Genomic DNA, 115,372 nt, shown 5'->3' with positions numbered 1-115,372 from the left:
AAAAGCAGTCTGGTGGGGAAGGTAGGACTTCTGTTTTGTAATCCTGTCTCCAACCCGTCCTTCCTGGAAGGCTCTTGTCCGCCAAGGCCCCTCCATTCAGGGTTGGCTCCAAAGACCTTGGGAGGAAACCACTGCATGTCCTCGTTGAGACCACACCTGCCATTCACCCTCTCCAGACACGGGTTTTGCTGGTGCAGTTGAGTTCCCAGTCCCTGTGTACCACACGTGCCCTCTCTCCACATTCTTCCTCCATCTGTAGCCACAGCCGTAAGCCTTGCCATGAAGCTGCCCATCTGAGACCAAGGGGAGGTTGGGGGAGAGGGTGGTGCAAGAGGGGAGCAATTTTTTTTTTCTCTTTTCTTCATTTTACATCACTCACCCCAATGTACTGAGCTGACATGAAAGACAAAACGAGCACTATCTCTGCGGGGCCGTGGATGGGATGGTAGCGGCACCTGCCTCAGTGGTGGCCAAAGCTCGGCCGCCACACGTTGGCCTGCATCCCCGTTCTGGCCGCTGAGAATTTGGGCCTGGCCACCTGAAACCGAGAGGCTGAGGCAGGGTTTGGGGAAGGCCCCAGGCTCGCCTGAACAAGCTCAGGGGAACTCTGGTATGGCTTAGGGGACTGGCTGAGCTCCACCTGGAAGGGCGCTGGGGTAGCGGGGGCAGAGGAGGCCATTTCTGTTCTCCACACGGGCTCATCCAGCGTGGTGGCCGAGCGGGGCACGAGCACGGTGGGTGCCATGCTGCCTGAGGCCGGCGCGGGAGCCGGGGTGGAGAAGCGACGAATCTCCTGGGCCTTGGCTGTTTTCACCGGGACCTGCTTGGCCGCGGGGAAGGACGAGCCGGGCTGCGGGGCTGCCTGAGCAGGAGGCTCCTGCGTGCTGGGGCTTGGGGGATCTCCAAAACAGAACATGGCTGACTTGAGTTGGTAGGGCTGATGGCGCATGAAATCGATGACCTTGAGCCCTGATTTCTGGCCAGGTGCCTTTTTCACTTTGCTCTCTGCTTTGCTAGCCTGAGACTTGCTGGCAGCCAGAGGATAGAAAGGGGAATGCATCGGGTTGTAAGCTATCGGAGGGGGGGCCCGGATGTTGGGTGAATATTTCCAGGACGAAGGTAGAGAAGGGGAAGGAGAAGGGGTCCTGGGCTTGGACTCTGGCTTTGGCGTTGTCTCCACCACAAATTTGTCCATGCGGCTCTGGCGTTTGGCAAAGAGCTCTGCCCCCTTGCCCTTAAGCTGAGGCATGTCATGGGCCCCATTTACCAGTCCAGCATCTTGCTGCTGAGGCTTCGGAGCCACTGGAGGTGGGGTTTTGAACTTGCGGCCAGAGGACTGCATGAAGTTGCAGGCCTCGGCACCCAGGCTGAGGAAGTCCTCTTCTGGCCCAGACTCAAAGCCTGCTCCGGGCTGGTCACCTTTTGGCTTCTCATCCAGGTTCTGCACCAGAGACAGGAGCTCGGGGTTGGGTGAGTTCTTCTTCTTCTCCTCAATCTTACTGAACATGGGTTTCTTGTTGCCCCGCCGGCGGGCCTCCTGCAGGATGCCTGTGCGGGGAGCCGGCACGGCGATCCTCTGCTCCCTGGAGGTGAGGGGCTCGGAAGGAGGCCGTGGCGTCGCCGGTGAGGTGGCAGGAGGAGGCTGCGCTGGCAGCGGGGAGCTGCTCACCATGTGCTGCGGTGGCACTGGGCTGATATACAAAGACGAGGAGGCTGTTCCAGGGGCTCGTGGCTGGGCCGCTGCAGAGGCCACCTCCCCTCCTGGCTTTGAGGGAGTTGACAGAAATATGGAGGCAGTGGATGTCCGGGCAGTGTTGGTGGAAGGCTTAGCCTCTGGAGCGCTTCCTCCCGCTCTAGGCTGTGATTCTACTGGTGGCGTTGGCCTTCCTGGTGCGGGAATATACAGAGATGTGGAGGAGCTCACTGCACCGCGGTGTGCCGGCACTGCAGCACTGGCAGGTGATCCTGGAGCCTGAGGCGAGAAAGGGGGAACCGCCGTGCTTTGCCCACCCAGGCTTTCAGCAGGCTTTTTGGGTGCAGATGGCCTGAAGATGACAGAGGATGTCGCTGGGCGTTGGCCAGAAAAGCCAGGGGTGAAGGGCCGTGCAGATCTGTTGAACATACTGGCCGTGCTTGCAGAGAAGGGGTCGGGGGTGCCGGGGGCCGGCTGGAAGACAGTGGGGCTGGAGGGAGCCAGGAGCGGAGCGGGCAGGGTGGCTGGCTGCTTGCTGGGCACTGGCACACCTTCCAGGTGGATGCTGAGGGGCACGCTGCTTGTCTTCTGGGGCACAGGCATCTCTCCATTCAGCATGCCCGGCTGCGGCTGCACAGCTGGGGTGAGCTGGGGGCTCTTCTCTGCAGGGACTTTCTCTACTGTGTACTTCCCAGCACGTTCCCTCTGCTGCTCAAATAAGCGGGCTCCTTTACCCGAGGCCTCACTCAAACCTTTTTGCTTCTCGTCTTTCTGCTCAGAGTCTGACTTGGACTTTTCAATGTCCAGGTAAGTGTTGTCCCAGTCTGAGTTATTCGTTAAGCTTCGGGCATCAGAGAAACCTTCCTCGTCAAATTCAGACTCACTGGTTGGAAAAACTCCGTCTTCCTCCTCGTAGGAGCGGTCTTCGTCGACACTACCAAAGCTTACCAGTGTGTACTTCTTGGCCCTCTGCCTGCGCTTCTTGAACATCAACACCCCCTTGGAGTGGGGGTTTGGTGCATCTGTCAGCAGGGAGGCAATGGTTCTGCACTTGGTTTTGGCTTCTTTCACGTTCTTCTCTTGGATGCTCTCGTGGCGGTGGAGCTCTGCAAGAGACAAAGAGAGGCAAGCTCAGAGCTCAGCAAAAGGCTGGACGGACAGAGATGGAGAGCGATACGGCTGTAGGTATTCGAGTGCTCATACAATAAGGCACACTGTCACCCCCCTGCCCTTCCTTTTCTTTCCAACCTTTGCTGATAGTATCTTTAAGACCTACTGATACAAACCCATGTTCAGTTTTCTCTTTCCCTGCAAACACAGTCAAAAACGTTCATACAGGTGAACTCTCCTTACTCCAAAGATTATGGAGTCACAAAGAGCTCAAGAGGGACAATCGGGGCCTGAGCCCTGCAGTGACTATCTTGCAGCAGTACTGTGTGTAGGGCTGTTTGCTGCTCCCTGCAGCGGCCTCACAGCAGCAGGAGGCAGGTTTTCACCCTTGCTGTAGTCCCTTGCCTGTGCCCCATGCCCAGCAAGGAAACAGAGCATTTGCTCCCAAGCAAGAATCCCAGACCTCCATGACCGATCAGCCAGGCCAAAAGGAATCCACTTACACAGGCTTGCCTGGAAAAGCCAACACCTGTTGGGACACTGGCATGAAAGGGCGGGATAATCATTTTCCACCTGCTCTGCCAGTCCAATGGACACTAAAGCCCCAGGGAGGAACGCTGAGTTCTCTGCCCGGCATGCAGGGAAGTTGGGGTGAGCAAGATTCAACACAAAACCAAACTCAGCTGCCCTACGGAAAGCAGGGACTTGCCTAGAATTGGTGTTCAAGTGAGAGAAATTTGCACTACACTTGCCCTGAAAAAAATTATGCCCTGTTGAAGGTGGGGGGAAGAGAGGACAGGACAGGATAGGACAGGACAGGAGAGCTGCAGGCAGTGCTAGTGGATGGTGTTAGGTCAAGAAAGGATGGAAGCTGCTCAGTCCTCTTTGAATCTCATTTCGTTTCATCACAAAGCATCCATTCAATGGGGACCAGCTAATGTGGCAGTTATTTGCACTGGGGACAGCAGGGGAGAGGGAGCTAGGAAGGACACCAGCTTTCCTGGGGGCTGCAGATGTCCCCTAAAACCCGGCTAGGCTGCACAGTTGTGGCAGATGTCATTGTTCCGTACTGCACCAGTTTAACCACAGCAGAAATAGCCTCCCTCTCTTACCCCATGCTAAAAATAAGGAGTTGGTCTGCAGAGCAGTCATTCTTCCACAAAGCTTAAGATAAAGACAAAGAAAGACTCGTCTCAAGGTCTGCAGCAATTCCAGAGCACATGCTGCTGCCTTATGATGTCAGCAAGGGGACTTCTCTGGTTTGAAATCACCTTACTTGGGTGCTCAGTCTGTCTGCTCTTCCCCTTTGCACCCAGAAAACAAGAAAAAGCAAAATCAGTGCTGACCTGAAAAAATGGCCCACCATTTGTATTTACACTTGGAGAGTGAAAGCTGTCTTCAAAAGTTTCCTTACATCCCAAATTTAAGCTGAACCAAGACGAATTTAGCGTTCAGGATTTTGTGGAGATGCAGTGCTCTTCAGCACAGTTGAGAACTTGCTCTCAAAGATCTGCTGCCCATGATGGAAACGAGTTCCAGTCCCTGAAGGTCTGTCCACTCCACCTAGAAGTCTGCATGCCTGTGTCTGGGGGTTTTCACAGTGGAGGAAGTAAGAGAGATTTCTTTCTTTCTACGAGGATGCAGTAACTACACCTCACCAGGCTCCTATTTTGCTTCTAAATTTACAAGGAGGAAGAGCATCACTACAGAATCTACATCAAGTCCAGACTATGTCAACTCTGCGTGAGTGACTCAGAGGAGGATTTCTGGCATCAGGAGCTAACATTCAGGGAGCTACACCATCCAAAGGGAGCGTCTGGGCAGCCCTTCTGGCAGCAGAGCACCATGAAAGGGCCCAGCTCTAGCAAATGTAGTTAGAGAAAATAGAACAGTAGACGGTCTTGGTTATGCCTCAACCAATTCTTGGGCCAGGCCCAGCACTAATGTCCACGTGCAGCTTCCTTAGCAAGTTGTTCTGAACTACTCTGTGCTCTGAAGCAGCTGGAAACTGAGGCCCTCTGGGACCTGCAGCTTGCCTCTCTGTTCTGTTCTTCCTACATCCTTTCTTATAAAGGCTAAAGCACATAACAAATTACACCCATTCTCCCAACAGAAAAAATGATCATGGTATTCAATGTACAATCTCCCACAATGGTTTAAGAAAAACAGGAAAAGAGAAATTGTCCCAAAATGACTTGCTGAAGAAAAAGGATGAGAGTGAAAGCAGAATAGGGAAATGAACTGGGAAAAGGGAGGAGTGGAAACAGAAAAGGGGAAGAGAGGAGAAGAAAGTGAGAAGAGAAGAGAAGAGAAGAGAAGAGAAGAGAAGAGAAGAGAAGAGAAGAGAAGAGAAGAGAAGAGAAGAGAAGAGAAGAGAAGAGAAGAGAAGAGAAGAGAAGAGAAGAGAAGAGAAGAGAAGAGAAGAGAAGAGAAGAGACGAGAAGAGAAAGGAAAAGAGAAAGGAAAAGAGAAAGGAAAAGAGAAAGGAAAAGAGAAAGGAAAAGAGAAAGGAAAAGGAAAAGGAAAAGGAAAAGGAAAAGGAAAAGGAAAAGGAAAAGGAAAAGGAAAAGAGAAAAAGAAAAAGAAAAAGAAAAAAGAAAAAGAAAAAGAAAAAGAAAAAGAAAAAGAAAAAGAAAAAGAAAAAGAAAAAGAAAAAGAAAAAGAAAAAGAAAAAGAAAAAGAAAAAGAAAAAGAAAAAGAAAAAGAAAAAGAAAAAGAAAGGAAAGAGGAGACATCTGTACCTGCATAAGGCTGATCCAAGCTTGAGAAGGCAGAGTCCAGACCTGGAGAGCTGGGCATGTCACAAAGCCCGTTTAATTCACAACTCCCCATAAACAGAGAGAGGCAATGAGAGAGAAGCAAAGCAGTTCCCTGCTGGAGCAGAACCAAAACTCTGAGGTGTCCAAGCCCTTTGCTATCAGCTTCACAAGCCTTTTAAAGCCTCTCTTTTGTCTCATAGGCATTGCTGCCTAAAGCCATGAGGTCACTTGGTCTATTTTTGCCTTCTTAGCTTCATCACTGAGCAGTGTGATGGACATTGTCACCTGGCACTTAAACAGCCTCCTTCTTTCCCCCACTCCCTGGGAGGAGAAACTCTTCTCTTTTTTTTCTTAAAATAAATTAAAATAAATCTCTACTCTTACTGCTTCAGTGGTGCAAGCTTCAGGTTAGCAGCTGTGTTTCTAAGCAGCGCCTCAATGTCCTGCAAGCAGACAAGGCTAACACAGTGCTCATGTCCAGCGTGGCAAGGCAGGGAAACCCAGCCAAGTGGAAAGCAGCTTTCCTTCTCTGAAACCCTCAGAGAGCACCCAGCTCCAGGCAAACACAAAGAACAAAAGAGGTTGGAGGAGAGGTTTTCTTTTCCTATGTATATCAATTGTGTTTCATGTCTGAGGAGTACCCGTCCATGGCACTGATTCCTGTTGTGTGGCAGGACTGAGGAATATTTAATGGAGGAGCATTAGGATCCTCAGTGCCTGTAGTGGAGTGTTTTAGTTGAATAAAAGTGGCAAAGACTGTTGCCTACAATAATGAAGAGTGTGGCTGTGCCCAGGGAGGGCGACAGAGGGTTTGGAGGCCAAGGAGTGCTTTTTGGCAGCACCACGCAGCGCTCCAGCACTGGAGACTGAGCGGTGATGAGAGATGAGTTGATGACAATAAGGACTGGGGTGGACAAAGAGGAAGGGAACAAAGGGTGCTGGGAGCCTACACATCTCCACAGCTGTGGCCCTGTGAGCTGCTCAGCATCTCCCGTGCTTTGGCTAGGCCTTGTCCTACTGCCTCTTCCTGTACACGAGCAGTAGGGCCTGGGAGCGAATCCCGGAGCTGCAGCTGTGGGACACTGCCCTGTGATCCTCCCATACAGCGGGCATACAGCCCTAGCAGTACCTTAGCCCAGGACTTGAGCACACCATCTCAGGTGTTAGTGAGTCTACAAAAAGGAAGGTCTGACCATGCCTCCTAAAATCCATTGACCATTGCTGAATGCCAAGAAATCCAATTTCCGCAGGCAGTGTTGCTGTAGGAGAGGCCTGACAGGCCTCGTACAGAGGTTTTTACAGCAAGAGCAATGAAAGCAGCTCAGTCACTTCTTCCCTGATTAATACTTACACATACAGGGATACAGGCTCTTTGAAAAAGCCTTGTCAGATCTGATACATGCAGTATGCAATTGGAAATGAAAATATAGCTCTGCAGTGCTGAAAAAATCTCTAATAAGAACATTCAAATGGAATGGATAAGAGAGTAAAGAGAAGGGTTATAAAACTCTTACATTCTGCTGGTATGGTGGACAATTTCTATAGAAAAATTTTTGCTAATTTGTAGAGCACTCAAATTTTGTTCCTATTAAATTCTGCTGGAGTAATACACACACACACACACAAATCATCAGGCAAAGCCTTCAAAGACTTTTCTATGTACTGATTTAACTAAATTTACTTGGAGTTGAATAAATTAAGCTACTAATTACAGTAAAGAGAAGTGCAAAAACTTTTGAAGATTAGGACTCACTACAAGAAAGCATTGTAATGTATACTCAATGTAATGTATACTCATTGTAATACTCATTGTAATGTATACTCAAGAAAACTACTGAACAAGCAGGCTTACACAATGTCAGATACTGTTCATGTTCACTGAATGAAGGAAATAAAGCTGGTAAATTTTATTACTAAAGACCAAATTCTAGAAAAGCCAATACCACAGAAAATAAGCATGTTGCTAATTTCAGATATAAAAAACCTATTCCTGTGTGATGAAATACTATTTTGTCTACTATTTTTTCATATGGGATCAACTTCAATTTTGTTTTTCCAGCTATTTATGTTGGGCAAGGTCATTTTTCCATGGCTAATGTTGCAAATATCTCAGTAAGTCATTAGAGGATATAGACATCTCATGCTCTTCATATCTGGAGTCCTTTCAAAATAAGATTTGAATAGGTTATATTGGCCTTCCAAGTATTTCCCTGTCGAAAGCCAGCCTTTCAAGCTACAACTAATGTTTGAATTGCAGAATATGGCAGAGGACTATATATTCATTTACTCAAAAGAAGCGTTGTAACTCTTGGGACAGAAAACTTATTTCTCATTCTTGGATGTTTGCACACTTCCGTCACACAAGCTGTGCATGATATACATGTAAAAGATGAATACTGGCTTTGCCTCCAGTTTAGCATGGTACAGACAAATGCTGTGGTCATACTGAAGTCTGCAATGCTTAAGCATGTAGCTAGAGTTAAAAGTACAGGTAAGTACTTGTGAAACCAGTGCAGTTTCTTAAATGGCTACTGATTTTAAGAGTTACTAGTGAGACACTGCCCCACTACAATCTGCTGGTGCTAGAAAGACAGAAATCAAGCTTCGTAACAGAGGAATCAATAGCCGTAAGAAAAAATGCGCTCAGTCCCTTAGTAGATTTTTGACCATTCTTTGCCATTCCTTCACTCCCACACTGCTACTGAAGAACCCTGCTAGGCTAAGAAGATTCAGAGACACTGCTATGCATGGCAGCGATTCGTCTCTGTGTTAGTCTCATGGTATCCTGCTTGTTCACTCAAAAAAATCTCCTTCAGTTGATTGAGTTTGACTTTTTTTCCTGAGCTGGAGGGAAATGAGTCTTCAGAGCAAAAGGCAGCACACATGGCTGGCTTCCCTCTCACACCTGGGCCCTGGATATTCCCTACACAGCCTTCTACAGCAAAACTGCCAAAGGAGAGCTTTCTTTTTGCCAGGACAGCAAGTTGAAAGTAGTAGTGAATCTGTCCTTTGCATTTTTAGCCTGATCTCCTAAGAAGGGTTTATGTGGTCACACTGCAGGTTTTGTGTTGTTGTTTTCATCTCTGTTTTTTGATTTATGTGATTCACCCTAGACGCTTATGAGCTCATTTGTTAATTTCAGTCTGAAGTCACAAAGATACGAAGCCTCCTATGAGTTACATGAAAATAGGTGACTAGGCAGAGGAGATAGACCCCACCATAGGAAGCAGAAAGCCGGAGTGTGGTCTTCATTAGGCACCAAAAACTGAAGATCACACAGAAAAGATTGCAAGTTCCCATTTTGAATATGAGAAGCATCAGGCAGGTTTGCATTTAGTAGACATGAGAGAATGAGATATCAAATATGAGACATAAATTAAAAGGACACCAGGATCTGTTCATTCTGCTGCTCACAGGTTTGCCTGCTGTCTGACAGCAGGCTAGTACTTATTCATCTTCCCTTTGTCCTTCAGTGTTTCCAGCATCCACTCTCTGATAATACAGGCAAGCATATGTTCACCATCTGGGTCTGCGCACTTGATTAGTCCTGTAGCACTTGTCATATATTTTGTTATCTAATTGATTTTAGTCCCTTTCTGTGCCCTGTCAAGCTCCCACCTCATTCTAAAATCCAGCCTTCCACAAGACAACTGTACGTACTTGCCATGCTTTATGTCATCTGCTGATTAACACGCTGCAATCTCACTGAATCCTCAGGCCATCCATTAAAAATGGTATTACTGCCATTTGCTGTTACTGCTTGCTAGGTACAACACACTCAAGAGAAGCAACGATATTTAAAAAGATTCACTAGGAAGAATTTGCAGTTGAAAAAGCAGATATGAAGACAAAGGTGGTGGACCTGGGAACACTTCTGAGCTTCTCAGTCCAGATAACCCACCTCCCTCCCCCTGTTCCCCACACACCTGGGTTTCTGTGGGAAGAAAGACCAGAGAAAAGCTGCAAGGTGTCCAAGCCAGGTCCCAGTTCTGAGTAACAGCAGTTTAGGGGCTCTGGGGTGCCCCTCAGCACACGCTGCCTGGTCTGTCTGGGTGCAGCCAGAGGACAAGATCCACTGGCAGAAGAGAGGAGGGTTGGGATTTTTAATCATCTGTCTTTTTGCCAGTCATATAACATTGAGGTGGAGAGGACATTTGATTGACATACGTTAGTGTTTAAAGCTCCATGGATGAAAATATAGAGGTAGTCCCACTGGATTCAGAAGCCTAGTGAAACACCACTACCAACGTAGCCAGTTAGCTACCCTGACATCATGAGCCATTAATAGGTACGTTTTCTGCTCTATACTTAGCCAATTGTGTAGTCACCTTACAGTAGTCCCTTCTCTCCCATATTTCTCTAGTTGGAAAAGTCATGTAGAACCATATCAGGTATCTTGCAGAAGTCAACATACACTGTGTCCACCTTCGTTTTTCAGCCACAAAGTATGTTGCCTTACTGAGCAGGTCACTGATTGGGGTTTTTGTTGGTTTTAGTCCATGTTTTTTTTTACTGATCATTTTGTTTCTCACAAAGTGTGCTCAACAGAACTGCTTCATTCACCTCACTGAAGCTAAATTTTTTTTACTTTTTTATTTTTTGGTCATCTCCAGAGCCCATGCCTGTAAGAAGGGTGCTATTCTTGGTCTCCTTTTCCGAGTCCCTTCCCCTTATCCCAGGGTATTAACAAAGACCTGGGGGTTGTTCCAATACAATTTTCACTAAGTCCTTACATTTCACCTGTACAGAGGATGTGATTCAGCCTTGTCCTTTTCAGTATACTCAGTGTGTCAAGATATGCCAAATCTTCTCCCCCTCATTCCTGCTCCTCTTTCTTGTATACTGAGAGCCAGATCCTTGGTTAACATGAGCAGTAGATACGCTGATGACAGCTTTACAGATTTCGCAACAAACAGATCTCCCTTCCTGCGATGGATTTAAGGGAAACTGCCGAATTATATTTGTCAGGTTCACAGCTTTCTCCTTCCTACTATAATTTTCTCTCACTCTTGTTGAGCAATGACCTATTGCTTAATTACCCCTTGTCAAAGTCCTTTTATGCCTCACCCTTTAATGCTTCTCCCTCCCCCATCACTATCATTTTTTCTCATTTCAGTGTTGTCTCTGAGTGTCTTTGCCTACTTGTCCCAACCTTTTCAGCAAGTCCCATATCACTTTCAGACCTGATCGAAACAAAATTAGACAGGGAGAGGAATTCTTGTTGCTTGTTTGCATTACAATTTCTTTCAACTCAGCTCTGAAAATCCCAGAACCCAGAAATTTTCAGGCAATCTCTGCTCAAGCAACTAATACATCAGTCTGAAAATATCACCTCTGTGCTTTCGGTAGAAAACATAATATACTCAAGCCTAAAACTATATGGAGAGGGCTCCAGATGCACACTTAATGTCACTGCTGTCTTCTTTAATACAAGCATTCCAAGCTGCAGAGAATTCAAAACCGACTGTTAATACTAAGTGGTAGATTCATAAGCAAAGGCAGAAAGGCATGCAGCTAGATTGCATACACCAGCGTATGTGAACTGATTTCCCAAGTGTAGGCAATTTCTAGTTCAATGCATGCTGAAGTGAGGTCAGACTCTCCATCCGTGATTCAACCACAGAGGCTGTTCTTGTTTTCCTAGGGGCTGGCTGCTTACTGAGTAGCAAGGACCAAGGGTTATTCAGCACTGAATACTGCATACTGCAAGCAACAGGCTTCCAGCCAGATCAATAGTTCAATTTTAATCTCCTGATCTGAGCAGAATGTTTTTCTGTTCTACTTTTATGCAGGTAGAATGGGGATCTTTTTGGTCTTCTAGATTGCAGTGAATTGCAAAACCATGAAGCTAGCCTACCAACGATGCAGTTATTAGTCACAGTTGTCAAAGGTGAAAGGCAAGTAGAAAACGTGGTGCAGTAAGTTCAAACTGCCATTCAGATACTTTATCTTTTTCGCAGCTCCTGTGGCCTGTGTGCATTGTAATCGGCTGGTAGTTGGCTTGTTACTCACACACTCTGCAGAGAAATGTGTCTGTGCTGTTAGAAGAGGTAATCTGTGTGACCCTCCAATGAATAGCTCACTTATTTATAAGCATCCTATCTCTGCAAGTGATGCTGCCATACATCCGATTTGAACAAGAAGGATTTCCTTTTCTGATATGGAATGTAGTAACTTTGATGAATGTGTACCCACAGCCAGGCCCTTATAAAGCAGAAGAGGAAATTTCCCCACCCATTTTTCCCTCCCTTTCCTTGCCGTACATGGCAAGACTCTTGAGTCCTAGGAACTAAAAATAGTCCAGTGGATAAGTTTAAATTGAGATATTTTGAAGCACTTCTTGCACTGACACAAATTCCTACAGTGTGATAGCAAGTTAGGACGAGACCACTGTCCTGGTATGCCTGTCTTCTGCCAGCAATAGGTATTGCCAGGTGGGAGAAAACCTGAGCCCATTGCAGACGACTGCAGATGATTGGGGATGGGGGTGAAAATACAGTGCACCTCGAGGAGCACAGGTGGATAAGGAGAGGAGGTCCTGCCTACAGAAGGATCCCAAGCCTCTGAGTGGGGGGTGAGCATTTGTGCAGAGGGGGACACTGCAGGAGCTGTTGGGAACCAAGGGCCTTCACTAGCAATTGCTTGTAATGTCTGTAGTGTGAATCTCCATGCCACAACTCACTGCTTTTTGCTGACCTTCATGAGCTCAATCAGATTCCCACCACTTAGGTGTGCAGCTCCCCACACTGCCCCACTAGTCAGCATCAGCAATGCTCCAAGTGGGTTTGAGCAGGCACATTAGAAACGTGCATCCTGTGGGAAGCTGGGATGATGCAGGTGCTTATCGCACACAATGGAAAAAAATGAGTCAACAAAAATGTGCCAATTGTGAGAGGGCAGGAATGTTGGAGAGAGGCAGGCCTGCACCTCACTGCACAGGCTGTTGCCTGAAAGAGCTCTGAGCCCTTGCACCCTTTCCAGGGTAGGAGAGCCCCAGCACAGCAGCTGCCTACACACAAGGCATCCTAAGGTGGCACCATCAGCTGCTGTCCCCTCCTCTCTGAGCTTCTTTTGTTCCATCCCATCCACTGCCAAATCCTCTTTCGCTGTCTGTTCTCACCACCACACCGTGCTCCCAGGGTCAAACCCTGGGCTCGTGTGAGTGAGCGAGCTCCGTGTGCTCCTGTGGCACTGCGGCCAGAGCAGGTGTCAGACAGCAGTGTCACCTCCGGCAATGGCCACATGATTTATATCCTCTTAGCAAAAGCAGGGAAAGCAACTGGAGTTGTCAAAAGTTGGTGGATTTGATGAAAAAGATGTGTACTGGAGAACTGTCAGTCAGACACAAATTAACAGAAAAGGAATCAGTAAGAATCAGGCCGTAAAAGACTGATCGTCCTTTATAGTGAAGGCAGGAAAAAGAATGAGAGGAACATGGGGGGCATTTTGTAGTTTGACTAATGTTCTTGAGGACAGTAGGCAATCAGCCCAGATAAGAAATTTACCTCTAATTCTGTTTGCCTGAGGTGCAGGGACAGGTAGGAATGGGAGAATGTAGTTCAGGAATGACAATGAGAGGTTAAAGAGAGTGAATACAAAGGACAAGAGAAATACCCCCAGCATTGGAGAGAACATCCCAGCAGGCAGAGAAAGCTGCAGGAGTACATCATAGAAAGAAAAGGGTGAGGAACCAGTTAACACTCCCAACAAACAAACAAACAAGAGGAGTTACTCATAGTGTGGTGCAGTGGTGGGAGCCATGACAAAGAGGTCAGGGCAAGGCAAGGAGGGTGTGCTGCGCAGGAGCACTGGGATATTTAGAGAGGTGGTGCTCCAAAAGGCAGACATCTGATTTGGTGCCAGAATGGTTCTCACCTGTCTACTGCGTCTACATCAGGTCCTAGGCTCCTATGACCAATTGTCCAAGTCAACTACCTTACTTGACTCAGTTTTTAAAAACTTATTTAGCTTCTGAACCATGAGCTTGGCTTTGCATTCCTGCTTAGCAAAACCCAGGAGCCCTCCAATCCCAAGCACGCTGTTGTGCTTTGGGTACTGCTAAGGAGGGGCAGAGAAACAGAGCTTTAAACTCCTCTGGCTCCGCGTGAGCCTGGCACAACCATAGGAGCTGAACCATTGCGTGTCCCAGCACCCTTGCAAGGCCAATTTCTGGCAACATGTGCAGTGCTGGGAACCTCTGGTACCAGGCAGCCTCCCCCCAGGAGCCAGCGCAGCTCCATGGTCCTGCACCCTCCTGGGTTCATTGCAGGTGTAGGTGCTCCTCAGCTCTGCTCCCCACATAACGAACACCTCCCATCCTCCTTCCCTCCTTGCTTCCATCCTTCCTAGAGTTACTGGCTGCTGATCATTTTTGTTTTTTTATTGGGTACCGTGCCCCAGCACAATCAGGACATCGAGTTTTGCCTTCATCATTCCTGCCAAGATTCCTAACCCAAGAAAAGGCCAAGCTGGCCATGTGAACTGCCATCCACGGCAGAGCAGCTCTTACATAAGGACACCCATGGCCAAACCTAATCCAGAAGGGGGGGGTGAGGGGTGGAGGGGTAATAGGAGAATAAAATATTAGCGTGGTGTGTAATGCTTCTAGGAACCCTACCTCTAGCTGGCAATAGAGTTGCATCACCTTCTGCCATGGGGTATTATTTTGCCATCAGAAATGCTCTGCATTAAATACGTGGCTTTCCTGGGAGCCTTCTGCGCTGACGCTATCCATGGAAATAGGCCTTGATGTAAAGCAATTGCTTATCCACTGCTGGGACTATCAGGTGGCAGGGAGCAGCTGAACATGCCTTTCTCACCATTCACCTCATGCTTGTACATTATTCAAAGGGGGAAAAAATAGCTTCATCCTCACAGAGGCTGAAATCACTGCTTTCTTTGCTCTCCCAAGGAAAGGGACTGCTAAAGACTAGAAAGAAATCCCGCAAGGCACCAAGTTGGTTGCAGTGCCTAGCAGGGCCTGATGCAAGGCACCCAGCTGAGTCCGTGCCCTCAGTACAGGGCAGAGCAGGAGGCCAGCACCCTGCCTGAAGGATGCAGCCTGGGTATGAAAGTTACCTCTAAAGGACCAAGAAAAAGAGCAGGGAGTGGCTTACCAACTGCCTTACAATATTAGCTGGTCTGGGGAAAAGATGCCTTGCACTTGGAGCAGAGAACAAGAAGTGAGAAGCTGGGTGGTTTATCTGAATCAGCCTGATAACTTTCATAAGCTTCCCAATCTGTCCCTCAGTTAAGTCAGATGTTTGAAAGCTGCTTTATTTCTAGGCTCAGAGAAGTCCATTAGCCACTCATACTGGGCACTGAGATACTCCTATGAAAAAAGCTATTGAGTACTTTTTATCTAATATTATTGGGTAATCATAATCAAAAGCAATAATATTCGACTTCACAACTGTGAAGTCAAATAACATCTTACCTTGCCTTCGTGTTTAGGTTTAAAATACAACGTGTAGCAGAAACCAGGAAAGATATCCACAGTTAAGGTCACTTCAGGCCTATCACCCAAGTACTACATGACATTCTTCAGTGCTTTATCCCACCTGGAAGGGTCTCGACTTCCTACAAGGACCCGTTGGAATTAACTGACTGACCAGCTCCCCCCTGCCCTTGTGGGTACCCCTCTAGAAAGGCATCAGCTCTACCAGGGCTCACTGCACAGTTGTGTGGCTGCAGCTCCTACAAGTGACTCCTGCACCCCCGGCCCCTTCTCTTATCTGTTGCTTGGGACACCTTGGGGGATCTAGACCCTGGTGCCAAAGCTGCAACAGGAGGCCCGTCTGCACAGGGCTGACTCGACTCTTGCTTCTTCCCAAGCTGAGGAGCTAACCCACTTGCCATTTGCAGGCGTGAGGCTTTGGAAAGGAGCTCAAGCACGGGAAGAGGACGTGGGGCAGTGGCAGGGCGCAGAGGACTTACTGGCCTGCTTGGCTTTCTCCGCGTACGTGGTGGTCAGGTCTTCATCCACTGGGTGCTCCACGGGCCCCACCATGGGGATGAGGTGGCGCTCCGCTCGGATGGCCTTGGTGGCGTGGGGCAGGAGCATCGCCTCCGGGGAAGGCTCCCGGCCCTCGGCTGAGGGCGGCCGCAGCGCTCCATCGCTCTCCGAGAACGGCGTGTCCGTGCGGCTGCCGGGCGGGCAGGCGATCTCCCTCTTGGCCACCCCGCCGGAGCTGGCCACCTCGGCTTCCCCCTGCGCGGCGGCCTCCGGCGTGCTCTCGTAGCCACTCTGCTCAGACAGGGACACCTCGTCCTGGGGCACGTCTGCCTTGCTGTTGGTGCTGCCAGGCGGGGAGCGCGGGCTCTTCTTGCGGGCCCGGCGGTGCTTCTCCTGGGCCACATTGTCGGCGTCGCTGTCGGTCTCACCGTAGTAGGCCTCGCTGTCGGGCGGGGAGGTGAGGCTGTCCAGGTGCCGCGGTGCCCTCCGGGGCTGCGAGGGCTGCGTGGTGGCCGGGGCTCCTGCTGGCCCGGAGCTCAGCAGCTGCGCTGGGGGGCTGAGCGGGGACGGCGGGGAGAGCACTCGCTGCCCCGGGGAAGGGGAGCGCTGCAGCCGAGGGCCCGTCTGGTCCCCACCAACTATCCTGCAGGAGAAGGAAAAGCAGTGAGCGAGGTGGGGGGAGCTGGAAGAAAACCCTGCCATGAGGAGAGAGCACATTGGAAAGGGAGGGCTAAGGGCTGAGCTGGTGTTTCAGGTGTCTTCCACATGGTACAGATTGATACCTGCAGGGCAGGCACATGTCTGACATCAGCTACTTGCTCTCATCCTGATTTTCTGCTTCATGACCTCTTTGAAAACCAGGTGTTAAACACTCGGAAATCAGAACATCCTGAAAGCATAAAAATCTACCCAGCTTGCTTAATCAGCTCCCAGGCATTTCTCCATGGGAGGTAGGTTCCTGCCCAGCACACAGTCCTCAGCACAGCTGGCCGTGCCCGCTCAGCCTGCCGGGCAGGGCTGCGAGGTGGTGCCCTGGCCATAATGCAGCTCCCCAGCTGCTCCTGCAGCTGGAACTGCATCTTAGAGCTGCGCCAGCTCTGCACACCAGGGCATCCTCCAAAACACTCCAGTAGTTTAGTTATGTGAAGGAAGAAGGTGCTGTTTGCTTGCCCAGCCTTCTAGATGGGAGCAAATAGCAAATACTTCTATGAAAAGGAGCCAAGCACCCTGCGGAGGCAGGACCATGCTGGTGAGAAAGGTCAGATGTGTGGCCAGCTCGCTGCGGGGCTGCTTCACAAGCTAGCTGCCAGTGTCTGGTTTTGACGCCTGCGTTGCAGACATGCCAGCCCAGTCCGTGCTGGCATTTGCCTTTGGCTTAGACATAGCAAGCTCCAAGCTGTGAGTCAGCTGGGAGGATGGCTGGGGTAGGAGCAGGACAGACTGGGGCAGTCAGTCCGACTGCTGACTGCCAGAGGGAGAACTGGCTCTGCTGGTGGGAAACCAGTCAGCTCTGTCCTCCCTCTCCTCAGGAGCAAGCCCAGAGTTCAAAGGCAGTTTGATTCTGGACCCCAGAGATGGGGCGGGGAAAATCTTCCTGCCCTTGCCAGAGTCACCAGGGCTTGTTGGATTTATAAGGGAGCCTCACACATTTGCCTTTTGAGCATGCATACATGGAAGCCAGGTAGAGTATCAACTCTGTAAAGCTGTGGAGTTCATGACTTGAATCCCAGTTCTTTTTTATCTAGCCTCTGAACTGTGAAAAATTTGTATCAAGTATAGGCCTTGTTGGAAGTGAAGGGTGGGACAATTTCTCTGTTTATTTTTTTTTAATAATATTTGTATTATGAACTCTTACTGGGGAGCAAACACAAACCTCCCTAAGCAATACGAATAAGTCCTTCCTCTTCTTTAAACATTTGATCAAATAGCTGAAAATCATTGCTGCTTCTAAGCCAATTTCTGTGGTTCTGCACTGTCCGTTCAGGTCACAATCTTTCTGTTTCTCTCTTCACACACATCCCACACCAACAGCCCTGCATGCTGCAGTCATCCAGCCACCTCTCCTCTCTGAAAATAACTAATTGGTGTTTTCCTTGGGAATGTAGATGTAGAGTGAGAATAGCACTGTGATGAGGAAGCACTATTTGATGATTCCCCAGTACCCCAGAAGGAAGCCAACTTCATTGACTAGCTATGTTATCCCCAAGCCATCTGGTGTTGGCTCCCCAAGGGCTGATCCGTGCACCCCGCGAGAAGCCTGCCTTTGTCACTTGGCTAATTCAAAGAGGGCTGATTTTGGCCCAGAGGAATTTGCTGGGGCACCTGTGACTGCAGATGGACCCCAGTGGGGTGAGATAAGGCCTCGGCAAGGAGCCAGGCGCTATTCCAGCCACCTTGCTCAGGGCTCACTCATCACACTTAATCACAGCAGCACAGGGAGAGCGCATCAGAAGGCACCGTTGCCTTCCCAGAAGCCAAGGGAAGGAGCCTACATGTTCTAGTTTTCCTTCCTTCCCTGAGCACTGCCCACCTTCGCCCCCAGTTTACAGATGCCAGCACGCAGGGTGGCTGTCCCTCCCCTCTGCCTCCTCAGGGCTGCGGAAAATCCCATTTCTCAAACGCCTTCAACAGGGCCTTATTTCCTGAGGGCAGCTTCTGACTGGGCAGTGGTGTGCACTAGCTGGGACCTCACACAGCTTTGCTCCCTTCATCTTTATCTGATTTATTTAAATCTTGTGCCTCATCCAACATACACTGAGGCACTGGGCTGGCTTTAGTGCAGGTAGAAACAGTGAAGTTCCTGGGACCATTTGTGTGCTTAAATTTGGGACTGATTTATAGCATTCTGGAGACTGGAGCTCTCACCGGAAGTAGTTCTTCCTGGAGAAGGGGATTCAGCTACCCACCTCTGAGCTCTGTAGAAGTCCCTGTTGGACTATAGTGGCCTGCTGTAGCAAATAATGAGGTAATTTTTGGTCACTTTTGGTCTTGGCTCAGTTATCCAATGCATCATCAAATTCATTTCTACAGAATGAACTGGGTCTCTGTTAATTCCTGAGCGGAATTGCCCTGCATCAACTGTTTGGTTGTAGCCTAAATTGCTCATTCTTAGCAGCACAGTCCTCACACTGCAAGCGTTTCCCTCCAGCCTAAGGGGCTGGGAGATGGAAATCTGGAGTGCGTTCAACCCTACTGCCAGGCACTCTGGAGAGCAGCACGGAGAACTTTTGGTTGGCCACATGTTAGCCATGGGGAACTCCCAGGATGGCTCACAGGATGGAGAAACCAAAGGCTCCCTGCCTGCCTCCTTCCTGCCAGGTGTGGATAGCTGCTGTGCTGGGCGAAGCTGCTGTGCTGCCTGCACCATCTCAGCATGGTGCTGGGGAAGCAGTTACCTTTTCACCCGGATGTTGAGCGTGCCGTTGGAGGAGTCGATGATCTGCATGGCAGTAGCATGGGAGAGGCCGGCACACGACTTGCCATTGATAGATACTAGCACATCATTTTCCCACAGGCCTCCACGGCATGCTTTGCTTCTCTTTCGGATCTGGAAAAACAGAACAGAGAGGATAGGGATGACAGTAAGAGCGGCAGCTCTCCAGTGCAGGTGCTTGTCTCCTGCTGACCCTTTTATCACTCTATCCCTGAAAGAATAAAATAAGGCCTAAGACTACTGTGCTGCCACTGTGATGGACCAGGTCCTGTGCCTTTCAGTATCTGCACTTGTGGCAATTCCTTATTCCAGACTTTCCCTGTATGTGGCTGCGTGTCAGCACTTCCAGCTGTACCCCCTCCTATGAATCTGTGGTGTGATCCCTGACACACACACAGCCCCTGTAGATGCCGTCCTCAGGGAATCTGACATCGGGAAGAGTAGGGGGCTCTCTGGCACTTCCTGCTGTCAGGTATTCCTGCTCAAACGGCTTTGGCCAATACATTTCTGGACATCTGCATCATGCTGTTGGTGTCCTGTTACACAAGCGTAAATGTGGACTAAATCTTTAGCCTTAACAGGAGCTGTGCGAGATACGCGTTGCTTTGTCTGAGAAGGGAGTCTGGGGCTCTAGGTCCAGACTAGTCCCTAACCTGGCCTCTTGTGGCCATCTTACACCAAGTGTTTCCTCTTCCTTCTGTTCTCAGTTATCCGAGTTATCTTCTGTATCTTAGTTAAACTTCCCACTGAAACTCACAACACAGTCTAGCGTTTCTGTTTGGGCAAGCAAGCAAACCAAGCGCCCACTCAGCCCAAAAACACAGAGCTCACCCATGTAGGTAAGCAATGGGACAGTTTTCTTGTAGCACCCGTAATGCACTCATTTTGCATAGAGGAATTTCCAGAGAAAAACACTGCACGAGAGCGAATCAGGCCTAAATGCACTAACTTTGTAAATACTTCTAGAAATTTTATTCAGATCTTGCAGTTAAGTGAGAGACTTAAACAGTGCAGAGCTGTTTAATGGGGTGCAGTGAACAAACTGTGGCAGATCCCTGAAGAGAGGTAATGCACAGCAGGGCACCTTCTCCCATATCTTAGAGTTTGCTGCTTGAGCAGCCAGACTCGGCCCTAATCCTCCGAGGGGCAAGAGCAGCACTTCTTGCAGGTCAGCCTGTCAGCGGAACTGGGAGGTACTGGGGTAGAAGATGGAAAGAGGGGGGATATGCTATGAGCTGTCTGTGTGTTCACTGGCACTTTATCACCCTGTAGCCTCTCCAGCTTGACCCCAAATTTTGCCTCTGTGCTTAAAATAGGGACTCTCTCATCCCAGCTGCCATATCCATCAGCCGCTGTCATTTTAGGCCTTTATCTCCCTCCTTGTTAATAAAAGCCAGGAATGAGAACATGTGGGTCTGTAATGAACCCCTGCTGAAGAGCCACTTTGCTGTTACAGTACAAATACTGCTTCCTGACACTCCCTCAAGGTGCAGCTGCTAACTGAGAGGGGACAGCAGGCTCATTTTCCAGTGCTGCCTACTGAGACCGCAGCTAATGCAGAGGGTTAGGGGGCTGCAGGGAGGGCAGAAGGAAGACGTCCCCCTGGTATTCCTCTGAAGGCCAACTGCTGCCCCACGCCAAGTGCTTTGCGCTCAGCCCCGGATAGGAACACACTTGCTGAGCACCTCTCCCAGTTTTGGAGCGAGGGAAGCGGGGGTTAAAGACTGTCAGCAGGTGCTGAGAGCATTCTTCACATCCCATCATACTCCTCCATGCTCACTGAAACCAGCTGGCCGTGGGCTGTGACCACCCAGCCCAGAGCTACTCGGCCTCACCAGCATCCCGCCAGCCCCTGGTCCCTCGGCACTGCAGGAACCTGCTGGAGAGCACTCAGCACTGCCAGGCCAGTGCCTGCTGCTGCCTCAGCACCCCTAGATCGGAGCAGGCTGCTGAGACATCAGCTGCCCCGTGTGGGCAGAGCAAGGTGGGCAGGCAGTGCACGTATTTTATGGTTAGCACACGTGCCGGCCCAGCGGCTCTGGCTTGGTCTGTGCTCAGCCTTTCCCAGGGTGGCAGGAGGTCCGCATGCGAAAGCAGCTCCCGTTACTGCAGTGCTGCTGCGGGAGCTGCGAGCTAGCTCTGTAATCCAGGAGGAGAGGTCTCCCTGTCTCCCTGTCCCCATTCCTCCTTGGGAAAACAGGCCCAGTGTCCAGCCCAGGATGAGACCTTCAGAGTCTGAAAATAGCATGTCAGTGTTCCTGGCTGTCAGTCCCCACAGGTTTATAAACCCTTCCCCAGAACTTTGTGAATCTGCTTCCCTGGGACAGAGGGAAACCTGCTCACAGCTCCATTTTAATGACAACTCCCACCCCGCTGTGTTTGCCAGAGAGGAGAGCAAAGGGGTTAAAGGCAGAAGGGGAATGAATCTGCAGGGAGACAGCACACCCCACAGAAAGGACAGGACCTAATGCACAACCACGTCAGCAGGCTGCAGGCCTGCTTCATTACTTCACAGGAGCGCCAGCACAGTGCTGCGGAGCCCTTCAATGACAGCCCAGAGCCTGCACGGCTCACTCGCAGGGAGGGCAGCAGTGAGTCCTCGGGGCACCAGGCCAGGCCAGCTACCCACCCTGAAGGTCAGGCTGCCCTCCCGGCCACTCGCTGCCCATGTCGGAAAGATGCCCTCTCCTGGGTGCCCAGCAGCCTCAGAGCCCTGCACAGGCTGCGGACAGGGAGGACGGTGTCACCCAGCAGCTCTGTGGAAGAGGATGGGGAAAGGATGGGAAAGGAATCCTTCTGTAGGGATGGGACAAGTGGGATTTCAAAGAGAAATCCTCTCTGCTTTCTGAAGCAGATCCCTTGAGCGCTTTCTTGTGCAAGGGAGAGGCAGCAGTGAGGGACTCTGAGAAAGCAAGGGGTAGCTCCGGGGGATTACACTACCCAATCTGCAAGGACTGGCCTCTCCCTTTGGAGGGGAAAACCGCACAAATTCTCTTCTACCTACCTATCTGGTATACTTTCCACTCCTTGCCTCAGTAGACAGCACCCCCTCCCCATTGCACACTTTGGCTCACTTGGGAGAAATGTCCTGCTTTTTTTCATCTGGATTTCAGGAATCCCAGTGTCAGGGCCTTACTGATCCATGCTCCTCAAAATACAAAGCAGTGCGGAATACCTGCACGACAAAGTAATGAAATACACTGACACAGGAGATCGTCCCGCTCCCTGCACTCACACCAAGACTTCTGTTGTGACAGAAGAGCTCTTGTCAGAGAGGTTTGGTTGTCCACAGCACCTACGTATGTGCACATATATATGCCTGTTTTCCTTTATGACATTGCCCTGTTCCTCTAATTGACCACATTGAATGAGACAGGAGGGAAGGGACAGAAGCAGCTGAGGTCAAAAAAGGAAGAGCGAAAGCAACAAATGACAAAGCAAGTAAGAAGAAAAGGTGTTGAAGGGAAGGCCAGTGCTGGGAGAGGCTGGGAAGGCCAGGACTGGGGTGAGATTCTAGCAGAATTTTCTCAGCACAGCCCTGAGGAGACAAAAGGACACGCTGCTCACTGGACGTGTTTTGGGCGAATTCAGCCTAGCTTTCGGGAATGCAAGGGAGGAGGGGGTCAGATGCAACTCGGCAGCATCTGTCCTTCAGTATGGACTATATTTAGGTAGTGGTATGTGGGGGGTGAACACACGCTGGGATGCTAAGAATAGAGTAGTCCTGATAGTAACTCAGTGGCTTCCCATCTTGCCTGAGTACAGCCCAGAGAACCTGTCCTGAAACTCTGCAACCACCGTCCCTGCTGGCCACAACCCCTTCCTCATAAAAAAAGGAAAGATGCTGTGGGTAATCAGAAGTGGTTCACAGTGCCTTTCAGGAATCAGCTCTAACAGGTACGTGCCATCTTTGCCCTTGCCTCCCCAAGGCACTCAACACCTCCCTCATCAGCAGAGCTCAATCTGTACAGCAGGAAGACAAATTACATTGTCCTAAAATCTGCCCAGCAGCAACTGAGCAAGCTCAGGCCAAGTAAGAGTTGGATGTTGACTACAAGTGGTCTTTTTCCTTCCCCTCTCTGATTGCATCTCAAGTTGTATAGCTGCCCCCTTTCCCTCAGCAGCTACAGTGGAGTAGTTGCACCCCATGGCAATTCAGCAGCATTTACATTTTATTTCCAGTCTGAAGTGAAATGTAGTCGTGTCACAGGGCCCCCAATGAGGGGTAAGAGCTGCCTTGTAGTATGAAGCAATACAGAGCATTACCAAGGGGCAATGAACTCAGGCAAGATCTGAAGAGCCAAGCAACATCAGGGGCTGCTCCTCCCAGCACTTCCTGCTCAGCTGAACCACAACCCCAGCAACTTATAGCTGCAAGAGAAGAAGCAAAAACCCTCCATCTCTTCTCTCAGCACATCTGTCTTGACATCATTTTGGTTACTGGAACAGTTTGGTTTTCCTACAGGGCAAGGGCCGAATCTTTATTTGTGCAAGGAAAAAACACCCCTGTGGTTAAAGCACTAGACTGGCATCCAGGAGGCCTGGAGGAGTTTTTGTGTGACCTCGGAGAAAACACTCGCACTGTGAACTGTAAATGACAGGTGCCTGGATATCAGAAAGGTTTTCAACAGTCACTTGCTCTGACTCTTAAATTTGTTTCTCTCAGCTGCCCATCTGAACATAAAGATCCAGTAAGATGCTATTTCTATGCCTTGCCTGTTAGGGATGCAAGTAGCATCACATCTTTGTGTTACTGCTGTATTTTTATTAGAGGAGAATATTTACTCTAACCTATTATAATTACACTAACCGTTACAATTACACATCTTCATTTTGTTCCAATAACTTCTGCCCTAACACCTTGTTCCAGTTTAAGAGGTGCCACTGCATTGCGTCTTGGTAAAGCAGGTCCAGTGTCCCTGCAGACCTACTTCAAAGGTCATCCACAGTGAAGCTTAAGCAGAAGGTGTTTAACTAGAGAAAGAAGGGAGAGAACAGACGTTTTCTGGAATAATAAACAAATACCTTTCTTTTACCACCCTGTTTTGCTGTATCTTGAGCACAAGGACAGATTGGATGGTTTCTGGGCAAGGGGTTTGGAGATGAAACCTGGTGGTGGCAGAGGATGCTGGTGCTAGACAATCCACTGAGTGTGTACAAGACTCCTCTACTCTGTTACCACCCAGAGTGAGTGCACTGGTGAGAGGGATATAGCTATCCCAGTGCTGGGCGGAGAAGACATCTTCAGTGCACCAGGCCTAATTCTGATTTGTACCGGTGGGTACAACTGATGCAAAACAAACACAGGCAAGCAGGTGCTGTTGGTTTTGCCTGTTTGTTGAAACCAAGCACGTTAAAAATATATTTTGTGCTGCTACTACCAGGGAGAAAACCAGAAAACAACCCCAATCTACCTTCTTTTTCGAAGCAAAGTTTAGCATGGAGCTTGCTGTTGGGAACAAATGCCTCGCCAGAGGTAGGGAACAAATGCCTCGCAGGTAGACAAAAAGAGGCTTTATCTCCATGGCCTTTTGCTACTTGATAGAAGAGTAGCTGAGAAGTGAGTAAAGTGTTATATCACTGACAAAGAATAATGCCACATGTACTACAAGAGATACTAAAAGTATTTGGTAAGCATTTTGCTTTCAACAGACTGAACCAGCAGGATATCAAGTTTTTTTTTTTTTTTGTATGAAGCAAGGATTCAGAAGGAACAGATAGGTATGCCAGAAAGCAAGAGTCCTGGTGCCCATGTCTAGCTGCTGGGACAAGAGATGGGAGTGTTCAGAAGAAACATGCTCACCTATTTCATGTAGATCTCTTTCTAGATGTTCAATCTTCCTCTTCATGACGTAAAAGATATTAGGATTGAAACATAAGGGAATTAAGTGTTCACAAGCAAATCCAGCTACCAACATTTTACAGTGTCAGGCACTGAGCTGGGACAGGAGTGAGAGGGCCTTGAACACAGGGCAGAGTCATCCAGAGAGATGGCTTCAGTCCTCCAGAACAAGATGCTCTCAACCTTAGTGCTGTGCGCTGGTGCTGTGCAGTGAGGATTAACAAACTTCGAATAAAACCCTTACTCAGAACAGAGGACTTTTAGTTACAATCTATTGTTGAACAGCTGCAGTCTCAAGTATAATACATGTATGCCTCCAAAGCATTACACTTCGGTAGGAGCAACTTGAAGAAGACATACCTGCTATTACTTTGATAGAATTCGGATACAATCCTGGTCAAAACTCATGTCTGTAAGAAGTTATTGTACACAACATTCATCGTATTTTCAAGTGTGGGCTACCACACCAAATGACAGCACTCATTAACCTTAATAGAGCCTCTCTGAAATTGTCTGAGACGGATGAGCACCATGCTTCTGCAGCTCTGTGGCCAGGACAGGAAGGGACTAGACAAGTAGCCCTTTCACCTGACGGATTCAGAGAGACTTTGGCACAGAAACATACCAGTAGCAGGCTGAATAACGCCAGCAAAGCATCTGTTAGTGTCAAACCATTGAAATGGTCCTGGTCCTACCTTATGCTCTGGCCAGGTAGTGCTCTCCTGAACAATTCCCAGGCACAGCCTGGGAGCTAGAACAGGTCATTGCCCATGGGCAACTTGCATGTAGCCACCCCCATTCAGGTGAGAAGAGTTTTTAACTGCTGGGCATTACCCCATGCTGTACCAGCCAGCCTCTGTGCCAGTGGCGTCCCAGGCACATTTAATGCACCACATACAGGTGTAGCTCGTGTGGTTTCCCCACAGCTGCTGACAGTCATCTGACAGACATTCTTACTGCCTGCTACAGCATAAATAGGATGCAAGGACAGAACTGCCCAGCCTCTTCATCTCTGCAAGGAGGACAGTGGAAGCTTTTGTCACAGTGTCCTTCAAGCAGAAGTCTTAGATGAGCTGTGAAAGCAAAAGGCATGAGGCAGCACAGCTGTGGTCACATGGAAGAGGAGAAATTATTCAGGACAGTAATGTGTGGAGGGCCAGAAGACAACATCCCATTTTTTCATAGGCGTGACTTCATCATGCCTTTTGGAACATGAAGGTAGGCAGAGAAAAGAAAAGATTTAACAGAGTGAAGTGGCTTGAGGAGTGAGAGAGGAGTACTAAACCAAGGGTTAAAGATTAGCTGAGAGCAAGTGTAGACTAAAATTCAGTTCCTAATTGTTTTCTAACTATCACAGGCTTCCCAGTCAGACTGGAAAGCAATCTTTCAGTTAGTGTTCTGGAGGGAAAAAGATACATCTAGTACCCTACATTAGGGTGAAGTTAATGAATTTATGAAGTCCTTCTAGTCTTGTTTTAAAATAAGTAGATACTGCCACTTAGCATTCCCTGTGTCATTTCACTGAATAAAAGCTCTTTTTGGTCTAAACCACAATCCTGTACTCCACAGTAAAGACAGTTTGTAGGGAATGGCATAACCAGTGATCCCTGTCATCCACACAGCCTGCTCTCCGTGCTTGTTTGAAAGGGAGTGCTTGTGTAATGCTACTTCTTTGCAGGTAGCTCCAAGCCCCTGGTGCTACAGAGGTAGTTGTGAATCAGATCCTTGGATGATACATGTACAAATCAGTGATGGTGATTTGCAGCTGCAATAACGTGGTTTTCTCTTTAGGCCATCTTCCTATGACTATCTTGGAGGTCCTATCCCCTCATCCCTGCTGGGAAGGGCAGAGCTCTCCTTCCAAGCTCTGCACCTCACTCACTGCTGTCCCAGCGCTGCCCTGAGCTTGCAGCTCCTCAGCAGCAGAGCAGCCCTGGAGCCCTGTGTCCTTCGGGCACATGGTGACTGCCACGCTCCTCTGAAAGTCCGACCAGCACTGCAGCCAGCTCTCCTTCACTGGCAGCCAGTGGTGGCACCTGTCTAGGCACTGACAGGCCATAAAACATGTCCAGGAGCACTCCCAAACTGCCTGAGTAACTCCTTCCACAGCACTGCCAGCCGTACGCGGCCCTCCAAAGCCAGCATTAGTGACTGCTATAGGCAAGGCTGCCAGGCACACCTTCCACACCTTCCTGGATGTGACGTTCAGTGACTGAGGGATCAGGTACAGACCTGCCTGTCCACCTTTCACTGTACGGAGGAGAGGCAGAGAGAGTGCTTGTGGGTCTGCAAGCTGTCAGCCCTATTTGGGATGGAGCTGGCAGCCTTCAGCAGGAATAATGTCACACGAGCAAAGGCGAACAGGACACAGCAGCCAGGCCGTGCGTCACAGGGAGCAGTGGCACAGCATATGGCAGCAGGGCTCTCTGTGTCTGGCAGAGGAGACAGTAGAGACAGAGGATTTGCAGCAGAGAAACACAGAGGAAAGTAGAGATAGGTAAGAAAGACGTCAAAAGGAGGTTGTGATGAACTGCTCTTAAACAAGAAAACAGTTGTTGCTTTTAACAGCTATCCAGTCCTGTGGCCACTGCTTCCCCTAACGATTCACTCCACTGCTGCAGAGTTTTTTGTGCAGAAGTGGGAACTGAAAGGAGCCTCCTGAGTTAAAAGGGCCAATCCTCTGTTGTTTCACATGCCAGGCTGTTTGCTCCAGCTCATAACCTGATTTTAAGAGGTTTTTAGTTGTTTGCCTGGATTGGAAAGTTGTTGCTGAGCCTCCCTGGTTAGTTACCGCTGGTCTCTCTGTGCACGCTTGATCGTTGACAATGCTGTCCTATATTTGAACAGTGCTGCTGGTGTTTGCCCAACATCTATTTGTAGACAGCAATCATATCTCTCAACCTTTGTGCTAGATGAAAGAAGCCTTCTCTCCTGTCCTTTTCTATAGCTGCTCTACCTGAAATTAATTTTTTTCAAAGTGGCCGGCTCCACAGGTGTGGTAATTCCAGTGAATTCTCACTTGTACATCAGACAGCAACATCAATGCCTTCCTGTTTTGGTTACATGTAGCTCAGCTGAGGCTCACTCGTTTGCCTTTTCAGAAAAGCATCATTTTGCTGGCTCGTTATCCTCTTGTGATGCACTAACATGCCCAGATCTCTCTCCTCTACCATCAGTACCTCTTGGAAAGCTTCCGGTTTCCACTAATTTCTTCAGTAGTACTTGTGGACCAGACTAAGCTGGAGGTACAAGTGTCTTCCGTGCTGCTTTTTATAGTAATTAACTGGGTTTCCCTCTAATGGAATAAATCTTGTTCTGTAGAAAACTCCCTAAAGGCAGTACATGTACTCGTACCATCTTAAAGCTACCCCTGTTGATCCTAAAACTGATTTCCCTAATACAGCTCCATGTTATGTTTCTGCTTTGGCTGATGATGGATTTAATGCTTATGTCCTATCTTATGACTTTTCTCAGACTAGCTATTTCACATTTTATTTAGTTTCAAGTGCATTTGATGCACATACCGTTAGTGCAAAGAAATCCTCCAGGACCTGGTGGCATTATTCTCCATTACTGTACGCCCTTTTCAGAGTGGGTGAACCTTCTCATCATGAAAGCTTCCCCTTGCAAGGTGTGCTGTGCATTTCAGGAAAATGTGCTTTTTCCTCAGCCTTTCTAAAATAAAAATCTTACCATCTACGGACACTTTTTGTTTCTTACTTCTGAGCTTATTTTCTCTTCCCTGCTGACTGTTTCTGGCCAAAGATCTGTTGTGTCGTGTTGCTGTGTTGTTGTGTTGCTACCACACAGCCGCTGAGCTACACAAAGTCACCTTTGGTTTGGTAAGGGGTAGCGTGAATTCTCATTATCCTTTATCTGCTTCACTGGGTAAGAGTTAAAAGATTTGTTACAAATAAGCTAAATGTGAAAGCACAGTAGTTCAACTGATTTCAGTTATAAGGACAATGCTGTAAGTAAGAACAGAACAGAGGTTTTGTTTTCCTTTTTGGGTTCTTTAATCTTATATTTTCCCTTCATTTGTTTCTCTAGTTCCCCGTATTTCAACCCTTCCTAATTTCTGCAGAATTATTCATGTCCTCTGTTGATCTTTTATCCTGCTGTGTATCTGCCTGCTGAGCATATCAATGTCTGTTGTTTTTTCAGCTTACTCATTACCAAGTTGATATTTTAATATAACTCTAATTTAAAAATCATCTACTCTTTTCCATGGAGGGTTCCCCAGCACTAATAAATTCTCTTTTGCTTCTTCTTTTGCCTCACCCTCTACTCCTACCACATCTGTTTTTACGAGACTGAACTGTTATGGTACCACCAATCCTTCATATACACATCAGACATTTTTTAGCACACAGACACTGCAAGTGATTGTTAGGGTGGAACAAAACATTCAGCGTGTGCTTTTGTAGGAGAGTTTAACACAAAAGGAAAGACATACGCAGTTACAGATCTGGAACCATGTAATCAGTAGAAAATAATATTAGCATTTCAATCTTGCTTATGTTATTTAAATTTGAGCTTTTTTGTCAATACCCGCTGGGAGGGAGGAGGGAAGGGAAGGGAAGGGAAGAGAAGGGAAAGAACAGGCTTAAAGAGTTTTCAGAAATAACAGATATCAAGAACAGGAATTAAAGTGATTGATCATTTGATTGCTATCAATCAGATTGATAATAATCTTCCACATGGAAAAACAATAACAAGATGATGATATAAACATTAGAAAGAAGAAAGGCAAGAGGAACTGTGACTGTGTAAAATGATCATTTAAGGTAATGAGTTCTCCATGGATTTGTAATACAACAAAGAGTGACTCAAAACGGGAAATCCTACTTTGTGCAACATTTAGTCTTCGGAATGTCTGACTGCATGATGTTATTGAATCTTCATTGGGAAACAGTTGAGATTTAATCAGACAGGTAACACTAGCTGTTCACAAAGAATTATCTGTTTATGTATAGGCTCAAATACCAGGACTGTCAATTCTCATGTACTTCATAGAGCATGCTGATAATCAGCTGGGGGGTGAAAGAATTTTCCTCCGCATTGCGTTACTAGAAAATGAGGTGCATTGCTGAAGGTTAGAGTTTCCTCTGACACACCTGTGTTGCAAGAAACACAAAGGAGACAGGAAGCAGGAGGTGGACTGCCCATTAACCTCATCTGGTATAGCAATTCCAGCATTTCTACATAACTACAGTGCAAACCGTTTCTATATAACTTGTTATACCTAATTCATTTCCACTCATTGGGCTCAAATAAGTTTTTTTATCTGCTTAGCTCTTCTTCAGCCAGAATGGTATAGGGAAAGAATTTGATTCAACATCCAAGGGTAAGCATTTTTCCTTTGTGCTACTCCTATGACTTTTCTAGTCTAGAAGTTGAAATTGCCTAAAATGACAGCACTGGAATCCCCAGAGACACCCAACTGTATTCACTCAAGTGTTTCCTGATACCTCCAGGATATTTGTGTCTGTATCTTCTTTCGTATTTTCTACAGTTTTATCCAAGTTCCTGTTCTGTTCTTCCCCATCCTGTCCAAATAGATTTTGCTCTAAGAACCAAAGCACTAGTAACAATTTCTGTTCTGCTAAGACAAAGTTTTCCTGGCTTAGAACTTCTCTTTCTCCCCAAGAGTCCTTTCTTTGACAGCAACTAGCTTACTAATCGACCCTTCTCATTTATCTAATCTGTCTTTCCATGCACGCACAACATGTTCTTCACCATGCTAACAAACACTCTGTTATTTGACCTTACCTCTGCGAGGCAGGCTCAGTCTCAGTGACACCTCCCTCTGACCATGTCCCAGTGCTGTGCAGTGGCTCTGATACCATGGAATGGAGGCTGAGCAAAGCAAACTGCACATCCACAACTCAAGGGTCCCAGCTCTAACAAACACAACACCGCCCTCTTTCTCTGTGTGATACCATACGGCCACAGTCCCTGGTCAGGATTCCTTAGTGCTGGGACCATTCCCATCTTTGGCTCCCAGAAGATCCAGACGCTGCTAATGATGTTAGAGGTTTGGGGGATGCTTTGCATTCAACATTTTGGCCCAGGCTTCATCCTACAGGTGTCAATAGCAGAATCCTAACTGCAGCAGAATAAGGAGTTGATCTTTCAACTCAAAGAGCCAAAACCTGAGATTCAAACTTCTGCTCTCTGCCTGGTAACAGAGGAGTCAGGCTACTCCCTGAATTCTGGGGGTTTATTCTCTTCTAAGCATTCTAAATTCAGATAGGACCTTACTAGGTTCCCAGTAAGGATCCATAAAGCCTTTCTTTGGAGACTGACTAAACAGTGTTGTCTCTACAACAGCGAGTGTTTATGGTCACTGGGATGCCAGTAAATTCAGGTTAATTATAGCCCCAAACAATAATCGTAAAAGCAGTCCTACATGAAGAATGATTTATGCTCAAATGGATTTATATCAATTATATTTCCCTTTTTTTTTTTCCTCAGATTGAAAATACATTTATATATTTGCATTGTTAGACTTAAGGTACAAGACCAAGTTTGGGATGAAAGCTAGTTTTAGTTAATATCTTTCTGGAAGTGCCACTAATCCTGGAGCAATATTCCAGGCACCTTAAGGTGCAACTTGGTCTGAGCACTGGCTAGTTCTTGCTGCTGTTCTTCCCCAAGTAATCTTTACAAGATACTCAGTACCTCCTTCCTCTTCCAATTCCAGTTGCTTGACTATTGAAGGAAAACAATGAGTCAAAACCATTCTGCAAAATTTATGCGGCCAATGAAAAGCCCATTTTGCTAATAACCACCGATTCCAGATACCTGTTTCAAGGGTATTCCTTCTCTTCAGCACCTGAAGCTTTCTGAATATGTTAGTTTTCCTACAGATAATCTTTATTTATGTAAGAAATGCCTATTTCAGGGCCAAGCTGCGGGGTTTCAAACAATTTGTTAGAAGTTACAGTTACACTCCTTGACCTGGGGGCACAGAACACTTCATTTTAAAATTCTCTGTCAGACCCACAATCTACTTAAGGAAACAGAAAGGGTTGGGCAAAGCATTTTTTCATGCCTTCTGCTGGGTGCCTTCCAGCGAGACATCCCAAGATATCATTGTGTCAAAGCTAATGCAGCTGTTAGGAGCTTAATAAACAGAGGACCTTTTTTTTTCTTAATTTTTTACCTACTCAGTCATCTTTATGTAAAGAAAACAGGGACAGCTGTTAATCAAAATTAGTGCAACGCAAAGTTTGTATTTGTTCCTTTTTATTATTTCAACTCTTCCAAAGAACCGTTTTCCTTCCGTCCTTGACTGTGAACCCATATTTGCTGCTTAGAGCATCAAAAATACTTCAGACCGTATTGAGAAAGCTCCGGCAATGTACGAGCCCCTAAGAAAAGCACAGCTATTTTGAAAGCTGGAAAATAATGAAGTGTTAGAGACAGTGTCATTGAAATACAGCTTCTGTTGCGTTCACTTCAGTTGGTTTTGACTTTGTTGGATGCCTTACCCAAACACCGAAGCCTCCGTATGTGAACGCGAGCCCTTTCCCGGGGTTGTGGCTGCTGCTCTATCTCTGCAGACAACTGGGGGCATTGCACAGGCTGTGTGCAAACTGTGTGCGCTATCCCACCTGCCCTGCGAAAGCAGGCAGATCTTCCCCTGGCGCTTCTCTATTTCTGCCTCGGTAGCACCGTTTCTGGACCCGCATCCCACCCCACTCCCTGCCTGCCCACTGCCCCTTTTTCCCCTTTCAGAGCTCTGGCACAGCAAGGAGCTGCCCGGCTGGGCACAGCCACCTGCCCTGAGCACACCCTGCGGTCCTACCTTGGACACCTGGAGGGGCTTTCTCTGCTCAGAGCCCCCTTGCAGGCGGAAGCCCCAGGGGGCGCCTCCAGACAGCGTGATCACCATTTCTTCCTCGGCTCCCATGGCTCCTGCGCCGCGGGTCCTTCACCTCCCCAGCGCCGGCAGAGCGCGGCTCTCAGCGGGCAGCATCGCCCCGTCCCATCCTCCCCACGGTGCCCCCGAGCCCCTCTCCTCGCTGCTTCCTTCAGCTCCGCACCCCGCAGGGTCCCGCCCCGCCCCGCCGGGACACCCGATGCTGCTGCTGGGCCGCGGCCAGCGCCGTCCCGCACACGTGTGCCGTCAATCTCAGCCCGAGCCCGCGGCCCCAGCGCGGCAGCGGGGCTCAAAATAGCTCGGCCCTGACCTGCGGGGCGGGACGGGGCCGCTCGGCCACCGCTTCACGGCCCCGTCCCCCCGGCACAGCCCCGCGGGGACACCTCTCCGCGGCTCCAGGCGCCAGCACCCGCCCCGAGGCCGAACGGGGGCAGGCGGCCGGGGGCTCGCCGCCCGCTGGGGGCTTCTCCGCGGCCCCGCGGCCCGGGGAGCGGCTCCGGGCCCGGCTCCATCCCCGCCCCCCGCCGCCCCCCGCCCGCCGCCATCGCGGGGCGCTCCCCGGGCCCCGGCGTCCGCCGTGACGTCAGCGCCGTGCCCGCGGGCGGGGCGCGCGCCTGCGCGCCGCCGGCGCCGGCGCGCGTGCGCGGCATCCGGGCCCTGGCGGGCGGGGCGCGGCGGCGGCCGGGGGTTGGCGGGGAGTGCGGACGTGGCAGGCGGCGGGCGGCGGGGCCGGCGGCCGGAAGCGGGCCCAGCACCGGCAGCGGCCCCGGTACCGGCAGCGGCGGTGAGCGGGGGGCTGGCGGGCGGGGGGGGGCCGCGGGGGCGCCCTGAGGCGCGGCCGCAGCTCCCCGCTGCGGGGCCGGGGCCTGCGGGGCGCTGCGTGGGGCCCGCTCTGTCCCCGCGCTGCCTCCGCGCACGGCCCCGCCCGGCCCCGCCGCGCTCCCGCGGGGGCCCCGCGCTCCCTCACGGCGCTGAGGGGCCCCTGCGGCGCGGGGACGGAGCTCGGCGGCCTGGGGGAGGCGAAGGGAAGGGAAGGGAGAGGGAGGCGGCCCGGCGGGGCCTCGGGCCGGGGCGGGCTGCTGCGGGCCGCCGCCGTGCGGCTGCGGCTTGGCCCGGGCTGGGGGTGCGGGGAGGGCTCGGCTCCCCCGGTCCCGGGCCGCAGCTCCGCATCCGCCGTGTGCGTGTGGCGGGCCCGCTCCGCACCCGCAGGGCTCCGCTGGCAGCTCCGCGCCGTGCCCAGAGCCCTGCCTGAGCTGCCCCGCGCTGCGGCAGGGGCACGGGCGGGCTGCTTGCAGCCACATCGCGGGCACCCGCCAGGGTTGGTAACGTTTTTTATGTGATAACGTGAAGAACAGAGATTTTCAGTTTGGTGCACAGCATTGATTTTCAGCTGTTAACGTGGTAGCTTCATAGCAAACAGTTCTAGTTTCTTTCTGTCACAGGGTTCCCTAGTAAACTGCACTAAAAGTTTAGGGGAAACATTAAAGGGGAGAAGCAGCCATCTGACGTACAACGCACAAGGCCAGGCTTCGTTTACGTGCCGTGTCAAGTCCCATCCCTAGAGCGAGGTGGCTTGTTGCAGGTGCTGTCTTAGGCCTTAGCCTTCAGTAATGTGGAGTTCAGAGTGGATCTGCAGATCTTTGGGGTTGACGTATTTTGTTTTTTTCTTTTCCCTTGTCATAGAATAGGTGTTCTGGCTATGGGATTGTTAGAAATACATTTGGCCTAAAACTCGCCCTTAGAGGAGACTTGCTGTACACTGTCAGCAGAAGTACGAGCATCTCTCTCCATTTTTGTGTGGGAGAGGTTCCCACTCCTGGAACTGCCCCTTTCTGCTTAAAGCTGCACCACTCAGAGGAATCCTCTCTTGCTATAGACAGTGGGAAGTGGAAGGTGATGAAGGCAATATTGCTTTTTAATTTGCTGGGACAGACACTACAGGTTCTAATGTCGTGGCTAAAAGCTGAATACTGGCAGAGAGCAGATGTCTAGAGGATTATTTCTTTAATGAGTTGTTCAATGCTTGTGCCTTTTTGAGTGTTTACTTCTGCTACTTACTGTAGGACTAAATTTTCTTCCTGTAACATTTATTATCAGAAGGGTCAAAAATCCAAGAAAGAATTGATAGTTGGCTGAGGAAGGGCAAAGTACAAAGAACGACTGAAAATAATCACCAACAAAGTCTCACAGAACAGACAAGGTGGATGTTTCTTGTTATTTAGGTTTGATCTTCATCAGCAATGAGTTACGAAGAGAAAGCTTGTTTTGTGTTCAGTGAGGTTCATTGTTAGCACAGAAATCATTAAACTATGAGCCGGGCAGTCATGCACCGGGAAAAGCTAATTGTGAGACTTTCTGGTTTCCTGCGAGTGATGGGAATTGTGTAATGCATGTTTGCATAGAGGAAGTCAGAGTATAGATGCTTTAGGTGAAAAATGGGCAGTGTTACAATGTATGTGCAGAAAGGTTGTGCACCATTATAAGCCTTTAGCCTTACTAGTTATTTACCTGTTTGTTCTTCCTTCTGGCCTCTTCTATACACTTTAAATAACTTTCAGCTTTTCCTAATCAATTATACTTGTGCAGAGTTCACCAAAGTGAGTCAGATGACTTCACACATCGTAACGTGTACATGGAGTTAAAGCTAAGGAAGGAGATAAATCTTTCACCGTCTTTTTTTTTTTTTGATGTGTTATTTCCAATGACTTTTGCCCCTACAGGACTGCTTTTCAGGAGCAATGCCAGTGACTGAGTGTTTGTGATTTTTTTTATTTTTTTTTTTAGGGCTTTATTCCAGAGGTAGAGGTGTAAATCAGTCCTACCATTCAACTTCAATCAGTTTTATCTTTTTTTTTTGACTTAAAATTCTAGTGATGATGATAGGGATTGGAAATAGTGGTAGGCTTAAAGTCGGGTAAAGACTAAGACTTTTAAATTCCATATTTAGCTACTTCTGCACTCTTGTAACTTAAATGTTGTCTTGGACCTTGCCCAAGATGATGAAACAATCTAACAAAATAGGGTTTAAGGTGGCTCTTACTTAGAAGAACATGGAATGATCATACCTCAGAAATGAATGATAGTTTGAAAGACCTTTTCAAAACAGTCCACGAAGGACTGGCCTCCAAAATTCTGCACCAGAACTTGTTGAATCAGTGAGGTTCTAGCAGCTACTCTCTTTAGTTTTCCTGAAAGTCTTTGGTGAAAATACTGAGGCTTCTGGACTTTCACTGGTGACATTAAATTGTAAAGTCTTATTTTTAAAACTAGATGTCTTACACCTCTTCTGAGCTGTCAAAACACATGTAGTTGGCTCAGAGAGTCAATTCCAGTAGTGTCACTTGGGTTGTTTTGGACAAACGTATGGAGTGCATGCTGCTGTAACGGCCTGGGTACTTCCAGATCAATTGCCAGTCTTTGGTTTCCAGGATATGAACTTTTTTTTCCAGGTTTTTCTGTAGAAAAACAAGACAGGAGCTTCTTGGAGTTGAGGAGAAGTCGAGTGTTCTGTGAGTGCTTGTAGAGTACATCATAAAGTCGTATCTGATGAAAAAAATCAAGGATGTCTGTCTTTCAGGAGAGTGATCTGAGAATGGTGCAACTTTGCTTTGTCTCTGAGAAAGTTACAGCCTAGATGCTTTAGAAGCCCTGTAGGTAATACTCTGAATTGATCTGTGGAGATGCCAACTGTGCCCTTCTGCCCCATCTTCTGGAAGGGGTTTTAGTATCTGTGGTCAGAAATCAAGTTGGCATATTTCTTTCAGGTCCAGCAAAATATAGCAGGCCGTGCTATCCTCTTTTTTTTTTTTATTATTATTATTATTTTTATTTTTTTTTTAAACAAGGATCAAGTCTGTCTAGAAGTTGAAACTAACAAGGCTTTTATTTCTCTGGGACCAGTGAAAAAGGGACTAACATCTTTCTGGAGGAAAAGAATTTCACTGTACGCACTTGGTTTAGAAAGCAGTCAAGAACCGATGAGATTAAGCATCTCAGTTTCAAAAGGGAATTAAGTGAATGCAAACCAAAAAAAAAAAAAAAAAAAAAAAGATGAGCTTGCAGTTTGCAAAGACTGGGGAGACTTGCTGATTGAAACGCTCATGTGAATCACTTGTTGTTTTTTTCTTAAATAGGCCATAAAAACTGAACTGTAGCCTTTGTTTGGAAACTAAGGAATCCAGAAACCATTACAAAAGTGTAAGATCTATTCCCAGTATTACTGCATATTTTTCTCCCATCAGTTTGCTGCTTACCAGCTTTGATTGTCAGTCTTATTTAACGGTATCCCAGTATAAATTTTGGCTGTGTGCACTGACACTATTTTGACCAAAATGTGCATGGTCAACTGCCTTTGTACAGAGGAATAAAAGAAAATGGCAGTGAGGGCTGTATATTCTGCAAGAGAATTATTTGAGTTATTTGTAGTAACATCCGCTTCTTGTCATAGTATTTACCACTAGTATCAGTCCTGGTTATTGGAGCTTTGTGTATGGTACCTTGTGAGCAGTAATAGGATGTTCGATAGCATCTTAAAATATTACGTTTGGCTTAGCTCCGGTAATGTGTTACCATGTACAAGTGAACGTCCTCAGTACTTCTGTCAAGTGGGACAGCTTTCTTTCTCCATTTCTCACTGTATGGTGTATGTATTTCATTCTTTCTGTCACCTTTCTTCAAGTCATAAGAAATAGAGCATAAAATCCTCCCTTTTCCCATATCTCCTTGAGTGACCAGCTTCTAACTTATGTACACAGTTTTGGATGCAGGCAAAATGAAAGCTGTTTGATAAAAATGACTGGTGCTGGGGGAGAGGGCAAATGGATTCATTCAGTGACAACTCTTTTCCGCCTTCTCAGAGGTGGATACTCCAGGCCCTGCCCTTCATGATACTCCACATCGGTTATGAGCAAGCATGCCACAAGCCTTACATTTAGAGCAGGTTGAGCAGCCAAGATAAATGAAGCAGCCTTGTCCACAGTTTCAACACCAAGCTAATTCGCGAGTCTTCCTCTTCCTTTCAGCTCCCTCTTTGACCCTCTGCTGCTACAGAGCAAGCGTCAGCTTGTGTTGTGGTGGAGGTTGGCCTGTGCTTGCTGTCACGTGGCCAGCTAAAGGTTTGAGGTGTATCTTGCCTTCCTCTCATTTGGGGCACTTTGTAACCCCACAAAGGAGATAATTGCCTAGTACTAATTTACATAGAGTCTATCTCAAAACGTTTTTCTCTGGAAGGTTTGTATTAAATGAGCTTGCCTCTTGGTTTCAGTATTACTGAGGAGAGAGCAAGAAGCAGACAATACAATAAAAAAGTCAGAAGTTGTTTGCTAGAATAGAAATAGAATGAAATATTGAGCTGTTCTAGCCCTGTTGCAATTGCTTGGGCAAACCTGAGATATGTTCAGGAATATCCACACTGAGTCCTGCAGAGTTTTGTAAGTGTGATGTGTAGAGTGTCTTAATGATTGGAGCTCAGGAGGTGTCCTGCAGGATGCTGCTGCTTAGCCTGCAGCTTTTCCTGGAAGAAGGACCTGTTTGTAGGAACAGTGACTGGAAGCCAAATTCCTCATAGACAATCCAAAAAGAAATAGTGAGGGGCAGGAAGAAGAGAAAGCATCCCTCCTTCCTCAACATGCCCATCTCTTCTGAGCTGCTTAGGTGGAGCAATCTTCTGCCGTGTTCTCCCTTTCTTTAACCCCCAGCTTTGCAGGAGGAGCTGTCCTGCTTGTCTGGTTGCAGTGGGCAGAAGAAGGATGTGGGTAGGTGTGTGAGTGCAATCTGGCCCTAGTTGCCTGCCCAGGGAGGAAGAGGTTAACCTTCAGGGGAGCTGGGGAAGGGTGCTGGTCCCAAAGTCCAGATTTCCTGGCCCCGTGGCTGCTCAGGTTAGACTGTTCTGCAGAACTAAGTCAAAGGTGGAGTGGGAAACCTGAATTTTTAGCAGTGACCCTCTTGCTTGCTGTAATCGTGTTTAGAAACTTGGTAGGCTGATAAAAAATTTGTAATAAGCTGTTGTAAATGGCATTATATGTTACTCTGAGCAGTAAATTACCTTTAAATATTAAAGAGAAGTTTTTCTAGACAAAAGCCTTCTCACTGCCTCTGTGCAGCTTGAAAAACAGATCTGAAACTTCATTTCCTTTCATGTAAAGTTAAATACCTCATTTTCAGAGTAAGCATTGGCATGCTTAGCATTAAGACTTACTGTATTTACTAGCTCTAGGAGGTTAAATATCGAATGCATGGTATTACGCTAGCTGTCTTCTGTAAAGAAATATATGATTTTGATGTAAATGTTTTCTCTTCATATAATGTATGTGGACCTGAAAGAATTCATTTGTACATGGATGGTTCTTACAGGTCTGTAGTTACTTTAGTACCCTATGTGTACAATTGTTGTGCCAGTTGTTGAAATAATACTTAAGCATCGTATTTTTGATAATGTAAAAAGTCAACCTTAGCATTAGTTGGCATCCTGTAATCAATGAATAGGCAAAACAGCTCGGCTGTCTGTTATCCGCTTGTGTTAAGCTGCAGATTCCTCACTGGGATTTACCTCAATTGCCTGATGGCTGTTGCAGATGTATTTGTCTCCTCTGTGTTAAGATTTAGTATTTATCTTTAATGTGCAAGTTCATCGTGGGGTTGGGGACAAATACAGTTATTCACTTAAGCTTGTGTTTTTATATAAACTGAAGTCTTTTTTGATAAATCAAATTGCTCTCCAAACACAGGTATGTTTATGCTGTTACTGCAGAGACAGCATTAGCTGAAGGGTAACTGCAACACATGGAGCATCCAAAGGAGAGCAGGGGATGCAAAAATGTCCTTGAGACTGCAAGGCAATCTCCTGCCAGCAGAGGGCCTCATTTGTGTGGCCCTTTCCAACTGAAGGGCCCTGTGGCTTATCTGTCTGCTTGGTACCATGGCTGTACGAACTGCCTGCTTGGTTTGGGGTCTCCCAATGTCCTTTCTATTTTTCTCTTTATAAAGGTAGATGGCTTGGGAATGCATTTATTAAGATCTCTTGCATAGCTTTGCTAAGAAACTTATCTTCTGTCTCTGATGTTTTGTTCCCAGTCTTACACTTTCATATAATTCCTTTAATGACATCTTAGCCTGTGCTGCTTTTCTATTTCAAAGATCTTTCTTAGATGAGCATGCTGCTTGTGGAATATTCTAGGTTTCTGAAAATTATGTATGTAAGGACTTTAAATGATTTACTGTTTGAACAATCTCAAAATTCTACATTGTCCCTGTTCAAGATGCTTGCAAACACTTCAAGAAGCAGCCTGTGTGGATACTGTCTTATAGCAAGGAAGCAGGGTAGCATAGAGCTAAAGGGTGAACTCATGGAGTGTTATGTTAAGGAATCTTTCATCTAAGTAATGTGTTTTTCGTTGGTCTGATGGTTTTAGAGGCAGAAGTAATTTGTAAAGGTGTCTGAGGGAGCTTGATAATATCTGATATGGAGTGACAAAATGTTTTTTTCTAAGAAGTTGATCAGAAGTCTAACCAGTATAGAACAGTGAGTAAGCTGGTTGGTAAATCTCTGAGAATATTGTTCTCTAGCTCTTATAAAGCATTTATCTTACTTGAAAAACTGCCGTGCAAGAGTAAATTACTGTTAACATTTTAACATCACTAGTGTCTCAGGATCTCTCATTTCTGTGAAAACAGTAGAGAAGTTGGCAGGTTTGGTTTTATGTCTGCTAAAAGCCATTTTTCGCCCCTTTTTGCAGGTGAGATTAGTTTGGGGATGTGAATACAATGAGTGTAAACCAGCAGACTCACACAGGGCCTCCTTATGGGCAACCTCAGCCTGGATATCAGGGATACCAGCAGCCTGCCTACGGAGGACAGCCATTGCCAGGGGTTCCTCACGCGCAATATGGAGCTTATAATGGGCCGGTGCCAGGATACCAACAGCCAGTCCCTCCACAAGGTACTTCTCAGTCAAAACTTAATGATTGATAACCTGTGAATTGTTACGCGTGGATTTTTTTCTTTATAATTCCTATTGTTAGCTTTTACGGTAGCAATTATCTTCTGTATGTAGCTTGCGTGATGTTAAAAATCGTGTTCTTTCTGTATATGCTCAGGGTATTGATCTGTCACTTGTCTGTTTCAGTGGGGTTTACTCTTTTCCTAATAACTCATAAAATTAACGTGTTGAGGAACATGGCCTTGCTTTGTTCTGCATGTCCTTGCCCCATGGTACTGAAGCTCTTGAGTAGAACAGTATTCCTGAAGAGGTCATGTTGAGGGGCAGTGGTTGATGACTTAGAGATTTATAATAGAGTCCCCATTACATTACCATGTAGAAGGATTAGTGCTCTGTCTTGAAGGATTAAGATGTACAGCTCTGGATAGAAAGCATGTTCGGAGCTAGTTTCTCCAGTATCTTTAAAACCAATAGAAAGCTTTTAGACGTGGGCATGCTAATGTGTTCCAGAACTTCCTTGGTGTTGCAGGATCGTGTCACTTATTCAGATTTTTTGGGTTTGAGTACCTAAATTGTACTGAGAGATGAACAGTGACTTTAACATCAGAAATGTAGAGGAGAAAATACTCCATTTTTGCATTGATTTTATGAGGAAAGGAGGAGTGTGCTAATGGTCTCTGCGTCAATGAGAAGGACAGAACAACCGAAGTGCCTACTGCTGAAGTGAAACTAACTCAAGTGGGAGACTAAAATTCATGTACTGAGGAAGAGACTTCAAGGGGAGCTAAGTGGCTACCCTGGATTTTATTTTATTTTGGTTGGAGCTAAAAATGTGGTATGCATAAGAACTGGTGTTACTCAGTTTTGCTCCATCTTACTCTTCTTTCTTTAATTCCGTTTCTCCCCTTCTCCCAGTGAATCTCTTCCAACAGCACTCTCAATCCATGAGTTTTGAACTAGTTTCAAAGAGGGTTTAAATTCCTATAAAAGTGATGAAAATCAGAGCTGGGCAGAGGAAAGAAATCCTGCTTCCTGGAAAGATGCAGGCAGAGCTTTGAGCGCTCTGTTTGGCCACTCAGCGTAGATAATGACCAAGTAGTGTTTCCTGCCCCATGGAAGGAATGGGGAGAAGTTGGACTCAAATCTCAATTGTCAGGTTGCACATTTCGTACCTGCTCTTGTAAATTCAGGATTCCTGTCTTTATGAAGGAATGCAAAATTCAGAGCACTAACACAATAACCAGAAGTTGACCTTTTTGTTAGCTGCTGAATACAGGATCCAGCTAGAAACGAGAGGCAAACAGTGCATTAACAAACAAAAAGAGCGGCTAGGTGATAGTGCCAGTTTCTACTCCCATCTTTATCATGTTACATTCATTGTAGGTCTTTGCAGCAAAATGGGTTATAACTACGTAATGTAGAGGGGAGAGAATTCATTTCAGAAGCGCTAGTGTGACAGGAGTTTAAAGAACACCGAGGGGTAGAAGGAGAATTGCTGATGCTACTTTGTGATCTCAAAGTATTTGTCTTAAGGAGGTATTTGAGGGGAAAAAAACACAGTGAAAAGTGCGTGGAGGAACTGAATGGAGAAGTGTTGGCAGCAAGTGCTATCCTCAGTCAGGGAGTGTCTGAGTTACACGACAAACCCTAGCTCTAACTGATGGAAACATGGAAGTGTTGTGCCAGTGGTGCTAGCGTTGCTCAGGAACAGAAGAGGAGCACTGTGCTGCTAGCTGAGAACAGCAGCTTCCTGCTATGGGAAGAACCAGGACAACTTCGCACAAATTTTTCATTCAATCTCTCAGTTTTGCTTTTGATGAGACTGTACAGTTGAAAGTGCAAATACAGTTATCTGAATACCAGTGACAGGTTGCTGCTGGATTATCATACATAGACTCAGTTTATGATCCTTTTTACACTTGTGTTCATGTTAATATATTAACTGTTGGTAGAGTATGTGGTAGAACAGTGAGGAGTATATAGTAAGGAATAAATAGTAAATGTGATGTGGATTTTATGTACCCAATGCTTTCCGTACAACAGACTGTCCTCAGCATTGGAAACACTGTCTCTCGGTGCTTTCTCTCTGGCTTGATTTACTGGTGTATTCTGTCTTTCCAGGTTATTTTCCTTCCTTGGGGTTCCCTTCGAAGGGCTCTCCTGTTTCTCTCAACTCTGACACTTCTCTTGCACCTAATTTCATAGGTAAATGGTGTCCTTTCTGTGGGAGTGTTTGTGGCGTGCCACTCCTACTGTGGGGAAGGGGTGGTTCTGGTTCTCTTAACCATCTTCTGTGCCAAGTTTCCTTTCAACATGGATGTTTATCTCAAAGGTGTGGGTACCTGATTATTCAAGCAGAGGTGGATGGGACTCTTCCAACTCTATTTGTAGGCAGCACTCCAGAAACATGAATAGGATATGAAGAAATAATTCTAGTAGAAATCCCTTATGCCTGCAGATTTATAGATTAAAAACTGACTTGTGACTGTCTTCTAAAGGTTGATTTCAAAACCTGAATTGGTCCTTGCGGGTTTTGTCATGAAGCCTTAGTTTAAAAGAATGTCGTGTCCTGCTTGGGAAAGAAGTAAAATGTGAGGTCTGAAATAAAAGCATTGTAATACAGAAATGAAGAATCTCCCCAGCTATGGGGAATTTGGTCTTAAAAGTCATGGGATCTCTATAGCTTGGGTTCAAACTTAAGGGGAAGACAAGTTTTTACTTTTTTAGATACAGCATAGAAGCTAGGAATAATTATGATTCAAAAGCTGTGGGTGAAGAAGGTAATGTTTTTGCAGAGGTAGCAATGAAGATACAAGAACTAGAAACATTTCAAGAAATCATATTATTTGTCCTTCTTTCTAACTAGTGGTATTTTGGAAGAGCTATTTCCAGCAGCGTCTATTTGTTTAGAAGAATAGGGAGGCAGAACTGGGCCAAGTTCTTATAGTCTCAGGGCTTTGAGTAAAATCACAGGCATTTCCCGTTATGCTGTCATCTGTCTCTGTTTTGAGGTCTGTGATGAGTAAGGACAGTATCTCAAAGATATTGAAAGGAACCTCAAGATTCCTCAAGAGCAGTGAACCTTAAGATGATAAACCACTAGATATTCATACCCCTTTAAGTGATTTTTTTTCCAGTGGTTATTTGAGCAGTCTGTGCTAATGGTTAGAGGAGTATGTTTGTGACAAGGACTAGAAAAAGAAGACTTTTGAAGCTTTCTCTGAATTAAACATGCATTTGTCAAATTGTATGCATGTTAAAGCTGAAAAAGTATGTAAACTTAATGTAAAAAAAAAAAAAAAAGGAAAAAAGTGTATGCTTTTGAAGACAAAAGATGACAATGCCAAACAGTTCAGATGTACTGTGAAATGAAATGTTTTGAAACAAATGAAAGTATATTATATTAACATGAAAAATGTCACAAAAGACATTCAGAAACAGAAATACCACAGAAAGTGACAACATAAAAATGGTTAGGGATCAGGAGATGCTTGGCCAGAGGAACAATAAGACAGAGGTGTGCTGTAACAGGTGATATAAAGAAAATGTTTAATGAGATAAAGGTATATAAAAATAATAAATTTATCTGTAAATTGAGTTATGAATCTCAAAATGAAGACCAGGAGGAGGTTTAGTAAAACTTAAAACCAAAAGGGGAAAAAAATCAAAAGCCACTGGTCATTCATAAAAAGTCTAGTTAACTCCTTGAATTTACTCCCACAAGCTTCCTAAAATGTACATGTAACAGATAAGATAAAAATGTGAGTTGAAACCTCATGCTTTGGTGAGTAACTTATGCTATAGAATTGAGAACTGGCTTCTCTTACATGTTTTCTATTTCGTAATGGTTCCTCACACGAAGGCTTCGGAGTCCCTTCTGAACTTGTCACGCTGTCGGAAGACACAGCAGTGTCTATGGGCTGCTCTGGTCTTCTCACTGTTTAAGGTGTTTGAGTCACCTGTGTTGAACTGTACCCCGTATATGAAATAAGTTCCATTGTGGTTAGCAGGCGTGGTCACATGGCTGTTCTATTTAACAGCATTTTTTAAATATAATATTATTAAAACAAAAGTTTTTATATATTATATATATATGTATTTTTTTTTGGAAGTAAATGCTGCTGTTGATCTCTTGGCATTGTATCCAGCATTGTGTGGTCTTGAAAGTGACGAAACTTAATTCTGAAGCAAATCGGTTTGGTCTGTGACTGAACCAGTTGACTTTGAAAAATGAGGAAGTATTCCTGTTACCCTCCAACCTTAAGAGGCTGGGATTGGCCCCCTGTGGTGGCCCCCACAATGCTCTGTATAAAAGCAGCTGGTAGAATTCAGTTTTTCAAAACTGAATCTATTTGCGTAACATGCTTACCCCTCAAGTAGAGAAAATTGACCTGTAATGAACATTAGGTACCACTACAGTACTCTTCATACTCTGGATAAAAAGTAACTGGACTTGGAGGGGGAAGAACCTAATGCCTTTCCGACAAGAACACGGTTGGTTCTTTGTCAGAAGATGAAGTTCTTTTTTGAAGAACTCTCCATGGTGCATACTTTGTATTTGATCTGTGTGGGGGTGTGATTGGTGACAATGGCTAAAAATACTTGTTTTCAGTTTTGCTTCTACTAATATGGTTGTATAAATGAGTTGTTGCTGGAGGAGTATTCATGCATCAATTTGGCCATCACTAAACTCCTTGTGCACTTTTTTCCTCCTTTGATTTTTCATGGTATCTGTTTGAAACCCTTGTTTCTGTGAATAATTTGCGACTTTTTTTAATGTCTGCAGGTTCGGTAAGAGCCCCTTCAACCTCTGGAACATCTCTTTCTTCTGGCCACCTGGGGTACAGTCCGTTTGGACAAGGAGATGTGCAGAATGGGATTCCAGCTTCAACAGCACCAATGCAGAGGTATACACAAGAAAAGGAAGTTGTAACAAAGGCCTACCTTGGTAGACCTAGGCTATGTCTAGACCTTTTAGGTTATAAAACAAACTAAATGCATTGGTTTTGCTGTGGTGGGCATTGACTTTTTTTTTTTTCTTATTGTTTTGAATCAACATTTTACTGTAAGGAAGGGTATTTGTTAGAAAATAGGAATCTCTTTAGATAAAAAGCTTATGGAAGGATACGGGCCAGTGACTGGTTGATCAAAACCACTTTTTCTCCAAAGACTTTTTTTTTGTTGTAGTCATTTTCCCATAAGGAATTTCCTGATTTCCATGATCTGTCTTGTTTGGGAACAATTGTATCCACGCAGTAGATGTATTTGGTTCCTTGGCAGTATGAACCTGTCTTTCTGGAGCATGTTGCTACCTGTTACTGCTGAGTAATTCCTTAGTATTGGTTCCATTTGTACTTTTTTTCCAGTTGTGGATCCCTGAGTTGTCTCTATCTTAAGTTCTTGGCATCTTCTCCAGAAAGATGTTGCCATTATTCGTGGGGTGAAAGGGGCAGCAGTCCTACCTACTGCTTTATACTGATTATTAGTTGGGGGGAAGGTGGTTGGTTTTTGTTGCTTTCTGGTTAAGCTCAGCACTGTCAGCTGGAGAGTCCAAATCCTTTGAACAATGGAGCCTTCTTAGATATCTGTGCTGGCACTATTGCTTCTTACCCTGTAGACTCCCTTGCAGTATTTCTGATTTGTAATGATAACTAAAATGGAATTAACAAAAAATATTTTAAACATAAAATTTGTGTTTTTAAGAAGCAACAGATTTTTATGATGAAAGGGGTTTGGACCTGTGCAGGATATGTAATTGCTTTTCAGAAACATAGCTATAGTGCTCAGTTTTTAGTTTATGTATATTATTGACACCTAGCTGGTGCTGATATGGTAGAACAACTTCTAAGGCATGGGGAATTGTAACTGCTTGCATAATGGAGGACCCAGTGAAGATTCTCTTCTCCCCTCTCAGGCCGCCTACTTCTCAGCCGTTTCTGCCAGGCTCAGCACCCGTGCCTGTCAGCCAGACATCTACGTTCCAGCAATATGGTCCCCCTCCAGCCGGTGTACAGCAGCTCAGCAATCACATGGCCGGGATGACAATTGGCAGTACTTCAACCTCTGCTCCTCCCCCAGCTGGACTGGGCTATGGTAAGGTTTCCTGTCCCTGAATCCCGAAATGCATTCAGGTTATAGAAAATGTGCAGCTTAGACTCTGAGGTGGGGGACAGGGCAGGGGGGAGAAAGAAGGCATTGAAGGAACTGTCAAGTTTCAGATCCCTTAGATGTTTGAATTTTAAGAGTAGTTAAGGTTTATCTCTGTTAGTACTGGAACATCCATCTGAAGATAAGAAAATGATATATATGCACCAGCTGAAATGCTCTAGAGTGAAGGGGTTTTGAGTCTTCTGTGATCTATTTGGAATTAAATGTTTTGAGGATCGAAAAAATGATGGTAACGTCCTCTTTTCTTCTTAAAAGGTCCCCCAACATCGGTTCCCCCAGTCTCAGGGAGCTTTAGTGCAACAGGATCTGGTCTCTACACACCTTACACTGCGAGCCAAGGACCCCCTCCTCCCAGTGTGTCTCAGGGTCTTCCTTTGGCACAGCCTCCCTTTTCTGGTCAACCAGTATCAACTCAGCGCCTGCCTACTCAAGTCCCTGGTTTTGCTCCACCTCCATCTTCTACAGGGATTGGACCTTCCTCTTATCCTCCTACCACAGGTGCCCCAAGGCCACCTGCCATGCCAGGCCCACCGCTGCCTGGGCAGACAGCTGCTGGACCACCAACATCACAGCCTAATCATGTATCCTCACCACCACCACCTCCATCAACTCTGTCAGGGCCTCACCCGGGGCCTCCCATGAGTGGCCTCCATGGACCACCTCCTCCCACTCATCCTCCTCAGCCAGGTTACCAAATGCAGCAGAACGGTGAGTATTCCTAGGGTAGGAACTGTATGTTAGGCGTGTTCTCCGTGTGCTGCAAACTGAGAAACAGCTTTCAGGTTTGTAACTTGCAGGCTTCTGGCTACACTTCAGGCTTCCCTCGTTTCCTTGGTGTGAAGGACAAATCTAAGACAAAGAGTAGGATTTATCATTCTAAGCTATTTGTCATGCAGGTTTTAATCAGGTTAATGAAATTAAAAGAACACTAGCTTACTTGGCTAAAAAATTGTTCAATGCTTAGTGCCATAATAATACAAAAAATTGTGGTCAAATTGTAGTACAAACTTAAATATGATGTCTGCAACCTTGTCCTTTCAAAAGTAGAGATCTGAAATCCTGAAAATCATTATTATAGTTTTTAACAATATACACACTGGGTGTGCATATACACTGTATATGAGAGGAGTGTTATACATTGAAAAGGAGTTGCAACTTTTTCTTCTTTAATTCACAAAGTTGTATTTTTCTCCTTGTAAAACCCTTCACATTTCCTGTGTGCTTAGAAGTAATATCATTTGAACTTTCTGGATTAGAAAACAGTTTTGGCTGATTTTTAATCAATAACGTTTGCAGATAGCTAGGATAAAGTAATCATGTGCAACTGTCAGGATTGAGAATCCTGCCCCCCATGTGCAGCCTTGCACAAGTGGCCAGGTAAATTACTTGTTTAAACATTTGTCCAAATTGCTATGAACTGTAAAAACACTCGTGGGGTGAATCACGATGTTATTCCGTAATTGACTGGAATTGTGTAAAGTGGTGTGAAATTACTTCCATGAGTTACAAAACAAAAGAAGTTGTCATGTGCTACCTTATTACTGTGCTTTTAGGCAGTACAAAACTGCCTGAGAGAAATCCTTGCATAACTTGAGTTTGAGGCATTATGGGTCATCTGCTGGCTCTTTGGCTGTTCTGGGTGCACTTTCTATTAGGTAGTTCTGCAGCTCAACCTGAATATTCATAGTACATGATCTTAATGCATGTTTTAATAATATATTCTAAAACTAGTTATGTTAGTCTTAAAACACAGGTTTCTTTAAGTCTGGTTTTAAGAAAGACTGTGTCAGACTGAGCTGAAACATCGACAAATGTGTTTAATCCTAATTGACTGAAAAGCATGTAGTTTCCTGTTGTAGCTTCTTGTTTGTTTGTTTGTTTGTTTGTTTTTTGACGACAGGAAAAATGGGAGATATTTGATAAGGAATTGCCTAATGTTAGCTAATGTTTGATTCCATTGTCTCGTTCTTGTAAGGTTCCTTTGGACAGGTGAGGGGCCCCCAACCAAACTATGGAGGAGCTTATCCAGGAACACCAAATTATGGAAGTCAGCCTGGACCACCACCTCCACCAAAACGCTTGGATCCAGATTCCATTCCTAGCCCTGTAAGCCTACTTTGTTCTTAAGTGTGAACTCTGCCATAGTGTCTTTATGTTAAACGGAACTGACCGAGTCCAGAGCTGAAAGCAGGTTTCTTCTTCCAAAGAACAGCAGCATATTTTCCTGTTTGCTTTTCTCCAGTATATCCAAGCTTCAGTCATTTGTTATGAATAAGCCCAGAAGACTAAAGAAAGGCATTGCATATGCAAGTCACTGCTCTAATTTCTCGGGTGGTCTTCTGTACCATGTTATGGTTTACATTTTAGAAATCCTGCAGGGCTTTGATTATACTTGCTTGACCATTTCTGAATTCCTGCTTAACTACTTCCCAAGGTGAACTAATTGCTGGTTTTGAGGTGGCAAGCTATGAACTGCATATTCCAGGTTTAAAGTATGGTTCATAGGAGATGGTTGTAGTACTTTCCCTTTCCTTTTTCTGTAAAGAGCTGGTTAGCTTTCTTTGGGTCATGAAGTCAGGACACTGCTTCAGTCAAATATGGGCAACTTCTCAAATTAGAACTATCTTTTGGAATGGAGTCTCTGCGAAAAGAGGAGCAATGATGTGTGATGGCTGACAATGATGAGTAATACTAAGCCTGGGAGCATTGTTGCCCCTAGTCTGCTGTTCTCTTCCTTCCACTGCTCCTGATGCTGTTCTGTTGTCTCAGAAGGCTACAATCATTTGATAACAGGAAGCATTTCCAGGACAGTGCTTACAATCAGTTTACTTAAAAACTATAAAAAAAATAATGTAGTTGTGAGTTACAGCTGAGATCTTGACTGTTGCTGTTCAAAAATTGTTGCTATTCAGAAATGGTGAGCTGTTTAGACTTGAGATTTATGCAAGGCTTGGGGCTGCAAATTTTTTTATGTGGAATATATGAACTTGTAATTGCTTGTCTGCTTCTCTTCTCTCCCACTAAATGAAATCTCAAATGGCTTGTATCAGTTACCTTCATTTCAGCATGTTCTTAAAACATAAATCCCCAATTTCTAACCGAAGTGAGCACGTGACCCACTACGTCTGTTAGCAATGTGTTCGGTGCCCAGGCCCGATACAACCTGAAGACTGATTTTTAGGTTCAGTGAATGCTGCAGAAGCTGGTGTTTCTTGTTGCATGAACAAATGTCCAAATACCTAATTCCAGTGCTACAAGTTTGGGTAGAGAGAAGTAACGCTGTTACTCTTTGTTTTATTATTCTCTTCTCTTTTCTTTCTTTTCTTTTTTTTTTTGTGGCACTCTTTATTTTAAAAAAATAATTAAATAAATAAAGCAACTTAATGAGCTGCCACCCCAGCAGAAACCCAGGCACAGAATAGACCCTGATGCAATTCCTAGTCCAGTAAGTGCTGTATCTATGTCAATTGTAGTCTGTGTGTTGGTGACCATCTGTGCATGCCTGATACCTGACTTTCACCTTACTAACCCTCCATCATTAATCCTTTATCCTTTCCTTGCTGTCTTCTGTTTGCCTTACCAAAATGAGTAGCATAACACCACAAGAGGTTGTTTAAAATCTTCTCTTCTGCAATGACTGGTGAGGCAATAGAAAGCAGACCATTGCAGAAACAGATCATGAAGAATGTCTCCCCTTTACTTTTCTGATCCTTAAAATACCTCCGTCAGATTCCAAATGGCATTTTCAGTGTAAGCCATCAGTATAATTGTCCATATAGCACATGCCATGTTAACATACACACAGCATGAGCCTTTGTAGCCATGTCTTCTACCAGTTCTAAGCAGAATTTGATTACAGTTCGTGTTCATACCGGTACTGGGCTAGTGCTTTGAAACTCTAAAACTGAGGAGAAACTATTTTTGTTTGGATTTTAACTCCTGTAAATGTCTTAGTTGACTAATATGAGGTCCGGGGAGCCGTAAACATTCTTTCATTATCTGTGCTCATAAATAACCATTACATTTTGATTTTGAAAATAGAATGGTTATGTCTAGAGAACTCGACCTAAAGAAAAAGCAGCTACCTTTTGCATTGGAAGAAAAAAAAAAAAGCAATGACCCTTGCATCAGTTCTTCCTTGTTTAACCAAATTTGGTCATACAACAGCTACAGGCATTGAAGTCACAAATGTCAGTCAGTCTGTAGGCTTTTGAGATAGAACTAGATTTATCCTAGAAGTCACTGTCTGATGCTATGGGGGTGGTGTTTTTGCTGGCTCCTTGGAAGCCATAGTGAGAGGGTAGAAGTTTTGCTGTGCAAAATTCCGCATTTTGCAATTTGACTCTAAGCAAAGGTATGTGTGTTTGGTGGCAAAACAGCTGCTGGCTTTAATGCTTAGATTCAAGCACTGGAATGGTAAAGGTAGTTAAAAACGTGTAAGAATAATCTTCTGTTCTTATGGATATTTTAGTCAAGTAAAACTGATGTGTTTCTGTTTTCTTAAGTACATTTGCATTAATGAAGAAATTGAAATTGTAAGAAATTTACAATTTTTTGGCTGTTTTCTGCTTTTGTGAAGTTTAAGCTTGAATAATTTTCAGCTCTAGTGAAACTTCACTTTCCGCATCCCCAGAATTCAAATCATAAATTCTTGAGCACTACAGTGCAATAAAGATTTACAGTTGAGCTGGCAAGCGTGTCCTTAGGTGAGAGCTGCAGTGGATGAAAATAAACGCATGCTATGAAAAAGCACTGGGAGCACAACAGAAAGGAAAAGCCAGGTCATGTATAGAACTTCACCCTGAGGCTTAAAGAAGCTTCTGATTTTAATTTGGCTAGGACTAGTAAACAGAAACACTAGCAAAAAAAATCCTTTCTTGACTTAAGTTTGCTTTTTATGAGTTCAGATTAGTCCCTAAAACACAAAGTATGCTACTACTCAATACTTGGGGAAAATACCATTTGTATTTTATTGTTAGTCATTCAGTAATAATTGAAATCCAACTGAGAGGTGACTGCTTGACAAAACCTGCTTGCCTTAGACCTCTTATTTTTAGAGCTAGTGATGTTTTCCTCAGGTTCCCTTTTCACTGTCTTACAGATGCAAGTGTGGCATTTTATGGTACTTTAATCTTTGGAGGTTTGGTTTCAATGTGATGTTTTCTTCGATCATAGATTCAAGTGATTGAAGATGACAGAAGTAACCGTGGATCAGAACCATTTGTCACTGGAGTAAGAGGACAGGTCCCACCGCTCGTTACTACCAATTTCTTGGTCAAGGATCAAGGTAAAATATTTTTAACAATGAATTCAAACAATGAACACAAGCCTAAAGAAGTGGTGGAATTGTCTTTAATCATTCAGGTCAGAACTGAAATTTACTAGTAGTATTGTTTGAGTTGGACTGGAAACAGTGTATTTTTTTTTTTTAAGTATGGGATGCTATTTGGTTCATGGATTTTAGAGAAAGAATTTAATCTTTTTATTTCCCATGACTTTATTTGGAGATTTTAAGCTCCCTTAAAACTTAAGAATCCAATTCTGTAATCAAGTGCTTCGCTCTTCAGCCAGACTTACAAAATCAGACATTAGAAATGTCTGAGTTGAGATCTTTGCCCGTAGTATGATTTAGTCTGCAAAAAGAGTGGAATGGGAATACTTTAGATGTTAAGTTGATATGGAGTCAAATTCACTTGTTTTGAGTTAAAGGCTTTTATTATGCATAGTTACTTGTAAAGAGGCTTTTGGTTGGGAATTAAGTTTTATGTCTCTGTTTGTTTATTTGTTTTTAATACATTCTTATTCTGTGACTCAGCAGCAAAACTGAAGCTATCTTGATTTCTGTTCTTAATATAAACTTTACTGAAATTTGTCGGCATTTTTTCCTTTGTTCTCTAGGGAACGCAAGCCCCCGCTATATAAGATGTACATCGTACAATATTCCCTGCACATCAGATATGGCCAAACAGTCCCAAGTTCCTCTAGCTGCTGTCATAAAACCGCTGGCTACCCTACCCCCAGATGAGGTGAGAACTGTATGTGAAGTCACACTCGCACTGTATGCAATCTGAACTCATCAGGAGAATGCTATTAGAAGTTCATATTTTGCAGATAACCTTGTTTAACTTTCAACAGTAGGCATGTTTAAGTAACAAAGCCTAGGTAAATGTTGGTTCTTTCACAAGTGTGCAGTAGAGATCTGTAAGGCAGAAGAATGTTGTGTTCAAAACATTTAATATTTTGATTGCTATGAGAATCTCAGCTTTCTTTTTTGCAGTAACTGTCAAGCATCATTCTGACTAAATGACCAAAATACTAGGATGCTAATAAACGTGTGCACTTTGAGTTGATCTCAATTTCTTTCTTAGTCTGCAGTATTGAAATGGTAACAAATCACTGATATTAGGTGTTTTCTGGGATATCAAGTTGTGGAGTTGGATGAGAATATATCAAGCAGTGCTGGTTAAGCTGCCTAATGTTGTGTCCATGCACAGCACTGTGTGGGATAGCAGACAGCATGAGACTGAGTTCCAGGCTCTGCTGAACTGCACTTGAATTTCTGTGCTTTCTCTGTGCACCGCCTGTTTCCTTCTAGGTGTTGTATGTGGCTAGCTAGCCAGCCTTTTACCTGCTGTATCTGGTTGCTGAAAAGATAAAAGCTTTGAGAATGAGAGCTGGAAACTGTATTAAAAGTATGGCAAATACTCTGGGTGTTGTGTAGCATTAGTTCACTTAGAGCAGTGACATAAAGACAAATATGCTTGTGAAATTTTAATATGTTTGCAGTGTTCTCTGCCTTGTAAAACTTTAACATCTCATGAAGGAAGGAACATTCTCTGGTGTTTAAGGGTGATTTTTGTTTCATTTGGCTAATGTTCCTAAACTACATTTTGGATTCTGAAAATTAGTTTATGATAAAACTGAGTTGTGAAATTAATTTCTGTATTTGGCTGGAGTTTAAAAGGAGAGCAATAGGCAAATGTTATCTTACTTGAGAAATCTGGGGGCACATTTTCAGACAAGTTTCACAAACTAGCTATTAGCGCTCATGGTGTGTTTATGCTTTGAACAAACACTTGTGTTATCCAGAAAAAACATTTCTAGGATTGGAAAATTGTCCTGGAGATTGCAGAAAGTTTTTTATGGCAAGGGCAAACTCCCTGTGGAGGAGCCCTTCTGATAGATGTAGGCTCAGCTGCTGAGAGCAATAGGACTGTAAGTAGAGCTAATGTTTAACATATCAGAGGTAAGAGGAAAAATAAAATATGACTGCTGAAAATGCGACATCTGGATAAATCTAGAACCTACGAAAATTCAGCATCTGGTTGCAAGATACAGGGCTTTTGCCCTGTGTTAATGCACAGTTCAGAAAGCAAAACTTGGGAGTACTAGTAAGAAGTATCTGTGTGCCTTCTGGTAGTAAGTGGTAAGTAGCAAATTATGTATAGTACTGCTTATTTTGGCAGGGGGGTAAGGGGGGGAGAGGCTTATTCTGTGGAAACTTAATACTAATATTGCCTAGCAGTCAGAAAACTTGAAATTTTGTTTCCTCGGAGGAGGTCAGCCTAGTGGGTAGGAACGGAGACACACTGGCAGCAAAGCCATTGTATTGTCAACAAATGAGTAGTGGGGGTGAATGAGAAATTTGATACGTCTGCAGCATGAAGAAGAATGAAGTGTCAAGGGCATTTGTTCAACTTAAGCTCAAGGAATACATTCTTTCTTGAAAATGACCAGAGGTTTAGGGTGCCTGGAAGAATTAAGATTGGACACCTTAAATGTCATAGTTTAAAAGTAATTAAACATCTTGAGCTAGATTCTTAGGTACCAAAAGGTGCCTTGAACTATGAACGTAGCTTGCAGCTTGCAAAAGCTCTGTCTTAATCATTTTTAAGTGCTTTTGCTCATTCTGAGGTTGAAAAGCTGAAGAAGTTGCCAAGCATCTTCCTCTGGTTTGGCTGCAAAAAGACTGTCTTGGCAGTAATAGTTGAGAAATGGTATCACTACATGATAGCAAGTCCTTTAAAATTACACTGTGGTGTCAAGCAGAACATACAGATATGTTGTATTTCATGGAGGACTTCAAAAATAAGTTTTAACCATTTAAAATTTTTAAGATAATCTGGATGCTTTAAATTCTTGAATTTGTGGAATGCAATGACCGGCTTCTATTTTGTCAAGAAAAAAAAAATATGTTCTTTTACAAGGGAAAAACATAGGAGGTAAAGAATTGCTTCTAAAAAAAAATCAACCTGGGGTGAGGTGGAAATTGTGTTTGCTCCCATGATGTTATCACAGCCACTGTTTGCGTGGCTTCAGTCTTCAGTGTTCACTTGGGAACACTGAAGTTCATCTGTGCTGTGCAGCATGGCTTTTCTTCTAGATCTCATGCTCCTTAAGCAGGCTACTGTGTAAGGTGGTGCAGCACCATGCCCGAGTACTTGTTTGTGTCTAAGTGAGATAGCCCAGTAATGACTGCAGCCCACAAAGGAACTGCTGTGTTAACAGCTTGAGCTGAAAAATATTTGTAAAATATTTGTTCAGGCTTCCTCTGCATTCTCTCCCACAGCTGCCAAAAATGCTAAATTCTATACAATTTGCAAGGAAATAGTTTTAAGCTTTGCAGTATATGCGGTCGCTTTTTTCTCATCATCACATGAACTTTTTCTTTGGTGTTTTTTTTTTTTTTTTTGCTGTTTCCACAGACCCTTCCTTATTTAGTAGATCACGGAGAATCTGGTCCTGTCCGGTGTAATAGGTGCAAGGCCTACATGTGCCCTTTTATGCAGTTTATTGAGGGTGGAAGGAGGTTCCAGTGCTGTTTCTGCAGCTGTGTCACTGAGGGTAAGGCTGCTTCTGAAAACCAGCCTATAGGCACTACTGTAGTGATCTTCAAAAAAAGATGTGAAGAAATGAATCTTAATGATGTTACGGTCATATCTAATGTATGCTATGCTGTAATGTGTTTAATGTTGGGAAAAAAAATGATTAAAACATGTTCACTGCTCAGTTATTAAATGATGTTCAAATTAAGCAGGTGCTTATGTTTTTGTACTCATCTAAAGGAGGGGGAGTGAGAGAGCGGTTGTGGGGTTTAGCTGCCCAGCATGGTAAAACCACCACAGTTTTGTAGTTTCATCATACCAAATCTTTTAATGTGAGGTACTTGTTGCATGATGTATAGGGTTCTGAGAAATTATTTGTGTTATTGAGATGAATATCTAGTTAGTAGCATGAGTTAGGAATTTTTTTTTCTTGCTCACAAAGCCTATTTGGACACTGTTTAAAGATGAGATTGCAGGTAAATCTGCTACAGTTGAATAGGAGTATTCAACATATGCCAGTTTATCTTCACTGCTCTTCTAAATCAATACAAAACATGCTCCCTCTTAAGAGATGTGAAAATCTAATGTAGTTATACCTAATGCTTCAGAGCAATTCCTGTTTTCTGTGAAAAAGAAATCAAGTAATTAGCTTGTACTGGATGTGTACTTAGAGAGTAGAGAGCAGTATCTGCTTGCTTTTACAGTGTTAATAGTACCACGGTGTTCTTCCGAATTGTTGTCACTTTGATTGTTTTGAATAACTCATAATAAAAAGAGGGGCTTAGTTTTTTGATATGTCTGAACTGTCTCAGTAATAGTGAAGCTTATAGCTTGTTGCAAATGCTATTGCAAGTCATTTTTTATTACTTGTACAAGACTTACATTTCTTCTTGGGACTAAATCACTCAAAACTCCAAGTGCATGTTGCAGTGACCTTTCTGATATGAAATACAAGATAAGAATGTAAAAGATTCAAGAAAAATACAATAGTGACTGTAATGTGCCACCTGGTGCGTAAGACCAAATGAACTGCTTCTATTTTTATTTCTTGGATGTAATGATTCTCTTAATTGCATCAATATTTCTTGTAATACTTGCATGGTAGCACAGAGGTTTAGCCAGCTGTTTTTCCAGGCGTTTTATTTGAACAATCTGTGACAGTGTTTATCATAGTTTGTCACTGAACTTCATGTTTTTTCCTTCCCCAGTTCCACCTCACTACTTCCAGCATTTGGATCACACTGGAAAGCGAGTGGACTTCTATGATCGACCTGAGTTATCACTGGGGTCCTATGAGTTTCTGGCAACAGTTGACTACTGCAAGGTACAGTAGTATATGTTTATTACTATGTTTTGCTTTTAAATAAAATCTGAACGTTTTCAGAAAAACTGAAGTCATCTGCTGTTTGTTGAGAGAGATCAAAATTCATCAGGGTACATAGCAGTGCTACACTTCAAGCACAGTGCGCTTACATTTCTGTTAGATGGGCAGGAGTGTGAAAGTAATCCAAAGAAACAATCACTTCTCATGAGTGAAAAGTATATGAGTACTGTTAGAGTTTTGACCAGCATTTGTTTGTCCATGTTATAGAGCTGTTGCGGATTGTGTTACATGGCCTTAATGTGACTTCTTCCCCTTCTTCCACAGAATAACAAATTTCCTAGTCCACCTGCTTTCATTTTCATGATTGATGTGTCTTACAATGCTGTGAAGAGTGGCTTAGTGAGGCTAATATGTGAAGAATTGAAGTCACTCTTGGATTACCTGCCCAGGTATGTATAATGTGTACTGTTGTAGCCAGTCAAAACAGGGGAAACTCACTTTCTCCTTTTAAAAAAGCCAGGGTTTTAAAAAAAAAAAAAAAAAAAAAGATAATCCTGTCAAGCTTTTGTTTGCAAAGAGATCAAGCAGGACATCTGAGTACTTTTCTAGCTGAAAGATTTTTCCTTCCTTTCATTTTCTCCTTTACCCTTTACTGTGTTGTATTCTGTGTAATGATTTTGCCATCCACTTAGAAGTATGTCTCTTACAGAGAAGGAAACATGGAAGAATCAGCCATTCGAGTAGGCTTTGTCACTTACAACAAGGTATTACACTTCTATAACGTGAAGAGCTCATTGGCGCAGCCACAAATGATGGTTGTCTCAGATGTGGCAGACATGTTTGTGCCACTCCTCGATGGTTTCCTGGTGAATGTGAACGAGTCCAGGACAGTTATTGTCAGGTAACAGAAACTGAATTATGTTGTGCAGAGTAAACATTTTGTTTGGTAGACTCAAGTGTTTCATTTAAAAGTGTCCTGTTCACTGCTTATTTGTTGTGTTATGTGCCTAGAATTCTATACTCTTTGAGATGAAACTAACAAAGGAGAGGATGGGAAAATTTATGGAGTGTAAGGGTTTATTTAGCTTCCAGACCAGCTTGGCAGAGGCTATATGTAATGGGATTTAGTGCAGAAGTGTCTGTCTAGGGGAGGAAAAAAAAAATCAAAATGGTGGAGAATGAAAGTTATAGGAATACGGAATCATCATCTTTAAGACAGATGCCCAGGTGAATTATAAATGAAGACAACAATGGTGTCTGATTTTGGTTCAATGGAAAAATTGAATGGGGATAGGGAAAGGTGAAATCTAGAAGGAAAGAAAGAAATTAACAAAATTTTGGCAAGCTATTTAACACTACACTTGAATTGCAATTAAACTATGATGTGTAGCTAAGTAGGTTTTGGGAAATAGACACAGTTCATGTTGTTAACGAAAATTGCCTGCCTGTTCTGTAGTGCATTAACAAAAGCAAGTACAAATCTGTGAATTAAGTCTATTAATCTTTGAATAGCACATAGGATGTTTGGCAAACAGAGGTGAAGTGTTGCTAGTCTTCCCTAAGAGTTTGAGTTTACCTAGCAATATGTGTTGGAATATATTAAAAGAGCACAAACAGCTATTGAAGTATGTGGTTTTTCACACATAAGCAATGGGATGGCAAATACTGTGTTTAAAACAAACAAAAAAAGTATCTTCAGAAAACACAGACATGTTAGGAACTTCTGTTTAAACCACCTCAGTCTCATAGGTCAACAACTAACTAGAACTGTGGCTTTACCACTTACATAGAATCTTCCTGAATTCCTCCTTTTTCCTTGCTAGTTTGCTGGACCAGATTCCAGAAATGTTTGCAGACACAAGAGAAACAGAAACTGTTTTTGGACCTGTGATTCAAGCAGGACTGGAAGCATTGAAGGTTGGTAAATGTATTGTCATAGCAAATTTTCAGTCTGAGTACTCTGAAGTTCATGTTCCATCATTCTCTACTTGACCCGTTAAAGTGCAGGTACCTCCAGTTCTATGTAGCCAGCTATCTCTTCTCTATATAATTTTTAAAGCATTTTTGCTGAGAATACAAGAAATGAGGCTTAATCTTGGTGACCTGGCAGTGTTTTTGCTTTGACCAGTTTCCAGAACCTACAGGAAAGACCTTTCAGTGTTAAAACCAGGTGCTGAACTCCTTCATATGTCATTTAGGAGGAGTTCTGTAACAGAGTGTCTTTCTAATCCTGTGCTGGGAGCTCTGGTATAAATTTAAATAAAAGGAGAGAGTGCAATCTGTTGAAGTTGTCCATACCAATATGTAAAATTTAATTACATAGTAGTAAAATTTTCCAAAAGTTCTTCCATTCTAGTACTTCAGGTAATTGCATGTGTGATCTAACTCAGACTTGTATGTATTGATCAAATGGATTTCCTGTATGATTCCACCCAAATCTGTTCTTATAACTTCATTTGTCTTTTATATAAGTCCTTACAAGTCTCCCCTAAACTCAGGTTTGGTAACTACTTCAGTCAAGAAGCAATTCGAACTATTAATTGATTGCTTACTCTGTGTATCAGAGAAAATGACCTACTAAACATTGGCAGGAGTTTACATAGACTATTGATTTAAAATTAATGATCTTTTGGAAGTCAGATTATGACATCCTTTTCCATTTCTGTGACTTGCCTTATTCCCACAAATTCAGTAGCTGAAAGTAGTCTAACTCATTTGTGCAAAACTTTTTGTAGCTGAGTCCTGCCTTTAGAGAATTTACTGCTCTTTGTCTCCTTGAAGCCAGACCTCTTCTCCCTGCCATGGAACTAGCACAGGTCCAATAGAACTGAAACTTCCTTTTTTGAAACAGATCATCAAGCTGTGCTTCCTGTGACGGGTACCATTGATATAGCTGAGTGATTACTGAGCCTGTGTGTAGTACCTTCTTGACATGAAGAAATGAAGTAATAAAGATGCTTGGATGTGTGTCCTTGAATCACATTTTGGCCTAAATGTTTTTATTAAATGTTTCTAACTTGAGCAATTTCACCCCCGTCTTCTGTAGGCAGCTGAGTGTGCTGGCAAGCTCTTCATTTTCCACACCTCTCTGCCCATTGCAGAGGCCCCAGGGAAGTTGAAGAACAGGGACGATAAGAAACTGATCAACACAGATAAGGAGAAGGTAATAATGATGCTTATGATTCATTTCTACATTATACTCCTTACAGGGTAAAATAGCTCTGAAGTATCACTGAAAGAGTGAGAAGGGTAGCATGCAGTGTAACCATCACAGTTAATATCTTTTGACATTATACTTCATTGGCTGTTCTCAGGCACAGTTGTGTAAAATTGACATCATAAGGATAGCTCTGGTATAAGAAAAAGAAGTAGATCTGTATTCTTACACAGCATGAAGTACTATAGATGATGTGTTAAAGTAAACATGCAGAACTTAGGATTAATGCAAGATGTGTAGTAATTTTTGTGACATTACAGTCATTTTCAAAGGCAGGGTCAGGAAGGATGTCATATAATCTGAATTTTGCAGAATGGAGACTTGAAGCATTAAATGTGTTTTTTCCTGTGATTATAATCTGCCTCTTGCTTTCCTTCTCTTAGCACAAGCTTTTGATCTCACCTCTGACTTTCTTTCTTAGACTTTGTTTCAACCTCAGACAAGCTTCTACAACAACTTGGCTAAAGACTGTGTGGCCCAGGGCTGCTGTGTGGATCTGTTCCTATTTCCAAACCAGTATTTGGATGTGGCAACGCTAGGCATAGTAACTTACCAGACAGGAGGCTCCATTTATAAGTATGCATATTTCCAGGTAAGAGCTCCGTTGAGTCAGACTGGTATTTGATTTGAGTAAAAGTTACTCTTTAGTGGCCAGTTCTTTTTTGTTGTGTAAACCATAACAAACAAATACTTCTTTGGAGATAAAAATGCTACTTTGAGTTTTTCACCAAAAAGATTTTGTTAGCTTTGTCTTCGCACAATCTCTGTGAACGAGAACAACAAGCTATGCTGTTAACTTTTATCATGACATTATATTATTAGGACACTGAGCTGATTTTTTAGGGTAAAACTGCAGGTGGTGTATCTTTTTTTTTTAATTGTGATTTATGGTGAAACTTGAATTACTGATTGTGTTTTAGCTGGAGACAGACCAGGATAGGTTCCTAAATGACTTGAGAAGAGATGTCCAGAAAGAAGTGGGATTTGATGCTGTGATGAGAGTACGCACAAGCACAGGTGGGTGTTAGCATGAATGAATCTTAAAAAATTCAGTACTTCAAGTATATCACATGGGAAGTAACAGGTTTTTCCCCTAATTTAAATCTTTTGAGACTAGACTATGCAAAAAGCTCTCTTAAAGCTCTGACCTTTAAGCACCTTGTCAAGACTGAACAAAGATTCCTGTTGAAATCTGTCAAGATAATTAGCGTCCCTAGTGACAGGATTTTCAGGGCTCTAAAGGCTGTCTTTTTATTCTGTCAAAAAGCGCAGCTCATTTATCATGTATCCTTCTTTTGTAGGCATTCGAGCAACTGACTTTTTTGGAGCTTTCTATATGAGCAACACAACTGACGTAGAGATGGCAGGTTTGGACTGCGATAAAACCATCACAGTGGAATTCAAGCATGATGACAAACTGAGTGAAGACAGTGGTGCACTCCTTCAGGTGAGGCAGGGGAGGGTGAAGGCTTTCATAGAAGAAGGAAGGCAGTTAACAATTGAAAAAATGTCAACAAGAATATGATAAAACAAGAACCAATGCCTAACTGCAGGAGTGTGCCAGTTGCAGATGATTATCGCTCTAAAGCTGAATTATTAGACACTCAAGGAACTATGAAGTCTTCCTGTCACTTACTGTATCCCTAACCTTTCAGAATACGTAGTCTCATGGTGACATAGAAAGCTTCAATCCACAGTCTGTCTTCGAAGACAGCTGCTAACATTTGCTGCCTGTTACCTTTCGTTGACTCATCCTTAGCATATGCTTTTAAGTTATTGTGCAAGTCCTCTACGTAATTTTCTTGTCTGGACATCTGAATCCTGATTTTTAATGAAGTATATTCAACCCCCACCTTTCTTACTGTAGCAGGACCTCACTTTCCTGTATCTTGGCATTTTTGTCTTTTGCAGTGTGCTCTGCTATATACAAGTTGTGCCGGACAGCGACGACTCCGCATTCACAACCTCTCACTAAACTGTTGCACACAGCTTGCTGACCTCTATCGAAACTGTGAGACAGACACACTCATCAATTACTTGGCTAAATATGGTAAGGCTAAATATGGTAACAAGAAACATAACCTCTAACTGTGCTAAAATGCCTCTTGTCATTCAGTGACACCTGTTTAGTCTTTTTGCATCAAGTGTCAGGTGGCAGTCCTGATGTTTCACTCACTTATCACAGCTTTGTGCTCTTTCCCATAGTACTGTTGTTTAGGGCAAGAGGTGCAGATTGAGGGTGTAGGTTTATCCATCCTACAAGATCTTATCTATATTTTTAAGAGGTTTGTATTGAAAGCTGTCTGAATACATATTTGTATTTATTTTTGGACTGGTTTAGTTATTCTTTTGACTTCCCAATTTTTCCTCCAGGAATAGGAAACAGTGGCCTCTGTTCATGAATATGGGTTAAATATAATACTTGTATGTATTGTACTCTACTTAACCTTGTTTGTACCTATTATTCTAAGTGTGTTTTAAAGCATATGAGAGATGGAGAGTAGAAGTATATGTAATAAGAGGGGGGTAAATGAGCTTCTTTAGACTTTAAGTAGGAATTCATCTCTTTCATTACTATAAAAAAAAAAAATTTGTTTTGTGAAAGTAGTGTTTATTTTACTGTTCATGAGACATCTCTTGATAGCTGTCCATTTCTTTTCTCTCTTTATGTGCAGCATATCGTGGAGTTCTGAACAGCCCAGTAAAGACTGTCCGAGATGCACTGATTAACCAGTGTGCCCAGATCCTAGCTTGCTATCGAAAGAACTGTGCTAGTCCATCTTCTGCTGGCCAGGTAAACACTAATGCTTTAAATTTGAACCAGGGGCTCAGGTATTAAAAGGGACTCTAAGCTTCTTCCAGAGAAAAGTTTTGCACTATTTCTGCAGGTCCACATTATGATTGGACTGTCAGTTTCACTTCTCACATATAAACCACACTGTTGGCTCATGTAAGCTTTGTTCTGTCAAGCATAAACTTATTCAGCAAGAGAGCTGGCCAACTTCTGTCTGCTTGTGACTTTCAGCTGATCCTCCCTGAATGCATGAAGCTGCTTCCTGTGTACTTGAACTGTGTGTTGAAGAGTGATGTCCTTCAGCCTGGTCCGGAGGTCACAACAGATGACCGTGCCTACATTCGCCAGTTAGTCACATCCATGGATGTGGCAGAAACAAATGTTTTCTTTTACCCTAGGCTCTTGCCCCTGGTGAGTAATTCAGTTTCTTAACACTGGAGACTTGCTGTTGTCTTGACTTACCTTAAGGACCGGCATTTGTATTTTATCAGTGGGAAGTAATTTGAGAAGTATTTGGGATCTGCCATCTGTTGGGATACGTCATTTAATTCTTTTCAGTGATAGGTACATTACTGCCTCTTGTGAATTTGTTGAGATCTTCTCTGAGCTGTGAGCACATGACAACAATCTTCTGATTCTTTAGTAGTCTTTCAAAAATCCTAAGCCATCTTGTAATTTTATGTAGTAATTATAGTTGTTGCAGGGAAAATCCACCTACTATTCTCACTTTTCAGTAACATAGTTGCTGGAATAACAGTAAGTACCAATTTTGCTCCAGAAAGCAATGTTGGAACTACAGAATACTTTCACAACAGTCTTTTGTTCTATTTTGCGAACTAAGAGTTTCTAATCTGCTTCTGTGTCGTGTTCAGTAAGAAAGCTAAGCTAAGAAAATGAATGCTTAAGTCTGAGCTATTGCAGTATTATGAGTCCTAGCAATCGGTAAACCACTGGGGTCTTAGTGGCAGAAATTTTCAGAACTTAATATGTTTTTATTTTATAACCTTGACTTTTTTTTAATTCACTCTAAAACAGACCAAAGCAGATGTTGACAGTGACTCCTTACCAGCAGCAATCCGCAACTCAGAGGAACGTCTCTCCAAGGGTGACATATACCTGCTGGAGAATGGGCTGAACATCTTCGTTTGGGTTGGAGTGAATGTGCAGCAAGGCCTGATCCAGAACCTCTTTGGAGTGTCATCCTTCAGTCAGATTAGCAGCACTTTGGTGAGCTGGGTGACAGTGTGGGAGATGCTGTCTATGATAATCACTCAATAGTTAAAACAATGAGAAAGAAAGTTGGGAAAAGATTTAAAGATATTTACTTCTTACTAACAATGAGAAGCGCAGATATGTGAAACTAATGGAGACATCCCTCATCTGGGCATGTTGACGTTGTTTTGGCTGGCTTTATTTGACAAGCCACACTTCCACTGACAGTAAGGAGAACAGGTGATATATAAATGGGACTAAAAATTGACCTTCATTTCTGATGCTATGTTTTACTTTATTTTAATTAGCTGAGGTCAAATAAATGTTATGCTAGTGGTGGTAAATATATTTGTAACATTACATAATATGGTGAAACTGCTGAGATTTTTAAAATTGCACTCTATTTGTCTAATGGGAATTTAATGTTTTTAATTTCAGAATACCCTGCCTGTTTTGGAAAATCCCTTTTCAAAGAAAGTACGATCTATTGTTGACATGCTTCAGGTGCAAAGATCCCGCTACATGAAGGTAAAAATGTTGCCCCTCATTCATAGCTCTAAGTTCCCTTCCCTTTTACTCTTACTAGAGCAGGTGATACCAGTCTTATTCATGTAAAGGCTAATGCTGAATTTACTCTTAAAACTGTGATTCAAACATAAGTTTTCAAGCATCTCAAAAAACTTCAGGTATTAGTTTTGGAGTTTTGTGTTTAACATAGTTCTGAAACTAGAATTATTTCGTACATAACATACTACTGCACAAACAACATACCACATACCATGCGGTATTTTCCTTCTAAGTATGGCTGAGACTTAATCCAACTTAATTAGAGAAGTGAAAGCACATAAGCAATATATGCAGTGGTTCTAGTTATCTTTGTTGGATTTTTTGAGCTATTTAGCTTTTTTCTCTTTCCTGTGGAACATTAGTTCTGTTAACTATCCACTATTGCTTTTGTTTGCAGTTAATAATTGTGAAGCAAGAAGATAAGCTGGAAATGCTCTTCAAACACTTTTTGGTGGAGGATAAGAGCCTGACTGGGGGAGCTTCATATGTGGACTTCCTGTGTCACATGCACAAGGAGATTCGGCAGCTACTGAGCTAGAGGAGGGAGTGGTGCTGGAACTCAGCAGTGACATTTCAGCCTCCACTAATGACCTGATCAGAAGGCCCAGCGCCCTCAAAAAGGACAACGTAGAAATCTGTACAATTCCATAATTTTTAATACACATTGCATAAGCAGAAATCCTTTCAACCTTTCCCAGTCCCATATGAGAGATAATTTCTTTTTTCCTGGTGAGGGCTAAAAAACAAACAAACAAAAAGGCCTTTGATACCAGGTCTTTTACTTGTATCTAAATTGTTTCCTGTGCTTGGCAGGAGTTCACCCCCCCCATGCTCGCTAATCCTGTTGTAATGAATGTAGTTTTTTTTTCAGTTCACTGTACATGATTCAACATTGGGTGAAAAAGCGATACCTTCAAAATTTCTGGTAGTTGCTGTGTGTTTGTATGGGCGCGTGTGCATGCTCTAAGTGTGAAGAGGATGCGCAGGATGGGAGGACAAGAGGCATGTCAGGTGATGGTAGCTAAAGCAGCCAAACATTTTGCCTCTTTCTCTTTTTAGAGGGAAACGTGACATTGCAGAGCACAAATGTATCATGTGGCTGTCTGAACCAGAAATCCTTGAAAAAAGAAATAAGTGGTAAGCCAGGAGGCAGGAGGGCAAATTTCTTTCCACAATCTTCCCTGTACTATAAGTTGCTGTGCAGATCTGTACTGGAGGAATTAATAGTTCAGGGAACAACAATAACTAGCTTCTGAACAGCATAGGGGTAGAGTCAGAGCTCCCTGTTGGTGTGAGTGGTGACTCCTTTCCTTCTCATTGCACAGCTCCGTGATGTCCTACATGATCCATGTTCCATGGCCTCTCTTCTTCTGCAGAGCTTACCTGTCTATCCAGATGGTGGTGGGAACAAAAGCCTCTTAAGGTTAAGCAGAAAATACTTTTAAACAAGGTGATGTGTGGGAACTGGATGAAAAGGAGGTGGCCATTTTCAACCACACTGTTCTGAATCATAGCAAACAAGCAGGAATTTGAGTTTTACTGATGCGAATTTGAGACTGCTTTGGACCCTGTATTAGAAAGAAGGGGATACAAAAACAGATTTAGACTGTACTGTATTAGGTATGGCAAGTACCTGATTTCAGTTACTGGAAAGGATCAGGGCCATAGCAAAGTTTCATCAGTGGATGTTTATGCCCTCCCCCATTCAGCCTAGTGATCAGCTTGCACAAAACCTTTTTATAAGCCTGTTTGTTAAACTAAAATACCTCAGATTAGTCCATCCATTTTGGCCACTCTGCCACTCCATTCTGCAAGGGTGAATGAGAAGACTCCTATGAAAAGGGAGCAAGTGTAAATCAAATTCAGAATCCTAAGGGCTTTGATTATTCACTTCTGAAAGGGGGCTTTTATATTTTAGCTTGAACACTTAACAAGTGTTCCTAAAATACCCAGGAGTTTGAGCCACCAATAGTACTAAAAGTGTGAGGAAAAAGCGTGGGTGGATTAAAGGAGATAAGACCTGGGCTTGACATCTCAAAAGAAAGTCCTTGTTTAGATCAGAAAAATATTTGATTGTGGTTTTAGTTCCATATACTGTAGCATGTATATAAATCCATTTTTCTTCTAATGCTGCTAGTTTGTCTTCCCTCCCATCACTACAGAGAAAGGGGAGTATGAAAATTGTAATGGAGGAACTTTCACAATGACAGAACCTTCCTCATTTTTGTATGAATGCGGCTGACTTTTTACTCCATGTGTTGCCTCCAGCCCAAAATCTAGAGGATTTTTAACCAGAGGGGGGGAAAAAACAACTTCCCAGGAATATAAGGCTCAGCAACCACAGACTTCCACAAATACTAATTTCTAGTATTAATATTGGGGGGTGTGGGGGTGGAAATGAGATCATAAATGAACCTTTTGTTTTCTTCACTTGTTTTTTCCAATGCATCTTTTAATTTGTAAAGAAATAAAAATATATTAAGATGTATTTTATGTCATTGTTAGTAAATAAACACTGCTTATTTTTCCAAACCCTGTATTTTGCGGGAGGGAGGAAATGGGAAGGGCTGAAGTCTAGCTAAGTGGTCCTTTACAATCCAATCTTCTGCTGACCAGGTTCAGTCTTTTTTTTTTTCTTATTCACAGTGAATGGTGGTAAGAAATTCAACAAGAGCCAACAGACAAAAGGTGCTGTTTAATCTCAGTATTACTTTGCTTAGATAAACAGTTTTAACTTTCTGCCCCTTCTGAACTTTCATTTTGCAAAGACTTCATTTTTTTTTTCTAATTGGAAAAGTATTGCTGTTACCTTGTGACAATGCCAGCTTGAAGACTTCTGCAGTCTTCATTTTTCAGAGAAATAGAGTTACTGCTTCGGAGTCAAGATAACAGGGAAGCTGATTATCTTTTTTTCTCCTGTTTCTTGGGGTTTGATTTGTTTTCTTTTTTTTTGACTAATTGCAGAAATAAAGTTCAGATTGAACTGGCAGTGCAACTGGACTGTAGCCTAGAGCATTGATACTGTACACTTCATTGATAACCTTGCAATAGTGTGTATGAAAGCACAAGACAGCCATTGGTAGAAACATCCAATTACTTAGTTTGCTATGGAATATTTTTCAGATTAGTCTCTTCTACAGAATGTGCATTATGTTCAGAATCCACTACTGGACAGATACATTGCAATAATGATGGGCCTTGTGCATCTTGTACATTAATTTCGGAGTAAATTGTGCTTGCAGGAACCTTTGTGGTAGTACAGTGTGTATGGACATTGCCTTGCTGAGCCAATGTCTACTGGGATTGAGCCCCGGACCTGCTGGGACTGAGCGAGTGGTGGAGCTGACGGGGGTGGCACGCAGGGCAGTCTTTCTGCACTGACCATAATGCTTCTGAATCAAGTCTGAGCAGTGTTAAGACCAACCTTCCCAGAAGAAAACATGAATATTCCAGGATTTTAAGCCTGTTCCTTAGAGAGTGCTTCTCTGCTTGTGTCCCTACTAACAGGTGTCCTTTATTGCCTACATCAAACTTGATCTGATCCCACAATACTTGCAATTATCTCTTAAGGGAATGAATTTGAAGCCTATATCATTTCTATTACTAGCAAATCTAGAACTGTTCTGTTAGATTTTTATAATGTAGTCCTAATACAAATATCAAATATCAATTCACCATTTCGATAATATTTCAATATCGCGTTATCCCAGGTTGGTAGAGAAGCGCACCTTAAGTGACCTTTGCGCGGAGGTGTAGCTCCTCCCAGCCACCCGTTCTGTTACTCGATGTTTTGTTTGCCCGTTGTGGCCGCTAGCTGGAGGTAAAACTCGCTGTACTTTGCAGTGTCTGCGTGCCTGCTTGGGGCCGGGGGGGTTTTTGCTATCGCTGGGTGCGCTGGCAGCCCGCTGTGGGGTGCAGGGGCGTTAGGGGCAGGGAGGCTTCACAGCAGCCTCAGCAGGCTGGCGTTACATTCCGCTGCCCCCATCACCCCCGTCCGCGGGGCAGAGCTCTCCTGGCGGGCCCCCCCTCAGCCCCTTCCTTCCCCGGGTCCCCGCCGTGCTCCTGCCGCCCCTGGCGGCCGCTCCCCGCGCTGCTCCCGGCGGAAGGCCGGCTCCGGGCGGGGCCGCGGCGGCCGTTTCCTGGCGGCCGTGGCCGGGCGGGCGGCGATGCGGGGCTGCGGGGCGCGGCGGGGGCCCGGCTGCCTCTGGCTGGCGCTGGCGCTGGCGCTGGCGTGGGGCGCCCCGCGGGTGCTGGCGGCGGAGGGGGAGGCGGGCGGCGAGGCGCCGTGCGGGGCCGAGGGCTGGGCGCAGGCCGCCGGCCCCCCGGGCCCGGTCTTGGCGGCCGCGGCGTCGTACCGCGGGCCGGGCAACAACGACACGCGGGGCAACAAGGCGCTGCCCATCGTGCTGTGGTGGAGCGGCAGCCTCTTCCCGCACTTCCCCGGGGACACGGAGCGCATCGACTGCCCGCGGGGCTCCTGCCTGGCCACGCGCAGCCGGCGGGTGGCGCGGCACCGCCGCACCAAGGCGCTCATCTTCTACGGCACCGACTTCAGGGCCTACGAGGCGCCGCTGCCCCGCCTGCCCCACCAGACGTGGGCGCTGTTCCACGAGGAGTCCCCCATGAACAACTACCTGCTCTCGCACCCGCCCGGCATCCGCCTCTTCAACTACACGGCCACCTTCCGCAGGGAGTCGGACTACCCGCTCACCCTGCAGTGGCTGCCCAGCATCGCCTACCTGCGGGGCCCGCCGCTGGCCCTGGCCCAGAAGGACGCGTGGCGGCGGCGGGGCTACGGGCCGGTGCTGTACATGCAGTCCCACTGCGACGTGCCCTCGGACAGGGACCGCTACGTGCGGGAGCTCATGAAGTACATCCAGGTGGGTGCCGTGCGGGGAGGCCGTGGCACCACCTGGCCGCCCCCGTCCGCCTGCAGGTTCTCGTTTTAACGGGGTTTGTTTGTCCTCGTTTCTAGCCGAGACGCGAGTCGTAACGGGAAGCATGCCGACCGCAAGCTGGACAGAAAGACTAGTTGTATGCCTCCCAAAAGCATGGTCTAGACTGCACCGCATGGCAGTAGGTAGGCCTGATGGTAGCTGTTAGTCACGGAGTTGGCCAGACTTGGCGTCAGTCGCAAGTTGTACTAAGCCTGAATGAGATCAGTCTTGCTAGAAGTTCCTGAGATCCCAGGAGCTTGAAGTTAGTGTAAAGGAAGGCTGTCTGTTTACAAGCCTTGCTTCCATTTAACAATATCAGTGTGTAATGAAAAATTTGCTGTGTTTTGAGAGTCTGCTCCACATTTGCATTGGTAGAACCATGTTATTCTATGGTGATTTGCACTGCTGTGGCACAGCTGATGGAGAGCAGCTTAATGAACTGAAATAACGCAGTTTCTTTCGAGTAGAAAAACAGTCTAATGCTTTTTCTTAAAAATTCTGAAGGATAATAGATGAGGAAAAAGCATCTGGTTTTACTCCTTATCTGAAACATCCTTTTCCTAGCCATTTCTGCTGTTTCCAAAGGTAGTGATTCATTTCTTACCATCATTTGCTCAGTAATGAAGTAAAGACAAAACCATTTAAAAATATAATTGTATTGTCAAAGTATAAAGCAGACTCCAGATCAAGCATCCTGTCTTTCATTTTTAGATGCTATTCTTCTACCTCCCTCCATCAGATTTTTTCAGTCTAACAAATTGAAAATATTTTGGCCAACTTTCTGGGATTTGAGGGAGCTGTGTGAATTCACTGTTTGGAAAAGTCCTGGATTTCTGTTAAGTAGAAAGATGACTTTTAAATTAATATGGAGAAAGGTGGATGTCTTTCCTTATCACTCAGTTTCTGATCTATCCTCTAATAAGTACAATTTTTCTTTTTTTTTTTTTTCTTTTTTTTTTTTTCCTGCATTTGCCCCTGCCTTATCTGTAGTGTAGTTTGTGCTACTTTTGAAGCTGAGCGTTCATTTTCTTCTAAAGCTGTTAAAGGACAGTTGTGACTCTAGAGTACTCAAAATGGAAAGAAGTTGGAGTGAAAGTGAGGCTAAACTAAGTAGCTAGGAACTGATCGAAATTAGGAATTTTGTAAGGACTACAATCTCTGGGCAAAAAATCCTTTTGTAAAGATGACTTGTTATTTTAGGTTGACTCTTACGGGAAGTGCCTGCATAACCGTGAGCTTCCCAGTGAGCGACTGAAAGACACTTCTACAGCCACTACAGAAGATTCCGAATTTATGGCTTTTATTGCCAGGTACAAGTTTCACCTGGCCTTGGAGAATGCCATATGTAATGACTATATGACAGAAAAGCTGTGGCGTCCAATGCATTTGGGCGCTGTCCCAGTATACCGAGGCTCCCCAGCTGTACGGGACTGGATGCCAAACAACCTCTCCATCATTCTTATAGATGACTTTGAAAGCCCTCAAGAGCTGGCTAAGTATCTTCATTTCCTGGATGAGAACGGAGAGGAATACATGAAGTATCTAGAGTATAAAAACCCCGGGGGAATCAAAAACCAGTTCTTGTTAGAGACCTTGGAGAGGCGGGAGTGGGGTGTGAATGACATGACTTTGCCCAACTACCTGAATGGCTTCGAGTGTTTCGTCTGTGACAGGGAGAACGCTCGGATCAAAGAGGAGCAGGAACACAAAAAGTCTCGTGGGAAGGTTCCAGCTCCTAGACCTCGCGTAGCTCATTTCCAGCACATGGGATGCCCTATGCCAACCCCTGGGTTTGGAAATGTTGAAGACCTCTCTGGAGGAGACAGGTAATGTACCAGTACTATGCTTTTTGAAGAAAAAAGCTTTAAATAATAGCAGCTGTAATTTTCAATTATGCTTGGCACTTGAAGAATCTCTTAATACATCTCCAGTTACAATTCATATTATGCCTTGTGGGCGGCATGGTTGTTCTCATGTTGTGTGACACTGAAGCTGAAAAAGAGACTTGAACAGTAACGTTGGTTAGTGGCTTAATGATGAATGTGAGACCCTTAGTAATATGTTCAAATGCTCTGTGACCTTGTGCGATTCGGTTATCCTTTGTCTGCCTTTGCCTTTCCTTTCCTTTTCTTTTTGTTTGTTTGGAGGACAAGTGTTTTCCAGTACAGTGCACTTGATTTTCATAGTTCATATTACTACCATAACATGTCTAGATCCAAAAGCATTTTTCACAATACAAATAACTTATCAATTACTCAATATGATAATTATACTTGTAGGTAAAAAGGGCCTGAAAATTCTATGATCATCTGATAAATGCCTTTGTAATCTTTTGTTTTCTGTTGGCTGATTTATTTATTGGAGCTTTTATATAGCAATACCTTTCTCAGTCTTGATAGCAAAATGTGCTTTTCCCTTATAATGTGCTGTGCAGTGTCCTGCTCTATAGAAGTGAGTATTCTCTACTTCTTCATAAATTTTCTTCTACTTGAGCAGCAGATGGCAGTAGAAGACAGGATGGGTGTCTAAGTGACTTACAAATTAAGATGCTCCATCGTTCTGTGCAGTCGTTACCAGCAAGGAGTTCTGTACAGTTGGTCCGTAACTGAAGCTACAGCTGCATGCCATGGAGGTTTCTGTGTCTCGCTGAACCATAGTATGTTGTTTTCCCATTGTTTGATGACGTATGACGTAAGATGTCTCCAAAAAAGTAAATGTTTATGTACCTTCGGAGGTACGATTAAGACAATCTCCAGTGAAGTACGGTGTTTTCTGTCTCATAACCAATATATAAAGTCTGACTATAAACATACAGGGTGACTTTGGGCTCCGGAGGCTTCTGGAACAGAAAATAACAGGCAATTAAAGTCTCTATATTTTTAGAACTAGTACCTAATTACAATATGGTTACCCTGCACATCTGTATGTGCTTTAACTCTTATTTTACAGATGTAATTTGTTTCTAGTGTTGACAAATGTGCCGAATTAACAGAATCTCTCTCTTGAGCGTATGTAGCCAGAGCAAATTATTATCTTCACCTTGCTGTCCTTAGCTCCGAGTGTGGAGATGTGTTCCCTAGATCCTTATGCTTTCAGCCTCACTTGTGTTTGGACTTCTGGGCTTCACACCAAAATAAATGTAAAAAAAGTTGTGGAATAACCATTTGTATGTGTTAGGATACAGGTTGTTAGCTATGATCTCTTGAATTCTTGGCTGCTTTGTACAAAAAAATAGCGAGGTACAGTGTTCCTTGTGATTGGAACATCTGTTTAATAGGAACTGGAACCTGCAATTATTCTTGGACTGGATAATGTTTTCTCATCATCTTTGTGAAGAGAAATGTTTTGGTTGTTTCCGTGATATGGATTCATTTTCCAAAGGTGGAGAATTTGCAAAGATAAATTTAAGAAGACTAAGTGACAGCACCTTTCTAGTTACCTAAACAGTTTTAATCTGCAGTATCACGTTCTTTTTTTATCCTCTCAAGAAAAGAGAAGCCAGTGTCCCTATGATAAATAAATACTTTGAAACCATCATAATTTTGCTGGTTCTATTTTATGTTGATGTCACAGTTTATTTAGGATGAGAGAAAAAGAGCTTAGAAGGGTATCACCTTTGCCAGTGTAAGGTGTCCCTTGCAATAGAATTTAAAAAACAACCAGTATTAAAGATAGATCCGTAGCTCATGGTCATAGTGTTTCAGTGGATGTAGTTGATAATTTCAGAATATTTGTGCAGTCCTGTTCCTCCTGGTATACCTTTTTTTTTTTTTTTTTTTTTTTCAAGCTACAGAATCAGGGTAAAATTTATTTCTTAAAAAACAATAACAGCAGTGTAAAAAGAAAAATGTCAAGTGTTCATTTAATGTTTTTGACAAAGTGTTCACTTGGATATTGGAATTTCTTTCAGTGTTGCCATAGAATTCAGCTACAGAACATTTTCTTTTTTTCTGTTACCTGCTGCCTCTTATCCTTGTGTCTAGGACATATGCTAGTATACTTGCTTTCCTAATGTGTGCTCTAAAAAACATATAACTCATATTGGCAATCCTTGAACAGAGGTTAATGAATTTAGTTGTTAAGTAGTGTGATTTCATGGTATGTCCAAGTGATTCATTTTACAAACGAACCTGTAGGCAGACATTTTTGTATGCGGAAGTAAGTCGCAGTCTGTGATCCTTCACATGGTAATCGATGTTAAAAGCTTTATTTTGAGGTCTTTGTTGATGTACTCTGCAGAAACGTCCCACTGTAGATGACACTGTTGATTCCCAAAAACTAATTACCATGGCATACATGTTGTGTGCTGCTTCACAATGAAAGTCCCACTGATGTGCGTTCTGCATTTCTTTTGCTATTCCCAGAATAACGGGTGAGATCTGCTTCTGGGCAGTGCAGTCATGCTTGCTTTAATATATGGTGTCTAGAGTGAATGTGGAAGGCACTGTACTTTTTTCTGTGACTAGGAGGAGAAGCAAAAGTTCTATAGATAAATTAACAAGTATTGGGCAACTCTCATGGGCAAATTAAAAAGAACATAACCTTTGATCCTTCTGGCTGGAATGTGTGATGGTTTGATATGGCTGGGTAGCAGCTGTAACAGAGAAAAGATAATCAGTTAATCATAAGAAGGAAGGATATTAATTATTAGCTAAATTATTGTTATACCTCAATATAATACAAATGAGAGTAGTAGTCCACCAGATCATGAATGGGACGGGAAATGTGACATTGTCTGTGCAATGAAAAGTTCAAGAATATGTGCATTGAAAAAGAAATGATGTACTTAGCCACATGGTCTGGAGATAAAGAAGAAAGTTGGTTGAGGGATATGGAGATTTTTCTCTCTGTCATGCATTACCTGAGCTTGTAATGACTAGCTGTAATTCTGTAGTTGTTAAATGGTTTGTCCGAAAAGATTGATTCCTAGTCTAACTGCTATAATATGCATACTGGCCATGGAAAGCTACTCTTAAAATCATGTGAGGACTCAGTAAGATTTTATTTTAATAGAAGGTTGTATTCTCAACAATGAATAGTTTAGTTGCTTTGGCTAACTCTACGGTTATATGCTGGTATTTCTAAAATACTCTGAAGCTAATATTAACTTTGTTTTCCATAGTGAATTCTCATGGCAAGCTCCTTTAAATGAGTTGGAGCGCAATGGCACATAAACAACATATTTTGTCATGACCTTCCTTGGGCCTGTTTTCCTCCTAGGTGAAAGTACAAAAAAAAAAAAGTTTTACTGCTATTACAGCTGCAGACCCTTTTGTTTTTTTAATGGTTTATGGTGATGTCTCTTTTTGTGTTTCAGTTGGAAAGAGATGTGGCTGCAGGATTATTGGCAAAGCCTGGATCAGGGTGAGGCCCTTACTGCTATGATTCATCAGAATGAGTCGCATCAGGGAAGATTTTGGGATTATATGCATGAGATTTTTCTCAAGAGGACCAGGCAGCACTGACCCATCTTTCTAAGAGCTTGATCTGAAAATTGCATTGAAAGTTGAGACTGAGAATTCTTACTTCACTCCAAATGTTTGCCTTGAAGTAGGAGAAAAGCCTCCTGCAGACACTGTTTTTCTGGTGCATGAAGTGAGTAGTTCTCTGTTGTCGTTGGATTTCATCTCTGGAGATGTGAGCAACTGCTTTTATTTGAATTTCAGCTCTGTGGTGTGAAGGTGCTCTTGAAGTACAGGTGTCTACATAAGACGCAGAAGAAGAGTTTACTCTCATTTTGCATTTGGTATAGTTTCTCTGTGGCTTCTGTGACTACAGAGGAATATGTTTTCAGACTGGTCAAGTACCCTAACTTATTTCAGGGGCTTTTTTATATCCAAAATCGTCATTGTTTGTTTTTTTTTTAATAAATATTTCACCACTTACTCTCCTCAATAAAAGTTTACTATTACCTGCTATTAACAAATACCTTTTTCTATTAAAGGAATTATAAAAGACTGATGTCCTTGGAGAGCAGCTGTGCCTTATGAAATTGCAGCAATAAAGACTTTTCTCTCCAAGTAAATGTGCCTCAAATGTTCCTGCTTTTTCAGGGTAACTGGATACCTATAGGCAGGTCATTTTCTTTCTGCTAATTTTGCTAATTTTCCTATTTTGCTAACTTTCCAGGTGACACAAATGGGATGAGAGACTAAATTATTTAATTCACAACTTTCAACCAAGTATTTGAAAGGTATTGTGCAGAACCACAGTAGAATTAGTATGCTTTGGTTCTTTTAAGTTTCCATAAAATCTGAAATCCCAGCTATAATCTTGACTTCTTGTTCTCTTCTTAATGCCAGCAGTTCAGGGGCCTTTGATTTTTTTTTTTTTTTTTTTTTTTTTTTTTTTTTTGTGTCTGCAGCTTTCTGCAAAGACAAATACTTTTTAATGATGGTGCCTTTCCAATAGTCTCTACAGTCTGGATACAAACCATGCAGTCTTTCTGTGCTGAGGTGGATGATCAGAATCAAGAGCAGTGAGATTGTTTTTGTATCTATACCTAATCTTAAATCATTATGATCCTGGTCTGTGACTGGAATTCCTAAAAGTAAGTGATGACACATAAATGTTCTTTACTGCATAGCCTGTATCTCTTACAAAAATAAATAAAATCCCCTGTTCCCTGGTATGCTGGTACCTTTCTGAAAAAATTGATTTTGCACTGGAGGAAGATGAGTTGCCTTAGTGTGAGGGATTTCAAATCACAGGTCACACTGCAGCAATGTTTGTAATGATACAATAGTTTTGTTCTTTTTCCCCATTTCTCCCCCCCCTGTTCAGAAGTAACTACTGACTAAATAGCTAGAGTTTATCCATGCCTAAGATAAATTTTTGGTAATGAAAGTGTAGAATCCATGATGTTAGCTGATTTTTATAAGGTAGTTCGTGCATTGCTAGGGCAAGCCTGAAGCCTATTAGTAAAAGTAGAGAACCAGGCTGCATTCACATTCTGTCCCTAATTAAGCCATTATCTGTGTATGGATCACTTAATCTATTTTTTTTCTCAAATTCATAATATTCTAGGTATAGATACAATACTAGCATAGGTAACGATATACATCCCAGTGTGTGCTTCTCAGATGATACCACAGTGTTGCAGTGTTAAAATATGGGCATTGGGACAGAGCAGATCTACAACTGTTGCTGCGTTCATGCAGATGTGGAAAGTGCACGACTTTAGTATAAAATATGCACCTGTTTTTTTTTTTGTATAAAATAAGGAGAAATTTGCTTTTTTAAAATCTCCCTTCTATAATAATAATAGTAAGAAATGTCTCTTCAGCCAAAATGCCTTCACCAGTTTATATTCCTTTTTTCAGGTATTCAGGGTATAGGAATGCTTAAGTGAATGTATCTGAATTAATTTTTAAAGTAGATTACTCAAATCAGATTAAGATTATAGATAGGTGTATTCAGGATTAAAGTGGTCACAGTGCTTGAGAAGTAAATTAAGATAAAACAAATTAAGTCTGCATTAGTTCTGAATAGGAACTTCTACTGAACAGCTTAGTGAGATTTAAATAAATCATTTGAATTTGTCTTGAGTTACTTCAGATTCTCTTTGTTTCACATATTTGTATAGAAAATCATTCATGTCCCTTTGACTGTCTTTTTAATTACCTATATCTCAAAACCCTTTCTTATCCAAGTTTTGTTGGGATAGGCAGGAGGAGAAATTCTGATCTTGCTTTTTGTACTAAACATAACAATAAAAAATCCAGGTACTAGCACATTCTGCTTTTTGCTATTTTATCCTATAATTTAAGCAGAATATCTGGAAGTGGGGGGTGAACAACCAAGTCCCATCTGGTTTTTTTTTAGTATTTTTTTCTGCTTTTACCAGGATTAGACATGATGAATTTAATGTATCGTCCTTGCAGGAGTAACAGTATTAAGTATCAATAGCAACAATCTGTGTATCATAGCACTTGTTTAGTTCTTGATTAACCAGGTCCTATACCCTCACTTTACCTTCCTTCACAGCAAAATGAGCTTATTATTGTCAACTGAAGATACGGTCAAGTATCTTCATATTGTCAAGTTGAAGATACGATGTACAAACTTAAGAGTAGCTAGCAACCTGGATAAAAACCTACTGTTTGGGACTCTTCTTCATGAATTAGTTCAAAACCCTCACCACCAGTATTCCTTCACCACTGTTTATTATCTGTATTCAGTACATTGTATCCCCCAGCCCAACAAGCTTGTTTCTTTGTTCTACAGTCTTTTTTCCACTGTGTTATACTACAGAAGGCTGTTGCTTTGAGCTTTGTGACTGTTGCCAAATAGTATTTCTAATTGCAACATTCCTTGCTAATGCTGGTATAAAAGTTGCACAGATATGAAGTAACTTTGTCACAAATGTTTGCTTATTTTTTGTCTAAAGCTTTCAGAATACAACTTAGAGGTTGTTATTCACTCACAAGCCAACTTCAACAGCTTTCTCTTCTTAGTCACCATCTTCATAGATTTAACTGTTTTTGCAGTCTCACAATTGGTGAACTTCGCAGAAGGTAATGAATATCAGGTACCAATCTACAGCAATGACATTCACCCAAACTTTGTTTCCCTTGTACCTACAGAATTTTTCTTGAAATAATAGATCGTACTACCTGTATCTTCTCCTATATGTCACAATTAACGTTTGTGATTTATAAAGGTTTGTAAGTGGTGCACAAGTATTAAGGTTAAAATGCTTCTTCCAGTTTGTAGTATGAATAACTTCTGTACCTGCCAGGGAAACTCTTCTGTGGCTGGATAAGCGCTAATCTTCCCAGCTGGCTGAAGAGTTGTGGCTGCAGTTCTTTTCCGGGCTGCTGACTGACCTTCCTAACCTTTGCTTCTCTGGACACCAAGGACTACAAAATGTTGAATAATGGTAGTTCTTCCCACCAGGACTCTGCTCTCATCTCTTTCATTTTTTTGTTTTGGAGGAGGCAGAAAAGGAGAAGCTGGGTTTCATAGCCTAGAAGGGCATATGCATTTTGTTAATGTCCACTTTGCTTGTAGCTTACATCAATACTGTAATAAGAATATCCACTACCCTACGAATACTCCCTTATAAGTGCAATATTTGTAACTGTTTGATAATCTTAGATTCTAATTTTGATATAATTTTTTTTCTGGTTTTATTTTCTTATTTTCTTCTTTCTTTTTGGTCAAAGTGTTCTTTGTGAGAATGCGTGTCTTTAAGACTGAATTATTTCAGGAATAAAGAATTTGAGATTGATTTACATAATCATTCATTTGAAAGGATTGTTCTGTAACATTCAAAGACTACTGCCAGCTTTAGCCAAAGTGAATTCAGTTTATGATCCTAGTCATCTTTCTACTAATGCAAATATCTGGATTCAGTAAAGAGGAAGGTCACTGCTGCAACTATTAATATTTTGGAGAAAGGTATTATGTAAGTTCTTGACTGCTATTTGTGGATTTCTCGTTTCACTGCTTTAAATCCAAACCAGCCTGATAATGGTTGAATGTCATCACTTGTGTTGTGACTACTAGGAGGATTACATGATACTCAGACTGAGCGGTGTATACAACCCCCTATGTTAATCCTGTTCTTACTGTGCAGGTGCCCATATTTATGAAAACACAACTGAGACTAATCAGGAATTTTAGCAAAGATATCAAATACTAAGGTGATAAAGAGATTACCCTTGTAAACCCATTGGCAAGCCTCTACCAGCCAGGGTGAGTCACTTCACTGCTTGTCATGCATTTTGCCTGTTTACTGTGTGACTAGAGGGAGGATTTCAAAGCCGCCAAGACAGCTTTATTCGCTAGCATTAATGTTCTAAAAATAGCTGTCTCCTCATAACTGCTTATATGAAACAGCAGCAGATTCTATTGATGCTGTGTCTCAAAATTGACTTGAAAAAGTAGGATAAGTTTATGGCATCTTGAAATTTGAGAGAGGAGTAATAAAAGTCCAATGGAAGGTTAAAAATCCAGCAATCCATTTCAGAAAAAAAAAAAAAAAAAAAAGCCTTTTATTTCTTTTACTGTAGTAATTTTCAAACTGAACTGTTCTATGGGTCATTTTTGATGGTAAGTAGAATGAAACAATTTAAGAGCCAAGCAACAATGGAAGTATATGTTTGGGGAGAAAAAAGAATGAACTGTTTTGCCTGGAAATGGTCTCCAAAATGTAGCTGCTTGGAGAATGAGAGCAAAAATTCTCCAGTCATACCTTGACAGAAGGTAATTTTAACTGGCTTGTGAAACAGTAGATGGTGGAAGAAAAAATAACTCCTTAAGGGCTAGGAGCAGAATAAATTGAATTGGTACACTGCCATCGGGGACATCACTGTTTAAACAGGCTTTGCTGTGTTAGACAAGCAGCCATCTGTCCCCCATACCATCCTTGCATATCCACTCTTCACCCATTGTCCCAAGAGTGCCACTCCCTTAATGATTAGCTGTCATCAATTTGGTTGGATTTAATTAAGGTTGTTGATGGATCTCCAGGCACCTTCTGAGAAGTTGTATTTAATCGGAAACATACAGGGCGGCCACTTCCTTAGTTCTGCTCAGAGACCTCTACTGACAAGTTGAAATTAATCAGAGACAAAATCCTTTTAGTGATATGACCAGCTGAGCCAAAGCCTATGTCAAGCTTTAACAAAGTGCTCTTCTCTTATGATTCAGTGTCTCAGAGCTGGCAGCGAGAGATACATGGCCCTGCAAAAAGATTAGGAAGGGTGGAGAGGAATGGAACTGCAGGATTTGTTCCAGAACCCTGACATGACTGGCATCTTAATTTCTATTGTTATATACGCTCTTTCCTGCAGAAAAGACCAATCTAATACTGAAGTGGCTCAGCTAGAGATGGCTTGGGGGATCTTGGAATGGATCAAAACAGACCATGACACTTAAAGACATCTCTGAGCAAATAAGGAGACATCAGGTAACTTGTAGTAGCGCAGACTGGAATAAAATAGGTCTGGGAGTCAGGGATTAGGGATGGCAGCTCAGATCTAATCAGGTGAGCAAAGTAGTCCAGGGAGGCTGATCTGATTGAGATAGCTCAGGATAAGGTAGGCTAGCACTGGAGTGTGGGGAGAGTGACATGAGGAAAGACATTGCCTCTGTCATTGTGCTAATGAATGCCTTAAGTGCTAGTAACATCCAAATACAATAGTTCAGCAGACAGGACTAAGTCTGAACTGACTGGAATCTTAGCAAACTGGTTAGTTTTACTGTTAGTTAAAGTGAGGCACCTCTTAGTGGGGCTAGTTAAAAGTTAAGGCACCTCCAATTAAACTGAGATGCCCTAGGGCAGCTCACATTGAGGTTAAGGAGGTCAGGGTGAGATAACTGAGAATAAATAGTGATAGGCAAGGGTTTTATGAGGTTGTATGGGAAGAGTAAACGGGTGAATTTACCCAAGAAATTTACCCAAAGAAAGATGGATCCAAACAGTTCAGAAAGATGTGGTTATGATATCTTGAATGTATTTTAGGACTGCATTGTTAGCATGCATTTATTGCAGCATCATAACTGCCCCTTATTCCAGTTGTGTTGTAGGTTTTCTTTTCAGATCTAGTGCTAATAGTTTCATCTCTGGTTCATTTTGGTTTTGACACTGAATTCAGCTGGAACACAGCCTAGGATTCACCTTTTAATAATACTCATTCAAGTAAAGAAAAACTGCAAACAAAGTTAGAATTTCACATGTTCTTTATAGGTGTATGCTCAGGATGCACAATGAAACTTCGGTGGGGTTCACTGTTCAGTTTGTTGAGAGAACTGTTTTTCTGACTTCTCCTGAAAAGTCAGGACTTCTGCTCCGTCCATTTGTGACTCTGTGATAACAGTTGTAAAAAATACAGGCTATAGGGAGAGTTGGCTATTGGGTATCAAGCCTCTTTTGTAGTTCTACATTCTCCCTTAGAAACCAAGGTTTGTGCCATGCTTCAGACGCATCAGTGTGGGGTGTGCAGACAATTGCATACATTTTTTGGCGTCTTGGGAATTTCTTAGGCTGATGCTCCACTCCCAGGCTGAATGCCAAAAAAAGAAAAAAGTTTATAATGCAGAGAGCAGTAAGTGGCAGGAAGCTATTGAAATTCTCCTTGTGTAGCTTGCCTTTCTCTTTCCCGGCTTCCCCCCTATTTTTCTTGAAATTGTTTAAAAGAGAGATCAGCTTTTGAAGGTGAATGTACCTGAAGGTGCTGCCACCATTAGCTAATGTAATTTGGAAAAAGGGAGGTTGATTTACAGTGAATGCAGCTCAACTTCTCTTATGTCCTAACATTTGCTGCTTCCCTTTTGTTCTTGTGCAAGGCATGTTAGTAATTACAGCAGTCAAATGCAGCAGAGAAAAGTGTTTATCAGGGGGTGTAAATAGAAGAGGCAAAATACGAGCAGCTCAACCTCACAAGGATGGGAATGTTGAACACTGAAGTGACATCTCTGTGTTGAGCTTGAAAGACTTCTAACATTTAGAGTTGCAGGATGCAAGCCCTCTATGTTGAACGTGTCGGTTTGTTTTTCTTTTCCACTGGTAGCCAAGCTAGAAATATAGCTCATTTCCTGTACTATCAGGAAAAAAATTTTAAAAAATGGAAGCAGAGAAATATAAATATTCCCTACCAAAATGCTTCAGAACTTCCAGTCAGTGTTTGAATTTGGATCTGAAGAAATGCCAGTCTGGTTCTGAAGAGGACAAAGCAAAATCACTTTTGTTTACTTGGAAATGCGTTCTCATATTTTTAAAATTGGACTCTTAAGAAAATACTATTTTAAAAATAACACAAAAAAATGATTCCCAGGTGGTTTGCAGCAGAAAAGGGTTGGAGGTGTGAACTGGGAGAGCTGTTAGCGTGTAGCACAGAAGCTGCGAAGAGGTGCTGACTTTTTCACGGACTTTGGGGCAGAGAAGCCCGCTCACGCCCCAGGCGGCTTCACTCGCCCTGCCTCAGGGCGCCGTGAGGGGCCCGGCTTGCGCCGCCCGCCCGCCCGCGCGCCGCCTCACGGGGGCGGCCCCTCGCACACAAGATGGCGGCGCCCGCGTACCCGGCCTGGGTGGGCCGCTGGGTCAGCGGGCAGTGGCGGCAGAGGAAGCGGCCCCCACTCGTCCGCCCCACCCGGCCGCTGGTGCTGGCCGACAAGGTGGCGAACCGCAGGGAGACGGCGGGTGGTGAGTTCCCGGCGGCGGGGCCGGTAAACGCGGCGTCCCCGAGCCTCGTCCCTGGCAGCTGGCCCCGCTGCCCCAGCCCGGGAAGGGGAAGGGTCGTGTGGTGTCAGGGCGTGCTCAGGTCCCTGCTGGGGGGCGCCCTGTGCTCTGAGGGGCGTTTCTGTAAGGTTTCTAAATGTTGCAGCTGGAAAGCTGTGGTGTAACTCCGTTTGCTGAACGTTAAGGAAATGCAGAGGAAAAACGCAAAACAAAGCATCTGTAGTAGCTGTTTAGCATCCCCTTGGGAAGTTGGACAAAAGACCAGGAGCATTTCAGCAGGCAAGGGGGTCCGGTTTGTGCCATGGAATTAGTGCACGAGGTGTTTAGAAAAGAGTATTTTCCCATACTCCAACCCTCAGTCTGTATTTTACAATATTCCATGTGCAAGTCCTGCATATAAAGCGCTTTGAATTGTTAACATAAATGCTTTATCAAAATGTAACAACCAGATGGCTCTGACTGTGCTAATCCTTGTGCTAGGAGCTTCTTCTCTAATGGAAGCAATGATGAGATGCTGCTGTTTACTTCACTTTTGTTTTTTCTCATCTTCCTCTACTTCATTTTAAACTTCTCTTTGAAGATTTATGTACTGTGGAGGATGTTAGAATCAAATCTTGCATACCTAAGCTTTCATTGTTTTATTTTTCCCTTCTAGACGCAACTTGCATTACAGAGATGTCAGTAATGATGGCCTGCTGGAAGCAGAATGACTTCAATGATACAGCTTGCGCCAAGGAGATCCAGATGTTCTATGACTGCGTGGCAAGGGCAGAAGTAATTAAAGCCAATTTGGTGTTCTTTAGGGCTAGTGGTAGGAAAGGAAGAGAAGCCCTCAGTCATATTTGTGTACCAACAATAAGTGTTCCATGAACAATTTGATTTGAGCTAAAGCCAGCTGAACTGTAGGAGAGATGCAGGATGATGTACATCAGGAACACAGCTCTTCCTTTTTGAATTTGGAATTTCCTTAAAATAAAGGAGCATAGGAGGGGACTAGATGTTTTGTATGTTATAACTAGGGATAAAACAATAGTCACATCCAGTCCTTTCTGTGTTGTCAAATTCCTGAAGTAGAGTTCAGTTGCTGTTGGCCAACTCTCTTAATTTCTCTTAATATACTCCAGTTTTTAATCTCTAAAATTTCAACACTGTTGAAGCAAAGTCTAAAGGTTGATACAGGTGCAAAACTTGTCCTTAAACTGATTTCAAGTTTTTATGTTTTTAGTAATAGGATCATAATTTAATAAATAGCTTTTTAGTGCTGCAGTTTGACATCATAAATGAAAAATTGTCCTCCAATTATTTGGTAGATTACAATAAAAACAAATTGAAAACTGGAAAGTAAAAGGTAAAACATGTTTGTATTGCAATTATAAGCTTATAATATTGTTAATTAAGAATATGGAAAGATATAATCTTCACAAAATGTTAGTTATTCATTAATTTCACAATTTAAAGAAGACTATTTGGGTTTTAAAAGCCTTGTGATTATTTAGCCAAATGTTATTATGAGTTTTCCTTAAAGAAATAGTGTTCTTCTGAAATAAACATTCCAATACAATTATTAGCACTCTATGAGAGTGAGTGTTAAGGTGGAAAATAAACAGAGATAATATTCTGGGCTTTCTTTTCCTGTTTCAGAAGGAGCGCAGGGAGAACGAGGATGAGGAGACACTGTCACCCCAGAGAAACTTAACTTCAAGCAAAGTGAACAAACTCCTGAGGAGGTTTCCTAATATCACACGTTATGCATAATGTGCTTTGTTAAAGGGACTGCAGACAAGCAATTAAAGTTGGGGTCTTTGGAAAATAAGTGAAAAATACAGTTCTGTGAGTGTTTGAAATCAAGTGATATGTCAGCACTGCTGTGTGGATCTCGACAGCATCTTTGTTTCCAGGGTGGAAGAACAGCCTTCTTGACCATTGGCTGAGTTTGTTGGCATGAAGTTCTTGGGTCTCGCAGTCTTAAGGATTTCTGCAGTGAGTTGTCCAGCCAGCAGCAGTGTGGAGTCAGGTACTCACTGCGAAATAAAATCTTCTAGGAATGTGTGTAAACATATTTTTGAAGTTAAAGGGTGACCTCTCTTTGTATATAAGTTTTTTGCCTAACTTAGGAGCTGCTATCAGTAAGTATTCAGGCCCAGAGATTTGGCCAACTTAAAATGGATAGTAACACCATGACTCATATTCGTACTGGTATTTATACACAGTTTGGTTCCTCTTGAAATTTTTTTAATTCCTGCTGATTTACAAGAAGGCTGCAGAACAAGAAAGAAATCTTCAGCAAAATACCTTGCTAATACACAATATATTGGTAAGGATGAAATATATCTTTAATATAGACACTTGTGATTTAGACCCTCTGATCTGCAGGTACAGTGTCGTGTCAGATTGATAATGTTGTCTGTACTGTAATAAAATAATACAAGACTGTTGGTCGGTGTGGGTGAATAATAGTCTACAGCAAAATGCCCCGTTGTTTATTTAAGGGGCAGCATGGCTAAAAGGTGGAAAGTTCAAGCATGTACTGATACTGAAATTGTATAATTAACTGTTAGTTTTGTTATTTTTCATTAGAGTAACACAAAACTGCAAACAGGTCCTAGTTTAAGGACCAGTACCCAATTGATACTAAAAAAAAAATGCAGTTCCTCAGAGAACTAGCAATATAACCATTTATGTTATGAATTCTTTGGAGCATAAAGAAAAAGTAACAGTCAAATAGGGAATGTGATACTTGCAGACTTTATGAATGTGTAGTTGGCTTGAAGATGACTTCTGTGGAGCCCCAGGTCTACACCTCTTCATCACATAAATCTTGCTCAAGTGTATGCTTTCAAGTTACTGAAGCAGTTGCCATTGAGTGTTACTTAAATGTTCATTAGTGGGTTATCCCAGAGAGTAATTTACTGTGGTGTTGCTATCATGGCATAGATGGAGCCTTCGGAGGACTCGGGGGTCACTAAGAACATTACATTCACACCTGAGTTTGGGAAAATGCTTCTGTTATATGACATTGAATTTTCAGTCCATAAGATGCTCTCTGAGAAGGAGAGCTACCTGCTAATTCTTTTTTCTGCAGGAGACAAGCTAAGGTGGTAATGAGGAACAAATTAATTCTAAATTCACTTGTATTGGTGATGGTTTTTCTTTGTATTAAAATACAATATAAACTATAGTTTTGCACCTCTTAAGTTAGCAACTATGCTAAATGTACCAAATGTAGTGTCTGTCAAGAGCCACATCATTATGTAACAATCTGTAACAGCAAATGTAATACTTTTTTGTTGTATTTTTACTTCTGAAATTTTGCTTAGTTCTCACTGATTGAGATTCTCACTAAGTCTTGTTTTTTACTGCTTCACAGTGAGCTTCTCAAGTTCAGTTTTTATTTTCCCTGTCTCTTTATATGCCTACTGTAAGCTTAAAACTACCATGCTAAGGTTTTCCAGTCAGTAAAGGAATGTGTATATTTGGAGGAAGAAGGGAGGAAAGGGAATGCTTTTCAGATGCATTTATCTGAAACATGCAGGTTTTATAGTTTCTTTAAAAAGTACTCAAGCAGCTCTTTTGGCTGAGAATCCCATGCAGTAACCAAAAAGACTCATGTTACTGATTGTCATTTGTAATTTGAGTTGCAGTTTCTCCACATCTCATGTTAAGCTTATATTGGGTGTATAAACATGTTTAATGACATGCTTACATTTAGGGTCATTCCATTGATAGTTACTATGTGTAACTGCAGTACGTGACAACATCTACTCTGAGTTCAGGGCTTGTACCACTCCATAATATTGTTGCTGGAGCATAAAAGAAAACTGTGTTCTGTTGCTCCTGGTGCTGAGCCCACTGGTTAAGAAAATTGCTGCAGAGACCTGTACGTGACTGCATAGTGGGGAAAGAATTATGCGAAAGCTGACTAGCTGTGTTCTACCCTTCTAAGTAGGATTTACAGGATTGAAGCAAATCTGCTGGAATTCCTTGATCTTATTCTCGTTCCTTATAGCCTGAATATTTTACCAGCTCTGTGTATGATTGCTGTTTCTTTTTAGGGTTTCGCTGAAGATCTCTTACGGAGGAAACACTGATTTATTTTTTTTTTCTTGATTTTCCTGAACTTCAGACCTCAGTCTCTCTGCTTAAGGGTGGGAAATCTTCAGAAACTCTTGACAAACACAGATGTAAAGAGAATAGCTACATTTAATCTAAAGCAGTTGTCATTTTTGACCTAACAGTCAGTTTAAAAAGTTTAAAAAGATGATTTAATACCACTGTTGATTTCTTTTTAGGCTGGCTGGCATCTAGGCCTAGAACCAGAGGGAGATTTATTGATTTTTTGTTTTGTTTGCTTAGATTTGCAAAATAGCTATGATTATTCAGACTTTTTAAAATACCCTTTGCTCCCTAGTACTCCTGTTGGAAATGGGCTATTGATTAGTTTTTCTGTTGAGCAGATAACATTCAGTATCTGCATGCCTGATGTCCTTAGAGGGTCAGAATAAGATTTACATTTCTATATTTTAAAAATATTTTTCTTTCTCCATTTGCACCTTAGTTATCAGTTAGAAACAGACTCATTGTGCTTTTGTAATTAGTCTGCAAACAAAGCTGAGAAGGATTAACAATTTCTACTGGCTACCAACAAGAATTCAGTAGATGCACAAGAGAATAGCCGATAGCAGCTCTGTATAAGTGACATTTTCACTCAAATAATCACTTGAGAAAGCAAAGAACCACCTCTGTTGAGGGATGTGCACTTCCATCAGTTTCTAATCCTTAATTATGTTCACCCTGTGTTCTCCGCTGAGGACATGCAGCTATGAGACTAGCAAAAGAACTAAGACCCGGTTCCTGGCGCCAAGTCAGTCTTGTCAGTGACTTGGACCTTTTCTTATTCCTAATGTGGCAAGCAAAATTACTTTCTTCTTCGCTTAGAGAGATTAAGATATACCTTTAATGGGAAGACTTGGTCTTCAGCTGGGTTTTATGAATAGTAGTCCTGCCAGTTCAGGAGTAATAGGTTTAATTCCTGAGATGTAAATTTGTTTTAGAAGGCAGGTTTGTTTGTTTTTTTTTTTTTTTTTTGGATTTGGAAGGGTCTATATGGAATAATCTGGAAAACAAAACAAAAAAGACAGGCTGTTGGGAATTGTAGACTGTTACTATAGAATATGCTTATATCAGGGTGAGAAGGTGATTTATGTTAAATAGTGGACTTAGGTAATCACAGCTACTTCAAACTTGCACTTACGGGAAAGTTCTAAATAAGTAATGTATCTAGAGGTGAAGTAAAGCTTATTTAAAGTGCCATAGTTACATTGGTATGATTTCCTTCTTGGTCAGTCATAGACACAGACAAGGCTAATTTAGTTTGTGGTGTCTTGGAAATTGTTAAAGCTAAGAGAGTCCAGAGAAAACTGATGCCAGTGTAACTAGATGTAAAATTGTGGTCACTTAAATAGCAAAACCCTTCTGTGTAGGCAAATCTTTTGATGTTGTTTGACTCATAGCAGAGTATTAGCAAATAAGGGAAGGAAGAAGAGATGCATAGCCATGAGAAGCTCTTTTTGTATCTGAAATCCATCTCAAGGAAATGTCATTACAAGTGCAAGAAAACCAGGGGGAGGTCTCTGCAAGAAGGAAATAGTTCTGAAAGAGGACCCGCCATAGAGGAGACTACTGCAAAGACCAGTGTATCTTGGCATGGTTTGTTGTTCATCAGGAAGCTGAATAACAAACTTGGGCTTCTCTTGCTTTTGGTGCACTGGTCTGTATTTTCCTTTTGAGTAAATCACTTCAAAATATCTAGAGAAGCCTTTACTTAAGAGGGAAGCAAGCTACTGTGAGAGAAATCCAGTACAGGCTTTTGCTGTAGGTTCTAAACTCAATTAGTACATGTCAGATAGAGGTTGAATGCATCCGTTCCTTTCCAGTTCTAAAGAGTTAAATAGTTGAGCATCATCTTGGGAGTTTTGAAGTGGCATCAACAACCTCTAAACTCCTGGCTAAGCAGTGGAGTTCTTTAAGTGCTGGTGGATTTTCTGTTATTGTTAGTAGTACATCCTTTCCTCGTGTTTTCACTGGAGTAAGTGCTTCTAAAATTCCAACACATTCTCATCTTTGCTTTTTGTTTTGCTCCTTTTTACAAATGCTGCTTGAGAGTTACAGAATGCTATAGCATCTAAGCTATTTGCATCTTCTGTTGACCTGATCATCTGCCTCCTGAGCTACGAGGATCATAGGATATAGGAGATTTGCTTCTAATTAACTGAGTGTAATTCTTGGCCAAATCCACTGTGTCCAGAATGCACTGTGGTACAAATCCACTCAAGAAACTGCTCCCTCCTACCACTCACTCAGTCCTCCTGTAAAAGATCCAGCTGTAGTGGAATTTCATTGCATTTGATGAGTGACTAAAGATGAGGCAACACAAAACTGTCATGTGAAGTGAGTAATGGGCAATAAGTGGGAAAAGAAAAAAAGAGGCTTTTCATCAAGCCAATGGATTTGTATCAGCCTGTTTCTTGTTTTTATGCTGAAGGTGTCTTTGGAAATGCTTCTCCACAGGTTTGGCCAGAAGTGAGCTCATTTCTTAAGGTGACCTTTGTGGTTTATGCTGCAGAACACTAAGAGTTAATCCCTCCATAATCAGAATATAAATGTAGGAAATGTTCATTAGACTGAGCTGAGGAGCAGCATGGGGAGCATGTTAAAAAAATATATAAATCAAAAATTGAACAGCTTCAAATTGAGCATTAGCCTTCTTAGATTTAATAATGTTTAATACTTCTGTTATAGCCTTTAGCTCTAATTTATATGAAGGAGCAGTAAGCTGGGAAAAATAAGATTATTCGTAGCAATAAAATAATGATCAATCCTGTAGAAATCACCCTAGCCGATCAAATAAAAAATCATGTTACAGTCCAAGGTCAAGAAGACACTTGATGAAAAAGATCTCTGGAGGCAATACCCTTAATGACAAGATGCAGAGCTGAAAAGTGGGAATGCATCCTAGAGAGGGCTGTGACACTTGTTTTTTTTCTCCTGGGGAAATCTGGAAGCTTCTTAAAATGATTTTCTGGGACCCGTTTACCTGTGTTCAAGCTTGAGGAAAGTCTGACCTCAGGAAGCTGCAAGCAGCTAATCAAGGAGGCAGCGGAGGGGGGATAAAGTCCAGATTCCTTCCAACAAGTATAATCTCTGGCAAATGTGCGTGTACAAGCCGTTTCCTTTTTCAGTTTCGCTGCTGGAGCTGTTGCAGGAGGAAGCCCCAGATCCCTGCTGCTGCTGCAGCCTTTGTGCTTACGGGAGGGAAGGAAGAGTCAGCTGTGGAAAGAAGGAATTTCAGGAGAAGAGAGAGCGGCTGGGCAGACAGCAGTGGAGAGGCGGAGGCTGGCACTCGGGAGAAATGCGTACCCACAGCAAAACGAGAGGCTGGGACAGCGAGCGAAAGGGAGGGGACAGCTGAGGTGCGGGAGCAAGCTGAGGGCTGTGCCCTACCCGTCTGCGCTTGCCTCCTGCTGTTTTTAAAGGTGATAGAGAAATTCTGGGGCATGTTCTCCTCCCTTATTTCTCTCCCTTCCTTTTCCCTTTCTGAGAAGAGTCAAGCAGAAGAGATGGGGAGAGGAAGAGGACAGTGAAATTTTAAGATGCTCTTGGGAACTTTGATTCCTTCCCTTCCATCCCTTTCCCCACGCAGAAATGAAAGAGGCATCCCACTACCTCCGATGTGTAGCAGCTAGTGCCCTGCACCTGGGGAAACCGAGCTGGAGAGCAAGAAGAGGAGGCAGCAGCTGAGCCCAGCGGCAAAATGAGACTGTGAAGCTTGAAAGAGCTTCTGCCCACTTTGAACAGGAAGGATGAAGATCCCCAAAGTACTCACGCTCTTGGTAGAGCTCTTGAGTCTGTTATCCTGTCTCAGAAGCAGGGAGGTAAGAAATTATTGTCCTATCTGCTTGTAAAAAGTCACATGGCTTTTTTTTTTTTTTAATATCATCACTGTGAGTGGATCATGTTCTCACTGAATATGTTTTCTCAAGTATCTAGGCAGCTGTGGTCTCTGGGAAGTGTTGAGGATTTGGGGAGGGATTTATTTCATTTTGCATATGAAATTCAGGAAAGGAAACTAAGCAGATGCACAAGGGCTTGCAGATGCTTTGGCTCAGGTTCCCCACGTTACTCAAGCACTGCAGTGACCCTGGCAGGAAGGATCCTTTGTTTCTGTTCTTCACTGATGGACTGATTATCCCTATTGCTATTGTGGACTGATGATCTGTAGCCACCCAGACCTGGGGCAGTGACTGCAGCACAGGTTGCATGCACTAAAATTTGGTGATGATGACTACTGAGGGATTTTGGAAACTGCTACAGAAACTGGCAACTAGTTTTTCATTAAAAGAGAAGCATATTGCTTGGAATGCGGTTCTTTCATTTATGGTCAATCTCCACAAAGAGGATGTTTGGCCGTTCATATAGGCAGTTATTAATCCCTCTGTCTCTTGCAGGCTTGTATGTGTGTACAAGTGCACACTTAGAAGCCGGACGTCAGGGTACCTGGATTATGCCTCAATCACCTGTCTTGTGCGTGATCTTGGACAGTCACAAAAGCATAGTTTAGCTCGCTTTCCTCCCTTTACAGAGAGCTTTGAGATCCTCAGATGAATCCTTCAGCATTGCTGTCTTATAGAACATAATGGGGGTTCAGAACAGCTGGATATGTGAAGACAGATGGATTTTTGGCTGAATAGGGTTTTGACAGTTAATTACTGTTTTATCTGTGCATCCCCTCGCGCATATGCACCTGAGGTCTGATGTGCAGTTCCTGAACTGTGTCAGGAATTCATTTTCAATATGCAGTGTCACGTTCTGAGTTCTGGAGGATGATGGTGAAGCTTGGCTGTGGTTCTCAACACCTGCTGGACCGTTACTCATAAGCTCGATCTGTAAATGAAATCAGCCATGAGGAGGTGTGTGCTGTCTGTTGGGACTGTCCTGGCTTACTCCAGAGGTGGATTTGGTTTAATTCCCAAAGTTTACTCTTACCCTTTTCCAAGGAGAAGTGAAGCTGAAAGAAGCAAAATTACTGCATTTTGAAGAAAAACAGAACTATTTGCAATAGCCAGTTTTCTTTACATGCACATCTCTGCTCTGTGAATTAGAAGTCTGTTCATAAGCAGCTGCATTTAGAAAAGAGTTAAACTACACAGAGCTAGCAGAAGCACGTACAGTTTCTTCTTTTCACTCTGTGTCTGTGAAGATCCTGCACCTGCCTGCATACCATGTAATGGTGTTGAAGTGGAGATCCCTATCTCTCAACCAGCAGTCAAGTTATAATCACCCAAAACACTGCCTACAAGAGGAAATGCAGTTTTGGGGCTGGACAGGATGCTGGAATTCTTTGTTCCATGTTCTTTGTTTTTAGTTATAATACTACATTTGGATAATAATCCCATAGGACGTATCATACTTTGATGTAGTAAAAACAAAATCCTCAAAAAGCCATGTTGGATTTTCTTCTCTACATGCTTCCCACTCCATATATGGGTGTTTATTACTATTTTAACAGGGATTCCTGGGAGCATCATCCCATCAGGTAGATATATCTGTTTACTCGTGTGGTCATAGATGGCTTACCCTTTACATGGAGAGAGAATGTGTGGCTGTTCATTTTTTCTTACTGGTAACAATGATTTTCTTCCACCTTTTCTTTCCGTAGGCATCTCAGTCTGACTTCCAATTCTGTTTGCTCAGAGCATTGGGGCTGAAACCCTGGAAAGAGCAAGCAGAGCCCTGTAATGTAGTGCTTAGATCAAGGGTAAATCTCTGCAGGCCAGTAATTATTCATATTTTTTTTTTGTTAGTGGGCAGAGCTGTGATTGGGTTTGAAGAAGAGCAATAGGGAGAACAGGGAAGAGGCTGGTTACCAAGGTGTGTTTGCCTAAAGCAGCAAAAGGCCGAGCTGCTTTCAGAACATGCCCATGTTTATTTCATCGGATAATCATCTCTCTGCTTTTGCTCTGTTTCTTTTCCCAGGCTCTCTTGGAATCCCAGCCCAGCCAAAACCATTTGCAGAGTGCAGGTAAGAACAAGAAGTTATTAATTCAGTCATCAAGCAGACTCTTTTCTGCAGTGGTGAGCTGAGACTACAGGTACGATGAACCACTGCTATCTGGCTTCTTTGCTTTCTTTCCACCATTTCTTTTTTCCTGTGTAACTCAATGTCTGTTTATCTCTTTCACCAGTATGGTCAGACTTCTTTCTCTTCTTCATGACTAATACTCTTGCGATTCTCTTCCTTTACCATGTTCTTTTCCTTTCATCTGTTTTTCTGTTTAGTCTTTTCTGCATGCTTGCTCCTCCTAGTAAGTACTGTCCTGTCGTATGCCCCCCTTTTAGATTCCCAGTCAATCCAGAAGCACGTTGTGTTTTCCAGACAGCTAACTGGAACTTTCACTTTTGTACCTTGCAGCTAACGTTTAGCTGTCAGTTACCCCTGCTGTTTGCCTTACATGTCTTTACAGCAGAAGGATTTTCTGAAATCTTTTTTGTTTATTCAGTGAATATTCAGTGAATAGAACTACAACTGTTACCAACTTCTGAATCGTCTTTTCCAGTTTTGTGCACACTTAAAAAACACACCTTCACACACAATCTTATTCTGGTTTACCTATTTCTTATTTCAGGGTCATGAATGATGAATTTTCTTTTCTCTCTCTCTCTAGACCATATTTAATTATTTGTTGGGGTTTCTTTGCATAAGATAATTCATGTAGGCACTGGCCTAGAATACTGGCTTCTACACTCCCCACTGAAAGTGGTTCCCTTTCCCTTTCCATTCCTATAAGTTCAGACAAGCCAGGTTATATGTTAATATGTAGAAGGAACATACATACAGTGAAGTACAGTGCTATTTCCCACCTTCCTGTTTTATAGAAATGACAGATAATTTTAAACTCTTCTCAGTTGTAATCAGTTTAAACAGGCAGTAAATCTTTTGAAGAGCCTAGGATCAAACTTAAGAGTATCATACTCGGGTACCAAAGCAGGCAGAGGCAAAGAGTCAGCCAGGCTCATCTGCTGGCCCAGAGAAAGGGAATACCTCTACTGAAATAATCAGTAATGGGAACTATTTCAAATAGTCCATGTTTGGGCCCACTCTTATCATGTTTTAAAGGTCTATGCATTTTGTTTTTTACAGATCAACTTGGGTTTTAGATAGCATGTATAAACATCCTTGTAGCAGCTGCCTTAAAGAGCAATATAACTGAAATCAAACACACAAGTAGTAGTCAAGACTGTCGATACAAAACAGGTTCAGGAAATCAGCCAGTATGTCCAGTATTGTTTGTGCCTCCATGTGAGATGCCTTATGTTATGCTAACAGCTTCCTTTCTGTGCCCAGTGTCCAGCGTGTGTGGCGTCGGACCTCTTGGGTATTACAACGGCTCGCTGGCGGTCACTGAGGCTGGGGCAGAGTGCCTGAACTGGGCAGATTTCCCTGACTATGTGCAGCAGTACCCAGACCGTGGCTTAGGGGACCACAACCACTGCAGGAACCCAGAAGGGGGAACTACACCCTGGTGCTTCTACCGGCTTGCATCAGGGACTATCGGCTGGGCTAACTGTGACTGTAACCAGGGTAAGAGCTGCTTGGTATCTCTGCCAGAGCCTGGACTACACTGTCTCAAGGGGTTCAGGCCAGAAACGGGTGCTGCACAGACTTGCAAGTAGCAGATAAAATAATACCCTATGAAAGAAGCACAGTACACTAAGTGTCCCAAATTGTCAAATGAATTAGGACTAAAAACAAATCTGTGTGAGAGAAGAACATCTGTATATAGTATGGAATTGATTTAAGCTGCCATAATGCCTTGTATAAATGTTTTAATTCTCATATAAAGAGCCTTCTTTTTCTTATTGTTAACATACCATTTTGAAAGCAGTTGAAGTTATGTGGAAAACAACCTTCTCAAACTCCTTAAGTGTCCATATCTGAGCTCTCCTCATATAATTGCAGCAGTTCAAATAAAACAAGGACAAATATTCTGTGGATAGGTTTGTAAATCTTCTGCAGCAAGGTGGGTCCTAGACTTACTATAAAAGTCCTGGCTGTGCCAATACAAGGACTGCTGCTTATCTTGAGGCATGCGGAGGAGCTGAGCTCTCTCCATACACCAACTCACGAGCAACACTTCCATTTGTCCTCCTGTTTTCTGATGCTCCTTCTTTTAACTGCATTTTGCAGAACAGATAATAAATGAAATAGCAAAGTCTCTTCCCTCACCTGAGTAAGTGCTTTCAAATTTGGCTTAGTTAAAGTGAAGGATGCAGGTGTAGGTGTGCTGTGTGCCCGTGTTGAGGTGCCACTTTCTGCACATACAGATCATTTCAGTAACAGCACTCCAAAACAAGAATGAGAGAAGTCAGGTTTAGCTCAGCCCAACTACACCCAAGTCCAAACCTTTTTTTTTTTTTTTTTTTTTTTTGAAGGTGCTGTGCGGTTGGCTGAAGATAGTAGTGTGGAGCTCTACTTTGGTGGACTCTGGGGCACCATCTGTGCTGACCACTGGACGGACTGGGATGCCAGTGTTGTCTGCAGGCAACTAGGTCTCAGGTGAGAGCCTCATTATGGTTGCAAGTGTTACATGCACATACAGTCTCTGAGAGAACAACCTCTTTGGTTACTGTTCTTCTGGCATAATACGTTGGCTGGGAGAGAAGTTTGTTTTGTGGGCTGATTGCCCGCTTACCAGGGTCCTTTACCAGATTTTCTTTATTCTTTTTTTTTTTTTTTCCCACATGATTTTGCCCAACCCCAATCAGCGTTTGCAAGAACTTTTTAAAACAGCAGTTTCTGAAACTTTGTGTTTGAGTCTGTGATGAGTGACCATATTCCCTTTTTAGTATTAACAGCTGGAATTACTGTACTGATCTATTAGAGATTTTGAGACTATGAACCTTCTCAGGGAATCTCTTATTTGGACTTATTCAAACTTCCAAACAACAAGGAGATGAGACTAACAGAGAAAGAAAAAGTTTATTCAGATATTTAGATGTGCTGACATGTTACAATCTGTTGACAGGTTGTTTCATTCATTCACTCTCAAATGAGGGTGCCGTTTCTGAGTTCAACTCCACTGCTGTCAGTGGGAAGACAGAATGGATTACATGGGAAGGGAGAGGGGGAGTTGCTTTGGGCTTGTTTGAATTTTTCCACCGAACTGAAAATTGACGTTCCATTATGCACTCCCAGTCAACTGGGCTCACTAGATGTGAAATGCCACAGCTGGGCTGGAAAACAATGTGACTTAAGCAATATAAGTGTTTCATCATCCTGTTGCATTCTCCATTCCAGTGAGATTGGCACAGCTGGAAAGAAGAGTCATCCTGGACTGTGGCCTATTCCTCTGCACCTGCAGTCAGCAAACTGCCATGGGGATGAGAAAGCCCTGCTGCAATGTGGCTATCAGGAAGCTGTGTCAGGAACTTGTAAACAGGGAAGCGCCATGGCAATGTGTGTCCCTCCAGAAGGTAAATCTCCAGGGGAGGTTCATTACCTGTTTCTTGTATGTATGTTACCTGAAATCCACTGTTACTGATCAGTTGCTAAATCTGAGGTCAGGAAGCTGTGGAGAGCAAATCATTGGAGCATGTTCTACTTTCACCTGCTGTGCAGATTATTTCCTTACAGTGGAAAACGATCTCTCTCTTCTCAATCCCAAATACTCAAAGTGGGCACACTTCTAAAATCATTGCAAGGTAGCAGTTGCTTATGAGCACATCCCCTCTTATTAATTTTTTTTTTTTTTATTTTTTTTTTTCAGATAGCAAAGTCCTTGTCACTGTAGGAGCCAGTTAAAGAGCTATCTGTGGATCTCATGCTGTGGCATGCAGTCATGGATGCTTCTGGGGGGTTTGGAGGGGAGGATATGGTAGGATGGGATGAGAGCATCCTAACAGATCCTCTGGCTTGTGAATAGTTCTACACCCTCAACTGCTGGATGTGCTTTGTCTCTGTCTTGCTCTGCTTTGATCTCTTTTTCTTTTTTGCAACACAGGTGTAGGTGTCCCATTGCGTTTAGTTGGGGGAAAGGAGAGCTTTGAAGGGCGAGTGGAGGTTTACCATGATGGCAAGTGGGGTACCATCTGTGATGACCAGTGGGATGACCGGGATGCTGAAGTGGTTTGTAGGCAGCTTGGACTCAGGTAATTTCCCTGCTGTTCATCACAGAGTGATAACAGAAGTAGCAGAAGTAGTTTGAATAAAGAATGTGAGAGCATCTCCTTTCACTATAGTACCAGCCCTTTCTATGGAAAGGGTACAAAACCTCAGTCATCCTATAAAGGGTTTTTGTACTTAATTCAGTATAAAATCAGTCTGTTTTGTGGGTTTATGCTGTATAAAAGAGTTGGTGTATTCCTGTCCAAGGCTTCTTTGTGTTGATTCCTGTTCCTTAGTTTTACATACATGTCCTAATGCATATCTTCTTGGCCTCATTGATAACTTGTCATGGTGATTTCCATAGGTGAACTGCAGTCATTAGTTTAAATTTAAATACCTTCAGTTTGAGTGACTGCCCCTATCCTTTTCAGTCAGGGAAAGCAAAAGAACACCTCATTCTCTGTGCCATCCAGCATTTAACATGGGACCTGTTGTATACTGAGCAATCTTGAAAACCAAATTGGCGCAGGATTGTTTAAAAATAGTTAAGTCAAATTTGAAATCCTTCCAACTTGGAGAGTTTTGCCTGTCATTGAGATTGAGGCATTGTTGTCCTCAGAATTTCTCAAGTATCTGAACCATTCTTGTTACGGACACGTTTTTTTATGTATTGGGGGGTCTCATTACAAGACTTTCCATCAAGGCATTTTGGTTAACAATTGGCAACACCACTGTGCCAGAAATACACGTTACTTGTGGAAGGATGTCAGTCTAGTGTCAGAGAGTCCTTGTGCAAGGCAGAATACAAGTGAACAAGACTGTGACCTTCCTTACTGAGCGTATGTGTGTATATCGTTTGCAGTGGGAACCCAAAAGCCTTGTCATGGGCTCACTTTGGGCAGGGATCTGGCCCAATCCTGCTGGATGAAGTGGAGTGCTCAGGCAATGAACTCTCACTTGACCAGTGCAAGAAAAGTGACTGGGGACAACAAAACTGTGACCACATTGAAGATGCTGGGGTCTCCTGTGACCCTTTCACAGGTACATACCTACAGCTCTGTGCCATCCAGATGCAGCCTTACTGCCATATTACACAGGTGGAAATGAATCAGAGCCAGCCTAGGTGGTGTTCTCATTGCTTTCCACAGGTGGCATGGAAAGGCTGAGGGATGTCTGTTTTTTGAGTACCCACAACTGTCTGCACCTTTTGGTTTCTTCCTCTTGTGGGCTGTAGAGGGTTTTCAGAAGTGGGGTTCAGCCTATTTTTCTCCCTTACTGAGCTCTGGTCTGTTGTTCTCCCACCCCTTGCAGAGGGCACTGTCAGGCTGGCTGGTGGTCGCAGCTCCAGCGAAGGCAGGGTGGAAGTTTATTACAACGGAGACTGGGGCACAGTGTGTGATGACGGCTGGACAGACCTTGGTGCCCAGGTGGTCTGCAGGCAGCTGGGCTTCAGGTAGGACCAAGTGTTTGTAGTATCTGTGCTTCCTAATTTCAAGGATTAGATTCCATGTCTCTTTAATGGGTTTGGCTAGACATTACTTCCTTGAATTCTGTCTTTGGTGGAAGGATTATTACCGTTATGCAATTTTACTCAGGAAAAATTATTAGGTGTCCACGTACTTTCCCAGGAAAAAGATATCTTTGTTACCTCTTGTTTTGACCTGTTTTGAAAGCAGATAACAGGCTTGATACTGTTTTATGGCTCCTTAAATTTCTAGATATATCAGCTCAGCACTCCCAGCCTGTCTACTCTGTCAGCTAAACTTTATTACCCATTTGCTCTGTGGCTAAACTGTACCAACTGCTTCAGTGCTTGAATGAAGACCATCAGGACAAAAAAGTGTAGTGTTAAGGATTTTCTTAATGGCCTGATTGGGCCTTCCTGAAAGCTGATGGTGAGATGTGCAAGCTGCTTGGCTGCCAGCTGGTGTGTCACTGAGTAGCTTAGGTAGGGAGGGCACCAATACCAGAGCTGACGTCTGCAGGGGAGTTGCCTGGCTTCCCTTTGGGTCTGATCTTGGGCCCCTCTGTGGGATTAGCTAGTTGTAATGAATCTGATGTCGTGTTCTGTTTCTTTCCTCTAGTGGTCCTGCTTCCCTGGCCTCTGAAGGGGACTACGCTGCTGGCCAAGGCTTGATCTTGCTGGATGATGTGGCTTGTGTGGGGACAGAGCTCTCCCTCCTGGACTGTCCCCATAGCAACTGGGGGCAGCACGACTGCTCGCACGCTGAAGACGTGGGGGTCCGCTGCTCCCCTGAGAGCAACACAGTCGCTGATGGCAGCCTGGGTAACTTGTCTTGCATCTTTCTCTGGGCAGTGAGAAAGTATCTCGTGCTGGTTTGTTCCTTTGGAAACTCTGGCAGATATGGGACTTTTCCCTGTGCGGGCTCAATGAGAAGACAGCTTTCTGAGAAGGATTCATAGGAATGAGCCCTGGCTGTTCGGGGGCAGAGCCACAGAGCTGTGGCTCTGCTACCAGATGTACAGCCAGACCTGTAGAGAAATGGAAACTGGAGAGAATTATGTTGGCAGCCTCTAATACAAACCTGAGAAACTGAGAGATGGTGGCTGCCTTCCTGTGCCATTGCTCCCTGATGAAATGCCTCAGCCCCATGTCTATGGAAACATGGGAACCCTTTGACTAGACACATCAGGCAACTGATGTAGTTACACTAGTGTCACACCTTGTCAAGGCAAGAGGACTTCAGATGTTAGGGGCTGTTGTGTGGTTACTGACACTCTCTTCTTTGGATGGTACCCTCTTAATTCAAATTGGAAATGTATCTTAAGTTAGCAACTTACTTTTTGTTTATATGAGGCCTGATAGACTTTGCTTTCTCTGTTGCAGGAGACTTCGCAATTTGTCAGCTGTTTTTCATTGAAATATGTGGCATCTAATTTTTTGTTATTGTTTTTCCTGTACATAGAACTCCTTTTCTTGCCTAGAATAATGCAGTAGTTTTATCAGTTAATGGATTTATTTCCAAGGCATGTTTAAGCTTGTCCATTCTTGCCTAAGCACTTAATACCTTTCCTTCTGTTCTTGTTCTCGTCTTTACTCAGCTTTCAGAATATGAATTACAGAGTGTATTAAATAAATTAATTTTTGCAGTCTACCGATTTAGCAAGAAGTTGAAATGAGGGATATAGTTTTCATATATGGTCTCCACCCTCCAACACCACCCTTTTTTTTAAGCTTACTGATCTCTAGGGTTTATTTTTTTCCTGTAGAACCCAAGTTCTAGACACCTCGTGTCCTTTGGTATTTTTGGTTGCAGCAACCCTTGTGTTTTCTCTTGCAGGGCCTCCTGTGCGGCTAGTGGATGGAGAAAGCACCAAGGAGGGACGGGTTGAAGTATTTGTGAATGGGCAGTGGGGCAGCGTCTGTGATGATGGCTGGACAGACAGAGATGCTGCAGTAGTTTGCAGGCAACTTGGTTTCAGGTAAGAGATCTGATAGATACATCTTACAGATAGAAATAACTCTTGGGGGGAATGGTGTCTTTCTGGGCCTGTTGCCGAGAGCTTCATTTCTTAGTTCTGGCAGAGCTGTATCTGCTTGAGGGATTAGAATCCTATTCTCATGCTGCCTTCAGCAGGTACTGGGCTACTGTCTGTGTATGGAGTGATCTACAAACATCATTTCTCTTAAAACGTGCTGAGTTTCACCTGCCTCCTGCTTATTGCAGGTTAGCCACCCTCTCTCTCATTGCAGTGGTACAGCAAAAGCCAGGGCAATGGCTTATTTTGGTGAAGGCCAAGGGCCCATCCATCTGAACAATGTAGAATGCAGTGGCATGGAGCACACCCTGGGGCAGTGTGGCAGGCCTGACACTGGGATTCACGGCTGCTGGCACAGTGAAGATGCTGGTGTGATCTGTGACTATGTGGAAGAGAAGGTCCAAGATATGAGGAGAACAGGTGATATGCCCATTTTTTCTACAGAGAAGTCTGGAGCTTGAGCTGTAGGATCTGTGGATGCTTTTGTACTGCAGTTTTTCTCTTTTTTTTTTTTTTTGCTGAAGCTTTAGCTACAAAATAAGCGTATAGTCTCTTGTACCTCCTACTCTTTTTTTTGTTGTCTCTTCTCAGGAGCACAGGGTGCTCCAGCCTAGTCTCAGGAGCTCCACCTGTGTCAGGTCTTTGGCCCTTCAGAACTCCCCTTGAGCTATGTCATTACACCCTTCTTAGAGCAGTAACTATGAGCAAACTTCGGGTTTTAGAGCACTGAGGAAATAGCTGTAGATGTCCCATTCCTGGCATAGGACTACAAATACTGGAGGTAAACACCTCCACTAAAACTGAGGAAAGCTTTGGGAACAAATCTGTAAATTCCTTTGTGCAGCACAATGCAGACAGCTACCAGGAAGATTAATGCCCTCAGGGAAGGAGAATGATGTCTTGGCTCTTTGACAGCAGTTGTTGATATTTAAGCTGAAGATATCTACCCAGCTGTTCTGACTTTGCTGTGCAGGTCCACAGTCTGGTGTGTGTGGCATGCGCCTGCTTCACCGTCGCAAGAAAAGGATCATAGGTGGAAACAAGGCTCTCAGGTAATTGCTGAAAAAGCAAGAACTGGTTCCAGCTTCCTAAAGACTCTGGAAATAGCCTGGCAGATGGTGAATTTATTAAAACATTTTCCCTCGTGACTTTTTGAACTTCATTTGTACCAATGGGCCCATCTAGAGGAGAATGCATGCCAACTGAGCCCAGATAGGGCAGAGCAAATGGGAAAAGAAAACAGCTCCTGTGTATGTGATGCTTATTATTCTTCTGTTTCTTCTTCAGAGGTGGTTGGCCCTGGCAGGTCTCACTGCGGCTGAAAGGTTTTCATAGAGATACCCGACTGCTGTGTGGGGCAACACTGATCAGCAGCTGCTGGGTAGTGACTGCAGCCCACTGCTTCAAAAGGTGTGTCTGAGAGTGGGGAGCCCTGAGGGATTCTCAAAGACAAACAAGATAACCTCATATGAGGTTAACCTCCCAGTGCAGTGGAACTACGTGGGAAAAGTTTCTAAACCAAAACCTTCAGGTTATGTTATGTGTGATCTTGGAGCTCTTACAGGGATGCCTCATGATAGGCTTGCTTTATCCCTCACTGCTTACACCTGCCTTCTTAACTTCAAGGTTTTACACCTAAAGGGAACCAACATTTTGTCATTCTTCCTGTGGTTTAAGGAACTGTGAAAAGATAAGACTATAAGCCTATTGCAACTGCTGTAGCCCTTTTTATGGAAAAAAATCTGGTGTGTGGTAGATAGTGATTGCAACAGCTGGCATTATCACATCAGCTAAAGAGATCCCACAGTTCTGAACCTGGCACTGCTTTATCAGTTTGTGAGGAGGTGGCTCAGTCTCAAAGCAATTGAGACTTGCATCAGTCTGTTTCTCTCTTGGTAGGAGTATCAAGGTCTTGCCTGTCTTTTTCTCTAGGTTTGGTGTTGATGTACGACGCTACCTGCTGCGGGTAGGCGATTACCACACAGGTGTGAAGGATGAGTTTGAGAGGGAGCTGCCTGTGGAGAGGATTGTCCTCCACAGGAACTACTGGGCCGGCAGCAATGATAATGACATTGCCCTGGTCCGAATGCGGGGCAGAGAAGGTCACTGTCTCTCCTTCAATCACCACGTTCTGCCTGTCTGCCTTCCTGATAGGAAAGAGAAGTCTGACATCAACAGGCAAGCCTGCATCATCTCTGGCTGGGGAGACACAGGTAAGTGACAGGGCTTTGAGGAGCAAGATGGATGAGGGATTCTGGACTGAGGAGTCTATATGCACTATTAATTTACGTCTGCCCAACCCAAGGCCAGGTTCTTAATGCTCCTGTTGGCTGTGTCAAGGAGCAGGAAATAAGGTGATTTTTGTGGCAGTGATCACTGTTTTCTGATTTTTGAAGCTGTCTTGGATCTGCCCATGGTGGAAGTTTTAGTAGCCATAGCATCCTTCTGAAGTTGTGGGAGAGGGCAATGCTGCCACCTGGTCATAGTACTCTCTTTCTCCCCCCTTTTACATGCATTTTTACCCACAGTAAAACCTTTAAACAACAACCTGTGCAGAGCTGGTGCACAAAGCCTGTCTACTGTTCAGGGAGGCCCTCGTGTTTCCATGACCTCCTGCTGTAGTAATGGGAGCTCAGCAATGGAAAGAATCTTTCTCAGACCACCTTATTTATAAAGAGCGTGTGCAGGGGGAGATACCTGAGACAGTGTTCTTCCTGTGCATTAGCTGACCTTTCTTGGAAGCCAGGTCACTGAATCTCCCCGGATGTTGCTCCAGGGACAGCTGGGCTCTTATGTTGGTTTCTGCACTAGGTTTGAGACAGCCTGTGCCTGCCATCTTGCGTTGCTATGATGCTTCCTAGGTAAAAGAAAGCAGGAAATATTCTAAAAAGTATTAATTACTAAATCCTTAACTCTCTCAATGCGATGTTTTAAAATGCGGGGCTCGGTGGTGTCCTTACATGGATGCATTCATCTAGAGACAGCTTTAAACACTAAACAAAGCTTTGTGACTGGCTGAGTAGTCCTTCCACATTTGGGGTTCATAGATGCAAAACACGGATTTAGGAAAGGAGGCCTTTCTAGGGCTGCTGTAACTGGAGAAAATCCATATGTTTAGAAGGACTTGCTGCCAAAAAGCAAATAGCCTCAGGGGCTTCTATGTTGATTTTGGCCTTACCCATCCTTTCCAGCTGTTTCTCTAGCTGTTACTCAAGTGTTTAACTGAGAATATACATTTGCCTTTGGAGTCATTTTGGGGTGGCTGGGAAGGATCAAGGAGCAACTTAGCCATGTGACTCCCTTAAGCTGTACTGGGACTTACTGGCTAGAATCCCTCCCACACACCAAACCCAGCTTTCCAAACGAGTCACCTACTACCTTGTGAACTTACAGTAAGTCTGTAAATTACTGTAAATCTTGGGCACAGAAAGTTTATACTATAATATAGCACATGATCCTTACGTTCTGACCAAGTCTGTGGTAATAAAGAGATCAGAGCAAATAGAGACAAGCCTGGCCAAAGATGAAGTAAGCTCCCTTTGAATAATATTTGGATGTCTCTGAAACATGTTCCAAAACTTCTCTGAGGAGTGAGCACATCACAAATGTTACTGCATTTATTCCCTTGTGAAAACACTGTCCTTGTTTTATAGAGGAGGAAATGGAGACTCAGAGAGGTGAAATAAATTACACAAGGTTCAAGTTATGTGTTGGCAAAAGCAGGAGTAAGACTCATCCTTTGATCTAACCTCTTCCCCATTTCTTTGATCTTACATTTCTTTTTTGTGGTCTGGCTTTGCAGTACTGTTTTCTGAAGTTCTGATGGTTCAGAGATGCTGAGTTTGGCCTATTTCTGTGCCACGTTCTTGACACGAAATGTACAAATATCTGGTTTTGTGCTGGGAACTGTTGCTCTTGGTTGCATCTTGTCTATGTGTGAATTGGTTTGGCTGATCTGTTCTGTTCCAGGGAAGTCCTATTCGAGAACACTACTGCAGGGGGTGGTGCCTCTTCTCCCCCGGGAAAATTGTGAGGCCCGCTATGGACAGAAGTTCACTAACCGCATGATTTGTGCTGGGAACCTCTCTGAAGATAAACGGGTGGACAGCTGCCAGGGTGACAGTGGAGGCCCACTCATGTGTCAGAAGTCAAATGGACGTTGGATCATTTTGGGAATCACTTCCTGGGGTTATGGCTGTGGTCGAAAGGATTCCCCTGGTGTGTACACAAAGGTCAGCAAATACGTACCCTGGATCAAGAAAGTGACCAAGCTAAAATGAAAATGTCTGAGCCCTAGGAACTTCAACGTACCATCCTTCTGCCCTGCAGCAGCTGAAGGCTGTGGCTTCTGGCCTGTGACTGGTGGAGGTTTATGTTGTCATTTGGACACTGGGAAAAGACTTTAATATAGAACTGGGAGAAAACCAGTTATGGATGATTCTTTCTTTGGTTTCCTTTTAGTCCCAAATATCTGAGCAGAGAAAGCAGGTGTACACTGGTAGGGCAAATAAGTCTGTGTTGCTCTGACCATCCAAGTCCTGTAAGGCAGTTGCAGTTACTCCTTTGCCCTGGCTCACAGAAAAGGCAGAATTGGAGATGCCTGTCTCAGTAAATCTATTACCCAATTTTTCTATGTTTAACATTTGAAAAACACTGAAAGGGGAGGTGAGATGCTCGGAGATGGCAACAGGCTCTGGCATAGTGGAAATCTTCAGATATTTTTTCATAAAGTGTCTCTCTTCAGTTGCAGGAATCAGATTTCACCTGAGCTGATCAACAGGCTCAGTTGGGTTCTTTTTCCTTCCTTGTTAGATCTCTAGGGGGAACCTTTTCACTTCTGAATAGCAGATCCTCTGCAACATGATTCCTTTAGTGTCTGTCCCTCCTAAGAGGTGCTTATCCCTCTAGTTGTAATCCTGTGCCACACATTTCTGGTTGTCAGATGCTATGGTTTTGTTGCTGCTTTCTCAATATAGTGATTCTTTGGTGTTTGTTTGTTTGTTTTTCCATAAAGTAGTGTCTCCAGAAATCAGTTATTTGTGTGAGAGTAAATCTTCATTTTTAAGAGAGAACAGCTTTCTTGCCCTCATGATTACTGTGAATAATTTAAAAATGTGACCCCAAAAGGCTGAATAGACATGTTACTTTCCGTTAAATCCAAATGAAATGTTAATCTCAAACAGGTGTTGACACAATTTAACAGCATGGAAGGGACTTTCTCTTGGTACCTTAGTCATCATAGTTATTAACTGCCCTTTATTTGTGGTCTTAGTCTTTAACATCTTCGTGTTCACAGTTCTCCGGTGAAACATGGGAATACGCTGGGGTATAGATGCAGAACGAACACAAGGAGTGAGTAATTTGCTTGAGGTGTAAAACAGTAAGTGTGCTGCGAAGCAGCTTCCTGCTTTTCTGAAGTGTGTGCTATTCTTGCAACCTTTGGACTATGCTTCCTCTCTTCTCTCTGCACTATTTCTCTTCTCATTCCTCTCAGTGAAAGTAAACTGGCTTAAGAGTATGAGAGCAGTGCCATTAAGCTATAGTTTAGGCTCAGACCTTTCAGCCTGAACGGATAAAATACTGAGAGAAAGCAGGGGTTGTTGAATACTTCAATTTCTTCCTTCCCTCTTATCAAAACAAGTGAATAGTTTCCTACTCGTAGGTCTTCCTTACTTTTGGAAGCTAACTTACTGTTCTTGAGTGCGTAAAGAAATATACAAATAGAAGGGCTGAGTGTGTTAACAGCTGTGCAATGCACAACAGTGTGTTCTAGCTGTGTGGCCAAGCCAGAGAGAAGTCTTGTTCAGAAGCAGTGTTGCTGCATAACTGATCATCCAAACATGGCCTAATAAAATGGTATGGGACATGTGGAACTTGTGCCAAATGTGCATGTTTGGGGCTCCCTCGTGCACCGTGGTGTAGGCACTGACTGGGTCAGACACTGGCCTGCTGTCTGGGATGTGTGGACTCCAGGCACTGAGGTGTTCGGTACCTAGGGATTAGCAAGGCGAGAACGGAAGGCAGAGTGCAGCCTGTGGATTAGCTGTGTCATCTCACAGGACGAGTGGTGACGGCGTCCTAGAAATTGTCTTGGATTCAACTAGCAGTGATTGCCTAAAGTTTTAATCTGTCATCTCTAAAGCAGCTAATCTAAAGGTGCTGACCTGGTGAGGTATCTTATTTTTGTGTGTGAATGTTAAACCAAACAGTTGCATTTACTCTCTCCAGTAGATTACAAGGCAGTTGGGTTACAGCTGCTGCAATGGGCTGTTTAAATGTCTTGCTTGGAAACTTTACTTTAAAAAAGAATTGTAGGAATCTCTAAAACATGCAGTGTAAGAACCCCTGCAGATTGGCACTTGAGACTGATCTGATCTGTTGGTGCCTCTTCTCGTGGGGCTGAATGTCTGCAGTCGGCTTGTGCTGATAACCCTGTCTGAAGAGCTAGGATTGGTCCTTCAGTAGTGCCCTGCTTGGCTCCGTGCTGGCCAAGTTGTCCTACACCTGCTGGCAGAGAGTCCCTAAGAAATAAGCTGAAGACTGTTCCTTATCACCCAGGAATTAAAACACTAGGAGGACCGAGGACAGTTACGTTATGGACCTCTTGTCTTGCAGGGGCTTAAATCCCAAGTTTCATGCTGCAGTAGCAGTACCTGTTTGGGAACAGAGAGGGATTTGGCTTTAACTGTCAGCCTCCCAAACCAGAATGCTGCAGGTGCCTTGAGTGCTGTCACACCTCTAGTTTAACCTGGTTTGATCTTCCAGCTCATGCCTATAACCCAAAGAGGCATAGAAATATAGAAAGGATTGAACCTGTAAGGTTATTTCCTTAAGCCCACTGGTTGCCATTCAGGAGTTATTAAAAATGACTGTGTAACGTGTATGAGACAGGCCTGGCAGTGTAACCTGAGATTCCCATGTTCCAGCCCAAAATATTTCTCTTGGATTTTGTCACCGTGAAAGCTGTGAGAATCATTGTAGCTAATGCTCTGTGAGTCCTGCAGGAGCCAGGAGGAGGGAAGGAAGTATCTTATCTCCATCTAATTTTGCACCTTACTTGTACTGTATGCAAGCCTGCAAATACTCTCCTCAGTTGTCCTGACCTGTTTCAGAACACCACTATCGCTCTTTGCGGCCCAAGCCAAACTCACGTACTTTGCCACTGGGTTTACTGGAATTGTCTGGTTGGATGAGCAGCGCCCAGCCACTCGGGCTTGTATTTTGTACCTAATGTTGCCCAGCAGCAGACATTTCAAAGGACAGTGTGTGTGCATTTGTACTGAGCAAGTTTTAACAGCCTTCTCTTTTGGGAAATTTTATGGCCCATCTAAGTTAATCACTTGCATTGCTATCACGATTAAAATAAAAGTACAAGTACTCAGCCTTCTAGGTATTGCACAAACACTGTGCACTATTTTTTTTTAAATTTTCCTAAATGTCAGAGTTCATCTCCCTAACTTTTAAAAAATTGTTTAATCTAACCAAATTTCATATTCCATATAAATGTTTAATCTCTTATTTAATCCAACTAAGCCTCGGTATTTTCTGGCAATGAGAACCAATATCATTTTATACTCTGTAGCACATTGTTTCTTTTTATAGTTCCAGAATAAATTGCCTTTTGTTTTCATTGAATCCCGTCTATCCATGTGTTCTCAGCTGTAAGTGGAAATAAGGGGTCTTGCTTTATATTGTCATCTTTTACTCTACAGATAGTTCCCTTCCTAAAACTGTGGCTTCTCTGTTTCTCTTCAATTCAAACTGTCCATCTATCTGATAAGATGCTAACTCTCTCTCCATGCCTTCTCTTTCTGCTGGTGTTTAAGCTTTGGTAGCCAGAACTGAATACAGTTTGAGAAAATAATCTGCTGATGATTTTCAGTACTGTTTTCTATAGTAGGCAATGCTGTAAGTGATTTCAGCACTGTATGTATATTATGTGTGTATACTGGAGATAACTTTAAACTTGCTGGTATAGTTTTGGTGGCAGCTACAATGGGGAGAAAACCAGCCAAGGTCAATTTACCCTGTGTCTCTGGCAGGTGCAGCAGCACCTCTAAGCTCAGAGCAGTTGCTGTAGGTATGGCTGTGGAGCATAATGCAGCTCTGGGCAGAGAACACCTGCCGATCTGTGTGGAGTGTTGCCCTGGCTGACATACCTGTAGGGCAGAGGCAGTCTGTCCTAGCAGCATTAGTCAGTGAGATGAGGCAGCGCTCCTAGGAGCTGACAGCTCAGTTACTCTTGCTGGCAACTGCACTGTGCCATGGGAACGCTGTGTGAAACAAGTTCCTGTAGCAGCGTGGTACACACTGGCTGTGTGAGAAAGACAGGTGACTAGGTGGTGTGTATGTTAAGTGTCGAAGGAGCAGCTATTAATGCTCCAGTTACCCCTCTTCCTAAGAGAATGCCCTGGTGCTCTGTGAAGGCTGACCCAGTGCTGGTGTTGCCCTGACCTGTAGTGCCTGCCTGGGTACCCTCGTCTGCCCTGTCTTGACACCAACCCAGGCTTTGGCCAGCTGAAGCTGGTTTAAAGATTTAACCTGTTTGTGCAGTTGAATGCTGTTCAGAGGATTTCTAGGAGTTGTTCTATGCTATAATTAATCAGGCAGCTGTTTATGAACCTGGACAGGATGTCAATTACTCTTGTAATCCTTGTATGTTTATAGCAGAGAATAGTAGATCAGTTCCTCAAAGGTATTAGCGGAGTGATTGGTTAGGAGACGGGAACATGGATATTTGCGTTCTCAGGGGTAGGAGAACTAGGCTTGCTTTTTGTCTATCTGCCTTCCTTTCTGAAACCAATATCCTGAAGTTGTGATGATCCATCAGCCACTTGAAGACAACTTTTTATGTGTATCTTCAACAATCAGAGGAAAGCTTTTGGCAGATGAACTGTATTTAAGTGATGCCATATTGATAGATTTGCTGGGAGTTTCTTGTACCTAGAGAATGTGGACACAGGAACAGAAGAGCCCCTGGTGGTTACCAGCTGGGGACAGCTCCCTGTGCAATGAGGCATTGTGATTTGGACCAATGTCTTGGGCTTTAATTATTCAAGAAAATGTTTAATTCCCTACATCAAGGAGGAACGCTCAGCCCACTCAGTCCTATTAAAACCCCTTTCTACTAACTGAGGACTGAGTACCTCTAAAATCAGGCTGTTGCCAAAACTGTCGAGTCCCTTGGATCAACACCAATGGCTCACGAGATATGTTAATAAATGGATTATACTGTGACTGTGTGGGGCTCTGTCTTATTTTTAATAAATGAACCTGTTCCAAGGGCATGTTTTAGTTTGTGGGTTTTTTGGTGTTGTTTTTTTTTTTTTCTCTTTCTTTTTCAGCACTGAATTATGCTAATTAACTATTAGTGTTAATGTTATTTTTGGAACAGTTTTAATATGTGTAAGAATGTTATAAAGTCAGTATCATATTAGCTACCATAAAAATTAAATGCAACAGCTCTTTGAATGCCATGTTTTATGGCCATTTGGAACAAGTGAAGGGTATCAGCAAAGCAATTAATTGCACTTAAAACTCAACACAGAGTTTTATGTATCAGCTTCATAATTCATTGCTATTGTTATCTTTACATACTAGTTTTGAACAAACTTGATCTTGTCTCCTTCCAGGGTAGGATTTGTGTATCACCACTTGAAGGAACAAAGCCAAACTTTGGAAAAGTGGAAGCAAAATGCAATTTGAATGAAACACTGATGCAAGAACACTGTTGTCCTCCCCCTGCAAAAGCTGAAATCTGTATTGTTGTGTAAAACGCCTGCTTTGAAAAGTAACTCACCGACTGCTGCAGTGACTTTCCCAAGTCATTACGATTAGACTGAGACTTGGTGTAGCAATGCCTGCAGACTCTAAGTATTATAGCGTATAATTTTTTGTGCATACCATCTTTAGCTTGCTGTTGGGAACCAGTAGGCACTCACTGAAGAGAGAGCTGTTTGTGGTTAACACCTCCCTTGCTTCATTTTGTACTTAGGGTTGTTGTACACTTACTTGTATTTACTCTCTTCCCTGTGAGAAGCTGAGAGCTCATGGCTGAGGTTTTGCAAGAATAGCTGGCGCATATCAGTGGTGAAGCAGAGTCGTGTGCATTTTAGACGGCCTTACAAACATCAGTGAGAGCTGTTTCACCAAGTAAGTTCCAAAGCACATAGTCACTGCTTGGAAAGAAACAATGTCAAAACCGAAGCTAAGGTTCCAAGTCTGTCAGGTCTCATAGTTTGTATTAAAGAGCTTGACTTTTGCCTTCAGGTTGTACAAAGGCTTGGGAGGAGGATACTCATTTCAGATTGTCAGCTATAAGGTACTTTTGATTTCAAAAATAATGTAAGAAATCAGGAGAAAACAGGGCTTTAGTACATGCAGTTTTCTAACTAGGATAGCTACCATAGCTACCAGAGTTATTAAGGGAGGAAGACAAGAATTCAGGTTTTACCACTGACATTAAAATAATAATAAAAAAATCTTGAACACTAATTCCTCTTTCTAATGGAGGAAGATGGCATGCTGCTCAGGCAACCTTGGACTGCTGGGCTGGATGCTGTGCCACTCTTTAACAAACCTGGCATTTCCCTGGGGGGAATACCTAGCATTGGTAAGAGAATTGGATTTGCAATAGGATTGTGTTTGTGTGAAAGCGAAAAGAGGAAGCAGAGCTGGCAACATGGGTCTTTAAGTAGTGGATGATCCATCTAGAATCATTTATGTTTAGAAAAACCTTGAATTTAAGAGGTGCTGATGGGGACAGGAGTAGGACAGACAAATCCTAGCCATTTGGTGAAATTCTGATGCCACCACCTGATCTTCCTCTCCCCGCTTTTCAAATCCATCGCGTTGTGACAAAACCTAAAAGGCACCTTTATATTTACAGATTTTCAAAGCTATCCTGTCTTTTGAAAGGAAGAGGCAGCTGCTTTGAATCAGCCTTACCAGAAGAGTATCTGTGCTACTCTGCTGTCAGCCAAACAAAAAGCCTTGTTTCTTCTGTTTCTATTTGTGCTGGCCTTCCCACAGTCATTATGGCAACTTGGGCTCAAAGGGCTGAGCTGGAAACAGGTGTAGCTCAGTGCTGGGCTCACACCAACTTGCTGCCCCACAGGAGAAACAAACTGGCAGGAATTAAAATTGCAACGAATTAATCCTGCTGTGAAGCCCTGGCTAACATGTTGACAACCCAAGCCCATGCCAGCCCTGTGGCTCCCAGGCCAGCAGCAGGTAGCTGCCAGGTGTTTCCATGAGGAGGGGTCAAGCAGTGACTTGCTGTCCCATTTGCATGGGATGCTAGCCTGGTAGTGAGGCCCCTCACTGTCATGGGAGAGAGTTTGGGAGAGATTTTTGATGGAAATGTAGCTGGACAGCTCAGCAGAAACCATTTAAAAAGTTTACATTTCTGTGCTATTTCCTCCTCAAAAGTAGAACAAAAAGCCCTTTGAACAACAACAAAAATAAACACTTTCTTCTTTGTGGTTTAACTAATCTGCCCTGTATAAAATTGAGCTGGCTGCAAAGAAGAAAATGTACTTCTAAAGATTATTTCTTCCTTGCTATTTTTCCACTCCCCCTTGCATGCACAGGCTTGCTGGAGATCAAGTGGGATTATAACGTCCAATCATGGCATAGAGACCTCTTTAGGAGAGGTCAAGTGAACTATTCAGATGTCTGCACGCTTGGCGTTTGATTATTTTTTTTAGAACCAGTAACCAAGCGCACCAGAGAAAAGCTCTCTTACTTTAGGTTGACCATTTCATCATCTCCAGCAAGACTAAGGAGAGGGGGGTCCTGTGATTCAGCACAAATACTGAAGTCTCAACAGAAACCTTTTCAACTCTACAAATATTTAAACTACAGCTAGGTTGATTAAGACTTGAGAAATCTTTATTGTCATACAGGGTTTGTGTTTGCAGTTACAGGGGTTTACCAATTTGTTTAAATTGGTGCAATTTTGTTGCTGACACGTGGTGGAGGGGTGCAGAATGTGCTGCTTCAAGTGGGGCACCCTGCTCAGTTGAAACAGGAGTGTCTACTCACACAAGATACCTGGTGAAATAAACAATTCACATGCTTCTATTCATTAAATTCCTACTACTTATCCTCAATAAATATAGGTCGCTAGATTTAACACCGATTGAGAGGACAATTGCAATAATAGAATTTTACAAATCTACTTTTATTACCCCAAGAAGATGTGAAATTACTTTGGGAAATGCATTAAATTATTGGACAGAATTTTACAGGAATTTGTCACAACCTTTTGCAGGTACATGGCTGGAAAGGAAGATCTGCCTAAAAAGGATAGTAGACTCTGAGTCAGCTCACAGCCTTCAGTACCTTCTACAGACTGGTCAGTTACCTAGAGAAGAAAGCTGAAAATAGAAGCAGCTGATGTAATCCAGGCTCCCTAAGTCTCTTAATGGAGGAGAGACCTAGTTCAAAGAGCTTGCTTCCTGAATGGATCTGGTCTATGACATTTGCAGGTAAAAAGGAAAGAAAAGCACTCTACTTATAAGAATCCATATGATTTTAAAGGTCAACTGATTCGTATTTACTGAGCACCCTGGAGTAGATCCTGCTTTGTCAAGTAGGTCTAAGAAAAGGAATGTTTTCTCCCTCACTTTTTACAGAAACAGAAAAGTGACTGAGGTTCAGGGTACAGCAGCCCAGGTAATTTTCAGTCATCGTGTACTGCACAGTATTTGTATTAATGTCTCCCCCAAACATGTTGCATAAAAGAGGCCAGTTAAACATTACATAGCATAGAAAGCACTGACCCTCACCTGTGTTTGTGAATACAAAACTCGAAGTATGTTTTCTTAAATGGAGTACTGGTGTGTGGTCGTAGAGACAACGTTTTTACTAAGAGAAAACCTTACATTGAATTGACTTGGCTTCTTAAACTTCTGATGGGATATAACATTCATTACATTTTTTAAATTAAAAAAAAAGTCACACCACTAACTCTGACATTATTTTCCTGAGGAATATCTGTGCAGAAATGGACAGACTACTATCCATTTAATGTTGTATAGTGCTGTTCTTTCACTTCAAAATCATCTGTTATTCCAATATGTAAGTACTAAGGTGTCTAATCTTTATATTTTGAAAGACTGAAGTGCTGAGAGACACCCACAATACAAATTTTGCTATGGCCGCTTTTATCTGAAGTAGCAGGTTTCATAGCATGTGGAAAGCTTCCTCTCCTGAAGATGTAAGAAGCACATAAATAAAGTAGAGCAAGGTTACTCTAAGTTTGCTGGATCATTTCTTCTAGCCAAGATTTGCTTACATATATAACAGAATAGTGAATATTGGGCTTGATATGAATAAATGGACAACCTTTGTCTCCCTAACAGTAAGCCTTTACTTACTAGTCAGCTGCCTGTACCCTCAACAACAAATGTAGACACGTGAGATCTGCAGCAAAGGCATGTTGAGAATCACCTAATGTAGCACCTCTTCCTTTGACTAACGTTTTTCATTTCTAACACTGTAGGTTGATAGAGAAGGAATATCACATTTAGGAACTTTGATTATTTCTCAACAGACTGAAATCAAAATAAGCTAGGGACTTAATGCCTGCTTTTCAGACTACTTAAGAAGCTTTCAAGTATGTAACGCTACTAGCTAGGGTAATACTTTCTCTAGACAAACTGCATTATCAATTGCTAAGTTTCTATAAATGAGGTATCAAATGTGTTAGCCACGAAAGGCAGAGAGATTATTGCTTTCACATTTTTTTTCACTTTTGCTGGGGAAACATACAAATGTGGTCTAAAACAAAAAACAAACAAACTAGCAGTTTAACAGTTGTTTTTCTCTGAGAAATGGAGAACATCTCTTTGTGGTTCCTTTTAGCTCGGTGCTGCTTCTTTAATATATCTGTGAATTTACATTGCATATTAGATCCTGCCAGACAGTTTGGGCAATGGTGGAAGAATGAACAAAGTGTGAAAAAGAAAACAAATGCTCCTATAGGTTACTCTAAGGGAAAGAGGAATATATACTTCTAACCTTTGAAATACAAGAGGCCAGCCTAATTATGCTCAGTAATCCTTACAGACATCATTATCTATAAACAGCGTCTTATGCTTTCTGAAGCTTAATAGTTTGTACATGAGACCTCAGTCACAACTGTAGTCTGCATTGTAACAATAACATTAACAGCTGTTGCAAAGTGTCCCCCTAATGACTCCATTTTCCATGTATGTAGCAGTAACTCATCTCACAAATACTGAATTCGTTTTTAATACGGCTTTAATATTAGGCATATGTTCCCGTTATATACAATTTCAAAGAGATCCTATGATGCTATCAGTTCAAACTCTCCTGTGAATAGGATTAACTAAAGATTGGAAACTGCTCAATCCAAATGGAGGGAACTTGTTTTCCAGAGCTTCTGATTCCTCAGGGTAGTTTTGCTTTCAGCTTTTCTGTATTCAGTGTCTGAGAAAGCTCTGTCCTTCTGGCACAGGCACTTGTGTAGTTAAACGCAGATCAAATGAGAATGGGCTGTGCGCTGTTCCTTATTTTGTGTTATAACAACATTTGTTCTATCTGCTCTCCAGTCCTAGTGCTTTGAAATAAATAATAATGGTGGTTGGTTGTGATTTCTCTGGAGGTGTTCAATATTTATTATTAACAGTGCTTGGTATATCATGAAGCAGTGATCTTGTAGGAGAAGCGATTTTTCAAAGCAGACTGCTGTCCTACCACCGTTACTTTCCAAGGAACAGGAACTTAAGAAACAAAAATTATCTGCAGTCATGATGCCAGAGCACAAGAACCACAATTCTGCACAACCGGTGTTTTACTTGGAAACAAAACCATATGTGTGCTTTAAAAATTTGCCT

The 115,372-nt window shown here is 43.3% G+C and overlaps 5 protein-coding genes across 9 annotated transcripts; 4 read left to right on the top strand and 1 right to left on the bottom strand.

The window, feature by feature from the left end:
• Positions 1-460: 460 nt before the first annotated feature.
• SYNPO2L (synaptopodin 2 like) lies at positions 461-32,759 on the bottom strand. Its single transcript, XM_032191595.1, has 4 exons — positions 32,606-32,759; positions 18,913-19,064; positions 15,499-16,160; positions 461-2,799 (listed from the first exon to the last, which is right to left on the bottom strand). The coding sequence occupies exons 1-4, from the start codon at positions 32,708-32,710 to the stop codon at positions 461-463; spliced, it is 3,258 nt and encodes a 1,085-aa protein (XP_032047486.1). The 5' UTR covers positions 32,711-32,759.
• Positions 32,760-33,409: 650 nt separating this feature from the next.
• SEC24C (SEC24 homolog C, COPII coat complex component) lies at positions 33,410-67,968 on the top strand. Of its 5 annotated transcripts, none has more exons than XM_032190936.1 (25): positions 33,410-33,464; positions 40,414-40,616; positions 42,738-42,821; positions 45,403-45,523; positions 46,531-46,709; positions 47,040-47,492; positions 48,760-48,890; positions 50,161-50,229; positions 51,960-52,071; positions 52,683-52,810; positions 55,490-55,628; positions 56,818-56,933; positions 57,258-57,382; positions 57,643-57,834; positions 58,757-58,850; positions 59,980-60,096; positions 60,572-60,742; positions 61,071-61,167; positions 61,452-61,597; positions 62,062-62,200; positions 62,826-62,944; positions 63,176-63,355; positions 63,980-64,171; positions 64,595-64,684; positions 65,121-67,968. In XM_032190936.1, exons 2-25 carry the CDS (start codon positions 40,442-40,444, stop codon positions 65,259-65,261), a joined length of 3,510 nt encoding a protein of 1,169 aa, XP_032046827.1. In that variant the 5' UTR covers positions 33,410-33,464; positions 40,414-40,441; the 3' UTR covers positions 65,262-67,968. The 5 variants fall into 5 exon arrangements, with proteins under 5 accessions (XP_032046827.1, XP_032046831.1, XP_032046830.1 ...); XM_032190938.1 differs by having other exon boundaries at positions 33,431-33,449; XM_032190937.1 differs by lacking the exon at positions 33,410-33,464 and adding an exon at positions 36,742-36,877.
• Positions 67,969-68,889: 921 nt separating this feature from the next.
• FUT11 (fucosyltransferase 11) lies at positions 68,890-75,685 on the top strand. Its single transcript, XM_032191157.1, has 3 exons — positions 68,890-69,603; positions 70,861-71,486; positions 74,978-75,685. Exons 1-3 carry the CDS (start codon positions 68,890-68,892, stop codon positions 75,123-75,125), a joined length of 1,488 nt encoding a protein of 495 aa, XP_032047048.1. The 3' UTR covers positions 75,126-75,685.
• Positions 75,686-82,654: 6,969 nt separating this feature from the next.
• Positions 82,655-85,281, top strand: CHCHD1 (coiled-coil-helix-coiled-coil-helix domain containing 1). Its single transcript, XM_032191717.1, has 3 exons — positions 82,655-82,810; positions 83,502-83,620; positions 84,488-85,281. Exons 1-3 carry the CDS (start codon positions 82,669-82,671, stop codon positions 84,599-84,601), a joined length of 375 nt encoding a protein of 124 aa, XP_032047608.1. The 5' UTR covers positions 82,655-82,668; the 3' UTR covers positions 84,602-85,281.
• Positions 85,282-90,165: 4,884 nt separating this feature from the next.
• On the top strand, positions 90,166-109,745 carry LOC116491553 (neurotrypsin-like). Its single transcript, XM_032191633.1, has 15 exons — positions 90,166-90,777; positions 92,879-92,924; positions 94,248-94,484; positions 95,336-95,459; positions 96,201-96,376; positions 96,904-97,051; positions 97,870-98,048; positions 98,319-98,460; positions 99,092-99,294; positions 100,310-100,451; positions 100,723-100,928; positions 101,482-101,560; positions 101,796-101,918; positions 102,441-102,721; positions 104,478-109,745. Exons 1-15 carry the CDS (start codon positions 90,706-90,708, stop codon positions 104,786-104,788), a joined length of 2,469 nt encoding a protein of 822 aa, XP_032047524.1. The 5' UTR covers positions 90,166-90,705; the 3' UTR covers positions 104,789-109,745.
• Positions 109,746-115,372: the final 5,627 nt, after the last annotated feature.

This window comes from Aythya fuligula, chromosome 7, assembly GCF_009819795.1.
Source record: "Aythya fuligula isolate bAytFul2 chromosome 7, bAytFul2.pri, whole genome shotgun sequence".
NCBI classification, from domain to species: domain Eukaryota; kingdom Metazoa; phylum Chordata; class Aves; order Anseriformes; family Anatidae; genus Aythya; species Aythya fuligula.
The sequence above is the reverse complement of the archived record's forward strand: the minus strand, read 5'-3'. Positions and strand labels throughout refer to the sequence as shown.

What these genes read in the sequence shown, in the direction of transcription:
- SYNPO2L (XM_032191595.1), bottom strand. Translation starts at nt 32,710, where the DNA reads ATGGGAGCCGAGGAAGAAATGGTGATCACGCTGTCTGGAGGCGCCCCC. An exon ending in CTCAACATCCGGGTGAAAAG is followed by an intron (nt 16,161 to 18,912) that starts GTAACTGCTTCC and finishes CTTCTCCTGCAG; the next exon opens with GATAGTTGGTGGGGACCAGA. An exon ending in GGAGAAAGCCAAGCAGGCCA is followed by an intron (nt 2,800 to 15,498) that starts GTAAGTCCTCTG and finishes TGTCTCTTGCAG; the next exon opens with AGCTCCACCGCCACGAGAGC.
- SEC24C (XM_032190936.1), top strand. Translation starts at nt 40,442, where the DNA reads ATGAGTGTAAACCAGCAGACTCACACAGGGCCTCCTTATGGGCAACCT. An exon ending in TCCAGGACAGTTATTGTCAG is followed by an intron (nt 57,835 to 58,756) that starts GTAACAGAAACT and finishes TTTCCTTGCTAG; the next exon opens with TTTGCTGGACCAGATTCCAG. An exon ending in TCAACACAGATAAGGAGAAG is followed by an intron (nt 60,097 to 60,571) that starts GTAATAATGATG and finishes TTTCTTTCTTAG; the next exon opens with ACTTTGTTTCAACCTCAGAC.
- FUT11 (XM_032191157.1), top strand. Translation starts at nt 68,890, where the DNA reads ATGCGGGGCTGCGGGGCGCGGCGGGGGCCCGGCTGCCTCTGGCTGGCG. An exon ending in AGCTCATGAAGTACATCCAG is followed by an intron (nt 69,604 to 70,860) that starts GTGGGTGCCGTG and finishes TTGTTATTTTAG; the next exon opens with GTTGACTCTTACGGGAAGTG. An exon ending in GACCTCTCTGGAGGAGACAG is followed by an intron (nt 71,487 to 74,977) that starts GTAATGTACCAG and finishes TTTGTGTTTCAG; the next exon opens with TTGGAAAGAGATGTGGCTGC.
- CHCHD1 (XM_032191717.1), top strand. Translation starts at nt 82,669, where the DNA reads ATGGCGGCGCCCGCGTACCCGGCCTGGGTGGGCCGCTGGGTCAGCGGG. An exon ending in CCGCAGGGAGACGGCGGGTG is followed by an intron (nt 82,811 to 83,501) that starts GTGAGTTCCCGG and finishes TTTCCCTTCTAG; the next exon opens with ACGCAACTTGCATTACAGAG. An exon ending in ACTGCGTGGCAAGGGCAGAA is followed by an intron (nt 83,621 to 84,487) that starts GTAATTAAAGCC and finishes TTCCTGTTTCAG; the next exon opens with AAGGAGCGCAGGGAGAACGA.
- LOC116491553 (XM_032191633.1), top strand. Translation starts at nt 90,706, where the DNA reads ATGAAGATCCCCAAAGTACTCACGCTCTTGGTAGAGCTCTTGAGTCTG. An exon ending in AAACCATTTGCAGAGTGCAG is followed by an intron (nt 92,925 to 94,247) that starts GTAAGAACAAGA and finishes TTCTGTGCCCAG; the next exon opens with TGTCCAGCGTGTGTGGCGTC. An exon ending in CTCTGGCTGGGGAGACACAG is followed by an intron (nt 102,722 to 104,477) that starts GTAAGTGACAGG and finishes GTTCTGTTCCAG; the next exon opens with GGAAGTCCTATTCGAGAACA.